Source organism: Macaca fascicularis, chromosome 6, assembly GCF_037993035.2.
Source record: "Macaca fascicularis isolate 582-1 chromosome 6, T2T-MFA8v1.1".
NCBI classification, from domain to species: domain Eukaryota; kingdom Metazoa; phylum Chordata; class Mammalia; order Primates; family Cercopithecidae; genus Macaca; species Macaca fascicularis.
This window is the reverse complement of record NC_088380.1, coordinates 408,601-529,913: the sequence shown is the minus strand read 5'-3', so window position 1 is coordinate 529,913 and position 121,313 is coordinate 408,601. Positions and strand designations below refer to the sequence as shown.

Below are 121,313 nucleotides of genomic sequence, written 5' to 3'. Positions count from 1 at the left end.
TCAGGACCTGTCTGGTCCAGCTGGAGGAGTCAAGTCCTGCTCCAGGAGCAGGTGCAGGGCCTGGCCTGGGTGTCGGGAGTGGGGTGAGGAGGATTAATGAAGAAAGGCAGTTGGGCAGAGGGTGCCACACTGGGGCACTCAGATGGCTCTGTTCAATGTTCCAGCAGGGACACTGGGACCAAGCCCATCCCTGCTGGGAGAGCCTCTCGAAGCTGGTTGGTGGCTGACAGGCAGGGAGTGGGGTGCTGGGGCCTCCTCTGGAGGTGGGGGTGCTGGGGCCCTGCTCTTGACAGCATCATGCCATAGCTCCGAGGTGGCTGCTCCCCATGGGCCAGGGCTGGTGGTGCCAGAGAACGGGATCTGGGCTGAGGGGCTCTGGGTTGACAGAGGTGGGTGGGTGGGGTGACTGACAGGCTTTGAGCTGGGGGCGTCAAGCATGGTGCCCCCACCCACGGGGCTGTGTGGGGCTGACGGAGAGTGGGCTCCAGGATGCAGAGATGACAGCTGATGGAGCCTTGCTCCGCTCCGAAGAGGGAGAGCAGCAGAGCGCCGGTGGACGAGAGCAACCCTGACGTTCCAGGGCCCTTGGCCACGTCCGCCACACAGGGGCGCCACTGGGCCTGCGTTTGTCTCCTTGGCCTGCGAGAGGATCATCGTTTCCTGACCTGCGGAATAAGTCATTAAAGCAGAAAGGACTTGAGTCAGAGCCCCTAAAACGGCCCCCGCTCCTTGCCAGGATGGTGGACGGGAAGCAGTGTCGTGTTCTGAAGGAGCCGCGCCAGCCCACACTGCTGTGGAAGACCCGAGGGAGGCAGAGACGGTGGCTCCAGATGGCGGCCCCCGTGGGGACCCTGCTGACTTCACCCACTGGCCCTGGAAAGCTGGGGAGGGCCTGGGCAGGTGAACCCTGAGGCTCCACCAGGGGCACCCCAGCCACAACTGCCATGGACGTTTGCTGGGTCGGATCGGCACTCTCATCTGCTTCATGGTTTCGCCTGATCCCCCCCCAGCCTGCCTTGTGTGGGAGGCCGTGGTTTCTGTGGTAGAGAAGTGCTCTCCATCAAAACCCAGCAGGCGTGCTCCTGGGCCCAGGGACGCTGGATGTGTGGCCCAGAACTGGAGTCACAAGATCGGGCAAAGACAAAGACCCGGCGAACGCCGAACGGCCATACAGGACGCGGCCCATCAGTGCAGTGGAAGCAAGTGCGAGACGTGCAACGGACGGGCGAGGGAGGCGTTGATCCCGCCCGTGCTGCTCCCCATCCCTGCTGGCCTTATCAGAATGGGCTGTTGGTAGGGAAGCCCCTGGGAGTCTGTGGAGCCGGATATGTTGGGAGCTTGTACCTCAGCACTGCCCACTGACACCAGTGGGCTCCTGTGTGCCCCACCCAATCCCAGGCCTCAGGACACCCAGCACCCTGGGCCCTTCTCCACTGCCACAGGCGGTCACCATGCCGCCCAGAGGCTGAGTCTTACAATAAAAATTCAGACATAAAGCAGTGGCAGCCACTCTGTGCTTTACAGTTAGAAGTCATTAAAAACGTTGGCCCAGCACCTTCCCCACCCCTTTGCAAGAGCTGGCCGCAACATCAAGCTCATGTCCCTGGACGAGGCTCCAGTAAGCACTGCCTGCAGTGTGCAGAGGGGACTTAGGTAGTTGCAGAGCAGGCAGAGACGAATGTGGGGAGGTGGAAGTCACCATATCTGTCCACTCAGCGGGGGACCGTCCATTCCTGACATGCCCCTGGGAGACAGGCTCCTGTACGGCACTCGTGCTGGGTACCCAACTCCTAGGCAAACCCCTACCCTGGGCAGAGAAGGATCTGGACACACCTGGGGCAGAAGCACAAAGGGGATGAAGACAAGCCTGGGTGGGGGTGACCTGGGGGCAGCTGGGGTGAAGACACGTGGGGTGGGGTGACACGGGGGCCATTGGGGTGGGGACACACCTGGGAAGGGGGTGACAGGGCAGTGGGGGTGGGGGCAGCAGGGGAGGGGACATACTCGGGATGACACCTGATGAGGGGGTGACACGGGGCCCCTGGGGTGGGGACACACCTGGGAAGGGGGTGACATGGGGGCCCTGGAGTGGAAACACATGGGGAGGGGGGTGACACCTGAGGAGGGGGTGACACGGGACCCTGGGGTGGGGACACACCCGTGGTGGGTGCTGTCATGGGGTATGACTTCTGAGCGGAGCCGTGGGCACACAGTGACTCAGATCCCTGGTTTTGGGTCTGAGGAGGACTTAACCACACCAAGCACTCACCTGTCTGAACTGCACTGAAATACACATTTTATTTGCGTTTAGTTATTCTAGTGCTCAGCCATTTCTTTGCACAAAGTCATTCTTGGTGGACACCAAGTCCAAATGTGTCTTAGGTGGTTGTCAGCTTCTCCAGGGGCTGGTCAAGTGCTAGGCCTTCAATTAAACACTTAGAATAGCTCCCGTCACTCTGAGCCTGGAGCCCTGTGGGACACAGTGAATGCTGGCGAGAAACAGTGGAGCAGTGGGGCGAAGGCCTCCCCGCAGCGCTGAACGCCCTGGTCCGGGCGGCGCTTCAGGGGACGCCTGTGCTCACCCACTCAGATGCCCCTCACGGTTCTGGGGGGCTACACAAAGTGAGAAGAAAAGTCGCTAACAGCAACCAAAAGCCCCGCATTCCCTGCAGGCCCACCGCATCCCATAAGCGGCAGGTGCAGAAAGCAGGATGTGACCAGCAGCAGGTGGGAGCCTCCTGCTGGAGGAAGCAGGGTCCGGTTTGCTGTTCATTTTTCACCTCTTTTTCTCGGTTGTTTTTCATGGGCTGCTTGTTTTGTGCAGTTTGTGTGATGCGTTCTCTCTTCCCCTCCCCCTCCCTGCTGTGGCGCCCAGTCACATCTGTCCCCCGAGGCTTCATCTTGCGCCCAGTGCCCGGATGTGCGGAGGCCAGGTCGGCCGCTCCTCACACCTCCCTGACTTCTCTGCCCTTTGCCATGTGGCATCTGCCCCCACTGACCCTCAGTCACTCTCGGTGGCTTCCCCTGCCTCCAGGACCTTGCTTTGCTGCCACTAAAGGGCACCGCATGGCGCCTCTCCTGGAAGGCCTCCTCTTCTACAGCGCTTAACAGGCACGCCTACAATTTTCACTAAGAACTGCTTTTGGTGGTGGTGGTGGTGGTGGTGGTGGTGGGGATGAATGCCGGGCCCAAGCCTCGGATCCAGGACCGAAGCCCAGGGCACCTGCAGGCTGAAATGCAAGACCTGTCGCTGGTGCGAGTGGAGGAACTACTCTATTTGTCTGAGTGCTCTGGAGAAGTTTTCTAGAGCGTTTTTGAAAGCTTGCAGCAAGAAAGCGCCAAGCTCATTGCTTGTTTCTTGAATGTCTGGGTCGAAACTTCCAAAGAGGGGCGTGGAGACCTGGATGTCCTCTCGGTCCGCCCGCAGCAGCACGGCACGCAGCTCCTCGGCAATCTCGTCGTATTTCTGCTGGTCGAACTTGGACATGGCCAGCTCGTCCTGGGGGTAGGCGGCACCCTCAGGGTAGCAGTCCTTGGGCACCGGAAACTCGATGCAGCGCAGCTCGGGGAGCTCACAGAGCGCGGCAAAGAGGCGCCGGAGGGCGCGGGCTGACAGCGGGTTCCCGAGGAACTTGAGCTGGCGCAGCCGGTGGCAGGGGCTCAGGCCCAGGATCAGCATGCCAACGTGGCTGTCTACGATGCCACACTCCTCCAGCGTCAGGATCCTCAGCGTCCGGGCAGCCTGGCCGAGCAGCCTGAAGAAGGTCGAGGGGAATAGGCTGACCAGGTTGTGTCCACTCAGGTCCAGCACCTCCAGGTGGGCAGCGTGGGCAGAGTCTGCCAAGAAGGCCATGTCTGCGTGGTTCAGGGCACAGTTGGCCAGGTCCAGCACTCGCAGCGGGGTCTGCAGGGGGCTGCAGAACACAGGGGAAAGAACGCAGGTGAGAGGAGGGTCCCATTCGCCTGAGCCCTCAGCTCAGGAGAATGGGAACAACCCGTTTGTCCATCACGGGGTCAACACACTGCCATGTCCAGCCACCACCTAATTTCATACAGTCTACGAGCTAGGAGTGGTTGTTATGTTTATATAATAGTTTGTGAAACGTGAAAGTTACATGAAATTCAAACTCGGTGTCCACAAATAACATTTTACCGGAGCACAACCACGTGCCTTCGCTTAGTGTGGGCCACGACTGCCGGCCGCCGCGTGGTGAAGTCGGCTGTGCCCAGAGGTCTGGCTTTTGTCCTCAGCACCTAAATGGTAAGTTTGTTTGGTCAACAACTGCTTTTGTGTTGTCTGAGAAAAGTGGTGCCTGTGGCCACGAGAACGTCCGCTCAGAAAGCAGACAGCGGGGGCGGTGAGGCCACAGAACGGCACCGCCCCACTCCGACAAGGATGAAGCCCGCACGGTTTCAGAGCTGGGAAGGGCCGTGGAGGCTTCCAGTCCGGCCTCTGACTCACCTGCTAACCCTAAAACCCCCCCTTGCCCCACATCCCATATTCTGACTTGGTTGGTAGGGCAGCCCAGCTCCAACACAGGCAGCTGGAGTGAGACCTGCTCTGGTCCTGAGCTCTTCAAGGGAGATCTCCAGAGCAGTACTGCACTGGCACACGGCCTCACTGTCCTCGCTGAGCAGGGGGACACCGCTGGGGTCCGCCCCATCCCCACCCTCTCCTTCGGAGACTGCCTCACCCTCCACCCACCTGCACCTGCGCCCACCTGAATGTCCTGCACCCTCCCCTCCCAGGCCTGGGACCCACTGCGGGGTGCCCCTGCCCCACCTGAGAAGCCACCACCAGGCACGCCCCCTGCCCGAGTTCCCACCATGGGGCACTCCCATCCCTCAGGACCCACCACAGGTCCCCTCTATCCCTTAGGACCCACCACGGGGCACCCCCATCCCTCAGGACCCACCGCAGGTCCCCCCCGCCCCTCAGGACCCACCGCAGGTCCCCCCCGCCCCTCAGGACCCACCGCAGGTCCCCCCCGCCCCTCAGGACCCACTGCAGGTCCCCCCCGCCCCTCAGGACCCACTGCAGGCCCCCCCCGTCCCTCAGGACCCACTGTAGGTCTTCCCCCATCCCTCAGGACCCACTGCAGGTCCCCCCCGTCCCTCAGGACCCACTGCAGGCCCCCTCTATCCCTCAGGACCCACTGCAGGGCCCCCTTTCCCTCAGGACCCACCACCAGGCATCCCCCACCAGGATCTACTGCCTGGTGCCGCTCCAGGACCCACAGCCAGCCACCCCCATCCCAGGACTCACCACCAGGTGCCCCCACTTCAGGACCCACCACCAGGCACCCCCACCACTGCCAGCCACTTCCCCCCAAAACCCACTGCCAAGCGCCCTGCCAGGACCCACTGCAGGTGCCCCCAGCCCCCAGAACCCACTGCCGGACACCCCCCAGTACCTGAGGACCCACCACTAGGTGCTTCCCCAGTACCTACCAGGTACCCCTTCCCCCTGGATCCACTGCCAGGTCCCACCCCCAGGACCCAAAACTGGGTACCCCCCAGGCCCACTGCTAGGTTGCCCCACCAGGACCCATCACCCAGTGACCCCCCAATACCCACCGCCAAGTGCCTGTCCTTCAGGACCCACCACCAGTCTCCCTCCCAGGACCCACTGCCAGGCACCCCTTTCCCTAGGACCCACCACTGGGCACCCTCCCTCCATGACCCACCACCAGACAACACCCCAGGATCAACTGCTGGGCACTCCCCCCCAAGGACCCACCACTGGGCACCCTCCCATGACCCACCACCAGGCAACCCCCCAGGACCCACCACTGGGCACTCCCCCTCCAGGACCCACTGCTGGGCACCCCCGTTGGACCCACTGCCGGGCATCCCCCTCACCACTGCCTGAGGCTGCCTTGGCCTGGCCCCTTCCTGGCTGCTGCCCTCTCTGCCCGCTTCACGCAGAACTGCTGAGAGGATCCTGCACGAGCCTCCTGTCCCACCATGGGGAGGTCCATGCAGCATGGAGCCCAGGCCTCCCTCGAGGGAGACTGGGAGGATCCCGCCTTTGGATGAGCTGGCACCCTTGGCCAACAGCAGCCCTGAGCCGCAGGCACCGAGGGGCTCAGATTTCTGAGCTGAAACCGTGTTTGAAGCCCCCAGGTGCTGGGGTGATTTGTTAATCCACAATAGACAACTCCCCACACCATGTAGGGACTTCCGTTTTGTCTATTTGGTAATTTGCATATTCTCTTTTTTTAACTGGCATTCTCTCCATATCCCTAAGTCACACATGGCACCCCGGTTCTTTCCTGGTGGCTCTTTCAGTGCCCTTGCCCCTTGGCGGGGCACTGTCCTGTTGCTCTGGCCACACCCGGAGTGAGAGGCTGGGGGCCACGCAGCCTCATGGCCTTGGAGGTGAGCAGTCCCTGGACTATCTCTGGTTGCCTCTGCAGCCACCAGCCGGCCCTCAGTCCTGTCCCTGAGACTCACCCAAGCAGCGTCGGGATCTTCCCGGTCAGCCTGGAGAAGGCCACGCTGAGCTCGGTGAGCTGCGTCATCTTGCTGAGCTCCCGGGCGATGGAGGCGAGGAGGCGGTCCTCACCGTCGGGAGTGGAGGCGCAGGCGGGGGGTGCATCAAAGGCCTTGGTGGGCAGGGTGAGGGAGGCCAGCCGGGGGAAGCCCACCTGGGCCAGCAGCTGGTGCACGTGGCCCGCATGCAGCCGCACATTGTGCACCACCTCCAGCTTGCGCAGGGCACCCGGGCCAGCCAGACGCAGCACGTGCAGGAGCTGGCTGGGGCTCAGGCTGTCCGCCCGGAACGAGGGGCAGTGCACCCGCAGAGGGGCCGGGCCCGCTGGCCTCAGAGCCTGCACCACCGCCTCGAAGTTGCCCTCAGTGACGAAGAGGTCGGCGAGGACCTCGACGGGGCGCCCGGCTGCGAGGGGCTCTGCCTGCAGCTCACAGCAGGTCCTGGCCAGCAGCCGGGTGCGGCCCCACTTGCCCAGCGCCCTCCCGCACGGGCACCGCTGCACCTGCACGTCTCGGATGCCCGTGAGATCGGCCACCCGCAGCCGCCGGCGGCTCCGGTCCTGCAGCACGTGGTCGGCCAGGCCGCGCACCAGCGCCTCCAGGCAGGCCCGGCAGGCTCGGTCGCGCAGGTCCTGGGGGTGGTCGGCACTGGGACCCAGCAGCGCTCCCAGCCGGAACTCCTCCAGGGGCCAGCGCCCCAGCACAGCGCGCGTCACCTCCGCCTGCTCCAGCAGGTAGCTGGCTTTGAACAGGAGCGGGTAGAGGTTGTGGGCCACACTGTCCAGGCTCTGCCGGGCCACCTGGGGGTGGGACACCAGGGCTTCTGCAGAAATGAAGCGCAGTGACCTCATTGTGCCCATGGCCCCAGACAGGACGGTGCTCGCTCCCCACGACTTTTCCCCAAGACGCGTGCCCTTCTCGTCTATCTTTAGCTGCAGCAGCTGTGAGCAGCCTGCCCTGGGGGCCCTGCCATGGGGCCTTGTGATCATCTGACTGCTATTTTGATCCTGGGACGCCTGTGTCTGCCCTGCCTCGGGGCACCCAACCGTTGGGAGTTGCTTGGCTCAGGCACCCAGCCGACACAAGGGCAGCCCGTGCCCATGGCAGGGCTGGGCAGAGAGGCCTGTGCTCCATGCTGCAGGAAGCCAGTCTTGGTAGGTGTTTGCGCTGGTGGCCGGTGAGGCCAGTGGGCAGGTCCTGTTTACCATCCAAGCGGGGCTGCTGCCCAGCCCTGGGCCCCCCACAGTCAACCGGGCAGAGAACAGGCCAGGCCCCTGAGCCTCCTCACTCGGTAAGGAGCTCCCTTTCCACAGTGGCCTCTGGGGCCGCTCCCACACTTGGCTTCGCATCTGGGGTGAGACAAGTGGCCAGGAATGGAGCTGCTGTTTCGCCCCTTCCCTGTGCCTTTCATTCTCCCCAAGGAACCGGTGGGGGTGACTCCCTACTTTCCATGGAGCGAGTGGCTGGGAGAGGTGGAGCCTCCCTGATGGGCTTAGATGAGCCCCCAGCTGTCTCTGAGCTGCAGTGTCCTGTCTGCAACCCTGCGACCTGCATGGCAGGGAATGCTGCAGGGAATGGGATGCACCTGTGAGTGCTGCCTGTTGGGGGGCAGTGCCTGATGGTTCACTCCCAGCACTGACTGTGTTGGATGGCTGTTGGGTGCCTACACTCACCTCTCCCTGTGACACTGCCACTTGGGGCAGGGTCAGCACACATCGCTGCACATCATCGCTGCACACATCATCGCCGCACACACCATCGCTGCACACCTCGCTGCACACCTCGCTGCCCACCTCGCTGCCCACCTCGCTGCACACCTCGCTGCACACCTCGCTGCACACCTCGCTGCACACCTCGCTGCCCACCTCGCTGCACACCTCGCTGCCCACCTCGCTGCCCACCTCGCTGCACACCTCGCTGCCCACCTCGCTGCACACCTCGCTGCCCACCTCGCTGCCCACCTCGCTGCCCACCTCGCTGCACACCTCGCTGCACACCTCGCTGCCCACCTCGCTGCACACCTCGCTGCACACCTCGCTGCACACCTCGCTGCCCACCTCGCTGCACACCTCGCTGCCCACCTCGCTGCACACCTCGCTGCCCACCTCGCTGCACACCTCGCTGCACACCTCGCTGCCCACCTCGCTGCCCACCTCGCTGCCCACCTCGCTGCCCACCTCGCTGCACACCTCGCTGCACACATCGCTGCACACCTCGCTGCACACCTCGCTGCACACCTCGCTGCACACCTCACTGTACACATCACTGCAGGGCACATGTCCGCGGGCTTTGGAGGGTCACGGCCATGAGAGACAGAGGCTGAGGAAGACTGACAGAAGTGAGTGGAGACAGAGACAAAGGGACAGAAACTGAGAGGGAGAGGGACAGAGAGGGAGATGGAGAGAAAAAGGGAAACAGAAAGAGACAGCCTGAGAGACAGAGAGGGAGAGACAAGAGTCTGAGAGAGAGAGACTGGTAGGCAGACAGACTGAGAGAGAGAGACAGAAAGGGGGGGACAGAAAGAGACAGAAATGGCAGTGGGAGGGGAAGGCTGCTGAGCAAGCCTGGAGGGTGCTGGTCATGGGTGCTCCACCAGCCTCCCTGTCTGACCCTCCCTGATTTGTTCACTGAGCCTGAGCAGGGCCTCTCCCTGGGAGGTGACCCATGCGGAAGACACTGTGCTCCGTGGTGGGGCCCAGGCACTGTCCGGCAGGCGGACGAGTGTGTGAAGAGGTGGGTAGGCCCCAACCCCACCCTTCGGGGTGGCCACCGTCAGCCGGCCAATGCGGGCCCTGGGGCTCCCCTCAGGAGGTGTGCAAGAGGTTTCCCCAGACACACGGCCCCTTTCCAAGACAAGTAGAAAAACATGTTCCATTGATTTTTCTAATTAAAATTGTTAACAATTCATTATTGATACAAAGTAAACAGTTTACAACAGCAGCAGGTAACACCATTTCCCAGACACCTTTTGGGTTCTGAAAAGTGGTTTCCAGAACCTTCCTTTACCTACCCGGGCTCTGTGTGGCCCAACACCCTGGTGTTGCTGCGGGGCCTCTGGGTCTTGGAGGGCGGAGGCCACGGCTGGGAAGGTTGGCCAAGGTCTGGGGCCCTGCAGCCTCCCTCTCTCTTACTGTTTTCCCTTCTGTCGGAGAGGGGTGGTCCTCTTGGGGTTCCCATTCCAGCAGCACAGGTTGAATCAGTCTCAGGCCCAGCTCTGGCGCCGCCGTCCCAACCTGGGGCCATGGCTCTGGGCTCCTTACAGGAAATGCCACGACTCAGACCTAACTCAAGTGCTGTCCTGCTAACTACACGGGACCTGCTAAAACCGAAATGAACCGAGATTCCAGTTCTGTGCAGAGATGGCCAGACCTGTGTGGGGGACACACCTGGACCATCGCGCCCACTGGCCTTCACCGGTCTGAAAGGTCATGGGTACGCTGGTCCTAGGATGGCTCACCCCGGCTCTGAGACACTCTGAGCCCAGCCATGGGTGGTGGACACGGAGCAGGGGGTCTGGTGTTCCCACCCTGGGTCACCCCATGACCTCTGGAGGACAGGAGAGTTCCAGGCTGCAGGAGCATGGGGGTCTACAGCTGGCAGGCAGTGCTGGGTCCCTGCTGGACCAGGGGTAGAGGAACCATCCAGGAGGGAAGCAGAGGCCAGGCCTAGGGGGCAGGGCCCATTACGGGTGACTGCAGGCCCTGGGCAGCAGTGCTGACCATCGGTGTGAACAGCCCCTGCCTGAGAGCTTCATTTCCAGGCCCGTGCACAAGTCTGGCTCTCGAGGACCGGGCTTTCCCTGGAGGACCCACCTCCATCCCAGCTGTCAAAAGAAAAACAGCTGTTACTCACGTCGCACAGGCCTCTCCGCAGGACCCTCTGCCCCTCAAAGCGGTGACAGCACAGACGTGGCCTGGAACCCAGCAAGGCCTCTGAGACCTCACACACACGGTGGGGCCCGGCAGCACCGAGAGCTTCACTGCACCTGCCTCCGCTCCAAAGCTCGGGCGGCTCCTCTGCGAGGCCACCTTGTGGTGCAGGGCGGAGCTGCAGCTTGAGGGGAGCTCCAGGTCCCAGCCGGACCGGGCGGGGCCTTGGGGTCCGCACCACCCAGCCGGTGTCAGGTGCCTTCCGTGGGCAACAGGGTTTGGACCCTAAAACGTGCCAGTTCTGTCTGCTGCTCTGATCTGGAACAAGAGCGTCAGTCTCGTAGCAGCTACACGTGTGACACAAAGGCTCTTGTGTCATTTCACAGGCGGTGTGGAAAACAGTCTATGTCACAGGCACACAGAACCCACATTCACCCATCGTTTTGTAATTAAATCTGGGACCTATGCCCCAGGTGGTCAGCTCAGGCTCAGCCAAGATGCCGATCCCCCAGGGATGGTGGGAGCAGCCTGGGCCCTGGCTGTTTTCTTCTCCTGGGTCTCAGGGTGGGTCACCATCTCCCTGCAGGGTCGGTCCTCTGTGAGCCCCGCCAGGACATCAGGCAGGTGTGAAAACTCTGACACAGCAAGCAGTCTGGGAGGCATGAGTAACAAAGCCCCCATGTGGGGGACCTTGGGAGAGGGGTGTCCCCAGGACGGAGCCTTGTCTGAACGGGAGGCCAGAGCTTTCTCCTTATGGGGGCTGCTGAAGGCCCAGGGCAGGCACACCAGCGCCGCCAGCCCCAGGACCTCTGGTTGGCAGCAGAATCCGTCCTCTGGCAGTGGCCCTGAGGGCTCCTGTTTCCTGTGGTCAGAGCACCTGGCAGGGGGCTCCTGAGAGCAGGGCGGAGGCAGGGGGTGCCCGGGATGCCTGGGTGCCGGGGGAGCCGCTCCTGACAGAGGAATGCTCGAGGGAACCCGGGGAGATGGGGTGGCCTCCTGTTGCCCTCTGACCTGCCAGGCGGGCCTCCTGGGAAGATGACCGCCCTGGGACCATGGGCCCCCTGCCACCGTGTGACCCTGCCAGCCCTCTGGGTGCACTTGGTTACCGGGGCGGCGGGGCTTGAGACCGTTGGGAGCTATAGGCGGGATGGGGAGTGAGGCTGCCCAGCAGACGTCTGATGGGGTGGGGCCAGGCAAGCATCGCTTCAGAAGCATCTGGAACAAGGCGGTGAGCTGGTCAGGCAGCCTGGCGGTGGTGGCAGGCCAGGCGATGTGAGGTCCCCTCGGCTACTTTAGGGTCAGCCAGGAAAGGTCTTTCCTTATGTAAGGAGCTTTTTGCCTGTTGGGAAAACCAGCCTGAGGCCGGAGGCTTGGGGGGTTGTTCTGACCACAGGGAAAAACTGTTGGCTGGAATGGTGTTGGCGCGAGGGGTCTGGGGACGCGGACTCTCCAGGGCGTGCCGTGCTCTAAGGCCTGCTCCCCCAGCTTCTCAGGGCTCCCTCAAAACCCAAACCTCCGCTGCTGCTGCCGCCCAGGAGGGGCCTGGGTGTCTCCCCAGAACCGGGGATGGACGCAGACCCAGCGGAACCCACAGCCCTCACGACACATGACAAGAAAGACCTTCTCTGGAAGGTGACAGGGACGCAGTCCTGTCTTATCAGCCTCTCCTGAGTTGCCTCCTGCTGTCCCCGAGGTGATGACCTCTGTACCTGCCCAGTTGTGTTTGGGGCAGATGCTGGCGCCCCTTCCTTGCCTCTGAATGTAAAAACACTCTTGCTGGGCACTGGGGAGCCCTGTAGAGCCACCCACGAATGGGGCCAATCCGAAGGCTGGTACCCTGGGGCCGTGGGAGGGTCCCGGGGAGGGCTAGAGCTCACTGTGGGAGTCCCAGCCTTGTCCACAGCAGAGTCCCAGGATGGCTCCTCCTAGGACTTGGTTTAGAAACCACCTCGCTGACCACCAGCCCTGAGCACTCAGGATAGTGGGACCCTACGCCCTTCTAGGGGGTTCCCAGTACTGAGGTGGGGGAGGAAATCACACACCTTCCCAGCTCCCAGAGTTGAGGCGTGGGCTGGGGGCGGGATCCCACACCCTCCCTGGGGGTCCCAGTGCTGAGGTGAGGGCGGGGGGCGGGGTCCCAGTGCTGAGGTGTGGGCTGGGGGCAGGGAGGATCCACACCCTCCCTGGGGGTCCCAGTAGTGAGGTGTGGGCTGGGGGCGGGGATCCTCATACCCTCCCTGGGGGTCCAGTGCTGAGGCGTGGGCTGGGGGTGGGGTCCCAGTGCTGAGGTGTGGGCTGGGGGTGGGGAGGATCCACACCTTCCCTGGGGGTCCTGGTGCTCAGGTGTGGGTGGGAGCCCTGGAGCTCACCGCCCAGGACTGCTCAGGCAGCTTGGAAGGAGGCAATGGCAGTCGAGGCGAGGGGGCCGCTGTGGGGCTGTGGCCATAAGCCCCTCCTGGGCAGGGCTGGGGAGGCATCAGGAAGCCACTCTGGGAGAAGCTGGGTCAGGCCAGGGCTCCAGGGCTGTCCCTCCATGTGCTCGGCGATGACTCCAGGCTGGTGTCACTGTGGATGGGGACGCACTGGGGCTGTCTCCCACGTCCCCTGTGGGGCCCTCAGCTCCCAGCACCTGCAGTGCTGAGTGGAAATGGCCTCATGTGGCCGGGCGAGTGACCCTGAGGGACACAGTGGCCACCTCTCCTTCTCAGCACCTGCTTCAGCTCATGGGCCCGGGACTCCAGAGAAATGAGAACGCGTGTTCTCCATCTAAATGAAACCTTTGTGTCTGTTGGTGAAGCCCATGAGGCCTGATTCAGACAGAAGCATCACGCTGCCTGGAAACAGGTGTTTCCTAACCCTGCCTTCTGGAAATCGGAGCCAAACCCCAGTGTGGACAGAAGGCCAGAGAGAGAGGTGCCCAGGTCCAGCTGGTGTGGACGTAACTCGGTGGGCCTCTTCTGGCAGCAGGAAGCCTCCGTTTCCCACCAGGGCTGGTTCCAGGATGGTTTGGCTGTGCACGTGAAACTCAAAAAACAGAAAATGAGGCCAAAGAGCCCCGTGGGTTAAATAAAAAGCAGGAGCAAGATGGCCTCCCAGGGCTGGTGCCTCCTTCCCCACAGGCACCTCAGCCCTGCAGGGTGGCCTTTGCATCTGCCCAGACCAAGCCGCAGGCTGCGGGGTCCCGGCCGTGGGGATGCATCCCACAGCCCGATGGGCCGTGAGGCTCCCGTGGGGCTCCCGTGGGGCTGCTGTGGCTCCATTCCCACATCCAGGCTCCGTGCTATCAGGAAGGAGAGAGACCCATCTTTTGACTGGAGGCTTGTGCCAGCCCAGATGGGAGGCACCAAGGTCCTGGGAGGCCCAAGGACGTGTTCAGGATGGTGCAGTCACTCCTGCTGGCCCTGCTGGACTGGGTGTATCCCCAGCCTTGCTCCCCAGTGGGTTGGCCACAGGCATAAACTGTGCCCCTGCTCCTGGGCCCTGCCCCCTGCACACCTGGGCCCCCAGCAGCCTCCTCGTCCACAGCCTCTGACCAGGCACAGATGCCTTCTGATTTGAGGCAACACTCTCAAAGTGGCTTTCACGGGGGCAATGGCATTTGGGTTCCTGAGGGACCTGTCCCTGGCAGTGCCAGAGTGAGGCTAGAGCCTGGGCAGCCTCTGGGGCTGTGTGATGGTGGCTGTCCACACTCAGGACGCAGAGGTAACCGACTTCTGTGGGCACAGCCCCTGCCTCTGCGGGGAAGTGCTGTGTGCATGATTGTACTTTAAAAAAGTACTGCTTTGTTGGGATTTAAGTGACATACGATCCACTGCACATCTTTAAATCATGCAGTTTGACAACTCTGGACACAGAGCAGACCTGTGAAGTGACTCATGCGGTCACCAATCCAGAGAGCAGGCCTATCTGTGACTCACATCCTACGCCCCCGTTTGCTGCGATGGCCGCTGCTGCTTTAGTCTCGCCACTTGTTTTCTGTCACCCCCAAGTCCATTCTTCCCTTTCCCTCTTTCTCTACATATTTTTGGACTGGACTTTTAAACCTTCCATTTTATCTCCTCTGTTAGTCTATTAAGCTGTAATTCTTTGTTAGTGGTTGTTTCAAGGGTTTGTAAGTACATCTTTAGCTTACCACGATCTACCTTCGAGTGATACCACCTCACTTCACATATCACATCCAACGTCTCCCAGCCTTCAGGCCACTGTGGTCACACAGTTCACCTATACGTATAGTACAAACTGCAGATACGTTAATATTTGTGTTTAAACAGTCAGTTAACTTTATTTTTAATAGAGGTGCAGTCTTGCCATGTTTCCCAGGATGATCCCCAATTCCTGGGCTCAAGTGATCCTCTGGCCTCAGTCTCCCAAAGTGCTGGGATTAGAGACATAAGCCACCGCACCCGGCCAAGCCACTCATCTTTTAACCCATTTCCCGTTCAGAAAAAAAACCCCAAAAAACTGCAGCTCACTGCCAGCGCTCATTTCTTGGGGCAAATGGGAGATGGGTTAAAGGGATTTAAATAACAAGAGGAAAATTTTGAATGGTGCACATGCTCTTCATTCTTCTTTTCCCTGAAGCACATCCTTTAACGTTTCTTGTAGTGCAGGTCTGCTGGTGACAAAATTATGTTAGCTTCTGTGTGTATGAAAATGTCTTTATGTCACCATTGTTTTGGAAAGATTTTGTCAGGTACGGAATGTGAATTTGGCAGTTTTATCCTTAGTACATTCCACTGTCTCTCACCCGTGCTGCTTCTGAGGAGTCAGCCATCCTCGTCAGCTTTGTGCCTCCCAACAGAACATGCCCTTGTCCTCTGACTGCTTTTAGTATTTTCTGTTTGTCACTGGTTTTATGCAATTGGATTATGATGTGTACTCACATCTCTTGTGTTTGGAGTTCACTGGGTCTATGGGACTCCAGATTTACACCAGTGGCCCCCAGGTTCTCAGGCCTTTGGCCTCTGACTGAGAATTACACCATTGCCTTCCCTGGCTCTGAGGCTTCAGGACTTGGACTGGGCTACACTAGCAGCTTCCTTGGGTCTCCAGCTTGTGGGTGGCCTATTGTGGGGCTCTTGACCTGCCAAAATTGTGTCAGCCAATGCCCCTAAGGCCCCTCTCATCTGTCAGTCTGTCTGTCTATCTATCTATCTATCATCATCTGTCTCCTACTGGTTCCGTCTCTCTGGAGGCCCGACTAATGCAAATAGCTTCTACTGATGCGTCTTCAAGGTGCCTCATGGTCTCTTCTGTGAAATCCAATCTGTCACCCCATCCAGGGTAGTTTTCACTGTCAGTATTGTAGTTGCTCATCCCTGTAAGGTCGGTCTGGGTCTTCTTAATCTCTTCCTCGTTATTTCTTAACTTTCTGGATGTCTGGGCTGCGGTTTCAACCACAGTTTGAGTTCTGTGACTCTAGCACCGATGCCGGCTCCGGGTGGTTGCCTTTGCCGGGCGACTCTCCTTGACGTGTTTGCGCTTGGCTGCTCCTCTGCGCGCCTGGCACTCGGAGGTCAGGCACTGAGAGTTTACCTTGCAGGGTGCGGACACTTTGGTAACCTATAGATCGTCTGGAGCTTTGTTCTGGGATGGAGTGAATTATCTGGGAACGGTCTGATCATTTCAGGTCTTGCTTTTATGATTTTGTAGGTGGGTGAGGAGCAGGGCTCAGTCTAGGGCTAATTATCCCCACTCCTGAGGCAAGATTTTCTGAGAACTCCACCTCATGCTCACAGATCGCGAGTTTTCCCAGTCTGGCTGGTGGGAGAGGGTCCTGTCCCCAGCCCACGAGTACCAGAAATGGATCTTTGGTCTTTTCAAAGGTCTCTCCCAGCCTTGGTAGCCTCCCTGTCGGAGTGTGAGAATGGCAGCACCACACCGGCTGCTGGAGGGGCTGACCTGGTGAGTCCTTCCCCATGCAGGCATCTCTCTCTGGCACTCCGACCTGCAAAGTCCTGCTGACTTGGTCTCTTCAACTCACGGAGGCTGCTGGGCTCTTCCTGGGCCCCTCCCTGCACGGAGGCCTGCGAACTCTCAAGGCGAGGGAGGTCTGAGGCCACCACCAGGCTCACCTCCCGTTTTCCTGTCTCTCAGGGATCATGGTCCTTTGCTGCCAAATGTCTTGTGTCTTGACATCTTTTGTTTCATGTTTAGTCCGTTTTTTGTCTTGTTTTAGGTCTGTTTCCTATGATGTTGTCTTGGGTGGAAGTGGAAGGTTTGTTTTTCAAATAAGACAACATTTTAAATTTGTTTGAAAATGTTAGGGAGTGTCTAAAATCCTGGGAAATACCTGGACACCTGCTGTGTTGCTCCCTCTGGATTGTTCCAGCCACACGATGGGCACCGCCCCTCCCACAGTCATCAGGCCTGGCATGCTGCTCCCTACGTATCGTTCTAGCTACGCGATGGGCACTGCCCCTCCCACAGTCGTCAGGCCTGGCATGCTGCTCCCTATGTATCGTTCTAGCTATGCAATGGGCACCGCCACCCCCACAGTGGTCAGGCCTGGCATGCTGCTCCCTATCAATCGTTCTAGCTACGCGATGGGCACCGCCCCTCCCACAGTGGTCAGGCCTGGCATGCTGCTCCCTACGTATCGTTCTAGCTATGCGATGGGCATCGCCACCCCCATGGTTGTCAGGCCTGGCGTGCGTGGCTTACAACACAGCAGGAGCGCCCTCACGCACTGCAGCCTGGGTGCCCATCTCCGGCTCGTCTTCCTCGATGCAGGCTCTGATGTCAGATGACCAGGGGCTGTGGGCTGGGCTGGAGGACACAAGCAGGCCCAGCGACCCCAGGATGGAGGAGGACCGGCTGCTGGAAGAGGAAGTGCTGCTGTCCGAGATGGTGGAGTGTGGTCGCTTGAAGGGGGTGGCCTGGTCAGAGGAGGACACCGCGGTGGGCCCTCTCATTTGTGACTCTGGAAAGGGACAGAAAGCAGGTCAGGCTGGCTTCCTCTCCAGAAGTGCAGCCCAGGTTCAGAAACGGGACCAGAGCCGTCCGAAAGGCCGACCAGGCTTTGTTCCTGCAGTCATGCCCGTCCAACCCACCGTGTCAGCCACAGGCCCAGTGCGCTCTGCAGGGCGAGTGAGGGTGGGGCTGAGGCCACCGTACCTGTGCCCTTGATGATGCTGTTGTGGGCCCGGTCACTTATCACTGTACATTTCGGGGCCTGGTTGCTGGGCCTGACGTCCATGAATGGCTGGTTGCCTATCCCCATGGATGCCATTTCTTGGATTCTGAGTTCTAAGACAGAAGAAAGTATGACAGTTTCCAAAGCAACTCGGGGGCTAACGCCACCCCAAAGATGCCCAGTACCCCTAATGCCCTCAGCCCAAACCAGGAGGGTGTACAGGGCCTACCCACCCTGCCTCCCATGAGGCATGGGGGTCCAGGATGCTGAGGCTTCCTGTTCCAGTTTTCAGCCTCATAGAGATCTCTCCCAGGGAGCCCAAGGCAGTAACCAAGAATAAGGAAGCCATGAGGCCTTGGAAACGGTGTGTCCAACCTGGGGGTGAGGAAGGGTCCCTGTCTGCTGGTAAGCGGGAGAGGGCCCCACAGCAGGTCCCAGTTAGAGCAGGGGTCAAAGGCCTGGGAGCTGTGTCCATGGGAAAGACAAAAGTGACAGGTTTCTAGGAGTTTGAATATTGAGAGGTGAGCTAAGCATAAGGTGAGAGTTTGGGAATGAATTTATTCTTGGTCAAATTAAGCAAAGAAAAAAGATGATACTAATTGTAAGTAAATACATGAGGATAGAAAACATAATTACATTTATGTAGTCCTAATGCATATGCTGAAGAATATTATAGTAAGAGTTATTTCCAGAGGTCTTGGGAGAACGGGAAGACGTGTAGTGTGTGTGCTGCAGGCACAGAGTTACTGATCACCTTCACCAACAGGTAACGTGCAAAGCTGGTTAATCAAGAGTGAGTGTCCCCTCTTGCAGGGAAGGGGCCGAGTGTGGCTGCCCGGGACGCAGGGCTTGGAGTTGGGCAGCGAACAGGACGTTGCTCTTCCCCGACTCCGAAGCGCTGTTTTAGGGTTAGAGCTGTGCACGTGGAGGCGGGACAGCTTCCTCCTCTGGCTGCAGTGGGACTGCCTGTATACCTTACATCCAAGCCTGCGGCCGGGAACAACCAGAAAAGCTGGACACATGTTTTGAAGGTGTTTTGGAGGTGACAAGGCAATCCAGCCTCAAAGGGCTAACATCCTGGGCAGATGCGGAGCTCACAGACCACTGGACACCTGACACCTTTCTAACCCCTCAGGGCACTGCTGGTGGCCGATGAGCTCGGAGCTTGGAGGCTGAGAGCTTCGGACAATGCACAGGGTAGGGAGATAAAACCTGGAATTTGAGGATTGCCAGGGAGGAAGGGCCTGGGAAACTCCCAGACATTCAGTGGGGACCTGGAAAGGGAGCATGGACTTTGCCAGGAGTGGGACAAACAAGCTGGATCAGCTGCCCAAAGGTCTGAGGCGGACTTCATGCAGCCCCTCCCCTGAGTGCGTTCAGATGACCCACCCCTGCTCTTCCCACAAAAATAAATCCTCTGGATTTATAAAGCCCACCAGCCTGGGCCTCAGATGACCCTTGCACATTTCCTACATCATATCTACTACTTAATAAAAAAATTATCAGGCACACCAGGAGAAAGGACAAAATGAGGAAAGGGCGAGGAAAACCCCAGATATTTAAACATCCGCGAGATAAAGGTTTGGATGTCTCAGGCCGTGGAGGTAACCAGGATTAATGTGGCAGGAAGTAGATCACAGGACAGACAGTCTCAAAAGGAAACGGAAATCCATCAAATAAAAGCAGGGAAGACGTAATCGAAACACAGAAATCACGCGAGAAACATAGCAACATGTAGAAAGGTCATACATGTAGTCGGAGTTCCAGGTGGAGCACAGAGAGCGGAGCAGAAGTGATCAAATGTTCCAGAACTAACCCCACGCTGGGACACAGGCAAGGACCGCCATCCTTGGCCATCAGAGCACAGCTGGCCTGGGGGCAACCAGACTGCTCTCATTCATGGCGGTGGCTGCCCAGGTCTCTCTGCCTGGGGGGTGTTCCCCCACTTCCTGTGGACGGGACAGAAGGGTCAGGTGGTTCACACCCCAGGAGGAGCCTCAATGATAAGGGACAGGAGCTGGCAGAGAAACACCTAGGCCCCTCAGCATGTGGGGGTCCCTCAGCATGTGGGACAGTGCCTGCGTGTGCCTGTCTTCCAGAGGGTGTGTGCAAGGACCTGCCCATCAGTCACCCTCCATGGCCTTCCCCTCGTCTCTCACTTCCCTGTTCTCACCAAACAGGTAGAAAACAAAGAGTAAGATACTCTAGATTTATGCCCGCATTGCATTAAATGTAAACACACTACTCCAATTTAAAGACAAGGACAGTCAAACTAGATAAAAAGATAAAAGTGAAATCAAACATATGCCTTTTACAAGAGACGTATCTCAAATATAAGAACACCGAAAGTTCCAAGTAAGAAGATGGACAAGTATGTGTTGTGTAAACACAACTTTGCAAAAGGAAACTGGAATAGCTACATTAACAGGAAGCACAGTCGGCCTTCTGTATCTGTGGGTTCCATATCCACAGATTCCACCAAGGATCAAAACTATTGGAACAAAAAGCAATTACAATAAAAGTTAAAAATACAAATAAAAAACCAATATAACAGCTATTTATAAGCATTTTCATTGTACTATGGATTATAAGTAATGTACAGATGATTTGCAGCATATAGGAGCATGTGTGTAGGTTATGTGCAACTACTGTGCCATTTTATATCAGCAACTTGACCAACTACAGATTTGGGTATCCGTGGGGGAGTCCTGGAACCCATCCCCATGGACACAGAGGGACAGCTGTAGATCTAAGGTGAAAGGCATTCCTAAAAATAAAGAGATGCATTTCATTATCATAAAAGAGGCTCTGTTTCTAGGAAGATATAGCAATTCTACATTACTATGCACCTAATAACTTAGCTTTGAAACATAGAAAGCAAAAATTGACAGAACAAAAAGAAAACTAGACAAATTCAAATCTACATCATCATGGGAGATTTTAACACACTTTTCCTAGTGATAGGCAGCCAAAAAGCCAATAAGGATATAACAAATCTGAACAACACAATTTTCAAAACGTGATCAGAACTCTGCAATAACAACTACAAAGCACACTTTCTCTTCACGTGGAAAATTTGCCACAATGCTGGGACATACAACTTTTCAAATAACCGAAGCTGTTACAGGTGGCTAGACAGGCATGAGCGGGGCAGGAGAGGGCTCCCCACCCACTGGGAATGTCGGGTGGTGGCCTGGCATATACCACACTGCCTCTCTAAAACGGGTACCTTGGCAGCCAGTGCCAGGGAGAGGGCATTTCCTGATGGTCCACACCTGCTGCACTCAAGTGTTAACTGAAGGCAGGTGCCAGGAGAACCAACTTTGTGCATTAAGAGACAAAATGGTAGAATGTCACCTTTTGGGGGCGCCCCACCAGACAAGGGAAGAAAGCCTCAGACGGGGATGCGTACAACTTCCTAAGCACACGGGGCGTCCTCACGTCCCCCCACCAGAAAAGGGAAGAAAGCCTCAGACGGGGATGCATACAACTTCCTAAGTAGACGGGGCGTCCTCACATCCCACAACGGAAAAGGGAAGAAAGCCTCAGACGGGGATCCTTACAACTACAACTTCCTAAGCACACGGGGCGTCCTCATGTCCCCCAACAGAAAAGGGAAGAAAGCCTCAGACAGGGATGCGTACAACTTCCTAAGTACATGGGGCGTCCTCACGTCCCCCCACAGAAAAGGGAAGAAAGCCTCAGACAGGGATGCATACAATTTCCTAAGTACACGGGGCATCCTCACGTCCCCCCACAGAAAAGGGAAGAAAGCCTCAGACGGGGATGCATACAACTTCCTAAGCACACGGGGCGTCCTCACGTCCCCCCACCAGAAAAGGGAAGAAAGCCTCAGACAGGGATGCGTACAACTTCCTAAGTACATGGGGCGTCCTCACGTCCCCCAACAGAAAAGGGAAGAAAGCCTCAGAGGGGGATGCGTACAACTTCCTAAGCACACGGGGCGTCCTCACGTCCCCCCACCAGAAAAGGGAAGAAAGCCTCAGAGGGGGATGTGTACAACTACAACTTCCTAAGTACACGGGGCGTCCTCACGTCCCCCCACAGAAAAGGGAAGAAAGCCTCAGACGGGGATGCGTACAACTTCCTAAGCACACGGGGCGTCCTCACGTCCCCCCACCAGAAAAGGGAAGAAAGCCTCAGAGGGGGATGTGTACAACTACAACTTCCTAAGCACATGGGGCGTCCTCACGTCCCCCCACAGAAAAGGGAAGAAAGCCTCAGAGGGGGATGCGTACAACTTCCTAAGCACATGGGGCGTCCTCACGTCCCCCCACAGAAAAGGGAAGAAAGCCTCAGAGGGGGATGCGTACAACTTCCTAAGCACACGGGGCGTCCTCACGTCCCCCCACCAGAAAAGGGAAGAAAGCCTCAGACGGGGATGCGTACAACTTCCTAAGTACATGGAGTATCAGAGTATCCTCACATCCCAAGGGAAAGGCCCACACTGCGCATGCAGGCAGCCCAGCCTAAGGGGAGAATCACGGGAAACGGGCCGGCCCGGGAAGTCCTAGGATAAGGATAAACGGGGCCCTCGATCTCAGCGCCCACTTGGGTCTCTTCCAAGTGTGCTTTTCTTCCTTTCCCGCTCTAAAGCCTTTTCAAATGAACTTCCATTCCTGCTCTGAAACTTACCTCAGTCTCTTTTTCTGCCTTATGTCCCTCAGTCAAATTCTTTCTTCTGAGGAGACAAGATTTGAGGTTGCGGCAGACCTGTACAGGTTCGCCACCGGTCACTTGGATACCTTCCACGGATAACAAACTCTAGTGTATATTATTTGACCAAAGCGGTCTTATACTCAAAACTGGTATCACAAAGTTAACTAGAAAATCTTGGAAATTAGGTAATGCATTTCTAAATAATCCATGATGAGTCCAAGAAGAAATTAAAGTGGAAGTTAGAAAATATACTGAACTGACTGTTAATAAACATATGACATATACAAACTTGTGGGATGCAGCTAAAGCTTAGAGGAAAGTCTGTAGTCTTAAATACCGCACAAAAACGAGAATAAAACAAAGGCTAAAATCATTGATCTAAGCATCCACCTCAAGAAATGAGGTAGAAAGGAAAAGCAAATGAAACACTGAAAAAGGTAGACACAAGAAATAACAAAGAGTAGGAATTAATTAAATAGAAAATAAGTGTGTAGATAATCCATTAAACCCAAATTCTGTTTTCTGGGAAGACTAATGTGGTAAATCCCTGGCAAAACTGGAGAAGTCAAGAGAGGGCTCAAGTGACCAACGAGGTGATGGGGAGGGGGTGCCAGGTCCTCCATACACCTGAGAAGCATTAGGTTCCACTTTCCAGGCAACCCAGCTGTACCTGCAGAGCCTGGACAGCTCTGTGGGCCACACCGCACATCCCCAGGCCAGGCAGAGTCCTGTGTGCATACCCTGTGCTCAGCTGCCCCCCGACCCTGTTGAGGAGGGCTGTGAAACTAAATAACTTGAACTCAATGCTGTGAGAACTGTAAGATATTCTGAACCCTGAGAGGAGCCCGGCAATGCCCTGAGTCGCGGAGCATCAGATGCAACTTTTGCTTTTTCTGGTAAGTGGTCAGGGATGACCGGGAGGCACCAGAGGTAAGAATCTCTCAGAACATGCCTCCTCCTCACAGAATGTAGCAACCTGGACTAATCGAGCTGCTGTCAAGTTGGCTGCAGCCGTTTCTGCCTCTGTAAGTGAAGCCTCAGCTTCCCCACTTGGGAGCACGGATCCCGTCCCTTTGGAGTCTGCATTCTGGGGTGGCCATTCCCATGCTTTGTGCTTGAATCAGCTTAGTTCTATTTTCTGAATCTGATTATTCAAGGCTGGCAGGGCCTATTTCCTGCAGGCTCCCGGTGCTTGGAACACAGGAGGGGTTGAAATGGACAGATCGACCCCAGGGAGGCTTTGTGCACCACAGTCAGGCAGACCCCAAACAGGAAGCAGGACCAGTGGGCTACAAAGGAAGGAAAAAGGCCAGGAAGGCTCTTCAGGATGGTGGCATCTTGGAGATGAGGCCTCTGACCAAGCAGCTGCTGCCCACGGGGTGTGGAGTAGCCAGGAGGCTGGGGCCGGAGGGGGAGCTGGCGGGGTGGCCATGGGGCCCCCTGTGCCCGACAGAGCTGGCTCCGAAGAGTTTCAGGGGCTGGTGGGGAGGTGGTGGCTGCACCTGGAGGGGGTCAAGGCTCAGGCGGGGTGTGGGCGTGCAGGATCCCTGGTTGTGTCTGTAGCTTGGGTGCCTCGGTTTCTTAGGTCTGAGAGGCCAGAGCTGCCAGGTAGGCTTGTAGGGTAGAGGTGGACAGCTGGGTTTACAGTGGCTTTGGCTACCTGTGAGGTGCTGGGGCAGGCCCTGGAGTTGGAGCTCAGTGTGGGAGAAGGTCTGGGGTGGGGGGTGGTCCCTGTGAAGGTGGTGTTCGCAGCCGCCAGGCTGGAGGAATAAGCACAGAGAGGCACACCCAGTGACGAAGTCGGGGGACGGGGGAGCAAACGAGGGTAGACATTGAGGGAGGAGGGAGGAGGCCTGGGGGAGGGGTCTCAGGGTGGGGGATGAGTTATCTGGGGAGGGCCCTCTCATGACCATGAGCTCAGCCTCCCAGGGCCATGGGGGCCAGACCAGCAGGGCAGGGGCAGGAAGTCAACCAGAGGGTTAAATCTGGAGCCAGAGCTGCGGGGGACCCTCTCTGGGGTGGCTGTAGTGTCTTGTTTACGTTCGCTTGTGGACATGAGAGACACGTGTGTGAGTGCCATCAGGTCCGATCCAAGAAGTTTCTTTTTTTTCTTTTTTTGAGACGGAGTCTCGCTCTGTTGCCCAGGCTGGAGTGCAGTGGCCACATCTCAGCTCACCGCAAGCTCCGCCTCCCGGGTTCACGCCATTCTCCTGCCTCAGCCTCCCGAGTAGCTGGGACTACAGGCGCCCGCCATCTCGCCCGGCTAGTTTTTTGTATTTTTTTTTTAGTAGAGACGGGGTTTCACTGGGTTAGCCAGGATGGTCTCGATCTCCTGACCTCGTGATCCGCCCGTCTCGGCCTCCCAAAGTGCTGGGATTACAGGCTTGAGCCACCGCGCCCGGCCCCAAGAAGTTTCTCGTAAAGTGCTGACCGAGGGCCTCCAGGTACCCCAGACAGGGTGGGCCTCTTGGGTGCCCATGAGGAAGAAAATGGACGGTCCAGCTACTGGAGGATCCTCAGAGTGATCAGACCCTTAGGGAGGCTGACTTTGGAGATCGAGTCACAGAGCTCAGCCCCTTAATTTCTGACCTTTTGTTAGAGATTTCCTTGCCTCCCTGTTCCTGGCTCAGACCAGACAGTCCTGAGACAGAAGACCCTTGACTATTCCATCCCTAATGTGGAATGCAAAATATACCCTCACCCCTACCAAAAAAGAAATGCTGCCTGTAGTCAATCGAATTGCTGTAACTGTGCCCCAGCCCTGTATAGAAAATGATGTGATCCTGTTACATTTCCCCAGACTGTGCCTATACAAATGGCCCTTAAACCTCCCCACTTTGGGGCAATGACCCCATCCCTTTGAAGTCTGTGTCCTCCCAGGTGGCCATCCCCAGACTTTGTGCTCAAGTGAACTCAATATTTAACCATATCGCCTGAATCTCAGCATTAAGGTCGATAGCCCAGCTCCCAACCCACGCCTCCACTCCCGCCCCACTCCTAGCCTTGGCCTCCCACCCCTGGACTCGTCTCCAGCCCCCACCCCAGTCACAGCCCCCAGCCCCTGGACTCAGTCCCCAACCCCAGCCCCAGCCCCAGTCCCAGCCCTGGCCCCTGGCCCCCTGGCCCCCGGCCCCTGGACTCAGCCCCTGGCTCTCACCCCAGCCCCTGACCCCTGCCCCTAGCTGTGCCCCTGAGCCGGGCAGGCCCTGTGGCCCCCATCTTCCCACCTCTGCTCTTCAGCGCCTGCCTCCACAGGATCCTCCCTATCACATCAGTCCACGCACGCTTGACCTCTGCCGAGCTTGCTTGGAGAATGTAGGTGTCCTGAGATTTCCGCCGCCTGCGAAACCAAATCTCAAACCTCGAGCCACTGTCCCCGACGTTCTCTGTCATCCCGATCTCGGCCGTCTGCAGTCAGCAAACACCCGTGGCAGCACCATCAGGAACACAGATCTCTGAACGACTGGCTACCCCAATTCCTCAGGGCTGGCGGTCACGTCACCCAGACACCAAATGACAAACGTGTGGGATGCCTCAGGGTGGGCAAAACCTCACTGCTCACTACTGTGTGAGGCTGCCTGTGAGCGTGCAAGGGAGAGTGCGTGTGCGGGACAGCTGCCCATGAGTGTGCAAGGCTATGCACGAGTGTGGGAGGCTGCTTGTGTGTGAGCCCATGCACCCTCATGGCCTCTGTCAAGAAGGGAGGGACCTGGCCTCCCTCAGCACAGCCGAGTCACAAGCGGGAACCTGCCCACCATGGCGCATCAGCAACGCCCTCTCTGTGCACCTCCCAGAGCCAGGGGAAGGCCCGTCCCTGTGCCCGTGTTCACCCTCTCTGTGCACCTCCCAGAGCCAGGGGAAGGCCCGTCCCGTGTTCAACTCTGTACAGAATCCACAATGCAGTTTCTGACTGAGGAGACACTTGTTTCTCAGCCCTTGGACTGGACATGAGACTGGAGAAGACACACGTCTCCTTGCCGATTTCGGGGCTAACGTTTTCAAGAATTTACCCAAGAACCACAGAAATCAAAACATCGCAGTTCGGCTCCTCCCAGCTTCACTCCCTCCCAGTTCCTCTGCTCGCCTCAGGTGAGACAGGGTCCGAGACCCCCTGGGAGGGCCTGGCTCAGCCTGCGCCCGATCGGACCAGGCGGGTGCTACCTTGAAAGACTGCTTGTACAGGTAGACGTCGTGGCCGCCCTCCACCTTCTGGGTCTTGCTGAACAGGATGAGGTCTTCAAAGAGGAACACGTGCCTCAGATACTTCTTCCTCCCGCAGCAAATGATAAACTCATCTTGGCATTTCAGCTGCCCCTGTTCCTTCAAATTCACCTGCAGAGGAACAGCCAAGGGGCTGGCCTTGGCTCATTCACACGGGCCCACGGCCGCTCACGCACACACTGCTGCCTGCGACCGGCCGTGTGGGTCTCGCCAGACCCTGCCGTGGGGGTTGTGCAGCTCAGTGTAGTGAAGGCTGCCCCGGCTGCCCCCAACCCCAGATGCCCCAAAGGCCATGGGTGAGCTGGGAAATGGCTGGTGCGTGGGGGCGCCGGCTCCACTCCGGCAGGCTGCCGTGTCCCCGGGCCTGGGATGGGCAACACCCCAGTGGCAGAGCAGGGCATGGAGGGTGGGGCCTCACATCGGCTGGAGAAGGCAGGCCCATCTCGGGCCCCAACACCCATGGAATCGGGGCTTGACCCTAGTGCCTTCCCACAGAGGGCTGGGGTGCAGCGCCCACATCCACCTGTTTTCAATGCAGCCCAGGTAAGCAGACTCCCAGTCACTCAGAGCCTGCTTTGCATGTCCTGTGCAACTGCAGCCAGCATCTGCCAGCCATTGTCAAACCCCGGGGCTCCACGGGCCTCAGGCCTTGCTGCTCCCTGACATTGCCCAGACAGGTAAGACCCTCCTCCCAGTGGCCTCCACTGCAGCCTCCAGAAGGCTTTGAAGGGCTTCTCCGGGGCAAATCTGCCAGCACATCACCAAGAAAATGATGCTGCTGGGCCAAGACTTTCTCACCAGCGGCCTCCAATTCCCCCAGCTAGCCTGAGCTGCCAGCGCCTGGGGCACTTACGTCACAGCCGCGGATGGCGTCCATGGCCAGCAGGTCATTGCCGTGGCGCAGCTGGAAGCAGACCACGACCTCGGCGGCTCGGAGCTCACCCAGCTCCTGCCCCTGGGCCGGGCCGCGACCGGCCTCCTTGAGCAGGTCCTGGAGCAGCAGCGCGTACTTGGCCACGCGCTGCACGGGCCGCAGCAGGTAGGAGGCCAGGTCCATCTTGTCACCCAGCTCCCGCTGCTTGTCCTGCAAGGGCCAGGGGGAGAGGGTCAGCTCCAGCCTGGCTGAGGGCCGGGCAGCTGCGGGGGGTGGGCCGAGGGGATGACCTTGAAGAAGGCGTTGCCGTGGCTGCTGAGCAGGGCGTCCGACTGTGGCTTGTTCTTGCTGTAGACCACGTACATCCCAAACTGCTCTTCCTGGAAAGCAGAGGCAACTGCTTGGCTGTGGGGGTGACAGGCCCGGAGACGGCTCTTACAGCCCGGGTCAGACTTGGGAGTGACAGGCCCGGAGACGGCTCTTACAGCCCGGGTCAGACTTGGGGGTGACAGGCCCAGAGGCGGCAGGCTCCTACAGCCCGGGTCAGACTTGGGGGTGACAGGCCTGGAGACGGCAGGCTCTTACAGCCCGGGTCAGACTTGGGGGTGACAGGCCCGGAGACGGCAGGCTCTTACAGCCCGGGTCAGACTTGGGGGTGACAGGCCCGGAGGCGGCAGGCCCCTACAGCCCGGGTCAGACTTGGGGGTGACAGGCCTGGAGACAGCTCCTACAGCCCAGGTCAGACTTGGGAGTGACAGGCCCGGAGACGGCAGGTTCCTACAGCCCGGGTCAGACTTGGGGGTGACAGGCCCGGAGGCGGCAGGCTCCTACAGCCCGGGTCAGACTTGGGGGTGACAGGCCCGGAGGCGGCAGGCTCCTACAGCCCGGGTCAGACTTGGGAGTGACAGGCCCGGAGACGGCTCCTACAGCCCGGGTCAGACTTGGTCCCGTCCCAAGACCCTCCAGGTGCGGTTCGTACCATGACCAGGTGACAGGGAGACTCAGCCCTTCATTACAGACTATCGCAGTGTCCCCAGCAAGGGGGCCCCAGAGGGGACCAGTTTACCAGCTGCAACCTCAATGCTGAGAATTCTGTAATTTGTCTTTAAAACACAGACTCCAGGGGGTTGAGGGGGGAAGAGGATACAGCTGGCAGTGGGCCTGGGAGGGCGTGGGGGGCAGTGGAACGATTTGGTCAATGGCCAAGAGCTAAAGCTGTCAAGACATTTAAAATTGCCACAATTATGGTCAGTATGAATCTGTACTTTATGTCTAAAAGCACCTTTTAAGAAAATGCTGAGGCCGGGCATGGCGGCTCACGCCTGTAATCCTAGCACTTTGGGAGGCCGAGGCGGGCAGATCACAAGGTCTGGAGTTCAAGACCAGCCTGGCCAGCATGGTGAAACCCCCATCTCTACTAAAAATACAAAAATTAGCCAGGCCCGGTGGCGCGCACCTGTAGTCCCCGTTACTAAAGAGGCTGAGGCAGGAGAATCACCTGAACGCGGGAGGCGGAGGCTGCCGTGAGCTGTGATTGTGCCACAGCAACTCCAGCCTGCGCGACAGAGCGAGACTCCATATCAAAGGGGAAAAAAAAAGAAAGAACACTGAAAAGATGGAACACGAGCTTCTTTTGTCCACGGCTGTTTTCGTTGTGGTAATTTGTGCTCAATGGTCTGGGACACACGTCCCATCTGCCCACAGCTCTCAGCACTGGTTGAAAGCCTGTCGGTTTCCTTCCAGAGTAAATTGAAAACTTTATTAAAGACTCTCATACAGAGAGATTCCACGTTCATCACTGAGAAGCGACTTACGAGGGGAGACCACCGAGTCTGTCCATTCAACGTGCTTCCAGTTGAAAGCCTCGCAGGGGATTTTCAGAACGGGACAGGCTGGTCCCTCTGGCAGGTAACGGGGCACCCAGGGGCAGGGGGCCTGCGAAGGGGTGAGGCCTGGCCCCTCCCCAGAAGGTGATTCTGGGAACTGCTTCCGGCCTATCAGCCAGAAGTGGTAAAGGAGCAGGCTGCTGGCGGAACAGGTATGATGGTGTCCGCGGAGCCCCCGCCTCCAGGGGCAGCAGGGAGGCAGTTGGTCACACCACCTGCAAAGCACCGGGCACTGGAGACCCACAGGTTATCCATGCGGGGCGTCTGTTTGTCGGCTGGTCTAATCATCCCGTCAGGACCAGCTCCCAGGCCTGGGCTGAAGCTACTCCAACTGCCTGACACGTGGGCACTGTAGACCCCGCCTCCCCGACACCGGCTTCGCCCACCACGTCACCCGTCGTCCACGCCACGGCCTGCACTCACGTGTCTCAGGAAACTGCGGCCCACGGCCAAGGGGCAGTGCCGGCAGCGCTCCAGCTCCCGGAGGAAGTGCTGCTGGTGGAAGTCGTGGAGCTTCTCCAAGTTGCCGAAAATAACGTGGTGCTTCCCCCGAAGGCCCTGGGGCAGGTCCATTCTCTCCATTTCCGGAAAATAGTTGTCGATGACGTATCCTAAGCACCGGACGTACTCCCTCTCCGTGGCGATCATCTCGGCCATGATGTGCCTCAGTCGGCTGCTGGAAGACACAGAGATCCCGGGGGCACATGGCCCCCCACGGACACGTTATTAAAAGCAATTCATGCCTGAGACAGAAACACATGGAGACCCAGAGGCACGAGCACGGTCACACGTGGACCGGAGGCACATGGGCACATGTGGGATTCACAATAAAGAAACTTCTGGCCGGACGTGGTGGCTCACGCCTGTAATTCCAGCACTTTGGGAGACTGAGGTGGGTGGATCCCGAGGTCAAGAGATAGAGACAGCCTGGCCAACATGGTGAAACATCATCTCTACTAAAAATACAAAAATTAGCTGGGGGAGGTGGCACGCACCTGTAGTCCCAGCTACTTGGGAAGCTGAGGCAGGAGAATCACTTGAACCCGGGAGGTGGAGGTTGCAGTGAGGCGAGACTGAGCCACTGCACTCCAGCCTGGCAACAGAGCGAGACTCTGTCTCAAAAAAAAAAAAAAGAAACTTCCAGCCGACCGCACGTCCTCAGCAGGGAGTGACTCACCTGCACCCGGCTCATTCTCTCCCTGTTAACTGGAGCCGCTCCCCTGATACACAGTAACTTGAAAAGATAAGGACAATATTTCAAAAAGAAGCTTGTCACGTGAAACATTTCTATATGTTTCAGAGGAAAGATCCCCTTGGAAACCAAGACAGAGATTCCCAGGCTCCCTAACGGAAACTCTGAACGTAACGTTTCTCGTTCCAGCCGGTTTGATTCTAGCGGTAACACGACTCAAACACTTCCAGCAGCAGCGCTTCTGCAAGGAAGGCTGTGGTGGAAATTTCGTGAGAAAACAGCTTTCGGATCCACGCCCACTGCTGACCGACCAGGAGATTTTCCTGAGTCGGCTTCCACGGCAGTCACTCCTGACCCAAGGGGCTCAGCACCTTACACAGCAGCTTCAGGGGGACTCGGGGGCTGCAGCGGCCGGAGAGCAAGGCTGGGGGCGCAGGACGGCCCAGAGGTGGACAACAGCAGGCTAGGCCCCAGGGACGGCCGTCCATGGAACCCCCTGCCCCACCCTCGGCTGGGGTCTCCCTGCCTTGAACGAGGGTCCTGCGGAGGGGCCGCCGAGCAGGCTTTGTAGGGGCTCCCGTGAGGGGCGGGCCTCCGATGCACTGCTGAGTCTTCAAAGAACCCGTCCTGACAACACACGTCTGCGGGAGACGTGGGCTTCTCTGCGGCTGCCCGGAGTCTCACCACCTCTGTATCCTCAGGGCTGGGCAGGACCCGGAGGACCCACTCGTGTTGCCCCGAGAGAGTGGAGAGGTGGGCTGGCCGGTGTGGTCAGCTTGGCCGGGGGGGTCCTCGCATGCAAAACTGCGGTGGTGCGATCACAGAGGCCCAAACTGGGCTTCCCAAATCAGGTGCTATTCTTTTGTGTATTTTTCTTTTTTTTACCACTAAAAACATGCTAAGCATCCAAAAACACTTTTACATTCACCGTAAACAAATGCAGGGCGCTTAGGCTGGTGGCTCGGTTTCATGAGCTGTCTGGAGCGTGGCCGCCTGGTCGCTCTCGGCAACTGAGCCTGGAGGGCAGGGCCCACACTCCGGCAGCGTGAATGTCAAAGCCTGGCCTGGGCTGTGGGACTCCCCGGGAGAAGGTTCTCTGGGTTCTGCTGGGGTGGGGTCTGGCATGTCCCACAGCTCTGCAGGTCTGACCACCCATCAACTGCACTTGCAAAGGGCCACTGGTGACCCGGGGGCCCTTCCCTAATAAATAGTGAGGTACACGGCTTTTCTGCTCTACTCGATAGCATCTTACCCCCAACCTTCTTAAATAACTCGATCCTAATGATACCAATGGGAGTTGGAAGATTATTTTTCTACCATTATTTGTATTGACTTGTTTTTTAAGTTGGAAAAAGTTAAAAGCAGCTAATGATGGGAAGCACAGCTGTGGGCAGACGTGCTGCTGAACGCACATTCCATTCACAGCAGAGCTGCAGAACTTGTCCCCTTCACTCCTGCATCACAGATCTGACAGATTCTCACTGTTTCTGAGAACACAGCACCTCCCGGCTGGTCAGGAACTGGCCCTCACAGCACGGGCGGGAAGGCCGAGGCCCGATGTCGTGACCCACACAAAAGCCTCCTCAGTAAATATTCAGGAACAAAATCAGAACGAGGATGGTCTTGATTTGGTCTTGACCAAATGGACAATGTACTCACTAGGCAGCAACAGCGGGAAATCACACAGGGGTGGGCGGGGGTCCCCCTCCTGTGTTCTGCTGCCTCCCAAACCTGAAACATGGGCTCAGTGGAGACAGAAGCGTCAGGGCAGCCACCTGCTGAGACTCAGGGACAGCGCTCCGCGTTCCTCTTACCGATTCGGAAGGGCCAGCCTGTACTCAGGCCCAGCCGGCAGATATCCCTGGATCACTCACACCGATGGTAAAAACCAGAACTTCATGTTCTACCTGGAGCTTTACCTTAACAAGGTAAAGACTGAGGTTTGGCACCTAAAGGTGTGTTTCAGAAGAGTGTTCTGTGGCCTTCTCCGTTCAGATTAAACCTGCGATCAGGGCATGAGGAGGAAACCCCTTCTATGGAGCTTAAGGCAGAGGCCCCCAACCCCCGGGACCACCGACTGGTGCCCGTCTGCGGCCTGTCGGAACCAGGCCGCCCAGCAGCAGGTGAGCGGCAGGCAGCGAGTTACCAGCTGAACTCCGCCTCCTGTCGGCTCAGCGGCCGCCGTGGGGTCTCGGAGGAGCACGGACTCCGCCCCCTGTCGGCTCAGCGGCCGCCGTGGGGTCTCGGAGGAGCACGGACTCCGCCCCCTGTCGGCTCAGCGGCCGCCGTGGGGGTCTCGGAGGGGCACGGACTCCGCCCCCTGTCGGCTCAGCGGCCGCCGTGGGGGTCTCGGAGGGGCACGGACTCCGTCCCCTGTCGGCTCAGCGGCCGCCGTGGGGGTCTCGGAGGGGCACGGACTCCGCCCCCTGTCGGCTCAGCGGCCGCCGTGGGGGTCTCGGAGGGGCACGGACTCCGCCCCCTGTCGGCTCAGCGGCCGCCGTGGGGGTCTCGGAGGGGCACGGACTCCGCCCCCTGTCGGCTCAGCGGCCGCCGTGGGGGTCTCGGAGGGGCACGGACTCCGCCCCCTGTCGGCTCAGCGGCCGCCGTGGGGGTCTCGGAGGGGCACGGACGCTGCTGCACGCGGGAGGCGTCTAGGTTTCGTGCTCCTTATGAGAATGTAAAGCCTGATGGGCTGAAGTGGAGCAGTTTCATCCCAAAACCATCCCCCCAACCCCTGCGGTCTGTGGAAAAATCGTCTTCCATGAAACCTGTCCCTGGTGCCAAAAAGGTTGGAGATTGTTGACCCAAGACGCAGAAGCCAACCAAATGACAAAGCATCTCCACCTCCGGTCCTCACGGCCACACCACGTGGGCGGAAGATGGAGGTTCAGACGGCCTCCGGCCTAGGCAGGGGCCGAGCGCGCCCACCCTTACCTGTGAGTGGACGCGTCCTTTGCAGGCTCGACAAGTGACAAGGGGCCTCTTCAGTGAGGCCATGGATGCGCGGGTGCGCCTCGTGCCCTAACACTTAGAGACTTTCTAAAACGTATTTTTAAGGTAACTCTTCTTGGTATCGGGGGTTGATTTGCTGCCTGTAATTTTCTGTAAGTGGGCTGAAAATAACTAGAGTTGGTCACACGGTTACTTAACCATCAGAGTGAGTGTGTGCGGGTTAACACACACCATCCAGGCAGTTTTCAGTGGTCCCTTCTGAACATGGGGGCAGGTAACTCATATCTAGTTTAAAATTGGGTTTCTTCTTGGACCGGGCAGGTGGACCCAGAGGGATGTCTGTGGATTTACTTTCTACTTTGCAGAACAGAGTTTAATGCCAAAATGGCTTTGGGTTTCTAGATACCCAAGGGCTGCTAGGACGAGAGGAGGGGGATGTCCACCTTACCTGCCCACCTGCCGCTTCCCGTCCTCCTCAGCAGGGTGGAGCCCCGAGGGAGAGGACAGACTCCGGCTCCAAGTGACCGGGGGGCTCCTGGCCTGCGGCTGCAGCAGGAGCTTCTTCTCTGTGACCACAGTGCTGGTTACCTCCAGGCCCTTGCTGAAGACACTGGTATGGCCTGGCTGGCAGGAGTCCCTGGGGCCACTGTCGGGCTGAGGTATCTCGAAACTTTGCATTTTCTTTACCATTTTCTTCTGGGGATGTTTCCTGGGGCGGCTGGCCGGGGTCTGGGTGGGCTCAGAGGAGCAGGCAGAGCTGTCCTCCGGGTGGGCCGTGGTGGCCGCTGTCCCTGAAAGGCCCCCGAGGGGGGACACTGGGTCCCACAGAGCACACAGCCCTGGGCCCAGGGGCTCCCCGTCCTGTCCACACAGAAGTGCTCGTCCAGGGAGGCCAGGTTCCCAGGCACCATCCTCAGTGTCCGTGCTGGGAACTGAGGGTGGCTTATGGGGCCTCCTCATGGCCTCCTGAGCACACTCATGCTTTGGGGGGCTCTGGGCAAGGGGTGGTAAGCTGGGGCCTGGGGCGGCCTCAGAAAGGGCGTCTTCCAGCTGGAGCCGGGTCTGAGGGCACTGCAGCCCCAGGTCTTGCTGCGATGCCCACGGTCTCCCCAGGGTTTGAGGCTTCAGCGCTGCCACACCTGCCCCGGGGAAGGCCTCTGCAGCCACCGAGGCAGCCTCCTGGTGACAGCTCCTCAAACACTCAGCCACGGGTGAGGAGGGATAAGCCTCCGGGTCCGGGGGCCCCATCCAGCTGCTCGCCTGTGGGACAAGGACGGCTCTGCTCAGTGCAGGGGAGGAGGGGCCGCCCCAGAGCCAGCTCAGGCACTGCTGTTCCCAGGTCAGCCTAGTCAGGGACAGGGGACCAGACGGCCGAGGGAGAGGCAGCCCCGCCAGCCAGTGGGGCTGTGGCCGGGTTCAACCGAAGGGCAGGTGGGCTGTATCTGACCCCACGGGGTCTGTTCTCCAAGCCAGAGGGCACCATGGGGGATGTCCTAGGACCACGTGAAGACACCGTGTAGGTGCCACATCCTGTGAGCTGAGAGAGGCATGACGCGGCAGACGGCTCTACCCTGCTCTGGTCACCCCATGACCCCCTCAAATGCTGTCTTGACAGGTGAGCTCCTAATGGCGTGCGGTCCCGGGCGCGGGGGAGCTTGCAGGCCTGCAATCTGCTGCAGCCCTTGTTTGGGGTTTTGGGCAGTCAGTGGAATTTTGTAACTGAGCCACTAAACACACAGAGAAATGTGTGTGTGAATTTGGCTGGTCTGTTTGGTACAATATCGAATGCTTCACAGGTCAACTCAGAGCCTTCTCCAGAGAGCTGTGGGTGCAGTGGCCAGGGGCTCCATCGCAGGCGCCCGGCCTCTGTCCCAGAGCCTGGCCCACCCTCTCCAACTTGTGTGGGGAGGCGTAAATGCCCACAGCCTAAGGAGCCGGGATCCCTGGGACGCACACCCACTGGGTCTCTTACCATCTCGCACAACTCGGATGGGCGGGTCCACCTGGCCAGCTCTCCCTCCCTGTACTCAGCCTGGCTGACCACGGCGCTCAGGCCCCTTCTGAAATCCTGGACCATTTCCTCTGTATGATGCGGGTTCTCCTTCACCAGCTGCAGTCCTTTCTGGCAGGATTGCTGCACCCAAGGAACACATTATCAGTACAAGCCTGGCGCTTCCACGTTCGTGTCTCCAGGCGGGGGCTGGGTCTGCGTGTAGCCACCAACACCAAGGCTGGGACGGCCCACAGTGCTGCCTGCCGCTGCCTCCCGTTCTCAAGAGCAGGCACCAAAGGACCGAGGAATTTCTCTAGTTCTTTTCCAAACCGTGATTTGATCTACACAGGGGAAGAACATTTATATTTAAACACATGAAGGAGTCACACTCTAGGATTTAGCAGGACCCAGGGAGGGATGTGTCTTCGTCCTGTCCTGAGTACACGCTGCACAGGGCTGACGGCCTGGCTGCGTAACCCCCGTGAATGGACACGACTGATGAGAGGTGGTCACAGTCCTCTGAGGCTCAAGCTCCAGGCTATTTTCATTGTTTGGAAATGGACATTAAAATCATTGAACAATAGACCCAGGACTTTCCACTTTGAAACTGGTTAATATGGTAAACATATTCCAGAAATATTCTTCAGGCAAGTGGCTGCTTAGCCCCTTGAGGCTGCCTGGGAAAGACAGGGGAGCCCTTGGCTGAGCCCTGCTGGGCAGAGCGCCTGTGGCTACGCACCCTGGTGACAAGACCAAGGTTCTTATTTTGGAGGCGTTTACCGCTGGACTCAGTGGAAATGTCAGAGGTAAGCCCTTCATGTTGTCATTAAACAGCAACACCAGGGGAGACTGGGGGTCAGATGCCCAGAGATGAGAGGCCTGTTGTGGAGAAGAGAACAGCTGGCTGGATCCATAACCATCAGAAAGGTACCCAATGACCCCAGACATGCAGCAGAGAAGAGACAGACCAGTGCGTACGCTGTCTTTAAACAGAGCCAGAGTCAAGAAGAGAATCACAGCACCTTGATTCTTAGGAGCATGGGCGGAGCCTTGGAGCTGCCAGGTGAGGGGCAGGTGCGGCATCGGCAGAGCCGAGTGGGGGTGGCGCAGAGCCAGAGCCCAGCCTCCAACCTTGCAGGAAAATCGGCTGTCACGGGTTTCAAGATTTAGATACAAAAATTCAAGTCGTAAAGGTTCTATGATGAAATATACTAATAATTCTATAACCTTAGAGTAGAAAGGGTTGTTTAAAAGATAAGCAAAGCTAGAGGACAAATGAAAAACTGGGAAAACAAGTGGAACGTGAAGGATCCGTATAACACAGACAGAAGTGAGGATCAACCCTAGAAAAACTGTCTAAAGCATGAACAAGTGATTCACTACAGAAATAAAAATAATAAATGTGTGAAGAGAATGTCCAGCTGTAGCATAGAAAATCTGAGGGCACACTGCTGAGGGGCTCCATTTCCCCGCGGGGTGGCCGGCAGGAGGCAGGTGCGGCTGGAGTGCCACGGCCCATGCATGGAAACCTCCAAAGACGAATGGCCTGACCCAGCCATCCGAGCCTAGGAATGTATCCAGTCAACACCCACGGGCTGTGAAGGAAGCAGAGACACAGAGATGTTCAACACGGGGACGCTTCTAACGGCAGAGAGGGAGGAGCCCAGGACCATCAGTGCGAACACGGCTCGGGGACCCAGCTTGCAGCGCACGCCCACGCACAAGGTGCCGAGGCCGCCACATGCATCATCCCGTGTGTGAAAATCTATTTGTTTCTAATTTTCCCACAGTGTGCACGCACTTCTTAGGTTAAACATATAGAGACAGACGTGCACCTGTACATAGCTTGACCCCTATCCGGTCACGTGTAGAGTCTCTGTGAAGACGGCAGAGCGAGATATGTGTCCTCTTGAGACACCACCAAAGCCCTGCCAGCATCTTCCAAGGTGTGTGACCCTCAGCGCAGTGGGCAGAGAGCAGCCAGGGCACAAACCTGGAGCCAGGAAGGAGGCGGGACTGGCAGGGCCTGAGGAGAGCAGAGGTGAAGTCCCAAGACTCCACGGGACGGCGTGAGGGAGTGTGGGAGGGAAGGAGCCGGGGCGCCTGCTCCACAGGGCCCGGGGTCTGTTCCCGGGTTGGGGTGATCCAGGCAGTGCAGCAGGTGAACACTGAGCTGTGGCCAGGCACCCGCTTCAGGCCGGGATTAGAGGAAAAGAATCAGATCACCAGGGAGAAAATGCTACAGACGCGTGGGCCACAGGCCTCCTAACCAGGGGGGCCAGGAAAGCCTCTGGTACCAGAACACACCGCAGAAGCCACAGGCCGTGCACTCGTCACGATTAGCACAGAGAGGGGATCGTTCAGAAAACAAACAAGCCCGTGGAGTTAAAAAGCAAGAGCAGAAACAAAAAATAATAGAGTTAGAGGGTAAAGCCGAGAACGTCTGCCTTACAAGGACAGCACACAGCTGGCGGTGGGGAGAACTGAGGCGACAGGACAGAAAACTCCAGGACCAGATTGAAGTGTGGAGCCGTGGGAAATGCAAGCGCCACAAAGGACGAAGGACGTGTCACAGAATTCCCAGAAGAGAGGAGCGCGGTGCAGACGCAAAGAGCACACCTGCCCTCAGCACACCTGCCCTCAGCGCACCTGCCCTCAGCGCACCTGCCCTCAGCGCACCTGTTCTCAGCGCACCTGCCCTCAGCGCACCTGCCCTCAGCGCACCTGTTCTCATCGCACCTGCCCTCAGCGCACCTGCCCTCAGCGCACCTGCCCTCAGCGCACCTGCCCTCAGCGCACCTGTCCTCAGCGCACCTGCCCTCAGCGCACCTGCCCTCAGCGCACCTGCCCTCAGCGCACCTGTTCTCAGCGCACCTGTTCTCAGCGCACCTGTCCTCAGCGCACCTGCTCTCAGCGCACCTGTCCTCAGCGCACCTGTTCTCAGCGCACCTGCCCTCAGCGCACCTGGGCGACCCTCAGATTCCAGAGCCCCGAGGACGACAGGAAAGTCTGCAGCTTCCAGCGAGAAGCAGGGCGCAGGCGGAAGGCCGGGAGTGGGACGGAGGCTAAGCTCGGGTGCAGGGCCTTCCAGCTGGCGAAGGGAAACTGAAGTGACTGCTGGCCGTGAAGGTGGAGTAGAGACACTTTTAGGTACCACGGCCTCAAAAATGCTCATCCCAAGATCCCGTTCTCTGGGAAGTCCTGGAAGTTATTCTGCATAAAACACCAAAGTAAATGAAAAAAGAGGAAGACGTGGGTACAGGAAATAGGAGACCCCACAGGACGGGGCAGAGTGGGGAGGGAGATGGAGGAGACCCCAGGACAGGCAGAGGGAGGAGGGGAGATGGGGGAGACCCCCCAGGAAGGAGTAGAATGAGGAGGGGAAGACGAAGGAGACCCTCAGGACAGAGCAGAGGGAGGAGGGGAGATGGAGGAGACCCCCCAGGACAGGCAGAGGGAGGAGGGGGAGATGGGGGAGAACCCCCAGGACGAGCAGAGGGAGAAGCGGAAGATGAAGGAAACCCTCAGGACAGGCAGAGGGAGGAGGGGGAGATGGAGGGAGACCCCCCAGGACAGGCAAGGGAGGAGGGGGAGATGGAGGGAGACCCCCCAGGACAGGCAGAGGGAGGAGGGGGAGATGGGGGAGAACCCCAGTATGGCCAGAGGGAGGAGGGGGAGATGGAGGAGACCCCCCAGGACAGGCAGAGGGAGGAGGGGGAGATGGAGGGAGACCCCCCAGGACAGGCAAGGGAGGAGGGGGAGATGGAGGGAGACCCCCCAGGACAGGCAGAGGGAGGAGGGGGAGATGGGGGAGAACCCCAGTATGGCCAGAGGGAGGAGGGGGAGATGGAGGGAGACCCCCCAGGACAGGCAGAGGGAGGAGGGGAGATGGAGGGAGACCCCCCAGGACAGGCAGAGGGAGGAGGTGGAGATGGAGGGAGACCCCCCAGGACAGGCAAGGGAGGAGGGGGAGATGGAGGGAGACCCCCCAGGACAGGCAGAGGGAGGAGGGGGAGATGGGGGAGAACCCCAGTATGGCCAGAGGGAGGAGGGGGAGATGGAGGAGACCCCCCAGGACAGGCAGAGGGAGGAGGGGGAGATGGAGGGAGACCCCCCAGGACAGGCAAGGGAGGAGGGGGAGATGGAGGGAGACCCCCCAGGACAGGCAGAGGGAGGAGGGGGAGATGGGGGAGAACCCCAGTATGGCCAGAGGGAGGAGGGGGAGATGGAGGGAGACCCCCCAGGACAGTCAGAGGGAGGGGGGGAGATGGAGGGAGACCCCCCAGGACAGGCAGAGGGAGGAGGGGGAGATGGGGGAGAACCCCCAGGACAGGCAGAGGGAGGAGGGGGAGATGGAGGGAGACCCCCCAGGACAGGCAAGGGAGGAGGGGGAGATGGAGGGAGACCCCCCAGGACAGGCAGAGGGAGGAGGGGGAGATGGGGGAGAACCCCCAGGACAGGCAGAGGGAGGAGGGGGAGATGGAGGGAGACCCCCCAGGACAGGCAAGGGAGGAGGGGGAGATGGAGGGAGACCCCCCAGGACAGGCAGAGGGAGGAGGGGGAGATGGAGGAGACCTCCCAGGACAGGCAGAGGGAGGAGGGGGAGATGGAGGGAGACCCCCCAGGACAGGCAGAGGGAGGAGGGGGAGATGGAGGGAGACCCCCAGGACAGGCAGAGGGAGGAGGGGGAGATGGAGGGAGACCCCCAGGACAGGCAGAGGGAGGAGGGGGAGATGGAGGGAGACCCCCCAGGACAGGCAGAGGGAGGAGGGGGAGATGGAGGGAGACCCCCCAGGACAGGCAGAGGGAGGGGGGGGAGATGGAGGGAGACCCCCCAGGACAGGCAGAGGGAGGAGGGGGAGATGGAGGGAGACCCCCCAGGACAGGCAGAGGGAGGGGGGGAGATGGAGGGAGACCCCCAGGACAGGCAGAGGGAGGAGGGGGAGATGGAGGGAGACCCCCCAGGACAGGCAGAGGGAGGAGGGGGAGATGGAGGGAGACCCCCCAGGACAGGCAGAGGGAGGGGGGGGAGATGGAGGGAGACCCCCCAGGACAGGCAGAGGGAGGAGGGGGAGATGGAGGGAGACCCCCCAGGACAGGCAGAGGGAGGGGGGGAGATGGAGGGAGACCCCCAGGACAGGCAGAGGGAGGAGGGGGAGATGGAGGGAGACCCCCCAGGACAGGCAGAGGGAGGAGGGGGAGATGGAGGGAGACCCCCTAGGACAGGCAGAGGGAGGAGGGGGAGATGGAGGGAGACCCCCAGGACAGAGGGAGGAGGGGGAGATGGAGGGAGACCCCCAGGACAGAGGGAGGGGGGGAGATGGAGGGAGACCCCCCAGGACAGGCAGAGGGAGGAGGGGGAGATGGAGGGAGACCCCCTAGGACAGGCAGAGGGAGGAGGGGGAGATGGAGGGAGACCCCCAGGACAGAGGGAGGGGGGGAGATGGAGGGAGACCCCCAGGACAGGACAGAGGGAGGAGGGGGAGATGGAGGGAGACCCCCAGGACAGAGGGAGGGGGGGAGATGGAGGGAGACCCCCAGGACAGAGGGAGGAGGGGGAGATGGAGGGAGACCCCCAGGACAGAGGGAGGAGGGGGAGATGGAGGGAGACCCCCAGGACAGAGGGCACAGAGACAGCCCGGACTGGCTGGTGGCTGCAGCTCTGCCTGACTCCACTTGCCTGGTGTGGGGTTCCTGCTCCCACCCCAGGGCTTGGACCAGCTGGGCCCTGGCCAACGCCTGGGAGCTGGGGTCAGTAGTGGGGAGGCCGGGAGCGAGCACGCCGCCTCACGTCCCTGCCGCACGTCCTTGTCTGGAGGCTCCCGTGAGGGCGAGCGCATGGATCTGAAGGCCAGGGGAGCTTGTCAGCAGACGGGAGGGCTGGGGATGCCTCCAGCCCCGCTGCACGCCTCTCCATGCTACCGGCTTTCACCCGCACATTCATTGCAGTAACAGTTGTTGATAAAATAATAAGGATTTATATAAAAATGTGCAAGTTTTGAAGAGTTTATACGCAACAAAACAGAGAAATGTTTTATCTGAGCGTGCGCCCCTTAAACTGTCAGGCCCAGAAGAGCACCAGAGTGAGGCAGCAGCGCTGTCCGTGCCCCCGAGCTAAGCAATCATTTTGCTGGCACCCCCCGAGTTAAGTAATCATTTTGCTGGCAGCCCCGAGCTAAGCAATCATTTCAGAGCCGCTGCTATATGGACCGCAGATTCTGCAGTGTGTCCACCAAGGGCCATCAGTAACCCCAGCCACGCTGCACACTGGACACCACAACTCACACCCTGTCATCCAGCAGCGCGTGGTCAACCCACCAATGCCATTTCTGTGACCCAGAGAATCATGAAAAGCCACCTCTGTCATCACCCCTCCTGACTCGTCCTCTTTTCTTTAAACCTCGAGCCTCTCCGTGGCCTCCAGAGCCACTTCCTGAGGTCACCTGGAGGTTGTTTCCCGGCTGCCGTCCTCAGCCTCAGCCCAGACCCTCTCTACCTGTGCAGTTTCACCTCGGCTCCTCGGCCACCGTGTGCACACGCACGTGGAGAAAGCATCCGGAAGATGATACACCCAGCCATTCGCACCGGTCACATCAGAAGACACAGTGTGAAATTATTTTTCTCCTTGGCCTCCTCTGGATTAAACAAATTTTTTTCTCCACTGATCCAGTATCTCTCAGGTAAAAAATAAAATTTATTTCTTTTTACACAAGCAGCAAGGCATGCCCTATCCTGACGTAATTTCGTTCCAGATGGAAATCAGGTCAAGGCCCTAAAGACGCAGCGTGAAGGTGGGAGGGTCGCCTTGGCCAGCCTGGCCTGGAGGGGACGCTGACCAGGCCGCCTTCTTCCTGCAGCTCTGACCTGGTCATTCCCGTCCTGGAGCGATGCCAGCTCCCGGAGGCGCTCCAGCTGCCGGAGACGACCGTTCGAGGCAAGGACCAGCCTGTGCACCTCCTCATCCACTCGGTCGTACAGGCTGGTGGCAGCCTCCAGGGTGTCCCTGAGGAAGAGGAGGCAGTCCTCAGGCTCCCAGGCGGCCCCTGGAGGAATCTGCTCTTGGGGACAACCCCAGGTAAAAACCCTGCTCTTTCCGTTCCCTCATGTCAGAAGGCAACGGGAGCCCCAGGAGGAGGCCCACAGCCCAGGCGGGACACAGACGTGCTGCACACGTTCTGCCAACATCCTGGCCGGCCTGGGATGCAGGCGTCTAGAGAGGACCCATAGCCTAGGCTGGACTGGCTGCGTGCAGCTGAGATACACGGGGACTGCTGGAGGTGGGCACAGCTACCCAGGCAGCACGGGTCAAGAACGAGCTCATTCTGGCGCACTCTGGCCACCTCCCACCGAGCGTCCCCAGAAGCCGGCTCCTTGATCTTTGGAGCCTGTAAATGTAGAAAAGCTCGGACCCAGGCAAAGCGTGGCTGTCAGAACGGAGGTCTGGACCCAGCACAGACAGGGCTCTCCTTGGAGCAGAGCGCTATGCCTCCTGGCTGCAGACTCCCCTGAGCAGCCGCCTTGATGGGCCAGGGGCCAGCATGGCCCCCGTGAGCGCTCACCGGCCATCTTCTGTGCCGAGTTCTTCTCTCCTCAGCCGTGCCAGGACGGTGCCCCCCTCCAGCCTGAGGGACACAAGCAGTGGGTTTTCCAGAACAAGCTTCATCATTGTCTCGTGCTGGTCAATTAACTCGGTGACTTCCTGCATGGGGTGGGGCGGAATACGCCTTTAACCCCCTCCTCCAAGGGGCAGGTCCTCCCAAGTGCAACAGTGGCAGGAATGTGGAGCGTGACCCACGTTCCTGTTTCCGTAAATCAAGCTGGTGGCACGACCGTGCCCACTCCTGAAGCTGATGGTCCAGACTGTCCCAGGGAGGGTGAGCCCCAGGGTAAGACCCCTGGGAGGGAGAAGAAGGGGGCTCAAAGCTCAATTGTAGGAGGTGAACCTGCCATTTAGACCAGGGACAGACATGCAGGCCTCACCCACAGACCCTGGGACCCTCGGCCTGGCGGCTGGGCTGTCAAGAGCCCTGTGGTCAGCCCGCCTCTGTCTTGTTGGAGTGACTCATTCCTGGCAGCCGCTGCTGCTCACGCCGCTGCACATCGTCAAGTGCAGTGACATGGTTTTCCTTCTGGGTACGGTGGAACGTTTTGGTGACAAAGGGGAGGAAATGGCTTTTTGTGAATTGAGAGGGAATTTAAGAGTTCAAGCCTAAACAGGATAATGAAAAAGGATTTGAAAATCTCTGCTACAGATGACGGTGAACCAAATATTTATTTTCATGTTTGGCTAAACCTTTCTGCCCCCACCTACCTGTCACACGAAGTGAACTTACCTGCCAGTGTGGGGACTTACCTGGGCTGTACTTGGGGTTCTGTGGGTGTTCAGGGAGCAGAATGAATTCTGTAGAAAAGTGATGGCTTCTTCGCAGTTTCCAGCGAAGTGTTCCAGCCTCTGGCGTGAGTTGAGAGGGAGGAGATTATAAGGACCCGATCTGTCAGATGCTAAAGTAAGCAGCTGTGAGTTCCAGTTCCTGCATTTAAACCCATCTCGGGTTGGGAAGCTTCCATGTGTGAAGGTCCCTGAGATCTACAGACACTTCTGGGGCAGCAGTGCCCTTCCCACCCAGGCTTGGCATCTCAGATGCACCACGGTGTGGTTGTGGAGACACCAAGACCTGAATGGTGACTGTAATAAGCATGAGATCAGGGATGGTGATGTCTTTTCAAATTTGAGTAAAAACGTCCACATGAGAGAAAGTACCCAGAGACCGTGGCATGTGCAGCAGCTGCGGGCTGAACCCACCTGACGGAAGCAGATCCAGTCACCATGGCTGTAGGGAAAGGAGCCGTCGAGGTCTGTGGTCAGCTGGCAGCTGTCGACAAATTTGTGCAGGGCCTTCAGGGAGCTCACGACCTCACACTGCCAAGAAGAGGCACTCGTTGGTCATGGCTCCAGATGCATCTCTTGGGGGAAAACCCTGTAAATGGCTCATTCCTGGGTTCGGAGGACGGAGAGGCTGGCTCAGGGAGTATCGCCCCTGCTTTGCTGGAGGCACTGATAACAGCACCTGTCTGGGTGCAGTAATGAAAGTGAGAAGACGGGAAAGCAGGGAGCAAAGAGAAATGAAGGAAAGGCCCTGGTGAAGAAAAACCAAAAAAAAAAAAAAAAAAAAAAAAAAAAAGGGGGGGAGAAAGAAGAAGGAAAAGGGAATGAATGAGTCAAGGCTGTTCTCCTGGTGCGGCAGAGGTGGGCCTTCTCAGATAAAACCCACAAACTCTGGACAAAATATAAGGACAGTTTCCTGAAAGCCCCAGCAGCCGAGACAAGTCAGGCTTATTGTGGGGGCAACTAACGCTTGCAGGGGGGGCCAGCAGGGGCGAGTTCCCGCTGTGCTCCGTCCTCAGGGCCGCTGCCAGCAGGAAGTGGCTGAGCTCCAACAGAAAACAGGCATCCTTTTGACAGCAGGTGGCTTTGTAAACAAAACAAAAAAAAAAAAAAAAAAGAAAGAAAAAGAAAAAGAAAGGAAAGGAAAGGGGCTGGGCATGGTGGCTCACGCCTGTAATCCCAGCACTTTGCGGGGCTGAGGCGGGTGGATAACAAGGTCAGGAGATCGAGAATATCCTGGCCAACATGGTGAAACCCCATCTCTACTAAAAATGCAAAAATTAGCTGGGCATGGTGGCATGCACCTGTGGTCCCAGCTACTCGGGAGGCTGAGGCAGGAGAATCGCTTGAACCCAGGAGGTGGAGGTTGCGGTGAGCCAAGATCATGCCACTGCACTCCAGCCTGGCAACACAGAACAAGACTCTGTCTCAAAAAAAAAAAAAAACTCCCATTTCTACAAAACAAACTACAAACATTAGCAGAGCGTGCTAGCGCACACCTGTAGACCCAGCTACTCAGGAGGCTGAGGTGCAAGGATCACCTGAGCCTGGGGAGGTCAAGGCTGCAAGTAGCCGTGATCACACCACTGCAATTCAGTCTCAGCAATGGAGCTCGATTTTATTTAAAAACATAAATAAAATATAAAAACAATAAGAAAATGGGCATCTTTCTAGCCTGAAGAAAGAAGAGACAGAGGATGGGGTGGCCACACCCCTGGAAAGTGAAAGTAGATTCCCAGAAGGGGGCAGCTGTGGAAGAAGCCCCGTCGTGTGTGTGTAAACTCTGCCCAAGTTTCTGGCTGACCCTGAACTGTGCATGCATGGGGAGGACTCAGAGAATTAAACTGAACGCACTGTGGGTGACAGAGGTTCTGGTTTGAGTCTAACCATGTTACGTGCACATCAGAGTAACACTGTGAGTCTATTACAGAATCCAGTCTCCCCAACAGAATATTTACAATGTCTGGAATTACGTGACACATCAAGAATCAGAAACATAGGATCTATTCTCCAGGGAAAGACAATCAGCAGAGGCCAACCCAGAGATGACCCAGATGCTGGATTATTAGACAAGGATTTCAAAGCAGCCATTAAAACCATGCTCAATGAGGTAAAGGAAAAATGCCTGCAATTTATGAAAGGAGAGGAAAAGTCAGGAAAGATGTAGAAAATATATTTTAAAATCCACTGGAAATCTTACAGCTGAAAAATACAATATTTGAACTAAAACATTCACTGGGAGAATGTATTAGTCTGTTTTCACACTGCTATAAAGATACTACCTGACACTGGGTAATTTATAAAGGAAAGAGGTTTAATTGACTCACAATTCGGCATGGCTGAGGAGGCCTTAGGAAACTTACAATCATGGCAGAAGGCAAAGGAGAAGCAAGACACGTCTTCCATGGCACAGGTGAGAGAGACAGAGTAAGGAAGGGCCACACTTTAAAACCATCAGCTCTCATGAGAAATCCTCACTATCAGAACAGCATCTGCCCCCACGATCCAGTCACCTCCCAGCAGGTCCCTCCCTCCACACGTGGGTATTAAAATTTGATAGGAGATTTGGGTGAGGACACAGAGCCAAGCCACATTAGTGAGCTTAACAGCTGAAAAGATGACAGAGTAAGGAACCAGTGACCCTAAGGACAGGATCAATAGAACAACCTGATCTGAAGACTAGAGAGGAAAAAAGTTTAAAAAAGACAGATTCTTAGAGATCTGTGGGACAATATTAGTATATGCAATGGAAGTACTAGAAAGAGAGAAGAGAGAGAATAAAGCAGGAAAAAAAATTTTAAGAACTAGGCCAGGTACTGTGGCTCATGCCTACAATCCCAGAGCTTTGGGAGGCCAAGGTGGGAGGCCAGCCTGGGCAACATAGCAAGACCCTGTCTCTTTAAAAAAAAAAAAGTAGCTTGGTGTGGGGGTGCACACCTTCAGTCCCAGTTACTCAGGAGGCTGAGGTGGGAGAATCACTTGAGCCCAGGAGTTGGAGATTACAGTAAGCTCTGATTGCACAACCACACTCCAGCCTGGGTGACAGAGCTAGATGCTGTCTCACGAAAGGAAAAAATAAAAGAAAGAAAGAATGGCTAAAAAGGTCCTAAATGTGGTGATAGACATGAATTCACAAATTTAAGAGTTCGAGCCAAAACAGGATAATGAAGAAAACCAAGCCCGCTCGCATTGCAGTCAATTTGCTGAAAAGAAAGGAAGTACCTTGGAAACAGCCAAAGGAAAATTAACACACTTCATAGAGATGAACAGTGATCTGAATTATGATGAACTTTTCTTCTAAAATTACGAAGGCCAGAGGGCAACAGAGCAGCATCTTTAAAGTGCTGAGGGGAAAAGCAAAACTCCTCTCAAACCAGAATTCTAGATGTAACAAAAATATCTTTTCAGAATGAGGCCAAATGAAGATGTTTTCCGATAAAAGAGAACGATACAAAGAAAGAGAAGGAAAGAAAATACATGAGGTGGAGAAGAAAGGTCACATTTTTAAGTTTTTCATGGCATACTCTGCAGGGCTCCTGCGAGAACTTACGGGGTAGGAAGGAGGTTTCCAGGCTCCCACGTGGATGCAATTAGAACTTATCTAAATTCTTTCATGTGTTTAATCTCATCTAGGTGCCTTAATGTTTAATTTTATCTATCACTCCGGATCCCACAGTCTAAACCATTACCTGAATTATTGCATCCTTGTCAGGCCTAAATGCAGATTCTTTATCTATCAACAGCAAGATACTATGAATTATAGGAGATGTGTTGTTCTGAAATAAATAAGAAATAAATATTACTGATTAGCTTTCTAATTTTTAACTTCATTAATAGAATTGCCCAATTTTGATTGGTACTAATTCTGTCATAGTTTCCCAGCGTACCTACAGTGCATAAAACATAGTTGACTTTGCCCTGAAATGTAAATTATTTGCTCTTATGAATTTTAATGTAATCAGGTTTATCGAGGTATAATTTACATACAATAAAATTCACCCTTTTCAGTGAATAGTTCTGTAAGTTTTGACGAAAGCATAGTCATGTAATCATCACCACCATCAAGACAAAGAACTATTAAGCAACCCCAAAATTCTCTTGTGCCTCTTTGTAGTCAAGCCCTCCCCTATGCCCAGCCCCTGGCAACCGCTGATCTGCTTTCATCTCCACCGACTTGCCTCTTCTAGACATAAACAGACTAAGGCAGGAGTGGCCTCTCTCACTTAGTGCTGTGCGTTAGGAACTCGTCCCTGTTGTGGAGACTAAGGGTGTGTTCCTCTGTTTTGCTGAGCAGTATTCCACGGTATGCCTCACCACAATCTGTTCATCCATTCACCGGCTGAAGGATAACTGGGTTGTTTCCAGTTTTTCGCAATCATGGGTAAAGTCACTATAAATATTGTGTGAACACAAGTTTTCATTTATCTTGGATAAATATCTAGGAGTGGGATTTCTGGCTCATGTGATAAGTACGTGTTTTCCAGAGTGGCTGTACAATTTTGCATTTCCATCAGCAGTACCAAGCATTTGTTATTGTTAAGCTTTGTTGCTGTTTTTGTGTGTTTCATTTTGGTTTTCAGTTGCATTTCCCCAGTGATTAATGATGTTCGGCAAATTTTCATGTGCTTCTTTGCCATCTGTGTATCATCTTCAGTGAAGAGCACTCAAATCCTTTCCCATATTTTATTGGGTTGTTTTCTTATTACTGAGTTTTGAGATTGTATATATTCTATAGACAAGTCCTTTATCGGTTGTGTGTATATTTTCAATTGTTTCATTGTGGTGAAACACTATTATCATCATTTTTCAGTGTACAGTTCAGTAGTCTTAGATACATTCATAATGTCGTGCAACCACCACCACCGTTCGTCTCCATAACTCTTTTCATCTTGTAAAACCAAAACCCTGCACCCGTTAAAGAAAAACTGTTCATTACCCTCTGCCCCTGGCACCAGGCGACCACCATTTTACTTTCTGTCTCTGGGATCTGGGCTACTCTGAGTACTCTTAGAAGTGGAATGTTTGTCTTTTTGTGATTGGCTTATTTCACTCAGCATGTCCTCAAGATTCATACATGCTGCAGCATATGTCAGAATTTCCTTCCTTTTTAAGGTTGGATAATATTCCATTGTAAGGATAGGCCACATTTTGCTTATCTATTCATCTGTTTATGGGTACTAAGGTTGCTTCTGTGTTTTAGATGTTATGAATAATGCTGCTATGAACATAGTTGTATAAATACCTCTTTGAAACTCTGCTTTCAATTTCTTGGGTATATACCCAGACACAGTATTGCTGGATCATATGGTAATCCTATGTTTACCTTTTTGAGGATTGCCAAACTATTTTCCACAATGAGTCACTATTTACTGTTCCCACCAACAGTGCACAAGGGTTCCAATTTCTCCGTATCTTTGCCAACACTTTTTGTTTTTTTACAATAGCCAACCTAACGCATGGGGAAGTGGTATTTAATTGAGGTTTTGATCTGAATTTCTCTAATCATTAATGACATTGAGCACCTTTTCATGTGCTCATTAGCCATGTATATATCTTCTCTGGAGAAATGTCTATTCAAGCCTTTTGTTCATTTTTGAATTGGGCAGTTTGGTTTTCATTGTTGTTGAATTTTAGGAGTTCTCTATATATTCCAGATATTAACCTCCTACCAGATACATAATTTGCCAAAATTTCCCCCCATTCTGTGGGTTGCCTTTTTACTCTGTCGATAGTGTCTTCTTATTTACTTGTTTTGAGATGGGGTCTCTCTCTGTCATCCATACTGGAGTGCAGTGGCATGCTCATGGCTCACTGCAGCCTTGATCTCCTTGGCTCAAGTGATCCTCCCACCTCAGCCCCTTAAGTAGCTGGGACTACAAACATGCACCACCATGCTCAGCTAATTTTCTTTTTCGTAGTGACAGAGTCTCACTATATTGCCCAGGCTGGTCCTGAACTCCTGGGCTCAAGTGATCCTCCTGCCTCAGCCTCCCAAAGTGCTGGGATTACAGGAATGAGCCACCATACCTGGCTGGTAGTGCTGATACACAACATTTTTTAATTTTTGAAAAGTCTGATTTGTCTTTTTTTTCTTTTGTTGCTGGTTCCTCTGATGTTATATCTAATATATCACTGCCAAATCCAATGTTAGAAAGTTTCTGCCCTATGTTGTCTTCTAAACATTTTTTAGTTTTAGGCCTTACAATTAGGTCTTTGATCCATTTGAGTTAATTTTTTATATGGTGTTTAGGTAAGGGTCCAACTTCATTCTTTTGCATGTGGATATCTAGTTTTTTAAGCACCATTTGTTAAAAAAGACTGTCTTTTCTCCATTGAATGGTCTTGGTACCCTTTTCAAAAATCATTTATGTATATGATTGTTAGTTTCATGGCTTTCTATTCTATTCAATTGTTCTATATGTCTGTTTTTAATGCCAGTGCCATACTTTTTTGATTACTGTTGCTTTGTAATAAGTTCTGAAATCAAGAACTGTGAGTCCTCCAGCTTTGTTTTTATTTTTTATAATTGTTTTGGCTAGATGGAGTCCTTTGAGATTCCCTATGAATTTCAGGATAGGTTTTTCTATTTTGGCAAAAAACGTCAGTGGAATTTTGATAGGGATTGCACTGTATCTATACATCACTTTGTGTAGTATTGATATTTCAATACAATATTAAGTCTTCCAATCCTTGAACATGAGATATCTTTCTATTTACATCTTCTTTAATTTCTTTCAGCTGTCTTGTAGTTTTCAGTGAAAAAGTCTTTCACTTCTTTGGTTAATTCCTAAGTACTTTCTTCTTTTTGATGCTATTGTAAATGAACTGTTTCCTTAATTTCCTTTTCAGATTGCTCACTGTTAAGTGTATAGAAGTGTGACTGATTTTTGTGTGTTGACTTTGTATCCTGCTACTTTGCTGAATTAACTTATTTTATTTCTTTCTTTTTTGTGGAACTGTTAGGATTTTCTGCATACAAGATCACATCATCTGGGAATAGAGATAATTTTACTTCTTCCTTTCCAGTTTGGATGCCTCTTCCCCCCGACCCCTTTTTCTTGTCCAATTGCTCTAGCTAGAACTTCCAGTAATATGTTGAATAGAAGTGGGCATTATTGCCTTGTTCCTGAGTTTAGATGAGAAGATTTCAGTTTTTTGCCATTGAGTATGATATTTCCTGTAGATTTTTCATATGACCTTTATTATGTTGAGGTAATTTCCTTCTATTTCTAGTTTATTGAGTGCTTTCATCATTAAAGATGTTGAATTTTGTCAAGTGCTTTTTTTGGCATCAATTGAGATGATCATGTGTTTTTCCCCCTTCATTCTGTTTGTGTGGTATATTACACTGATCAGTTTTCATGTGTTGAACCATCCTTGCATTCCAGGAACAAATTGTACTCGGTCAGGGTGTATAATCCTTTCAACCTGCTACTGAATTTGATTTGCTATTATTTTGTTGATGATTTTTGCATCAACTTTCATAAGGGATATTGCTCTGCAGTGTTCTTTACTTTTAGTGTCTTTGGTTGGCTTTAGTATCACGGTCATGCTGGCATCATAGAATGAGTTAGGACGTATTTCCTACGTGAATTTCTTTTGAAAAAGTCAATAAGGAACTTACATGCTTGTAAAATATTTTATGGAAACTGAGTTTTGGCACTTCACACTATGTCTACCTTGTGTTAGAGAAGTTAACTGAGCTTTAGAGCAATGCATTGTGAACCCTTTTTGGTGAACGCTAGTAATAAACATATATATTCTTTTTTCCACCCTGATGTCACTACCTTAGGTTTGCTAAGCAGGTATGGGCTCTTCCAGATTCCTCTTGTGCCCAGGTTACCTCTGGGTCAGCTTTGTTTCCTCCCCTAGAATCTGTTCCTTGACTGCCATTTCTTTGTCTAGGTGAAGCACAGACCACTGCCCAGGTGCCCAACCAGGGACAGCTCATGCTCATGCTGTGGTGCAGGGCCTCATGTTCCTTTCTTGGAGGCCTTGAGAATCTCTCAGAACCTCTCTGATCAATGCCTCCCCTGGCCCTGGGCCTCCCTGAGGCTTTCCTGACACTGTCTGTGCACTGGGGACTCCTGTCTAGCCTAGCTGATGCAACCCAACTCGTGGCACTTCCTGTCTGGACCTCAGCCTGTGCTCTCTCCTCCCAGTGACCCCTTCCTGACCTCGGGGAGTCACCTCGGCCCCTTGCTCAGCCCAAGGTCCCTGTCACTTGCTCCCAGGCCAGCGATTTCTGCTGGCCCAGCCACCCTGCCAGGCAGTTCTGGAGGATGCCACCACGGGGCCCAACCTGAGTGGATCCCACTCTGTAAGGGGGGTCATGACTGAGCCTGTCTCCTCCAAGTATCAGGTAGGACACTGAGATTTTCTAAGAAGAGCCATGTACTGCGAAAGTAAGAAGAAATGACAGGCAGGACTGACAGTAAGGAGGGAGACAAGAGGCAGGTTCACTCTAAGGCGAGGGGAGGCAGGCTCCATGCAAGAGGGGAAGTGTGGGGGAGAGAAGTGGTGGCAGCAGGGTGGAGAGAGAAGAGGGGAGACTGTGGCGGGGGGTAGGAAGGAGGACTGCAGGGTTAGAGAAGAGGAGGGAGGACTGCAGGGTTGGGGGAGAGGATGGGGGGCCGCAGGGTCAGGGGACACAAGGGAGGACTGTGGGGGAGGAGAAGAGGGGGGAGATGAGGGAGGACTCAAGAGTTAGGGAAGAGGAAGGAGGACTGCAGGGTGGGGGGAGAGGAGGGAGGACTATGGGGGAGGAGAGGAAGGAGGACTGCAGGGGAAAGAGGAGGGAGGACTTTAGGTTAGGGAAGAGGAGGGAGGTCCACAGTGGGGACAGGAGGGAGGACTGTGTAGGGGGGAGGAGAGAGGATCACAGGGGTGAATAGAAGGGAGGGCTGCAGGGTTAGGGAAGAGGAGGGAGGACCATGGTGGGGAGAGGAGGGAGGGTTACAGTGTGTGAGAGAGGAGGAACCACCATGGGGGTAGAGAGAAGGGGGATCATGGAGGGGGAGAGGATGGAGGACCACGGAGGGGAGGACGGAGGGTCACAGGGTGTGGGAGAGGAGGGAGGGCTGCAGGGTGGGAGAAGAGGAGGAACGACTGTGGGGGTGGAGAGGAGGGAGGACTGTGGAGAGGGAAAGACAGGAGTACCATGGGAAGGAAGACGAGGGAGGGCTGCAGAATGGGGGAGAGGAGGGAGGACTGCCAGTGGGGAGAAGAGGGAGGCCCATGGAGGGGGAGAGGAAGGAGGACTCCACAGTGGAGTGAGTTCTGCCAGCACTGTCCCTGACTGACATCTTTCCTGGCACAACCTGCCACCTGGTGTCCCTAAACTTGAGTTTCCTCAGTGAGTATAGGAGCCTCTGCCTCCATCTTCAGCAGGGACAGCAACAGCGTAATGGGTTTAGCTTCGTGGAGTGCAGGTGGGGCATGGGAGAGGGCACCCCGGGTTCTGTCCCTGTCCCCTCCCTGTCCCTGTCCCCTCCCTGTCCCTTTCCCTGGACACCCCGACCCTGGTCTCTCCCCGTCTCTGGGCTCCCATCTGTCCCTGCTCAGGCAGTGACATCTTCCCATCCGCAGTGCTTCCCATCTCCTCTGGATGTTGCTTATGGTTCAATGCAGGGCCCCTAGGCCATGCACGGTGGCTCATGCCTGCGATCCCAGCACTCTAGGCAGCTAAGGTGGGTGGATCACTTGAGTCCAGGAATTCAAGACCAGCCTGGGCAACATGGCAAAACCCCATCTCTAGTAAACATAAAAAATTAGCTGGGCATGGTGGCACATGCCTGTGGTCCTAGCTACTCTGGAGGCTGAGGCAGGAGCATGGCTTGAGCCTGGGAGTTTGAGGCTACAGGGTCCTGTAGCAATAGCACTGACCCTGTCTGGGGCTGCCAGGTTCGTCCCCACCCTGGTTCATCCTTGCAGTGAGCCATGGCTGCCCCTTCCTCCTCTGTCCTTTGTCTGAAGGACAATGCCATGCCCTGCATCCTGGAGGGGCATAGCAGGGGCAGCCATACTGGGCAGGGATGGGGCTGTGCTGTCCTCCTGGGACAGGTGCCCCCCACCTGGGCCTGGCTGGCTTTGCTTTTTAGGTTTGCAGTTGCCCCCAGCATGGAGCTTCCCCAAGTCCCCAGTGGATGGGCCAAGCCCACCTTCCCCAGTGTTGTCTGTGTTCTGGCCCCGGAGAGCAAGAGCTGGATCCATTGGGAAGACCCCAAGAAGGAGGGGCTCTGCACAGGGGCCTGTCTTGAATCTTCACACTAAGCCTATGGACTGGCTACTCAGAACCACGATGTGGGCGGCCCCAGTGGCACACGGCCCCGAGATGCTCTGCACACCCAAGGGACGTGACAACCCTGCCATACCTGCAATCCCGCAAGGGCCTGGGAGATGGCAGGGGCGGCTGGACTCCTGCGTGCGTCCACCAGGACGACCAGACCCAGGTCCCGGACCTCCTTCCTGGGGACGGAGAGACAGCTGGTCTTAACCACCGAAGGTGAAATCTCTTACAAAAACGAGTTTCTCCACCTCCGAGACTAGTCGTTACTGGTTTCCTTTCAGCTCTAGAAGTTAGGGGTTCTCTATACACATCAGCCTTCCACTTCCTGAAGGTGCAGGCCCATCGGCTGGAGGCACCACCGTCGTTCCTCTTGCTAACCCGCCAGTGACGTCAGACAGTCTCGGCCGTGGGGCTGCGGCTACTTTCCCCTAAACGCCCACCCATGCTCCTGGATGGACGAAATGGGCCCTGCTCCATCAAGGGGGCAAAGGCTTCAGGGCCTTCTTGCCTTCGTGTATTTGTCTGGGCTTTAACGTAAGCACAGAAGGTGATTCTGATGATTCTGACGGGATGTGGACGGCCTGTTCCCAAGACGGAAGCTTGAGATCAGTCATGAGGGTCTTTACTCTCCAGAGCCAAGCTAAGACTGTTAGAACATCTTTTAAAACTAAAAATACCATCACGTGGTTTTGAAAACTCCAATTTAAAAGTTTTGTGTCTGTGATTGTGACTGGAAACTTCACTTCAAAATTTAATAGGAGAAAAGAGTAGATTGGGTGAGCTGATATATTCATTTTACAAAATTTTAGGGTTCGGCTGGTCTGAAGGGAGTGAGTTATCTCATTTGATTGCTCACGCAGTTACAGATCAAACACCTTGTTCTACTCTTCCCCCCTTCTCACTACTACACTTGACTAGTCTTAAAAAATACATAGCCTGGGCCGGGCGCGGTGACTCACGCCTGTAATCCCAGCACTTTGGGAGGCCGAGGTGGGTGGATCACCAGGTCAGATCGAGACCATCCTGGCTAACACAGTGAAACCCCGCATCTACTAAAAATACAAAAAATTAGCCAGACGTGGTGACGGGCGCCTGTAGTCCCAGCTACTCAGGAGGGTGAGGCAGAAGAATGGCATGAACCCGGGAGGTGGAGCTTGCGGTGAGCTGAGATTGCGCCACTGCACCCAGCCTGGGCAACAGAGCAAGACTCCGTCTCAAAAAAAAAAAAACAAAAAACAAAAAACAACTATATATATAGCCTGGCGCTATGGCTACCTGGGAGGCTGAGGCGGGAGCAGGATTGCTTTAGCCCAGGAGGTTGAGGCTACAGTGAGCTGTGATTGCATCACTGTGCTCTAGCCTGGGCGACAGCAAGACCCTGTCTAAAAAAAAATAAAAATAAAAATAAATTTTGTGTGTGTGTGTGTGTGTGTGTTCTCCGAGAAACTTCTTCAGCTCTAATTCCAGGATTAATTCCCATTCTAATTAAGCTGTGTGTCTGGACGCTGATCTTACAGCACTCATGTAGCCAAGGACACAACAGAACCCTGACTCAAAGCCGGCAGAAGCTGCATGTCACACGGATGACTGAGTCCTGGTCAAAAGAGTGAGTGTGCCCTCCCCGCCCCATAGCCAGGTGTGTTTAATTTTGGGTGTCACTGGGAAGGATGTTTACAGAAGACAAGAAATGGTGTGTAAAAATCAAGGCTGGAAGCACACGGGTGCTGACTGTTTTGAAAGATGAGGTTAGGAGAGGCAGAGTCTGGTCATGGAAGCTGGCACCTCCCTGTGCCCCCCACTTTGCCACACACATGCAGCTGGGGTCCCACGGGTCTGCAGGGTGGGGCCTGGCCCCCCGTCCTACCTGGGGATGCTATGGAAGTACAGCAACAGTTCGGTCAGCTCGGCGCAGGACAAGTGTTCCCTGGTCCAGAGCGGGCTCCTGGTGCGGACCTGCACCACCGCTCTGCCCTGACGGTCTCGGGTCCCTGTGGAGACAGAGACAGGGCAGCTGCCAAGGGTTTCACTCCTACGAGGTGATGAGCTGGGTCTGTGCTGTTGGCTTAGATGTGAGATCGGCCCTGACAGGAGAGCCTGGTGTGTGCTCACCTGGGCAAGCGGCAGCCCATGCTCACCTGGGAGGGTGATGACCCCGGACTGCAGCAGCTCCTGGTTGACGTCCAGCACCCGCTTGGGCACCTGGCTGGGGAAGTCCCCTGTGCCCAGCGGCCACCCTTCTTGCTCAGGGCGTGGCTGCTGGGCAGGCGCATCGGAAAGCCCGCTGGGGTTGTGGCAATGGAAGCTGCCGCCGTCTGTGCTGACGTAGGCTGAGGACGCAAGAACGTCTGGACAAAGGAAAGAGGCTGTGTCAAAGATGAAGGTTTCCTGCGCGTTGAAGGCAGCTGCTCTGCTCAGCTTGCTACGCACCACGGGACAGAAACACGCATGAAAATAGGCGGTTCCATGAGAACTTGTCCCAGTTCACGTGGGAAGTGAAAGCATGTTCCACTGCACAGGGCACGCGGCGTCATCACAGAGATGGATTCTCCAGCTCGCAGACAGCTCCTTACCTGCACACCCCTCAGGAAGAACGGGTCATCTCATCCCTGCTCACCTGCTCACAGTGCAGCGTGTGTGACTGCATGTGGTGTGTGATTGCGTGTGCGTGCGTGGTATGTGTAACTCTGGCACATGTGATTGTGTGAGGCATGTGACTGGTGTGTTACTGTGTGTGGTATGTGGAACTCTGGTGTGTGACTGTGTGTCAATCTGGAGAGTGTGATCATGCGAGGCATGTGACTGTGTGTGGTGTGTATGTGCGTGTATCATGTGAGGCATGTGACTGCGTGTGATGTGACTGCATGTGTGATATGGGTAACTGGAGCGTGTGATCGTGTGAGGCATGTGACTGCATGTGGTGTGTGATTGCGTGTGCATGTGTGTGGTATGTGGAGCTCGAGCATGTGATAGTGTGAGGCATGTGACTGTGTGTGGTGTGTGATTGCGTGTGCATGTGTGTGGTATGTGGAGCTCGAGCGTGTGATAGTGTGAGGCATGTGACTGTGTGGTGTGTATGACTGTGTGCATGTATCGTGAGGCATGTGACTGTGGTGTGACTGTGTGCGTGCATCGTGTGAGGCATGTGACTGCATGTGGTGTGTGACTGCGTGTGCATGTGTGTGGTATGTGGAACTCGAGCGTGTGATCGTGTGAGGCATGTGACTATGTGTGGTGTGTGATTGCATGTGCATGTGTGTGGTATGTGGAACTCGAGCGTGTGATCGTGTGAGGCATGTGACTGTGTGTGGTGTGTGACTGCGTGTGCATGTGTGTGGTATGTGGAACTCGAGCGTGTGATCGTGTGAGGCATGTGACTGTGTGTGGTTGTTACGGTGTGTGTGTGACTGCGAGGGGTGCTGCACGATTGTGTGTCTTCTCTGCCCAGTACAAATGGAAGAAAATCAATACAAAGGAGAGGTGAGGGGCTGGAAACCACGGGGAGGGGCTGGGACTTCTCACTTCAGCTGAAGTGCAGTGAGGTCACAGAAAACTTCCAGGAAGCGCTGCCCCAAGCGAGTGCTTCTGTTACAAAAAAGCTCTTTCTGCAGTGGGTCCCGTGTGTGCGGCACTCTGGGAACGTCAGAAGTTCCAGGCACAGCAGCCTGACTTCGAAGGCGAAAGGCCCTCGTGAGGTGGCTGGAACGGGCCGGGCCACACTTCTGTCTCCAACGGCCGTGGTGCCTCCGATCCCCTGGTTAGGCCAGGCGGGTAGAGGGTGGGCGTCCAGGCGGCTGTCTCCAGGCACCGCAGCGGGCGGCCCACGGAGAGGAGGGCTCAGCCCGTCCATTTCGCGAGGTTGGGTGGCCCCGCTCGCTGGAGCCCACATCAGTATGTTCACGTTTTCCTTGTTTCCAACATCACTGGTTGTGTTACTCACAGGCTATTTCTTTACTCAAAAACAAAAACAAAAACAAAACAAAAACAAAAACCAAAAGAAAAACAAAAGAAAATATTTGAAATATTTGATTTTAAGAAATATGTTGTCATTCTTTTCTTACTTGATGCCCTGCAAACAGTCTTTAAATCGTCCTATTTTCTCTCCTACCCCTTGGAAACTGTGAATGTGGCCTCCAGTTGGAAACTGATTCTGGGGATCTGGATGTGAGGTGGTCCTGGGTTTAGAGGGGCCCCAAATCCAGCGATGGATGCCCAAGAGCAAGGAGAGGGAGATTCGAGTCAGAGGCAAAGGGGAGGACGGTCAGAGTGCTGCAGCAATAGCCCAGGACACCTGGAGTCCCGGAAGCCGGAAGAGGAGAGACGGGTACCCCTGGACCTCAGAGCGGGGACACTCTGCCCACAGCTTGATGTTGGACTTCTGGTCTCCAGAACGTGAGCCCAACACGAATGTGGAGACTGGCTTCTTGTGGATCAAGTGACCAAACAAAACTGTGACAGGGTGGGAGGGGGACAGTGCAGGGGGAGGCTGTGGGGGTGTGTAGGGGAGGAGTGGGGGTGTGCGGGGGAGGTTGTGGGGTGTGGGGGAGGGGCGGGGTGTGGGGGAGGTTGAGGGGGTGTGCAGGGGAGGGGCGGAGTGTGCAGAGGAGGGGTGGAGTGTGCAGGGGAGGTTGGGGGTGTGCGGGGGAGGTTGTGGGGTATGTGGGGGAGGGGCGGGGTGTGGGGGAGGTTTTGGGGGTGTGCAGGGGAGGGTGGGGTGTGCAGAGGAGGGGTGGAGTGTGCAGGGGAGGTTGTGGGGTGTGTGGGGGAGGTTGTGGGGTGTGCAGGGGAGGTTGTGGGGTGTGCAGGGGAGGTTGTGGGGGTGTGCAGGGGAGGGTGGGGTGTGCAGAGGAGGGGTGGAGTGTGCAGGGGAGGTTGTGGGGTGTGCGGGGGAGGTTGTGGGGTGTGCAGGGGAGGGTGGGGTGTGCAGAGGAGGGGTGGAGTGTGCAGGGGAGGTTGTGGGGTGTGTGGGGGAGGTTGTGGGGTGTGCGGGGGAGGTTGTGGGGTGTGCGGGGGAGGTTGTGGGGTGTGCGGGGGAGGTTGTGGGGTGTGCAGGGGAGGGAGTACGGAGCATTTACCTTCCTCTTTGATGCAGCCGGGACCCTCTACTGGGACACAGTTTGGGGTCCCCACAGCTGGTCCTCCTAGGTGGCCCCCAGGCCTGGCGCCGGCTGAGTGGTGGGAGGTGTGGCAGGCTGCAGCCTGGGCCCCTCCGGAGCTTCTGGGTGCCCTTTCCCGGGACCGAGACCTCCTGGGAAGGGTCCGCCCCGTGGCTCCTGGACCTGCCCGGCTGGGCGTGTGCCTCTCCTTCTCTAGACTCGGGGTCTGCTGGGGGTCTCCCCAGGGACCAGAGGTTTCCTCCTGAGTCCCACTGGCTGCTGTCCCAGTCCCCGGGTCCCTGCTGGCTCCAGCCAGGGAGCTGCAGGCCGGGCCCCCGAGGGCCTCCTCAGAGCTGCCCAGGGGCATGGGGTTCCGCAGGGCCTCCATGTACGACTCCCTGAACCAGCGTCTAGGTGGCACACAACTGGAGTCCCCTGGCGGCCGCCTCCTGCTGCTCGGGATGTCCAGGTCTGTGTGGAAGGTGAGGGTCTTGGGGCCCTCCTCCTGGTCCAGCTTCTGCTCCGATCCCCCGCAGTTCTCAGGGGGCATCCGTGGGCCCTGCTCTGAGGGGCTGACCTTTTCGAAGTCCCTGTCTGAGCTTCCAGACAGGGTCTGGGGCCTTCCCAGCTCGGCTCTTTCTGGGTAAGGAAGGTGCCTGAGCTGGTCGCTGCCCACACGCCCTCGGCGGCAGGGTGGGGTCAGGGTGTCGGGGGAAGGGGTGCTTCCCTGGAAATGGGGGCCTGCCATGGCTTGGGTGGGGGCTGGGGCCTCTGAGGGGCTGCTGGGCAGCTGCTCGGGACCTGTGCAGCTGGAGCAGCTCTGCAGGATGGCTCCAGGGCTGGGGACAAAGACAGGGTTAGTGATGTCGCTCCAGGGGGCTCGGTGAACAGCCAAGCCTGAGGTCAGCAAGCAGGTGCGCAGGGGAACGTGGCTCCGTTCCTGGTTCACCCACTCCAGGAATGCCCCCGTGAAGACACAGCCGTACATGGCCTCAGGGATGGTGACTTCCTCTATGCCCCTTCCCAGCCGGGACAGGCATTTCAAGACCAGTCTAGCTGACTGCTTCCCCGCCGATGTGACCTGCAGGTAGAAGTCCCCGGGCTGGAGCCGGACTCCGTGCAGGGACGCCAGCTGCACCACCACCTTCTCATGGGCACACAGCGGCCAACCTGGGTGCAGGAAGACCAGACCCCTGTACCTGGCCTGAGACAAGAGAGAAAGGAGGTTAGTGGTGGGCACGGCCACGGCCTGGGCTCCTCCGTGCCCTGGGTCTCCACCTCTCAGGGGAAGGTCAGTGACTGAGCTCCCACAGGGAAGGCGTCTCACGGGGACTGGGATGCACTGTCCCTTGGAACATAAAACAGGTCATTAGGACTAGAAAAATCATGGGCTTCTCTTTGGTTCAGGGGTCAGTTATAAAAGCAATCGTATAGTTCTACCTGGAGGCTGGGGGTAGGTGGGCAGGACAGGGGAGAGGAGGCTGCTCGAGGGTCACAGCCAGAGCCCACCAGGCGCTCTGAAGGGTGAGTTGTCCCTCAGAGTGGTTCCAGCCTGGGCAAGGGGCCGGGCGTCCACACTTGCCCCTGCCAGCCCTGGTCAGGACCACCCTAAGGGGGGGCTCCCTCCTCTGCACTTCCGGTGTTCCCTGCGGCTCCCGGCCGCTGCGGGCGCTACCTCGGCCTCCTCAGCGAGGAGCGCGGGTGCCAGGATGCTGGTGAATTTCACTTCAGAATTTTCTCCGTTCCCTTTAAATAGCTGAGATCCCACTCCATTTACAACTGTGTACTTTAGCTATTTTCACCCGGCGTGATTTCACGAGCATTTCCTGTGCTGTTAGAAACTGCAGACAGATCACGTAACTGCTGGGTATTTATTTTCCCCAAATTTTGCTCTGACAAACTAAAATACAGTAAACATCTTGGGGCCTAGAGCCCCGCCTGGGTTTCAGTTGCTTCTAGAGAATCTTATACCAAGTTCATGTTCAGCCTACCCACCAATCACGTGTTGCACTGGTAACAAACAGGCCTGAGATGTGCGTGTGTTTTCTCACTCGCAGCTCAGCTTTACTATGCTGGCCTCAGGGACTCCACGGAAGTCACAATCCCAGCTTTCCAGAATGGCAATAAAAATGCACTAAACACTTGAAAGTGCATTTGCCACTGAAAGGGACCCATATTCAGATGGTGAAAGGTTATTCTCAAAAGCCTTTTTCTAATCATTTTCATCTTGCTGGGCTTGAATTCTTGGAATGTAAAATCGAGTATGAGCATCCTAGGTGGCTGAGGGAAGTGAAAACAAGTTCCTCAACTTTTATCAGAATTTAAGCTCAAACTTTACTCAAGGGGAGGATATACCGAACAGGGGCATAAAACGGAGCCATCATTGATACGGCAAATCTGACTTAAAGAATGTAAAGTTACACCCTCATTTCAGAAAATAACCTGAATAGATGAAAGTAACGTAATGCAGAAAACTAGAAAATATTCATCTACTTCAGAGGGAAGAAATTAGCTGGGGGGGGGGGGTGGTATGGGGGGTGAGTCCCAGGGTCTTCTGTGAGCCACTGGCAAATCCAAGTGGTCATTTAATCGTCTGATGTCAGGGCGGGCCCTGGAGCTGCTGCACTCCAGACCCACGGTCCATGCAGACATCGGCCCACCCAGTTTTCAGAAACGTCTGCGCGTGTTCCTCACCTTGGTGAGCAAGCCATTCAAGAAGCAGCTCCCTGACACCCTCCCAGGTGCTGCGAGGCAGCCTGTCTGAGGAGCTGTGTCCTGGGCTGGACACCTGGTGGGGCCACCTCCGGCCTCTCCACAGGTTTCACCCCAGAAGAGACAGGTACCTGCTGGTCCATGAGGACCTCCCTGAGTCTGACCCCAGAGCCCGTCCCCGATCCTACTGCCTGGCACAGCTGTACTGGTGCCCAGGGCATGTTCCCGTGAAGAGGTGATCTGAAGTAAAATGCACGACTGTTGAAAAAATCATTGTGACTTGTCCTTGTAATTGCACTACCAGATTTTTTTCAGTGTTAGAAAACAGAAGTGGGAGGGTGTTGGAGCCTTGCATGTCTTTTGCCCTCCCATAGGGGTCTACAAGTCTCTACATATCAAATATTTGATGAGACAAACCCTATTTCCAAACCCTATTTCCAACATGCATAGCGTTTCTTCGCTGTGGAAGGGAACTGGTCTGGGTTAAGGCAGTGGCACAGCCCAGAGCAGGAGGGAAGTCAGACTGTGGGGAGGAGGGGGTGTGTGTGCACGTGTGAGTGTTAAAACAGATATAATGTGAAGTTCACCAGCATAACCATGATTACGAGGTACAATTCAGTGGCATTAAGTACATTCACACAGTTATGTAACTATCACCACCATCCATCTCCAGAACTTTCCACCTTCCCAAACTGAAACAGTGAACCCATCAAACACCAGCTCACCATTCCCCTGCCCCTGAGCCCCCAGTACCCACCATTCCACTTCCTGTCTTGATGAATTTGGCTAACTACTTCCACAAGTGGAATCGTCCAACATTTGTCCTTCCAGTACTGGCTCCTATCCGTTGGCACAGTATCCTCAAGGTCCATTCATGCCGCAGGTAGCACGTATTGGAACTGCACTCCTTCTGAGGGTTGCATAATATTCCACTGTGTATACATACTACATTTTGTTATCCATTCACCCATCCACAGCGTTGCACAATATTCCATTATGTGTACACACTACATTTTGTTATCCATTCACCCATCCACAGCGTTGCATAATATTCCACTGTGTATACACACTACATTTTGTTATCCATTCACCCATCCACAGCGTTGCATAATATTCCATTATGTGTACACACTACACTTTGTTATCCATTCACCCATCCACAGCGTTGCACAATATTCCATTATGTGTACACACTACATTTTGTTCGTCCATCCACGAACACTGGGGTTGTTTCCACCTTTTGTCTATTGTGAATAATGCTGCTGTCAACACAGGTGGACAAATACCTGTTTAAATCCCTGATGTCCATTCTTTTGGGTAGGTGCCTGGAAGTGGAACTGCTGGATCACAGGGTGATTCTGTGTTCACTCTTTTGAAGAACTGTTTCCACAGCAGCTGCACCATTTCACGTCATCACCAACCATGCACAAGGACCCCAATTTCTCCACACTGTTGCAAGCACTTGTTTCCCAGTGGTGTTTTTCCTTTAACAGTAGCTATCACAATGGATGGGAAGTGGTGTCTAACTGAAGCTTTGATTTGTGTTTCCCTCCTGATTAATCATGTTGAGCATCTCTTCATGGGCTTATTGGCCACTTGTATATTTTTGATTTGCATTATTTTTGTTGTTGAGCTTTTGGAGTTCTTCATTCATTCTGGATATTAATCCCTTATCAGATACACAATGTGCAAATATTTCCCCCATTCTGAGGGCTGCTTTTACCTGTGTCAATAAGGCCCTTTTTATGCAATGGTACCCTTTTTAAAAATTCGATGAAGCCTAATTTATTTTTCACTTTTGATGGTTGTGCCTTTGGTGTCATATCTGAAAAATCTTTGCCAAATCAGATGTCACAAAGCTTTTCCTCTATGTTTTACTCTAAGAGATATAGTTCTCACATTTAGGTCTTTGATCCATTTTGAGTGAGTTTTTGTAAACGGGGTTTAGGTAAGGGCCCTACTTCATTCTTTTGCAGGTGGATATCCAGTTTTCCAAGCACCACTGATTGAAAAGACTGTCTTCCCCAGTGAATAGTCTTGGCACCCCTGTAGAACATCACTTAGGCATATACGTGAGGGTTTATTACTGGGCTCTCTATTCCATTCCACTGGTCTATGTGTCTGTTTTTATGCCAGTGTCACACTGCTTTGATTACTGTAGTTTTGTACTAAGTTTTAAAATCAGGAAGCGTGAGTCCTCCAACTTTTCTTTTTTTCAAGATTGTTTTGGCTATCTGGGGGTCTCCTGAGATTCCACATGAGTTTTAAGATGGGCTTTTCTATTTCTGCAAAAAACACCATTGGGACTTTAATAGGATTGCACTGAATCTGTAGATCACTTTGGATAGTACTGACATTTTACTCTATATATATATATATATATATATATATATATATTTTTTTTTTTTTTTTTTTGAGACGGAGTCTCGCTTTGTCACCCAGGCTGGAGTGCAGTGGCGCGATCTCAGCTCACTGCAAGCTCCGCCTCCCGGGTTTACACCATTCTCCTGCCTCAGCCTCCCCAGTAGCTGGGACTACAGGCGACTGCCACCACGCCCAACTAATTTTTTTGTATTTTCAGTAGAGATGGGGTTTCACTGTGTTAGCCAGGATGGTCTTGATCTCCTGACCTGGTGATCCACCCACCTCGGCCTCCCAAAATGCTGGGATTACAGGCGTGAGCCACTGCACCCAGTCTATTTTACAATATTAAGTCTTCCAATTCATGAACATGGGATGTGTTTAAAATTATTTACATCTTCTTTAATTTCTTTCAGCAATGTTTTGTATTTTCAGTGAACAAGTCTTTTACTTTTTAGTTAAATTTATTCCTAGGTATTTCATTCTTTTTAATACTATTATAAATGAATTTTTTTTTTTTGAGGTGGAGCCTTGATCTGTTGCCCAGGCTGGAGTACAGTGGCGCGATCTCAGCTCACTGCAAGCTCTGCCTCCCGGGTTCACACCATTCTCCTGCCTCAGCCTCCCTAGTAGCTGGGACTACAGGCGCCCGTCACCATGCCCGGCTAATTTTTTGTATTTTTAGTAGAGATGGGGTTTCACCATGTTAGCCAGGATGGTCTCAATCTCCTGACCTGGTTATCCACCTGCCTCAGCCTCCCAAAGTGCTGGGATTACAGGCTTGAGCCACCGTGTCCAGCCTGAAATTGTTTTCTTAATCTTTGAATTGCTCATTGTAAGTGTATAGAAACACAACTGATTTTTGTGTGTTGATTTTGTATCCTCAAACTTTGATGAATTACTATTTCTAACAGGTTTTTCTTTTCTATTTCTTTTTTCTTTTTTTCTGAGACAGAGTCTCACTCTGTTCCCCAGGCTGCAGTGCAGTGGCACGGTCTCAGCTCACTGCAACCTCCGCCTCCCAAGTTCAAGTGATTCTCGTCCCTTAGCCATCCGAGGAGCTGGGACTACAGGCACACGCCACCGTACCCAGCTAATTTTTGTATTTTTAGTAGAGAGGAGGTTTCACCATGTTGGCTAGGATGGTCTTGAACTCCTGACCTCAAGTGATCCACCTGCCTCAGCCTCCCAAAGTGCTGGGATCACAGGCATGACCCACCGTGCCTGGCCTTCATTTTTTTTTTAATTTCAATAAGTGTTCCGGAGAACAGGTGGTGTTTGGTTACATGAATAAGTTCTTTAGTGGTGATTTCTGAGATTTTGGTGCACCTATCACAGTGGAGAGTGTACCCAATGTGCAGTCTTTTATCCCTCACCCACCTCCCACCCTTTCCCACGACTCCCCAAAGTCCATTGTATTATTCTTATGCCTTTGCATTCTCATAGCTTAGCTGCCACTTACGAGTGAGAACATACAATGTCTGGTTTTCCAGTCTTGGTTATTTCACTTAGAATAATGGTCTCCACTTCCATCCAGGTTGCTGCAAATGCCATTATTTTGTTCCTTTTTATGGCTGAGTAGTATTCCATCATATATAAATATATATATATTCTATCATATATATTCTATTATATATTCTATCATATATATATATTCCATCTCATATATAGTCCATCATATATATATATCTATATCTATACATATAGGTATATATCTCTCACATTTTATCCACTCATTGATTGGTGGGCATTTGAGCTGGTTTCATATTTTTGCAGTTGCAAATTGTGCTGCTATAAACATGTGTGTGCAAGTTTTTTTTTGTATAACAACTTCTTTTCCTCTGGGTAGATACCCAAAAGTGGGATTTGCTGGATTAAATGGTAGATCTACTTTTAGTTCTTTAAGGAATCTCCACACTGTTTTCCATAGTGGTTTTATTAGTTTACATTCCCAACAACTGTAAAACTGTTCCCTCTTTACCACATCCATGCCAATATCTATTATTTTTTGATTATGGCCATTCTTGCATGAGTAAGGTGGTATCACATTGTGGTTTTGATTTGCATTTCCCTGATAATAAGTGATGTTGAACATTTTTCATATATTTGTTGGTCATCTGTATATCTTCTTTTGAGAACTGTCTGTTCATATCCTTAGCCCACTTTTTGATGGGATTGTTTATTTTTTTTTCTTGCTGATTTGTTTGCATTTCTTGTAGAGTCTGGATATTAGTCAGACAAGAGAAAAAAATAAAGGGCATCCAAATCAGTACAGAGGAAGTCAAACTGTTGTTTTTGGTTGATGATATGGTCATATACCTAGAAAACTCTAAAGATTCATCCAAAAAGCTCCGTGAACTGGCAAATGAATTCAGCAAAGTTTCAGGAAACAAAATTAATGTATGCAAATCAGTAGCTCTACTATACACTAACAATGACAAAGCTGAGAATCAAATTAAGAACTCAACCCCTTTTATAATAGCTGCAAAAAATTAAAATACTAGGAATATACCTAACCAAGGAGGTGAAAGACCTCTACAAGGAAAACTACAAAACACCGCTGAAAGAAATCATGGATGACACAAACAAATGGAAACACATCCCATGTTCACGAATGGGTAGAATCAACACTGTGAAATGACCAAACTGCCAAAAGCAATTTACAAATTCAATGCAATTACCATCAAAATACCACCATCATTACTGACAGAATGAGAAAAAACAATCCTAAATTCATATGGAACCAAAAAAGACCCCACACAGCCAAAGCAAGACTAAGCAAAAAGAACAAATCTGGAGGCATCACGTCGCCCAACTTCAAACCATACTATGAGGCCAGAGTCACCAAAACAGCGTGGGACTGGTATAAAAATAGGTGTACAGACCAATGGAACAGAATAGAGAACCCAGAAATAAACCTAAATACAGCCAACTGATCTTCCTCAAAGCAAACAAAAACAGAAAGTGGGGAAAGGACACCCTATTCAACAGATGGTGCTGGGATAATTGGCAGCCACATGTAGAAGAGAGAAACTGGATCCTCATCTCTCAACTTATACAAAAATCAATTGAAGATGGATGAAAGACTTAAATCTAAGACCAGAAACCATAAACATTCTAAAAGATAATATCAGAAAAAACCCTTCTAGACATTGGCTTAGGTAAAAACTTCATGACCAAGAACCCAAAAGCAAATGCAACAAAAACAAAGATAAATAGATGGGACTTTATTAAAGTACAAAACTTCTGCACAACAAAAGAAATAATCAGCAAACAGATGACCCACAGAGTGGGAGAAAATCTTTGCAATCTATATATCCAACAAAGAACTAATAGCTAAAGTTTTTATAAAATCTTTAGGGTTTTCCACATATAAGATCATGTCATCTACAAACAGATAATTTTACTTCTTAATTTCCAGTTTGGATGCCTTTTACTTTTTTTTTTTTCCCTTGCCTAGCTACTCTGGGAAGAACCTCAAATACCATGTTGAATAGAAGTGGTGAAAGTGCGTATCCTTGTTCCTGATATCAGTGGAAAAGCGTTCAGTCTCCCACCACTGAGGACAATATTCATTGTGGGTTTTATACATATGGATTTTATTATGTTGAGACGGTTTCCTTTTATTCCTAGAGTATTTTGTTTTTATCATGAAAGGGTGTTGAATTTTGTCGAATGCTTTTTCTGTATCAATTGAGATGATCAGAAGAAGCTTCTTCCATTTATACAGCCACCAGAAACATGAAAAAATGCTCATCATCACTGGTCATCACAGAAATGCAAATCAAAACCACATTGAGATACCATCTCATGCCAGTTAGAATGGCGAACATTAAAAAGTCAGGAAACGACAGATGCTGGAGAGGCTGTGGAGAAATAGGAACATTTTTACACTGTTGGTGGGAGTGTAAAGTAGTTCAACCATTGTGGAAGACAGTATGGCGATTCCTCAAGGATCTAGAACCAGAAATACCATTTGATCCAGCGATCCCATTACTGGGTATATACCCAAAGGATCATAAATCATTCTACTGTGAAGATACATGCACACATATGTTTATTGCGGCACTATTCACAATAGCAAAGACTTGGAACCAACCCAAATGTCCATCAGTGATAGACTGGATTAAGAAAATGTGGCACATATACACCATGGAATACTATGCAGTCATAAAAAAGCGTAAGTTCATGTCCTTTGCAGGGATATGGATGAAGCTGGAAACCATTATTTTCAGCAAACTATCACAAGGACAGAAAACCAAAAACCGCATGTTCTCACTCATAGGCGGGAACTGAACAATGAGAACACTTGGACACAGGGTGGGGAACATCACACACCAGGGCCTGTCGGGGCTGGGGGGCTGGGGAGGGGATAGAATTAGGAGAAATACCTAATGCAAATGACGAGTTGATGGGTGCAGCACACCAACATGGCACATGTATACCCTATGTAACAAACCTGCACGTTGTGCACATGTACCCTAGAACTTAAAAGTATTTAAAAAAGAAAAAAAAAAGCAGCAGCTTCTTCAGGGGGAACCTGCAGAGGGGTGGGGCATCAGCCGTGATTTCATAATAATGTACGTAACATGAACAACTGAACTATGACAAGAGTATTCCAAGTGGAATGTACATCACGGCTTTGGAAAGGAAACAGAGAGAGAGAGAACACTATTCTTCTTTGCCTCAATACAATTCAGAATTCTGTGATTCTCCTCGGCCAAACCAGCCATGGTTTAGATTGTACATCTTTTGGCTACCCTGGAATTGCTGCCACATTAGACCAGATACGATGAATCTAGTGGTCATGTTCTGAATAGCTCCAGTCCTGAGAAAACTACAGATCACACAGGGTCAACCTCTCTCTCATTTTGATGCCTTCTCTAAGTGGTGCACTCTATGTTGTTTCGACACAGCGTCAACGAGAGTGTCAGAACTAGATTTTCTTATTTAAAAGGAGGCCCCTGGACTTCACTGTTCACGTGCTGCAGCTCAGCTGCTAAAAACAAGCAAAGGGTCCTTCTTTACAACGAGCTTTCACAAAGCTGTCCAGGAGCCTGAAATTCCTGAGACAATGAACAGGCTTCGATCACAACAAAGGCATATCACACCAGGAATGTGAGTATTCCTAAAAGTTCAGGTTCATTCTGGGCAATGGGACAGGTGACCTCCCAGGGCATGAGGAGGCACTAAGGGATAAGCTTCCCTCTACTGTGGTATGAAACAAATTTACACTTCTTTTTTGGCTTAATATTATTTCATTACCATTTCCTTATGTATTTTTTAGATGTTAAATCGTAACACCTCTTCTGTAAATTATCTCTTCAAGTCTGCCAAGTTTTCTATTGGCTCTCAGTGTTTCGCTTATGCTTATAAGCCCTCGGCAAAGACAACATAAAGAATAGCTTTCATTTGGTTTGTTTTTTCTTCTGATGTTTTTGAATCGTAAATTCTCTAGATGTTTCTGCCATCAACCAATTTCCTTCTCTTTGTGGTGTCACTCTCTGCTTGAGCCAAGTAAGTCTGTCTTTTTCTGATGAGAAAGCATGTTCCTTTCTCTCTCTCTCTGTCTCTCTCTCTGTCTCTCTCTCTCACTCACTCTCTCTCCATGTTCACTCTGACATCTGGATTTAATGTGCTCTTGGGTGGGAAAACCTACACAGACATTTTCCTGAGTGACTTATGAGCATGTGTGACTCTTGATCACATTCCGGGTGAAGCCTGTCCTCTTGCCCACTGATTTTACTGCCTGCTTGGCAACGTTCTAAGTTGTGCATCCTTTGAAGCCTCCAGCTGTGAGTGGTCAGGACTGGCAATTAGTTCATTAAGGCAGGCAATGAGTGGAAAAGAATGGTCGTACATACCCTAAGTAGTTTATTTGAGCCTTAAATACATAATGCACATTCGCCCACCACTATCTTGATGGGGGCTAGGGAAGGCTTACTTCCTCTTTGGGAGCTCTCCCTCAGTCCTAGGGAATACTTCATAGCTCTCACTGACCTTTGTTGATGAAGACAGCGAAGCTCTATGAAGTATTTAAAGAGGCTTACTCTGAGCAAAGTGTAAGTGACCACCGCCTGGGGTACACCCTCAAGAGACCCTGAGAACGTGTGCCTGAGTTGGTCTAGTTACAGCTTGGTTTTATACATTTTAGGGAGATTGAAGTTACAGGCAAAGACATACATCAGTACATGTAAGGTACATATTGGATCCACCCAGGAAGGCAGGACATCTCAAAGGGGGAGCGCGGGGGCGGTGGACTCAGAATTTTTCTGATTAGCAGCTGGCTGGAAGAGGTAAGCTCTGCCCAAAGAACTGAAGTCAGCAGAAGGAAACGCTCGAGTTAAGACAAAAGGGGGATAAAGCCAAGGCTCTTGTTCTGTCGACAAAGCTTCTAAGCAGCAGGCTCCAGTGAGAATGACGGCAAACGTCTCCTTTTGTACCTTAAAAGGTGTCAGACTCTTGGTTAAACCCCTCTCCTGGGTGAGGAGAAGACCTAGAAAGGGAAGGAGACTCTCTACAGAATGCAAATATCCCCCACAAGGGACAGTTTTGCAAGGCCACTTCAGAATATGGCAAATAAATCTATTTTGGAGTAAAATAATTTCATTTCCTCAGGGCCTGTTGTCATGTGACGCCGCAGGTTCAGAGTTGGTATCTTATTGCTGCAGAATCTGTTTTGTGAGTCTTTTGATGTCTATTTTAATACTAATGCTGGTCAGTTGTACCTAAACTCCAAAGGGAGGGGGGATGTGTCAGGCCTCTGAGCCCAAGCCAAGCCATCGCATCCCCTGTGACTTGCACGTATACTCCCAGATGGCCTGAAGTAACTGAAGAATCACAAAAGAAGTGAAAATGCCCTGTCTCGCCTTAACCGATGACATTCCACCACAAACGAAGTGAAAACGGCCGGTCCTTGCCTTAAGTGATGACATTACCTAGTGCAAGTCCTTTTCTGGGCTCATCCGGGCTCAAAACGCTCCCCCACTGAGCACCTTGTAACCCCCACTCCTGCCCGCCAGAGAACAACCCCCCTTTGACTGTAATTTTCCTTTACCTACCCAAATCCTATAAAACGGCCCCACCCTTATCTCCCTTCGCTGACTCTTTTCGGACTCAGCCTGCCTGCACCCAGGTGATTAAAAAGCTTCATTGCTCACGCCAAACCTGTTTGCTGGTCTCTCCACACGGACGCGCATGACAGAATGACAAGGCCTGTCTGAACCCCTTCCTTCATGGCCTGAACTCGTTCTTCCAGTTTCTTTGGGATCCCCTTGGCCAAGGGAGTGGGGGGTCTGTTCAGTTGGTTTGGGGACTTAGAATTTCATTTCTGGTTTACACCCTTTATGGTTCATCCTGTTACTAGATAACAGCTCTCCGCATGAAGCTCTCCTGATTAAATTTCTGTGTGGTGTTTGTCTCCTGATAGGACCCTAACGAGAACAGGAGGCCCCAAGCATTATCTGCTGAATTGAAGAGCTCTACCATCTTTCTTGAGTTAACCACACCTATACTGTTTTGTCTTACAGTATCTTGAAAATGCAGCAAGAATTTAAAAACTTTAAGGAAGAAATATGAATGTAGAACCTGTCTAGATTTTTTTTTTTCCCAAAATATCCCAGTTGCGAAGAGGATTCTGGGAAGACGGTGGAGGAGGAGACACCTGAAGTCTGTCTCCCCATCTGGACAACACCTGCACTGGCAGAATCTGTCTGCCGTCACTGTTCTGGAACTCTGGCGTCTACTAAAAGTGGTTGATGGTGATCCTTTCCAGCTCTTGGACCTGCAGGCAGCCCCACCTCTAGCCCCACAGGCAGCTGTACATTTGTTCCTGGAGCAGCCTGCAAGAACCAAAGTGTCCACAAAACCCCAAGAAACAAAAAAGACAAACCCCTGTCATCCAAATACAGTGGATCAGTGCTGAGGACTAAGCTCTGATTTTTTTTTTTTTTTTTTAAATCTTGCCTAAATGCCTGTCTGAGGGGTCTGGGAAGCTCCTGCCCTACAAACTATAAATTCTCATCATGGGCCTTTTATCTAAGCCTACAGATCACGACTTACTTTCCATCTGACTCTGGCATAACATCATGTGACAAAGAAAGAAGTCAAAATATTTTACCGCAAAACACGTTTCTTTGCCATATTTTGAAATGGGCCTGCAACGCTGTCCTTTGTGGAGGAAAAATTGTATCTGTGAAGACTCTCTATTAACATAGCTAGACCCTTTTCTTCCAGGCCTCCCAATCCTGAAGAGATTAACTAAAATCTAGTACTTTTTAGAGGTCTGAATGGAAACATTTGTCGTCTATTGTCCCTAAGGGCAGCCACTATAAGATTCAAAAGAACCTTTGTCTCCACAATCTTTTATCTTTAGCTGAACAGCTCCGTTCTGTTGATCCCAGGTCTTTAGAAGAACTCAACCCATTGTCAGCCAGAAAAAGTTTAAATTCACCAAACCCCTTAGTTGTCCTGGCTTTCTGGACCAAACCAATGTATTTCTTAAATGTATTTGATTGATGTCTCAATACCCCTAAAATGTATAAAACCAAGCTGCACCAGCCGCCTTGGGCCCATGTTCTCAGGACCTCCTGAGGGCTGTATCAGGGGCCATGGTCTCTCGTGTTTGGCTCAGAATAAATCTCTTCAAACATTTTACAGAGTTTGACTCTTTTCCTTAACAGTGCTCTGATCACCGTGGCTGGTGACCACAGAGGTGCAGACAAACAGGTGCAAGACCAGCATGGTTGTACCTTTCCCACCGCTCGGCCGCCACCCACCACTGCCACCCAGTGTGGCTGCACCTTTCCCACCGCTCGGCCGCCACCCACCACTGCCACTGAAGTGACTTCCGGGGGTTAAAGAGGTGGTGCCCTTTTGCCCCTCGTTTCATTTTTTTCTCTTTTCCCCTTTTGTGAGCCAGACATTAAAGACTAGGACATTTAAAAAAAATGCATATACAAGGAAAATTAGAAAATGACCAAGTATGCTCAAAGAAAGGACCAGGCTCAGAAGGAACTGAAATGACCTTAAGGTTACACCTTGGGCTGGGCCTTGGCACAGATGCAGCCTATAATAATAATAATATTAATACCCAACAATAAGCAGAAACAATGATCTAGGAATTAAGAAGAAATTAGGCAGATAGTGAGGGAAAGAAAGTCTAGTTAATGTTTCCTTTCAATGAAAAGCATCTCCCAAATCATTTTCTTTTCTAACAAATAGCAGCCTTTAAAATCGAGCTGCAGACATAGACAAGTGAGCTGGAAGCTCACACAGGTGAATGTTGGCAGTTGTGCCAATAGGAAAAGGCTACCTGGGACCAGACATGTTCAAAATGGCAGCTCCATCTTCCCTTCTTTTGCCAGCCACGTGTACAGTAAGGAGCAGGCAAGATTGCGCTGGCCAAGCGGAAAGGCCATTTGCATAATAAGATTAGGGTGGGGTGGGCAGCCTCCCCAGCCCACACACTATGTAAATGTCACACCTGGTCCAACCAATCGGTGGGCCCCATGTAAATGGGACACCACCTCCTCAAGCCTGCCTGTAAAATCTGGGGCTCTCTGCAGCGGGCCAGATTTCCCTTCTGGGCACTCCTCTCTGTCTTGACAGTAAGAGCTGTTCTCCTTTCTCTTTCTTTTTTCCATTAAACCTCCACTCCTAGACTCACTCCTCACGTGTGTCCATGTCGTTAATCCTGCTGTGAGATGACGAACCCCGGGTATTTTCCATTAAACCTCCACTCCTAGACTCACTCCTCACGTGTGTCCGTGTCGTTAATCCTGCTGTGAGATGACGAACCCCGGGTATTTTCCATTAAACCTCCACTCCTAGACTCACTCCTCACGTGTGTCCGTGTCGTTAATCCTGCTGTGAGATGACGAACCCCGGGTATTTTCCATTAAACCTCCACTCCTAGACTCACTCCTCACGTGTGTCCGTGTCGTTAATCCTGCTGTGAGATGACGAACCCCGGGTATTTTCCATTAAACCTCCACTCCTAGACTCACTCCTCACGTGTGTCCGTGTCGTTAATCCTGCTGTGAGATGACGAACCCCGGGTATTTTCCATTAAACCTCCACTCCTAGACTCACTCCTCACGTGTGTCCGTGTCGTTAATCCTGCTGTGAGATGACGAACCCCGGGTATTCACCCAGACAGCAATGTTGCTTCAACAACATAAAAAGCAAACCCCAAGGGAGGAGGAAAATCTGACAAGCAAAGTGGTCGCATAGTTAGGTTCAAACGTTCAATTTTCAACAAAACGTCACGAGGCCTTCAAAGAAACAGGAAAGTATGTTCCATTCAATGGAAAAAATAATCAGAACCTGTCCCTGGAAAAGCCCTGATAGCAGACCTAACAGGAAAAGACTTTAAAAGAACAGTCTTAAAGATGCTCAAAGAACTAAAGATGTGAAGAAAATAAGTGATGTATGAAAATATCAACAAAGATAATAAAAATCCTAAAAAGAATCCAAACAAATTCTGGAGCTGAAAAGTATAATAACTGAAATGAAAAATTCACTAAAGGGATTCAAAGGCAGATTTGAGCAGGCAGAAAAAAGAAAAGTGAACAAAGCCTGAAAGACCTGCGCGACACCATCAAGCAGCCAGCACACGTAAAGTGGGAGTTCCAGAAGGAGAGTAAAATGGCATAGAACATTTGAAGAAATAATGTGTGAAAACTTCCCAAATTTGAGGAAAGACATGAATACAAACATGCAAGAAGCCTGATAAGCTCCAAGTAAAGGAATTCAAAGAGACCCACAGCAAAACACATTATAATCCAGCTTTTGAAGGACAAAGACAGAATCCTGAAAGCAGCAAGAGAGAAGTGACTCATCCCATACAAGAATCCTTAATAAGATTGTTGGCATATTTTGCATCAGAATCTTTCAGTCCAGAAGGCAGTGGGTCAAAACGTTCAAAATGATAAAAGAAAAAAATCCTGTTGACAAGGACTCTTATATCTAGCAAAACTATGCTTCAAAAGTTAGGGTGAAATTAAGACATTCCCAGATAAACAAAAGCTGGGGAGTTTGTTACCACTAGACCCACCCTACAGGATACAAGGGAGTCCAGCAGGGTGAACTCAAAGAATACTAGACAGTAACTTGAAGGACTATGAAGAAATAAAGATCTCAATACAGGTAATTATATGCAAATTATGAAAGCTAGTATTACTGTAACAATGGCTTATAACTGCCATTTTGTTTTCTACATGACTTAAGACACTAATATATTTATAAGAATTATTGCTTTATGCTTAATACTTTATACTACTAGTGGCCGGGCGCGGTGGCTCAAGCCTGTAATCCCAGCACTTTGGGAGGCCGAGGCGGGCGGATCACGAGGTCAGGAGATCGAGACCATCCTGGCTAACACGGTGAAACCCCGTCTCTACTAAAAATACAAAAAGAAACTAGCCGGGCGAGGTGGCGGGCGCCTGTAGTCCCAGCTACTCCGGAGGCTGAGGCAGGAGAATGGCGTGAACCCGGGAGGCGGAGCTTGCAGTGAGCTGAGATCGCGCCACTGCACTCCAGTCTGGGCGACAGAGCGAGACTCCGTCTCAAAAAAAAAAAAAAAAAAAAAAAAAAAAAAAAAAATACTTTATACTACTAGTAATAACTAGTAATACTTTATACTAATAATGTATAAAGATGTAATTTTCTGACATCAGCAACCAAAAGGGGTGACACAGAGCTGTAAAGGAACAGAATTATTTTATGTTATTAATGTCAAGCTAGTATAAATTCAAATTAGTGTTACAACTTTAGGATAATAAATGTAATCCCCATGGTAATCAAAAGGAAAATAGCTATAGAATGTACACAAAAGGAAACGAGGAAAGAATTTAAGCCTTTTACTACAAAAAATCAGCTAAACACTGAAGAAGACAGTAATGCAGGAAATGGACAAAAAAGCTATACAGCACATAGAAAACAAATGGCCAAATGACAGGAGCCCCTGTTTATCAGAAACTACTTTAAATATAAATGTGTTATCTAATCAAGAGACAGAGACTGGTAAAACTGAATTTTTTTTTTTTTTTTAAGTCTCTGTCACCCAGGCTGGAGTAGAGTGGCATGATCTCAGCTCGCTGCAACCTCTGCCTCCTGGGTTCAAGTGATTCTCATGCCTCAGCCTCCCGAGTAGCTGGGATTACAGTCGCATATCACCATATTCAGCTAAATTTTTGTATTTTTAGTAGAGACGGGGTTTCACCATGTTGGCCAGGCTGGACTCAAACTCCTGACCTCAGGTGATCCACTCACCTTGGCCTCCCAAAGTGCTGAGATTACAGGTGTGAGCCACCACATCCAGTCTGCAAAATGGATTTTTGAAAAAATCCCACATGATCCAACTATACGGTGTCCACAAAAGACTCACTTGAGATTCAAAGACATTAAACAGATCCAAACTAAAAAGATGGAAAAATATATCCATGCAAATAGTAACCAAGAGACGGGAGGAATGACTACACTAATATCACATAAAATAGACATTAAATCATAAAATGTTACAAGATACCATGAAGAACCTTATATATTAATAAAAGGTTAAATACAGCAAGAAGATATAACAATTATAGACATTTACACACCTAATGACAGATCATCAAAATGTATGCAGCAAAAATTAACAGAATTGAAGAGAGATACAGGCAGCGCTACAATAATTGTTGGAGACTTCAGTACCTCACTGTTTCACTGTCAATGGACAGAAGAACCAGACAGAAGAGAGATTTTTAAAAATGGAGGACTTTACCAACACCATAAACCAACTCAATCTAACAGACATGCAGAACATCTACCCAGCAGCGTCATTATTCTGCCTTCATGTTTGAAAGGTATTTTTGCTGGACATACACATGCTTCTCAAGTGCACATGAGAGACAACTTCCAGGGTAGAACATATATTAGGCCACAAATTCAGTCTTGATAAACTTAAAAAGACAGACACCATACAAATTATCTTCACCAATCATAAAGAGATGAAGTTAGAAGTCAATACTAGAAATAAGACTGAAAAATTCACAAAATTGTGGAAATTAATCAACAATGGATCAAAAAAGAAATCACAAAAAAAAAAGAAAAGATGTTTAGAATGAAATGAAAACAAAAACATATATCACAATTTATGGGAGGCAGCACAAGCAGTGTTGAGGGAAATTTATAGCTATAAATGCTTATATTTTTAAAAAGTAAAGATCTCAAATCAACAACCTAACTTCACAGCTTAAAGAACTAGAAAAAGAAGAAAAAAACTAGGCCGGGTGCGGTGGCTCAAGCCTGTAATCCCAGCACTTTGGGAGGCCGAGACGGGCGGATCACGAGGTCAGGAGATCGAGACCATCCTGGCTAACACAGTGAAACCCTGTCTCTACTAAAAATACAAAAAAAACTTAGCCGGGCGAGGTGGCAGGCGCCTGTAGTCCCAGCTACTCGGGAGGCTGAGGCAGGAGAATGGCGTAAACCCGGGAGGCGGAGCTTGCAGTGAGCTGAGATCCGGCCACTGCACTCCAGCCTGGGCGACAGAGCCAGACTCCGTCTCAAAAAAAAAAAAAAAAAAAAAAACTAAACCCAAAGCTAGCAGATGAAAGGGAACAATATGGAACAGAGATAAGTGAAACAGAGAATAGAAAAACGAGATACAAAATGGATGAAACCAACAATTGGTTCTCTGGAAAGATAAAAAAAAGTTGACAAACCTTTAGCTAGGTGGACTAAAAAAAGATTTATGTTACTAAAATCAGATTAGAGAGGGGATATTACTTACTATTGATTCTACAGAAATAAAAAGGATTATGAAAGATTATTAACTGTACATTAATAAATTGGATAATCTAGATTAATTGCTAGAGACACAAAGCCTACCAAGACTAAATCAGGAAGAAATTTAAAATGTGCATATACCTACGCCTGCTAAGTAGATTGAATCAGTAATTTAAAAATCTCTTAAAGCCTGGAACTGATGGCTTCATTGGTGAATTTTACCAAACATTTAAAGAACAGCACCACTCCTTTTCTAATTTTTCCAAAAAATTAAAGAGGAGGGAAACTCATTCGAAGAAGCATTACCAAGATGTCAGACAAAAGAAAAATATAGGCCAATATCCCTTATGGATACAATATCCCTTATGGATATTGTAATGTTTTCTACCCATGGATTATTCACAAATACATAATTTCCAAGTATTTTGTGAGTTTCTAGTTATCTCTTTTATGTTATTAAGCTTTGGTTTAATAACACTGTGGTCAGAAAAAAAAACTCTATGAGCTCTGTCCTTAGAAAATTATTGATACTTTGAAAAAAATTATCTACAGTATGTAGTTTATTTTGTGTGAGCTTGAAAAGAATGCATATTCTGCATTTGTTGTGTACATTGTTCTATAAATGTCAAATACGTCAAGTTTATTACTAATGTTCAGATTTTTTATATTCTTAGATTTTTTTCCAATTGTTCTACCAATTGCTGAGAGGAGAGTATAAAAAATCTACATTACTGCTGGCAATTATTTGGCTTTATGTATTTTGAAGCTCTATTATTAGGCACTCTGTTGATAAATTGAGCCTTTCACTGCTACAAATTGTCCCTATTTGTCTCTGGTAGTATGGTCTTGAAATCTTACTTATCTGATATTAATACTACCACATACTTTCTTATGCTTAGTGGCATTTTTCACATTCTTTTAGATTCCATCTTTGTGTGTCTTTATATTTAAAAGGCATTTTGGCTGGGCGCGGTGGCTCATGTCTGTAATCCCAGCACTTTGGGAGGCTGAGGCGGGCAGATCATCTGAGGTCAGGAGTTCGAGATCAGCCTGGCCAACATGGTGAAACCCCATCTCTACTAAAAATACAAAAAAATTAGCTGGGCGTGGTGGCACGCACCTGTAATCCCAGCTACTCGGGAGGCTGAGGCAGGAGAATCGCTTGAACCCAGGAGGTGGAGGTTGCAGTGAGCTGAGATTGCACCACCGCACTCCAGCCCAGGCGACAGTGCAAGACTCCATCTAAAAATAAATAAATAATAAAAAATAAAGGGCATTTTATACAACAAACGTTTAGTTGCTCTTGCCTTTTTTTGAGTCTGTCCATTCCTGCCTTTTACATGGAGTGTGTTTGGTTTACATTTAAAATAATTATTGATATGGTTGAATCAAATCTATCATCTTGTTATATAATTTCTATTTGTCTAATCTATTCTTTGTTCTTCCTTTCATCCTCTCTTTCTATTTTTTGGGTTTCTTTTTATCTCTTGAATATTGAGTTGTATCTCTGTGTTATTTTTTTTTTTTTTTTTTTTTGAGATGGAGTCTCGCTCTGTCACCCAGGCTGGAGTGCAGTGGCCGGATCTCAGCTCACTGCAAGCTCCGCCTCCCGGGTTTACACCATTCTCCTGCCTCAGCCTCCCAAGTAGCTGGGACTACAGGCGCCCGCCACCTCGCCCGGCTAAGTTTTTGTATTTTTAGTAGAGACGGGGTTTCACTGTGTTAGCCAGGATGGTCTCGATCTCCTGACCTCGTGATCCGCCCGTCTCGGCCTCCCAAAGTGCTGGGATTACAGGCTTGAGCCACCGCGCCCGGCCATCTCTGTGTTATTTTTGCTCTCAAGATTACAATGTGCATCTTTAACTCACTACAGCCTCACTTCAATTAATATTTTAAAATTCAAAACAATGTAATAACCTTTCAGTGGCCTAATTTCATTTACTTCCCGCAACACTTTGTGCTTTTGTTGTCATATATTTTACTTCTACATTGATTAAAAACCCCATGATACACTGATTTAAGTAGTTAATAATCTTTTAAAGACATTCATATTTACTCACGTATTTAGCCTTTCTTGTACCCTTCACCTATCTAGTGTCATTTCCCTTCAACCTAAAGACCACCCTTTAGCATTTCTTGTATTGCACCTCTGCTGGTCTATTCCTTTGTTAACCCAAAAGTGTCATTACTTTGCCTTCATGTTTGAAAGATATTTTTGCTGGATGTAGAAATTTATTTTTGCTGGATATAGAATTTTTTCTTTCAACATTTAAAAGACATATATAAAAGACAACATAAAAAGACATTTTCCATTGTCTTCGGAAGCCCAGTGCTTCCGAGGAAGTCATCCGTCATTCTCACTGTTCCCTGCGGCGTGCAGTTTGCCTCTTTCCTCTGTCCGCTGATGACGAGCTTCCTGGATCCAGGTGTTTCTGGTTTTAAACAAATTTGAAAAAAATTCCAACAATACTTCTTCATTTGTCCTGCCCTCTTCTCACTTTCCTCCCCTTCTATAAATGTAATTATACACATTTTGACTGCTTGATAATCACACTAGTGACTAAGGTTTTGCTCATTTCTTCCTCATTCTCCTTTCTCTCTGTGCTTCCATTTGAATGACTTTCTTTGACAGGTCTTCAAATTCATGTATCCTTTCTTTGTTGTGCCCAATCTGCATTAATCCCATTCATTAAGCATTTTAATTACAGATCTTGTATTTTTTAGTTTGGAGATTTCCATTTTCTTCTTCTTCTTTTTTTTTTTTTTTTGAGATGGAGTCTCACCGTCACCCAGGCTGGAGTGTAGTGGCGTAATCTTGGCTCACTGCAAGCTCCGCATCCCGGGTCCATACCATTCTCCGGCCTCAGCCTCCCGAGTAGCTGGGACTACAGATGCCCACCACCACAACGGGCTAATTTTTTTGTATATTTAGTTGAGATGGGGTTTCACCGTGTTAGTTACGATGGTCTCAATTTCCTGACCTTGTGATCTGCCCGCCTCAGCCTCCCAAAGTGCTGGGATTACAGGCACGAGCCACCACGCCCAGCCCATTTTCTTGTTTCAAAATACTTTCCAAATCTGAAACTCTCCACCTCTTCATCTACTTCATCTGCCATATTTACTTATAGTTATTTAATATATTTATTATAATTTTTTTTTTTTTTTTTGAGACGGAGTCTCGTCTGTCGCCCAGGCTGGAGTGCAGTGGTGCAATCTCCGCTCACTGCAAGCTCTGCCTCCTAGGTTCACGCCATTCTCCTGCCTCAGCCTCCCGAGTAGCTGGGACTAAAGGCCCCTGCCACCACGCCCGGCTAGTTTTTTGTATTTTTAGTAGAGACGAAGTTTCATCGTGTCAGCCAGGATGGTCTCGATCTCCTGACCTCATAATCCACCCGCCTCGGCCTCCCAAAGTGCTGGGATTACAGGCGTGAGCCACGGCGCCCGGCCAGTTTATTATAATTTTTAAGAAGTCTCGGTCTGATAATTCCAACCCCTGGGTGGTCTGTTTCTATCGAGAATTTTGCTGTTGTTTATGGATTGATAAAATCTGGCACCTCTGCAAATCACACAATTCTTAAATTTTATCTCAGAGATTTTGTCTAATGCAGGCATGTTTCTTTTCAAGAGGAAATGCTCTTTCTTCTGTTAGGCAGTTAGGTGAGGGGCTTATCAGTGTAATGCATTCGGAAACAGAGCCAAACTGGGGCGGGGTTGTGGCTTTAATTCCTCTATGAAAGCCCTGGAATTAAAGCTACAGGAGTGCAACGAGATCTCTCTCCACTTTTCAGCCCAGCCTCAGACGTCACTGGCCACCAGGACCTTCTTATCAGATTTTATTTGGGTGGAGTTTGGTTTTAAGGTTGATTAATTTCAGCCTATCTCTGGTTTCAAATCCTCTGATGGTGAGTCCATCTCTCTCTCCAGGGGGAGCCTGGAATAAGAACTGAGACATGTTGAAACCATGGGATTGAAATTTTAAGACTGTTAGACGACGAGATTTTGAGACCAGGAGACTGTACGAGTTGGAGATTACAACTCTTTGGTACTGTATGACTATATTTATTTTTTGAGGCAGGGTCTTGCTATGTTGCCCAGGCCCAGTGCAGTGGTACAATCAGAGCTCATTGCAGCCTTGATCTCCCAGGCTCAAGTAATCCTCTTACCTGGGCCTCCCACGTAGCTGGGACCACAGGCATGCACTACCCACCATGACTGGTTAAGTTTAAAAAAAATTCTGGCAGAGATGTGCTCTCACTATCTTGCCCAGGATGCTACTGAACTCCTGGGCTCAAGCAACCCTCCCCCTCAGCCTTGCGAAGTGCTGGGATTACAGGCATGATAATGCCAGTGCACCTGGCCCATGTGACTATAAGACTCTGAGATTTCTTTTTGCTTTCTAGTCCCCCCCCTTCAATTTCCACTTCCTCAGCAAAATTCCCTCTAAGAGAATTACTTGGCAGAGAAGATTATCCTGCATTCAAGGCTCCTCCAGATGCTAATCTGTCAGCTCAGAGGTTTCCTAAATCTTGCTGATTTCTCCTTGTCTCAGCAAAGAAGGTCATTCTCTGGTAGGCTTGCTCCCCTCTCCACCCTCCTCCAGCCTCAGTGACTGGCCACAGGCACAAAAGTGGCTTCTGTTATTTACTCGTTTAGGAAGGCACTGTCTCTCTACAGTGTGGTCCTTTCAGGTGCTTTCCACATCCATGCCTCATGGGTGGCTCTGAAGGAAGATGCAATGGTGTGGGCTTCTCTAGGTTTCTCATTGTTTGGTGGTAAAGGTCTTCATGCTCCTCCACATTGTAACCGGACGCATCTGTTCTTTGGCTCTAAATATTCCGACAATTTCCTTGGGGGTTCTGTCATCCTTTATTTAGCAGTACATTAACCCATTTGTGCCGGAGGTTGCAAATTTGTGTGTGTGTGTGAAAAATCAGACCTTGGCAATGACCTTCAGCAGTAGGATATAAATAACTCCCACAAGCTTAGTGTTCCAATAATGGAACATTAGCCATAAATGGGTTAAAACACTTTCCAAATGTAAGGGTTTCTTGTTTTTGTTGATTTCTAGTTTTATTGCACTGTGGCCTTTAGATACAAATTATTTGGTATTTGTTGACACTTTATGGACAATGGTCGATCCTGGTAAGCTACATGTACACTTAAGAAGAAGGTAGGCTGGGCATGGTGGTGCACACCTGTAATCCCAGTGCTTTGGGAGGCTGAGGCAGGAGGATCGCTTGAGCCCAGGAGTTCGAGACCAGCCTGGGAAACATAGTGAAACCCAGTCTCTACAAAATATTTTTAAAATAAAAGAATTAGCCAGGTGTGGTGGTGCACACCTGTAGTCCCAGCTAGTCCAGAAGCTGAGGCGGGCGGATCGCTTGAGTCCAGGAGGTCAAGGCTGCAGTGAGCCATGATTGTACCACTGGACTCAAGCCTGGGTGATAGACTGAGACCCTGACTCAAAAAACAAACAAAAAAAAAAAAAACGGAGGAGGAGGAGAAGAAGAAGAATGTGGGCTCTCCAATATTCTCTAATCATGTATCCTTGGGATAAATGTTTTTAAATGGGCAAGAATTTTATCAGATTTTGGTTAACTTTGGAAAGTGTTCCATGTGTACTTGGGAAGGATATGGATCCTAAAGCTGTGGGGCTCAGCACTCTACGTATGCCCCTTAGTGGAAGAGAGTTAGTGTGTTTAACATATATTCCAAGTAGTGCGTGGTCTGCTTGCCCCGTCTGCTTTGGAGAGAGGTGAAATCTCCTACGGTAATTCTGGATTTCTCCTTGCAATTCTGTCCATTTATATTTCACACATTTTCAGACTATGTTGTTCGGGGCTCACAGCTGAGGTCTTCCTGGCTTTTTGTCACTAGTATTATTATTGAAAGATCTTCTTTAGACCCAGCGATGCACTTTGCCTTTTATGATATTCGTTTGTTATGAACATTGCTACCCCAGTAATCCTCTGAATTTTGCTGCTCTATTATTTCTTGGACCTGTGTCAGAGACATTGTGCTTTTCACTGTTCATGGCTTTATTCTGTTTACTCCCTCCCCCTTTTCCGATTTCTATTTGATTGATTTCATTTTTTTATTCTAATTCCCAGATCACTTCTGTCTCTCTTTTATGGAAACATCCTATTTCTATATTTTTCTGATTACTTTTCCCTAAACTATTTTTTTTTCTTTTTGAGATAGAGTCTCACTCTGTTGCCCAGGCTGGAGTGCAGTGGCACAATCTCGGCTCTCTGCAACCTCTGTCTGTTGGGTTCAAGCGATTCTCCTGCCTCAGCCTCCTGAGCAGCTGGGACTGCAGGCGCCCACCACCATGCCCAGCTAACTTTTGTGTTTTTAGTAGAGATGGGGTTTCGCCATGTTGGCCAGGCTGGTCTTGAACTCCTGACCTCAGATGATCCACCTGCCTTGGCCTCCCAAAGTGCTGGGATTACAGGCATGAGCCGCCATGCCCAGCCCTTTTCTCTAAACTTCTCCAGACACATTTTTGTCCCAAACTGTGATGAAACAAAGTGGCAAATAACTTGATAAGTGATTAAGCATGTCATTTATTGACTGAGGGTTGGGAGACAGGCAACAGTAATCACTGAAGTCTTAGCTTCATATGACCATTTATCTCAATATTAATATTATTAATAATGATTTCCCAACCACATATTTTGACAATAGTGGATAAATGAATAAAAACAGAATTGAATTTATATTAACTAAAATATGTTTGTATTCATATATTCACAGTAGTCAAGGTAAATGCATTTTTCTCCTGTTATAGAAATGAACAAACTTAATTTTTATCATTCCAAAGCAAAAAGTAATATAAATGTCAAGCAGACTGTCTCTAAGTTTTGTGTTGTGCTTATTAAATACTAATACATACGCATCCATATTAAAGTACCATAATTTACATGACTTTTCCAGAAGACAAGCGATTCAGTAGGTGGGGAGAAGGATGGTTTTGATTAAAATGAGAGCAAAAAGCAACTTCCCGGAAAGCAGGTGAAACAGGCATGCCTTTGAAAGCAGCCAGGCATTTTCAGACCCAAGGAAAGCAGCGAGGCTCCCTGTGCTGTCATCCAGCCTCCCGGCAGGCACCTCTGTTTCTTCCCCACATCAGTCGACATCCTTGAAATGTGCAAAAGATACGTCCTCACAAAGGAAAACGTCTTCTGAACAGACCACCTCACACAAGGAAGCAAATCTAGGTTGTGCCTGGCCCCTCTCCTAGCCCTGTCATTCTAACCAAAAGACATTCAAGGAGTCTAATAAACCAAGTGGCCCAGTGGTAGCTTCAAAACAATGCCCTAATTCACTTTCGGTGGAGTGCTAAGTGGTGCTGGTTAACAAAGGCCGTGCTTTTTAGAACCTAGTCAGGCGCCTTCCAGCAGCTCGCTGCAACACCCACAGCCTGGCGATCACTACAGTTTTATCCTGGCCTCGAGGATAAATATCTTTATTTATTCTTGTATGCTGATGCTTATGGACCATTCTGAACATCCTGGGCCCCTAAGAATCGTGCTCAGTCTACTCAGCCTTGCTCTATGGACAGAACAAGAAAGCCTGGATGACAGCACGTCTGTTCACAGCACGTCTGTTCACAGCATGGTTTACTCGATACTTTAAGCCCACTGTTGAGACCCACTACTCAGAAAAAAAGATTCCTTTCAAAATATTACTGCTCACCAACAATACCTGTGGTCACCCAAGAGCTCTGACGAAGTGTACAAGCAGATAAATGTTGTTTCCATGTGTGGTAACACAACGTCCATTCTGCCGCCTAAGGCTCAAGAGTAATTTTGACTTTCAAGTCTTATTATTTAAGAAATACATTTTGTAAGACTATAGCTGCCATAGAGAGTGATTCCGCTGATGGATCTGGGCAGAGCACACTGTACACCTCTGGAAAGGATTCACCATTCTGGATGCTACTATGAACATTTAAGATTCATGAGAGGAGGCCAAAATATCAACATGAAGGGGAGTTTAGAAGAGGTTGATTCCAACCCTCATGGATGACATTGAGGGGTTCAAGCCTCCCATAGAGGAAGCAACTGCAGATGTGGGGAAAACAGAAAGAGAACTCGGATTAGAAGTGGAGCCTGAAGATGCAACTGAACTGCTGCAATCTCAGGATAAAACTTGAACGCATGAGGAATTGCTTCTTATGAATGAGCAAAGAACATGGTTGATTAAGATGGAATCTGTTCGGAGGCCCGGGCGGGTGGATCACCTGAGGTCAGGAGTTTAACACCAGCTTGGCTAACATAGCGAAACTCGTCTCTACTAAAAACACAAAAATTAGCTGGGCGTGGTGGCGGGCGCCTGTAATCCCAGCTGCTCAGGAGGCTGAGGCAGGAGAATCGCTTGAACCCGGGAGGTGGAGGTTGCAGTGAGCTGAGACTGCACCACTGTACTCCAGCCTGGGTGACAGAGCAAGACTCCATCTCAAAAAAAAAAAGATGACACTGTGAACACCGCTGAAGTGACAACAAAGAATTTAGAGTATTCCATAAACTTAGTTGATAAACAGAAGGGTGTGAGAGGATCGACTCCAATTCTGAAAGAAGTTCTATGGTGGGTAAAATGCTGTCAAACAGTATTTCCTGCTGGAGCAATTGTTCGTAAAAGGAAGAGTCAACGTGGAAAACTTCACTGTGGTCTCATTTTAAGAAGCTGCCACGGCCGTGATCGGCCAGCAGCCATCAACATTGGCATTTTTTAATCACTATTTTAAAATTAAGTTATGTATGCTGTTTTTAGACCTAATGCTATTGCACACTTAGACTATAGTGTAAACATAACTTGTATACACGCTGGGAAACCAAAACCTTTGTGTGTCTGGCGTTAGCATGGTATCTCCTTACTTTGCTGGTCTGGAACTGAGACCACAATCCCTTCCAGGTGGGCCCGCACAGTGACTTAGCTCTGAAGTGCTCACTACTATCCCTTCCGGGTGGGCCTGCACAGTGACTGCCGCAGTAACTTAGCTCTGAGGTGTTCACTACTATCCCTTCCAGGTGGGCCCGCACAGTGACTTAGCTCTGAAATGCTCACTACTATCCCTTCCGGGTGGGCCTGCACAGTGACTGCCGCAGTAACTTAGCTCTGAGGTGCCGGCTCTGGAGAATGACTTGTTTCCTTCCTTCAAAGAGTGCAGTGCAAGTTTATTGGGGGTGGGGGACAAAGATGACTCCACACTCCTGGAAAGCCTGAGAAACCCTTGTTTCTGGGACATGCAGCCTTGTTTCTGGGACATGTAGCCTTGTTTGACCCTTCATTTGGGATAACGGTGGGAGGAGCCAGAAGCCAGAGGAAAGGACTGAGCCAGTGCCCTGATGGGCCCAATCCCAGGGGAAGAGCAGGTTCCTCCAGGTTGCCCGCCGTCTCAGAGCTACAGGGGAGGTACTCACACAGGCTTCCTGCTGCAGGTGCTGCAGGGCCCTCTTGGCTGGGAGGAGGAAGCTGGTGAGGCAGTGCAGCCCGTCCCCACCGTGGCACCTCTCGGCCACGCTGAACAGCTGCCAGAGCACCGTGGCTGCCGTGGCTTCAAAAGGTGGGTACAAGGCAGAGAGCGTCCTCTGGATATAGGCATCAAGAGATTCCAGATCCTGAAACGAAAGAGAGAATTCACAAACTTTAGGGACAGAACTCAAGACAGGTGCACACGACGGTCCAAGGCTGGCATTGAAGGATCCACACTGAAGTCCCATGCCCTGTGTCTGGCATGATGTGAGTTAACTGAGAAAGACAAAAGGTGCAAGCGAATCCATGGTGCAGGGCGAGCTCCTGGTGGTTGTCCCTGTGCTGTCCCACGGCAGAGAGGCAGGCGTATTAGGCAGACCCATGGCCCTGTCCTGGGGCGGGGGCTCTATATACCACCTCTGTAAATATGGGCTGCCATTCCTATCACACTGAGGCACAACCAAGCCTGGATTTGGGGTAAGTTTCATCCCCTGCACCTGAACAGCATAGGGTCTCTGGGGTGGGCCTGTGAGTCCTGCGGGAGCTGCTCCTCCCGGCTCTCCTGGGTTTGTACAGGGAGGAGGGGACAACCACCCATGGGGAGGACAGAGCTGGCCCACGCGCCACTTTGTTCTCAGAAAACAAGCTCATCCACAGCAAATACATTTTAATTGTGTTGATGACTTTGTTGTCATTTAAACAGTACTGATGGCGAAACTCTCAGGGTGCCTTCCTCAAGGTTGCTGAATTGTGCCCATTTGGCACCCTAAAAACAGTATCATTGGCCACTGATTTCCTCTTGGCATTTTCGTGCAACATGCTTTTATGAAGAGACAACGATTCTTGTTTAAAAATTTGTAGTGCTGTTTTTGGAGGTAACAGTCCCTGAGGAAATGCCACAAGGCTCACGTGTGTGGAAAAGATCTGCCAGGCAGTGAAAGCCAAAGAAGTTAAAAATTGTGAAATCAGTTTTTAATGGCACAACAGTTACATCAGAGATGCCGCTGAATAGCTAATCACACAGATAATGTCCTAAGGAAACTGAAAATAAAACAGGGACTCCTCTGGCCTGCAGTGGGAGAAGGGTCTGTCTTGTCGGCCGGGCCTGCGACTGGAGGTGCCTGCAGCAAGCTCAGCTTCTGGAAACTGCGTGGGTCGGGGAAGGTCAGGGCTGGGGTCCTGAGTCCTGCATCCCACCAGCAGAGGCCCCTGCCGGCCCCGTCACCCCCCGGGTCAGCTCCCTTCCCCGTGCGCACTGGCTCGTTCCCACCGACCCGACAGGGCCACTTACTTGTTGACAGGAATGATCTAAATACAGTCTGAGTTTGTGCAGAAATGCTGATGTGATCTAATTTCCAAAAACGCAGATCACACCTGAGCCACACAGCAAACACACAGTCCATGAGAATGAGTGGGCCTGTCTCAGGCCGGGGACAGAATCACCCACCGGGCACCGGGACGGCTGTGCTTCGGGATGTGGGGCAAATGCTCAACTGACACATGAGAGATGGGCAGGAAGGAAGAGGAACATGATCTAGGACAGGCGTCTTGAATGGCCTGTTCCGCAGGAGCTGAAATGCCAGCCCTGGGCCGTCCCGGGAGAGGCGTCCTCCTACTTCTCTGATCCCCAAATCCAGGCCCATTCCTCCCCCACCCTCAAGTCCAGATGTGGTCAGCAGCCCAGAGTTCCGTCCAGGGCCACCGTCTGAACTGCCTAACGTGAGGAAGGAGACGGCCGGTGCACTTCGCTGCCAAGCCCTGGCCCTGCCTCTGCCTGATTCCACGATGACTGGGGCAGGCCCCATGCTCCATTCAGCAGGTCCCACCTGCACCCCCTCCTCAGAACGGCTCCCACTGGGGCCACTCAGGGCCTGGGCCAGAGCTGCCCCAGGGAAGCTGCCTGCAGACCGAGAGTCGGGTAGCTTGAGGCACTGAGTAAGCCAAGTGAGCCACGAACCAGGTCTATTCATAGCAGCCTTCAACTGCTCATGAGTCCTGTGTCCCTCGAGGGCAGGGTGTGCACCGTCTCCTGGCCTGGTGTGTGCAGCACCCTGATTCTGGGGACCGCCTTTGGGAGTGCCGCCAGCAGATGGCTGCTTGTGATGAGGGAGCTGCAGTGTGTGTGCAGGACTCTGAAGGAGTGTGAGCCTGGCCAGGCGCGGTGTGTGTGGACAGAGGAACTCCTGCCAGCTGTGTCCAGGCCTCGGGGCCAGGAGAGGGAGCAGACAGGGCAGGGGACCTGCAAGCACACGCCCACTAGCTCAGCTCAGCCCAATTTCTTGTGTTTGTAGAACTCAGGATTCTTGTTTCTGCCAAATGTACAAACGTGTGCTGACTTCAAACCCGAGGGCCTTCCAGTTTACAAGATCATGAGCCTCACTGAGGCACAGACGGTGCGGATGTGTGCACGTGTGTTGCAGATTGTGCGGATGTTTGCGTGTGTGTTGCAGAGCGGCCGGTGTGTGCATGTGTGTTGCAGGTGCAGTTCCAGTGCCCGCCAGTCCCTTGGCACTTTGCTGAGCTTTGCCCTGAATTCTATGTAATCACTTGGCCAATGGGGCGGTGGTGGTGGAGCAGGAATGGAAGAGGGTGTCTGAAAACCCATCTTAAAGCTTCACTCTTCAATAAAGGATTTATTTTTCCAATGAAGTTTAAAATTTTATTGAAACGAGGGTGATATTTTAAAGTCAAGATGCTTGTTTCTCACCCTCTCTGCATTCCCTGGCTCGCAGCTCCATGCCCAAAGCGGACACAGCCCGGCCCAGCCCCAGCTTCTGTGTCACCTGTGGTTTAGCATGTGCCTCTGGCACCAACACACAGTGATGCTCATGATGCTGCAGCCCAGGGTGTGGTACCTGGAGGGGCATGGCAGGTACTTCTAATTCACTGCTGTGGCCTTTGCCTCTGGCCGGATATATATATATATATATATATATATATTTTTTTTTTTTTTTTTTTTTGGAGACAAAGTCTCGCTCTGTCGCCCGGGCTGGAGTGCAGTGGTGTGATCTCGGTTCACTGCATGCAACCTCCGCCTCCCGGGTTCAAGTGATTCTCCTGCCTCAGCCTTTCGAGTAGCTGGGACTACAGGTGTGTACCTCCACTAACCGTGCCCAGCTGATTTTGGTATTTTTGGTAGAGATGGGGTTTCACCATGTTGGCCAGGCTGGTCTCAAACTCCTGACCTCCTGATCTGCCTGCAAAAAGCAGGACATCCATGAGCAGCAGACATCCATGGCTCCTTCAAGCAGGGCCCCAGGGACAGTGGGGGCATCCACACTGCCCCTGCTCTGCTCCAGTTCCCATCAATGGCCACTTTCTCAGCACAGCAGGGTGGTGAGTGAGAAGGCCAGGTGTGAAACACACACCCCCCAGGAGGCTCGCTCTGGGCTGCTACCTGGTCACAGCAGCTCAGGCCCATCAGGACCCAGTGATGGCTCCTGGCATCCGGCCCAGGTACCCGTGCCCATCTCTGGTTTCCTGTCTGTGCAGACTCAGAAATCATCATTGAATCAAAACCTGTCTAGGAAGCCTCGTCTCAAACAGGCTTGGTGTGCAGGTCGGTCTGTCTACACCCAGCCATCTGCACCTGGTCTGTATACACCATCTCCGCTGGGGATGCTGAAGATGCTTCTAAGACTAAAGGTTCCGTTGGCCCAAAGTTGGTACAAGAGGGTGCTAGGAAGGATACGAAGGATGGCAAGGGGGAAGGAACGGAGCACGCCTTGCCTCCCTGGGTTTCTGTTCTACATTCTTTGAAGAGTTCAGCAATCACCAAAAGCTACGTCATCCCCGGTTCCTAACGTACTGACTTTATCACCTGAGTAGATTTATGAAGATTCCCAGGTCCTGGTGAAAAGCTTCACCCAGCAAATGTCTTACTCCGCTGAAATGGTTTTCCGATTCCCATATCCAACCCAATCCACGCGGGAAGCCCACTGGAGACGCAGGCCCTGGCGGCAGGGGATGGCCGAGTGCTCCAGCGTCTGGGGTCAAGCTGGGAGCCTCTGTTTCGAGGCCTCTTCTCCTAATTCCCTGAGCCCATGTGGTTACGGTAATGGAAAGGTGCTGCTCCACTCCACCACACTCCAATTCCTGTCTCCCCGAACCCCAGGTATACACACCTGGCACACCCGAACCCAGGCTGATGCCCCAGCCCCACCCGGATCACTGGATTGGGAGCTACTGTGCCAGGTGGTGATGCAAGCTGCCCTCTGCTGAGCCCCACCGAGGTCCATCCAGAGCTCCTGGCCAAACCAGGGCAAGTGCGGGGCAAGCCTTGGCTCAGTTCCCCTCCTCACTGACACACGCCCACCAAGCCCCTGCCCAGGGCAACCCTGCCCTCCAGGGACTCACAGTCCAGGGTGAGGCCAGACCCAGGGCAGGGATGGGCAGGTGGGATCCCAAGGTGAGTCCTCAGCAGCGCCCAGCGTCCAGGCCAGTTTCCCAGAAGAACGGGCATCTGAGCAGGGCCCAAGGGTGAGAAGGTCTCGCTGTGTGAGGAGATGGGGAAGGGAGCACCCAAGACTCTCCCAGGTGAACCTTCAGGCTTGGCAGCCCCTCCTTCCTCCTGGGAAGGCCAGGGCTGTCCAGGCTCGCTGGAGGCCTCAGGGGCAATGTTGTGGAACTTACAATGGCAGGACAGGGTGGAGCCAGGGCCTGGGTGCCCAGGATGGGGCCCAGAGCACAGGACAGCAGTGGACCCCAGAGGGGCCAAGCATGGGGTCTCTGGGGCCAGGGTCCCTGACAGCAAACATCAAGTAGGCCCTGTCCAGTGAGCCCCAGGGACTGTGCCTGATGGGTACGTGCGCTGCCTCGGCAGGACTGGCACCCTCCTCCAGCGGGCAGAGATGGGCAGGACCTGGAGCTAACCCTAAAGCCCCAGAGAGGTGGGTCTGCATCGGCACGTCCCAGCGGGCGGCCCTTGAAGCCGCACATTCCAGCCTCTTCCCACGTCTGCACTGAGCAAACCGTGGCAGGAAGAGAATCGGGTAAGAACTGCATCCTGCACGAGTCTCCACACATGGGTAACATCCAGTACCTCCACACCTGCGCGTGCGCACACACGTACACACGAGAACTGTGCCCTGCACCTCGTCTCTCACCACACACATGTGCACACACACACACACAAGCTGCAGGCGGCACCTCGGTCTCCCTGTGGGCACACACGTGCACACACACAGAAGCTGCACACAGGACCTCGGTCTCCCCGTGGGCACACACATGCGCGCGCACACACACACAGAAGCTGCAGGCGGCACCTCAGTCTCCCTGTGGGCACACACGTGCACACATGAGAACTGCGCCCTGCACCTCGTCTCTCACCACACACATGTGCACGCACACACACAAGCTGCAGGTGGCACCTCGGTCTCCCTGTGGGCACACACATGAGCGCGCGCACACACACACACACACACACACACACACACAAGCTGCAGGCGGCACCTCGGTCTCCCTGTGGGCACACACACGAGCGCGCGTGCACACACACACACACACACACACACACACACAAGCTGCAGGCGGCACCTCGGTCTCCCTGTGGGCACACACGTGCACACAGAACTCAGAAACTGCACCTACACTCCTCCCACCCCTGCCTGTGCAGCCACCCTGGGCTCCGGCTCTTGCTTCCACATCTACATCTGCTCTCAGCCCTCACCCTGCGGCAGGAGAAACCATTTGTGAATTCAGCGGCACGTGGAGTTTGCAGAGCAGGGTCCTGAGAAAAACCTCTACCTTAAATTTGTTTCAGGTTTTGAAATGTGAGCACTGTGGACAATTACAAAGTGGAGTTCCACATGTTCATTAAATCGGCTGCCAAGTACCGTCGGCAGATTTTTCTGCCAAACTAAGAACAAAATACCTTGAAATAAATAAATAAATAAATATGCAAGTATTTGAAGATAACTCTGTATTTAGGCCTAAGGTAATTTCTATCATGAAATCAAACAGCAAAATTTTAATCCGAGGACTGGAACCTTATCCTGCAAAACAAAGGGCTGGATGGGGGAGCTGTCAGGCCCTCAGAGACGGACCCCAACCTGCCCAGATGCCCTTCCCGGGGCAGCAGCTCTCGTGCTTTCCCAAGGAACTGAAAACAACTAGGAGGAGAACCACAATACACCACGCCCAGTTCTTTCACACTCAAAACAAGGGTCCTCGGGATTTTTACGGTGCTGAAGGCCCTCAACAAGAAGTGTGAGAGACTGATGTTAACCACAATCAGTCCTGAGCTGGATTATTTATGCGAAAACATGACTTTAGCTGGAAGTAAGGATTTGCTCATTCCAAACCATGACTAGGCAGAAAAGATCACACCAATCTAAAGAAAATTTACTACAGTCTTAATTATACCAAATCTAACTTTTCTACCATTGTGTCCAATCAGGGAACTTGCTGGCTTCCATCAAGACCTGGTCCCACGACAGTGCAGGAGAGAGAGGCAGGGGTGCACGCTCGGGCCACGGCCCCAGCTTCTGCAGCTGCCGTATGTTACAGTTCTGCAGGACAGCAGGTGACAACAACCATTCCTTCCTGCTTACATTGTCTTGAAGACGATTAGGCAGAAAAAAAATGTCCTCAAAATGTGTCGGCTTAATTACACGTACAGCTTCTCAGATCTCAAAGGGAAAAACGCATTCTTGTTCCTCCAAGGGTCTGCTGGCTTTGCTGCTAGCAGCACTGCTGAATGAAACCAGAACAAACCAACTTCCAACGAAAAGCGAATTCCCCTTTGTCTGAGGCCAGCTGCTTTGCCAGGTCTGTCGGGATCCTGTCTTTAAACAGCACATCTGGCCTCCCCAAACCATTGCCGTGCTTGTTTCCAAAAGAGAAATAACTAATTCTGGATGATACCATTGACAGGATGACTGAAACTAATTTTTCTAAATTGTAGATCTGACAGCAGATTCCACCTAAGTCATCAACATGGTTTCTTTCGAACACCTTCAGATTCCATTTAGCAATATAAATAGGAGTAGACACAAAGGTGGTAAGTGGAGGTATGCCATGCATTTGCATGACTGGATTTGAAATTTCACCTAACATGCTTCCAAAGCAGCCTCTGGGCAGGGCCCCCAGTCACAGCTGGGAATCCACAGCCGCGACGGGAATTAGCCTTATGGAGAAGTCTTCAGGACAGGAGCACGAGAACCCGGGACAGCCCTCACCCACTGCGCAGTGTTCCTCCACCTTCAGGACAGGAGCACGAGAACCCGGGACAGCCCTCACCCACTGCGCAGTGTTCCTCCACCTTCAGGACACGAGAACCCGGGACAGCCCTCACCCACTGCGCAGTGTTCCTCCACCTTCAGGACACGACACGAGAACCCGGGACAGCCCTCACCCACTGCGCAGTGTTCCTCCACCTTCAGGACAGGAGCACGAGAACCCAGGACAGCCCTCACCCGCTGCGCAGTGTTCCTCCACCTTCAGGACACGAGAACCCAGGATGACCCTCACCCACTGCGCAGTGTTCCTCCACCTTCAGGACACGACACGAGAACCCGGGACAGCCCTCACCCACTGCGCAGTGTTCCTCCACCTTCAGGACACGAGAACCCGGGACAGCCCTCACCCACTGCGCAGTGCTCCTCCACCTTCAGGACACGACACGAGAACCCGGGACAGCCCTCACCCACTGCGCAGTGCTCCTCCACCTTCAGGACACGACACGAGAACCCGGGACAGCCCTCACCCACTGCGCAGTGTTCCTCCACCTTCAGGACACGAGAACCCGGGACAGCCGTCACCCACTGCACAGTGTTCCTCCACCTTCAGGACAGGAGAACCCGGGACAGCCCTCACCCACTGCGCAGTGTTCCTCCACCTTCAGGACACGACACGAGAACCCGGGACAGCCCTCACCCACTGCGCAGTGTTCCTCCACCTTCAGGACAGGAGCACGAGAACCCGGGACAGCCCTCACCCACTGCGCAGTGTTCCTCCACCTTCAGGACACGAGAACCCGGACAGCCCTCACCCACTGCGCAGTGTTCCTCCACCTTCAGGACAGGAGCACGAGAACCTGGGACAGCCCTCACCCACTGCGCAGTGTTCCTCCACCTTCAGGACAGGACACGAGAACCCGGGACAGCCCTCACCCACTGCGCAGTGTTCCTCCACCTTCAGGACACGACACGAGAACCCGGGACAGCCCTCACCCACTGCGCAGTGTTCCTCCACCTTCAGGACACGAGAACCCGGGACAGCCGTCACCCACTGCACAGTGTTCCTCCACCTTCAGGACAGGAGAACCCGGGACAGCCCTCACCCACTGCGCAGTGTTCCTCCACCTTCAGGACACGAGAACCCGGACAGCCCTCACCCACTGCGCAGTGTTCCTCCACCTTCAGGACAGGAGAACCCAGGATGACCCTCACCCACTGCGCAGTGTTCCTCCACCTTCAGGACACGACACGAGAACCCGGGACAGCCCTCACCCACTGCGCAGTGTTCCTCCACCTTCAGGACACGAGAACCCGGGACAGCCCTCACCCACTGCGCAGTGCTCCTCCACCTTCAGGACACGACACGAGAACCCGGGACAGCCCTCACCCACTGCGCAGTGTTCCTCCACCTTCAGGACACGAGAACCCGGGACAGCCCTCACCCACTGCGCAGTGCTCCTCCACCTTCAGGACACGAGAACCCGGGACAGCCGTCACCCACTGCGCAGTGTTCCTCCACCTTCAGGACACGACACGAGAACCCGGGACAGCCCTCACCCACTGCGCAGTGTTCCTCCACCTTCAGGACACGAGAACCCGGGACAGCCGTCACCCACTGCACAGTGTTCCTCCACCTTCAGGACAGGAGAACCCGGGACAGCCCTCACCCACTGCGCAGTGTTCCTCCACCTTCAGGACAGGAGCACGAGAACCCAGGACAGCCCTCACCCACTGCGCAGTGTTCCTCCACCTTCAGGACAGGAGAACCCGGACAGCCCTCACCCACTGCGCAGTGTTCCTCCACCTTCAGGACAGGAGCACGAGAACCTGGGACAGCCCTCACCCACTGCGCAGCGTTCCTCCACCTTCAGGACAGGACACGAGAACCCGGGACAGCCCTCACCCACTGCGCAGTGTTCCTCCACCTTCAGGACAGGACACGAGAACCCGGGACAGCCCTCACCCACTGCGCAGTGTTCCTCCACCTTCAGGACACGACACGAGAACCCGGGACAGCCCTCACCCACTGCGCAGTGTTCCTCCACCTTCAGGACAGGAGCACGAGAACCCAGGACAGCCCTCACCTACTGCGCAGTGTTCCTCCACCTTCAGGACACGAGAACCCAGGACGACCCTCACCCACTGCGCAGTGTTCCTCCACCTTCAGGACACGAGAACCCGGGACAGCCATCACCCACTGCACAGTGTTCCTCCACCTTCAGGACAGGAGAACCCGGGACAGCCCTCACCCACTGCGCAGTGTTCCTCCACCTTCAGGACAGGAGCACGAGAACCCGGGACAGCCCTCACCCACTGCGCAGTGTTCCTCCACCTTCAGGACAGGAGCACGAGAACCCGGGACAGCCCTCACCCACTGCGCAGTGTTCCTCCACCTTCAGGACAGGAGCACGAGAACCCGGGACAGCCCTCACCCACTGCGCAGTGTTCCTCCACCTTCAGGACACGACACGAGAACCCGGGACAGCCCTCACCCACTGCGCAGTGTTCCTCCACCTTCAGGACACGAGAACCCGGGACAGCCCTCACCCACTGCGCAGTGTTCCTCCACCTTCAGGACACGAGAACCCGGGACAGCCCTCACCCACTGCGCAGTGTTCCTCCACCTTCAGGACACGAGAACCCGGGACAGCCCTCACCCACTGCGCAGTGTTCCTCCACCTTCAGGACACGAGAACCCGGGACAGCCCTCACCCACTGCGCAGTGTTCCTCCACCTTCAGGACACGAGAACCCGGAACAGCCCTCACCCACTGCGCAGTGTTCCTCCACCTTCAGGACAGGAGAACCCAGGACAGCCCTCACCCGCTGTGCGGTGTTCCTCCACCTTCAGGACAGGAGAACCCAGGACAGCCCTCACCCGCTGCGCGGTGTTCCTCCACCGTGGAGGGAGCTGGCATCTTGTTCTGATTTGATTTTGTCTTACAGCAGGAAGGCTGTAATTTATAGTGTTAGTGAAAAACCACAGATATGATTTAAACTATGCATGATTCTTGTACTTTTCCTAAAGCATCTTTCACCTTTTAATCTGAGTCGAGCGGCACTGGTGGTTGAAATGCAGCTGGAAGGACGTCAAACAACTTACCAGAGTCTCTGCCTGAGGCTGGGCAGGGCTGCCATGGGGCCTTGCTCACCAGAAAAATGGATTATTCTCATAATTACTGTGTATACTGTACAGTGATTAATAGAGCCTTCTTCCTCTTTTCAAAATTGTGTAAAAAAATCAGGTTTATTATCTATTGAGATGAAGAAAATTATTTTAAAACCACTTTAAATCAGGTTACTGGTTGTCAACGTAATCAATATTGGAACATTTACACCCCTTTATAATGATTTTCTTCCTTGAAGGATCCCTATTTTAGAAATGTTTATTACGTGCTGGATACGGTGGATACTGCATGTTGACAGAGGGATTTTGTCGTCTTCTTTTAAGAGTGTTGAGTTTTTTCCGGCAATTAAATTACTGGCACATGCACATCTGTGAGTGAATCAGTGCTGGGACTGGGCTGAGGGCGTCCAGGAATCAGTGCCGGGACTGGGCTGAGGGTGTCCAGGAATCAGTGCTGGGACTGGGCTGAGGTTGTTTAGCAATCAGTGCTGGGACTGGGCTGAGGTTGTTTAGGAATCAGTGCTGGGACTGGGCTGAGGTTGTCCGGGAATCAGTGCTGGGACTGGGCTGAGGTTGTTTAGGAATCAGTGCCGGGACTGGGCTGAGGGTGTCCAGGAATCACCGACTGGACTGGGGTGAGGGTGTCCAGGAATCAGTGCTGGGACTGGGCTGAGGTTGTTTAGGAATCAGTGCTGGGACTGGGCTGAGGTTGTTTAGGAATCAGTGCTGGGACTGGGCTGAGGGTGTCCGGGAATCAGTGCTGGGACTGGGCTGAGGGTGTCCGGGAATCAGTGCCGGGACTGGGCTGAGGGTGTCCGGGAATCAGTGCTGGGACTGGGCTGAGGTTGTTTAGGAATCAGTGCTGGGACTGGGCTGAGGGTGTCCGGGAATCAGTGCTGGGACTGGGCTGAGGGTGTCCGGGAATCAGTGCCGGGACTGGGCTGAGGGTGTCCGGGAATCAGTGCTGGGACTGGGCTGAGGTTGTTTAGGAATCAGTGCTGGGACTGGGCTGAGGGTGTCCGGGAATCAGTGCCGGGACTGGGCTGAGGGTGTCCGGGAATCAGTGCCGGGACTGGGCTGAGGTTGTCTGGGAATCAGTGCCGGGACTGGGCTGAGGGTGTCCGGGAATCAGTGCTGGGACTGGGCTGAGGGTGTCCGGGAATCAGTGCTGGGACTGGGCTGAGGCTGTTTAGGAACTGGTGTTGGGACTAGGCTGTGGTTCAGTGAAATAAGCCAGGCACAGAAACAAACTTCACAAGTTCTCACTCATGTGGGAGCTAAAAATATGGATCTCATGGAGGTAGAGAGTAGACCAGTGGTTACCAGAAGCTGGGAAAGGAAAGGGGAACATGAAAGAAGTTAGTTAAGAGGTACAAAAATACAGTCAGATAGAAGGAATAAGTTCTAGTAGTCTATAACACAGTAAGCAAATTATAGTTAATAATTTGTTGTATAGATTACTGTATATAGCTAGAAGAGAATCACTGTGTTCCCAACACAAAAGAAAAATGTTTGAGGTGACGAATATCCCAACCACCCTGATTTGATCATAGCACTTTGTATACATGTATCAAAATATCACATGCACCCAAAAATATGTACAACTGTTACATATCAATTTTTAAGAAGGAACAGAAAAGGATCTGGCGGGAATTCTGCAAAGGAAATGGCCGTATATCCAGAGTTGAGGGTGGGACAATGTACACAGTTATGTACACAAGCAAGTTTCAGGGATATAAAGACAAACGCAGGGAAAACTGGGGAAACCACTGCGTGCGGTGTGTTCTCTGATCACTGCTGGGCTGAACCCCCTCTTCTCCCAGAGTGGGGGTTGCTAGACTCTCTCCTCAATTGCTTATTGTTTGAATCCAAGCAGAAAAAGAAAAAAAGTCCTGAGAAAAGTGTCAGCCCATGAACGAAGATGGGAAAGGAAAAATTAGAACAAAGCACTTGGGAAAACCCACTCACACGGCATTGAACTTCACAGGACGCGCCCGGTGGGAGCGACAGGACCTGGGCGGGAACATCTGACTTCACACACGGCAGGTGGTGTCGGTCCAACCCCAGGCACTGGCTGTAAGTTCACAAGGTTGAAGACAGACAATGCTGCAGCTATCCCAGGGCAAGGCTCCTGTTCTAGGCCAGGGAAGGATCGGGCCCAGGGAGAGAACAGAGTGGTAACTCTGCAATGGAGAGGTGCAAATTTCCTGATGCTTCACCTGGAGCCTCAGCCAGATGTGCTAGCAAGAAGACTCTACCAGATCTGCTCACCATAACCACCCGCTCCAAGACCTGAGGGTTACAAACAGCCAGCATCAGCCTCAGCAGAAAAAAGTCATGTGTCACACAGGTGTCAGCCCAGGCAGGGCCCCAAATCCGTGAGCACCCTAGGAGTCCCAAGGGGGCCCAAGCCATTGGTGGAGTATTAGTGCTAGTGTTAGTGTCGGTGCTGTCTGTATTAGTCTGTTCTCACACTGCTATAAAGAGATACTCGAGACTAGGTAATTTATAAAGAAAAGATGTTTAATTGGCTCAGCATTCTGCAGGCCATACAGGAGGCAAGGCAGCCTCTGCCTCTGGGGAGGCCTCAGGGAGCTCTGACTCATGGAGGAAGGCAAAGGGGAGCCCGTGTCTTACAGGCGGGAGCAGGGGCAAGAGAGACGGGGCAGGTGCCACACGTTTAATCCATTTGCCCCGAGAATACTCACCTGCAGCACTGGCAGTTGCAGTGTCTACCCTGAGATAACTTTGCCACCAAAATATCTTGCTTTTATTATTATTTTTACATTGCTCTAGTAGGTCAGCTTTGGAAACAAAAGATATCATTATGTTTATAGCATTCTGGTTTTAGTAGTGGTATTTCCATTTACAAAATATAGTCAAATCCTAAAAAAATGTAGCTTAATTATACTCATAACAGTAACAAAATGACAGAAACTGATGTGAGTTCTAGTATATGTCAGGGACTACTTGAGGGTTTTATATGGATTAACTTCACAACAGTCTTTCCCCTACAGACTTTTTTCCAGTTGGCTACATTTTGAAGTCTTACGCATTCGTTTTACTAACTTTTGCAGACTTTCTAGTAATTTTATATTTTGGCCTTTGGCACAAACTTGTTTCTCAAAGAGGTCATTTCTTATTTTAAAATTTACGTTCTTAAGATGTATTTTCATACAACATAATGAGATTTAAGAGCGGAGTCAAAAAGTTAGTTCTAAATCTTCCACGAAACACTAGTAAACCAAATCTAACAGCATGTTAAAAAGATTATTCACCGTGACCAAGTGGTAATTATTCCTGGAATGCAAGCGTTCTTCAACATAAGAAAACCAATCAATGTAATACACCACATTAACAGAACAAAGAAAAAAGCTCACACGATCATCTCAAGTGACACAGAACAGGCATTCTGACAAACTCCAACACACTTTCAAGATAACAGACCCAGAAAACCAAGAACAGAAAGAAACTTCCTCAATATGGTAAAAGGTATTTATGAAAAACCCACAGCTAATATCACACGCAAATGGTGAAAGACTAAAAGTTTTCCCCAAGATCAAGAACAAAATAGGGATGCCTGCTTTCTACACCTGTATTCAACATTGTCCTGAAAGTTCTAGTCAGAGTAATCAAACAAGAAAAAGAAACAGAAGGCATCCAAATTGGAAAGGAAGAAGTAAAACCATTTCTGTGTTCAGATGACATAATCCTTGATATAAAACATCCATAAAAAGCTAGATGGCTAATAAATAAATTCTGCCAAGTTGCAGGGTACAAGAACAACACACAAAAATTAGTTATGCTTCTATACACCAGCAATGAATACTTTGAAAAGGAAATTAAGAAAACGATTCCATTCACAATAGCATCTAAAAGAATTAAATACCTAGGAATAAATTTAAATATAAAGGTAAAAGACTTGCTTGCTGAAAACTACAAAACATTGCTGAAGAAATTAAAGAAAACACAAGTAAATGGAAGATATCATGTGTTCATGAATTGGGAGGCTTGACATGTAAGATGTCCAGACTACCTAAAGTGATCTACAAATTAGGTACAATCCCCATCAAAACTGCAATGGTCTTTTTTGCAGAAATGAAAAAGATGATCCTCAAATTCGTATAGAATTGCAAGGGCCTCAAAATTGCAATATATATGTACACACACACATATACACACACACATACACACACACATATACATATATATACATATATATACACATATACACATATTTTTTAAGACAGACTCTCGCACTGTCACCTGGGCTAGAGTGCAGTGGCGCGATCTTGGCTCACTGCAACCTCCGCCTCCCAGATTCAAGCAATTCTCCTGCCTCAGCCTCCAAGGTAGCTGGGATTACAGGTGCACAGCACCACACCCAGCTGATTTTTTGTATTTTTAGTAGAGACACGGTTTCACTATGTTGGCCAGGCTGGTCTCAAACTCCTGACCTCATGATCCACCCACCTCAGCCTTCCAAAGTGCTGGGATTACAAGCGTGAGACACCATACCCGGTCCCCCCAAAAATTTTTTTTGAAAAAAAAAAAGGAAGAACCAAGTTGGAATACTCAGACTACTTGATTTCAAAACTTATTATAAAGCTACAGCATTCGGCTGGTGGGGTGGCTCATGCCTGTAATCCCAGCATTTTGGGAGGCCAAGGTGGGTGGATCACGAGGTCAGGAGATCGAGACCATCCTGGTTAACACGGTGAAACCCCGTCTCTACTAAAAAATACAAAAAACTAGCCGGGTGAGGTGGCGGGCGCCTGAGGCTGAGGCAGGAGAATGGCGTAAACCCGGGGGGCGGAGCTTGTAGTGAGCTGAGATCCGGCCACTGCGCTCCAGCCCGGGCGACAGAGCAAGACTCAGTCTCAAAAAAAAAAAAAAAAGTCACTGAAAGCATGAGCAACAAAAGAAAATATAGACAAACTGAATAATAGAAAATGGGTCAAAAGATATATAGATACACTGAGATAATGGTTCAGATCTACCAGGATGGCTATAACGATAACGTAAAAAATATAAAAGAACAAGTGTTGGTGAGGATGTGGGGAAACTGCACCTGTGCAGTTGCTGGTGGGAATGGAAATGGTGCAGCTGCTGTGGGCACAGTCTGGTGGTTTGTCAAAAAGTTACACAGAACTATGATCGAATCTTGAAATTCCGCTCTCAGGTATATATGCAAGAGAAATGCAAATATATATACACACACACAACTTATAAACACATGTTCATAGCAGCACTATCCACAGAAGCCAAAAGAAAACGTCCAAACGTCCATCAACAGATGAATGGACAAGCTGTGGTCTATCCATTCAGCGGAGAGTCATACAGCCATGAAAAGATGTGAAATACTGATACATGCTGCAACAGATGAGGTTCACAAACATCATGCTAAGTGAAAGAAATCAGACACAAAAGCCTACATATTGTGCAATTCCGCTGATATGAAATGTCTGGAATAGATAAATCCATAGAGACAGAAGGCAGATGAGTTGCCTGGGGCTGCGGAGGACGGAATGTGGACAGACGGCTTGATAGGTAAGGGGTTTTTACTTTGGAATGATGAAAATGATCTGGGGCTAGAATGACAGGTAAGGGGTTTTTACTTTGGAATGAGGAAAATGATCTGGAGCTAGAATGACAGGTAAGGGGTTTTTACTTTGGAATGATGAAATTGATCTGGAGCTAGAATGACAGGTAAAGGGTTTTGACTTTGGAATGAGGAAAATGATCTGGATTCAGAAGGAGGTGGTGGTTGCCTAACATTGTGAATGTACTGACCTCCACTGAACTGTTTACTTCAAAATGGTTGATTTTACGTTATGTAAATTTCACTTTGCTAAATTCTTTTCAAGAAGTTAGTCCTAGTACCTTGTGGAAATTGTGCTAATTTTTTTTTCTCATTTGTTGGAACCGTTGCTCTCCCTGCATTTATTACTCCCACCCTAGCTGTAATCTTTCCCAAACAACCCCCTTCCCTATGCTTTTCTTCTCACATGCTGTCTTTTGGGGAGAGGGTATCTTTGTCTTGGAGGCTTTAGTGGTCACTGTGACTCTCTGGGTTGCTGCCATGGAATGCTCCAGCCTCCAGACACACGAATACCCATTCCTGTGTCCAATGTGGTCCTACAGGCTCCAAGGTGGTCTTCTTTTATCTTTCTCAACAATCCATAAAGAAAACTCAGGAACCCTGGAACTCAGTGGGGTTCATCGCCTAATAATTTGGGCACTTCTACAAAATACTTCTTTAAAATATTACGTGATTGTTTTGCTAAAATACTACATATTATAGTTGTAATTCCTATTTATTGGTGATATCTTTGACTATAAACAACATGAAAATAATTTCATTGAATATTTTTCCCTAAGACCTTTGACAAAAAATTGGAACTCATTCTTTTTTTCCTTATTTCTAGAAAAATCTCCCTCTCTCTCATGTCAGAATCATAGAATGATAGCTAACATTTATTGAGCAGTTCCTGTGCTCCACACACTGCTCTAAGCACACTGCAAAGCTATTACCACTCAACACTAAAGGTGATTAAGGTGAGGACCAGGGCCTTCCCCTCCTTTTCACTGGGGAAACCAAAAGTTGACCTGGGCCAGTGTGTGCACAGCCTGAATCCCAAAGCACTATAACACCACCACCCACACCAAACGTCCTATGTCTCATTCTATTATACCAAGAGTTAGGGACCACGAGCTTTCAGAAACTCATTCCAATCCCCGATGTCCCACTGAATGCACGGAAATATGCCACTGCCTAAAGGCAAGTGAGAACTTCAGCAAAAGTTTCCACCAAACTGTACCTCCTTTACTAGACCCCGAGGGAGTGAGGGCATCACCACCAGCAGACACTGAAGAGGTGGGTGGTCTCCTCCAATGGCCACTAGAGAGGTAGGTCATCCCCCTCCAGTCAACACCAAAGGGGTGGGTGGTCCTCTCCACTAGACACTGGAAAAGTGGGTCTTTCCCTCCACCAGACACCAAAGGGGAGGGTCATTTCTATTTTTGACCATCTCAGGAATGATGTTCAGGTGGGAAGCCTGCAAGGAGAGTCCCACAGGGCAGGCTCCGCCCATCTACATAGCAACCAAAGGTAAATTTGTCTTAGAATAAGGCTGAGAAGGGAGGGAATCCGGGCTTTACCAGAGAGGATGGACAGATTGCTGAGCACCACAGAAGCTGGGGAATGAAGCAACCGGCAATGCTCCCTGGGCACACGGGGTCTGGCACGAGACAGGGAACAGTGACGTCGGCTCCGACCATCGTACGCAGACCCTCCTCAGGGCCAGAGAGGCTTTGGGCTGACGATGCAGGCAGGGTGCCCGGAAAGCCCTCTCAAGGTGAGGCGTACCAGAGTTGAGGGGCACAGGGTGGATGTGGGCAGGCTTAGCTTCTCCAGGGGAGGCGTATTCTTGTTACCTGGCTGACTGCAGCGACTCCAGTGCAGAACCCACATCCACGCTGTGTCAGCCTCAGAAACCTAAGCAGTTTTAACATGTCAAAGAAATTCACCACAAAGTATCTCTTTCGCACAGTGTGATTTTCTGTCAGGGAAAATTTTGTAAGATCAATCTAAAATAATTCAAAAGCTTTGTCTTTGAGAATCTGGGCCCAGGTGTGAACTGCGGCCCAGAAAAGTGTCCCAGATATCACGACACAGGCAGCTTTCAATTCAGGAACACTGTGTTAAAGGACGGTAAAGTAAGTGAAGAGTGCAACTGTTTCCTTGTAAACAGCTTGTGTACATCTCTTTTCAAGTTTGACTCTAGGGTACTCGGAGAGGTAGGTGGGGCACAGATGATTCCTGCAAACAATGAACAGACTGAAGCTCAGAGAGGCTGAGCTACTGGCCCAAAGGACAACAGCTCATGGAGGGTGGATATGCTGGTTTCCAAGATCCCAAGCCTGTTCTTTGGACACAAGGTTGGGGTCTGAAGCCTGTTACCCACTTCACATACACCTACCCCCAGGGCCCCCCATATGGTAAAGGGAGACGGTGGGTGCTTTCTGCTCACCAGAGTCCAGACTCCCAGGCCCAGGACCAACACTTTCAGGACAGAACCTGCCACCTCTCAACCCCCTCCACCTGCCACCCACTCATCCCAGCCTACTCCTCTTCACTCTCCCCCTGCCCAGAAGCATGTTGGGTTCTCAGGTCAGACAAAGTCTGAGGCTCCGTCTTCAACAGCATGCTGGAAGAAGGGAGCCCCTCACCACACACGTGGCACCTGTGGTCTTGGCTGGACCCAACAGCACTGGCCTGTCCATAGGGAGCAGCGGCTGTGCCAGGTGTGGGGGCACCCAGGTGGGGAACAGAACTGCTGCCCCAGGGCACAGAAGCACTGATGCTGTGTCAGCCAGGAGAGGCACCAACATTTCAGGCACCTTGAGGGGGGAAGGAGAACCAGGGCCTTGAGTTTGGCTCAAACCTAGCTTTGCTGCTTCTCGGCAGGGAGACGCCAGGCAGGTGTTGAAGCCTCAGTTTCCACCGTCTACAGAATGAGTAGCCCCACCTTGGAGGTCTGGGGTGAGGGTTAGGAGGCTCTAGATGGCCTGACTTTTGTTCAAACGCAAAGAGAGAACAAACTCATTCTGTTTGTAAGGAGGGAGGCAGAGGTGTCTGAGCTGGACTCAAATGATTTCTCACAAAAATCTCTGAGATCTGGGGATCTGGGGCCTCCTGTGTTTGGCTGGATGATACAACCTCTGAACACAGGTCTCAGAGAGCCTTGGGGCAAATTACTTCCTCAGCTCAGCATTTTTTGGATACTTTACAAGTAATGAATTTCTGTGAGACCACCGGCCGGCCTGAGAGCTAGTCAGTGCCACAGAGCCCACAAAGGCGATTTCAGACTAGACCCACCCACCAGAAAGGCCAGCAGCGCCCCTCTACCAGGCTAAAAGATGAGGGGCCTCTGGCTAACACAGGGGACCTGACGCCCTGGCCTCCTGGCTGGCTGCGAGGTCAGAACCTGTGTGCTCCCAGCCCAGGCCACACCTGCATTTGCACACCAGATGCCACACAGTGAAATAAAAACCTGGTGTCTCCTCAGAAACAGAAGTCTGAACTCACTTCTCGGTGGGGGTCACCAAGCACTGCTGCCCAGTTGGTTGTGATCCCATAGGGAATGGAAATGCTGAATATCTCACTGAATCTCGGAAACGTCGGCCTCCTAAAAAAGATCTCTGAAGTTCCCCCTGACCCACAGAGCCTGGAATTTTGTGAATTCGAGGCAGGCTCAGGGAAATTGAAAGCTAAAACTCACCTTTGTCCACATTACATGAAGATTTACAGTAAATCTCTTCGGAAGGCTGAGAAACCTACCTTCCCAGGAATCCTGATTCAGGACCCACCCGCTGCCTAAGGCTCAGGCAAAAGTATCCATTATGCCCCGTTTCAATGACATTTAACTTAATTTTTTAATTATAGGTTTTAATTCTTAATTAGACATCTAGACATACCAACTAAACTTTTTAGGCAAAAGTGCTGTTGAGTAACAGAAGTAGAGTGTAATTACCACACCTCAACCACTCTTTAGTTTCACACGGAACAGGGAAAGGCAAACCCAACGTACTTTTTGCAACTCACACGAAAACCTGAAAACAGCTTTATCACTCTTTCCCCAAACCTGAAATAATTGTCTTGTTTCACTAGGAAACGTTTCTTACTTAAATCAACTGGCATTCCAACACAAAAGTCAATCTTGGTATTTTTAAGTAAAAATTCTCTTTGTTCCGGCCACCACAGGTCACTGCTCTGTCCCACCGGTCTGAACTGAAGAGTAACTTCGCAACTCTCAGTTTTGGCGACGAGATTTCACAGACTCCCCTCCCCCGGCTCCCCTTCGGGCACCCAGAGGGCGAATCTGTCCTGAAAGCCTCTTTCTCCTCCGAGTATTCCTGAGGCTACGAGGAAAAGGGCACCTGAAGCAGTTCCCTCCCGCTCCTGCAGCAGCCGCAGGACCCCCAGGCTGGACGTTCGCGCCCCCACGCCGGGCCCCCACCCGCCCTCACCCCCATCCCCGCCCGCCCCGCCAGCGCCCCCTCTCAGCCCGGGGCCCCCTCTCACCCCGGCGCCCCCTCTCACCCCGGGGCCCCCTCTCACCCCGGGGCCCCCTCTCACCCCGGCCCCCCCTCTCACCCCGGGGCCCCCTCTCACCCCGGGGCCCCCTCTCACCCCGGACCCCCTCTCACCCCGGGGCCCCCTCTCACCCCGGGGCCCCCTCTCACCCCGGCCCCCCCTCTCACCCCGGGGCCCCCTCTCACCCCGGCCCCCCCTCTCACCCCGGGGCCCCCTCTCACCCCGGCCCCCCCTCTCACCCCGGGGCCCCCTCTCACCCCGGCCCCCCCTCTCACCCCGGGGCCCCCTCTCACCCCGGCCCCCCCTCTCACCCCGGGGCCCCCTCTCACCCCGGGGCCCCCTCTCACCCCGGACCCCCTCTCACCCCGGGGCCCCCTCTCACCCCGGCCCCCCCTCTCACCCCGGGGCCCCCTCTCACCCCGGGGCCCCCTCTCACCCCGGGGCCCCCTCTCACCCCGGGGCCCCCTCTCACCCCGGCGCCCCCTCTTACCCCGGGGCCCCCTCATACCCCGGGGCCCCCTCTTACCCCGGCGCCCGGGCCGCCCCCGCCGTCGGCTGCGCTGAGACCCATCCCGGCCCCGAGTCCCCCGAACTGACTCCGCCGAGGCCGCCGCGCGCTGGGCCGGCGCCGCCTTCGCCGCGCGCGTTCCCGGGACCCCGCCCGATCCGGGGCAGAAAGAGGCGGGGCCGGGGTCTCCCCGAGGAGGCTCCGAGGGTCCGGCCTGGGCGGGGCGTCTCCTGGGACCCGGCTGTGCGGCTCCCGCCTGGCCCCGGACGCGCCCACCTGGGCAGCTCCTCCCCGAGCGCGGGCGGCCGCGGCTTCTGCTTTTGTTCTCTCGGAGCCCGGAGCTCGGGACCTGCCATTTTGTGGCTGCCGCCCGCGCCCCCGGACGGGCCCCTGGTTTCCATAACGTGGACGCACAAATCCGAATGTTCCAGGGCAGAGGATCTGACCCCTGAGTTCTGCCAGTGTACGCGGACGGGACCCGATTTCCCCTGGTCTAGGCCGAAAGGCGCCGGATTTCTGCAGGTGTGGACGGCCCAGACCCTCCCCTCCGTCCAGGGGCCGCCCCGCGCCTGGCCTGGAGCATGGAGGGCTTTAGCTGGGGCCCCGAATTCCGCCACCCCCCCACTCAGGGCGCCTCGGGTGTCTGGCGCTCTGGAACGTGCTTTCCCCAAAGGTGCAATTTTGATGCCTTGATCTACAAAGAACCTCCCAAAACAAAGTCCCTCTCCCGTCCGTTAGTCCAGGGAGGCGGCTGTAGGGTTCTTGCTCTGGGCACCGGCTTCCTGCTGGGAACTCAGCTAGGGAGGGTCTCATCGAGTCCACCCGTCCAGGAGGGCCTCACAGGGACCTCACCTCCATCTAGAAACCTCCCTCAACTTCTTGTCTCTCACCCCTACCCTGGCACCATCCCAAAAACTGCAGCACAGATGTGCTCATTTACAGATAATGCTCCGTTTCGTCACAGGTTAAAGAGTGGATGAAGGTCAGGGACGCAGCGGGGAGCCTCCCTCCTATGCAGTAGGCAGCCTCCCTGGGATCCCTGTCAAGCCTCCCTTGAGTCTCTGTCTACTCCTCCCTGGGATCCCTGTCTGCGCCCTCCTTGCTTCTCCATCTACACCTGTGTTCTCACTGTTCCCTGCCCTGACCACCTGCTCTGCTTCCTAGAACCTCCAGCCCCATCCCTGAGCCTGAGCTGACCTGCTCCTGCCCTCTGTGCTGGGCATCTGGGTGTCCCTCTGTGCCCACCCCTACCTGACGGCCCCGACACCCCTGCCTCATCCTCCTCTCGTCCCCGTGACAGTACTGCCCAGGGTGCTGTGCAGGATGGGAACCACCTTTCTAAACCTGTGTGGCCCCACAGCTCCTGCCAGAGCAGGACCCAAGAATGCTGGCATGCCTCCGGAATAAACGGTTTCATCCCTGTTCAGCACCTCCAGGACGGTCAGCAGCGACCCAGGCGCCTGGTCAGGGCGCAGCCCGGAATCTCACTCTTTCTGGAGTCGGAGGAGCTCACCCCTGCCACGCCTCCACTATGCAGAAAGAAAGTAGGACCGTGTGGGGCTTTCTCAGCCCAGGAGTCCTTTGTGATCTTCTCCGGCCCCAGTTTCTACGGATCTGGTTCTTTCTTTGCCATGGGTCCATGGTATTACGGATGATTTTCCAAAACATGGACTACTAACATAGCTTGGTTTATTTAAAAAGTACTTACTCATCAACTACTACTGGTCAGTCACAGCACAGCCCCCATCTTTGGGGAGCTGACATTCCAGTGGAGGGAAATAAGCCAATGGACAGAAAACACAAATCCAGTCAAGGAAGGCCTTTCTGATGGGGCAGGCAGAGCAGACACTGAGAGGAAGCTACCTGGGACTTCTAGGCAAAGGAGCCACCTGTGCAAAGGCCCTGTGGGGTTGGGTGGGGGGGACAGATCTGGTGAGCTCACAATCACAGCAAATGTGGGGACACTGAGAGGGGATGGGGTTGGAAAGGAGGCGACCTGTTCTGACTTACATTTCAGAGAGCTCAGCAGGCCCAGGCAGGAGATTAGGAAGTGGATGCCTGACCTTGGTGAAAGTGATGAGGTTGGGTTACGGGGGAATGACAGAGGTCGTGGGAAATGGTCAAAGCAGGACCTGTAAAGGCAGAGGGGGCAGGACTGCTGAAAAACTGGCTGTGGAGAGAAAGAACCCAAACAGCATAGAGGCAGACACTGAATTAGTGACCCTGCCACCACCCCCAGTATGCCCTCCAGTGTGCAGAAGTTGGAGGCTGCAATGCCACACTCCAGGATCCCTTGCACCTGGTGTGCAGATGTGCGCATTTTTGCCAGGAGATGCACTACGTGAGATGGGGAAGGAACCCAGGAATCGGGCTGGACACAGCAGATGGGTGTTGAGGTGTTTGGTTCTTCTGGGTCCTGTCCCTGGCATTGTTGGTGCTGAGCAGCAGAGGACAGCGAGTGGGGGTTTCCCTAACAGTCCTACAGCGTGGCTGGGCGTTTCTCCAGGGTTGTGGTTGTTTCTCGCTGTTCTGGTTTCCTGACTCTCCCATGGATGCTATGATCTACCCAACGGCTTCACACATATCCTTCACTGCTTAAATTAGCTACAGCGGATTCTGCTGTCTGCAGTCAAGAGTCAGCAGCAACACAGCAATTCAAGGATTTGGGGCCTGACCAGCAGGTGGAAGGTGTTGCCATTGACTGAGATGGGAGAGACTGGAGAAGCATGTCCAGGAGGAAATGCCATATGAAGACTGAGCTGCCTATTGAACGTACTGAGTGGACTCCCTGCTGTATGAGTTTGGTTCTTGGAGTAGCGGTTGGGTTGGAGATGTGGTTCTAGAACCATCTACCATGCAGGTGTGTCCAGACAGGTGGAACTACGTGTGCAGACAGAGGGCAGGAGGAACTAGGACTGGGCCAGGGAATGTGTCCATGCTTAGAAGTCACAGGAGTGATAGATCTCCTTCTCAAACTCTTTTTAAAAACTGGAATGGAGGGAACGCTTCCTAGCATATGGTAGGAGGCCAGCACTTCTCGGAGACCAAAGCCAGATGAAGACGTCGCGAGAAAGAAAACTACACACCAATATCCCTTATGACTACATGTGCAAAAAACCTCAAAAAGATGTTAGGAAATAGTATGTTAAAATGACTATTCACCACGACCGAGTGGGATTTATCCCAGGAACATGGGAGTGGTTCAATATAAGAAAATCAGTCAATGTCGTGCACTGCAGTAGCAGGACGAAGGGAGAAAACCCACACGATCATCTCAATTGATGCAGAAAAGGCTTCTGAAAATTCAATACCCTTTCGTAAAAAAGCTCTTGGAAAACAAGGATGGGAGAAAATTCCTCAAGTGATACAAAGCATTTATGAAAAACCCACAGCTAACATCATACTCAATGGCAAAAGACTGAACATTTTCCCCAAGATCAGGAAGAAGACAAGGGTGCCCACTGCTGCCATGTCCACTCAACACTCTGCCGCAAGTTCCAGCGACAGCAACAGGGACAACCAACAAAAAATAAATAAATGAAAGACTTTCAGGTTGGAAAGGATGACGTAAAACTCTCTCTATTCACAGGTAACATGTTCGTATATAGAGAAAATTCCAAAGAATACACAAAAAGCTACTAGAGCTAATACAAAAATTCAACAAAGTTACAGGGTACAAGATTAACATGTGAAAATCGGTATTTGTGTTCCTATGCAACAGCAATTAATACGAAAAGGAAATTAAGAAAGCAATTCCATTTACAATAGCATCCAAAAGAATTAAATACCTAGAAATAAGTCTAACCAAGGAAGTGAAAGATTCATATGCTAAAAGCTACAAAATATTGAGGAAGAAATTAAAGAAACAAATATATGGAAAGCCAATGTCATGTTCATAGATAGAAAGACAACATTGCTAGGACGTAAATACTAACCAAAATGATCTACAAATTCAATGCAATCTCTTTCAAAATTGCAATGGCTTTTGTTGCAGAAATGAAAAGGCAGGTCCCCAAATTCACGTGGAATTACAAGAGGCCCCAAATAGCAAAATTGATCTTGGAAAAAGAATAACAAAATTAGGAGACTCATACATACTTCCTGAATTTTAAATTTACCCCAAAGCTACAGTAATTAAAACAGTACAGTACGAGCATCAGGACAGACTTACAGACCAACAGAATAGGAAAGACAGCCTGGAAATAAACACTTAACATAGACAGTCAAATGATTTTTGGCAAGGGTGCCAAGAACATTCACTGTGTAAGGGACAGTCTTTTCAACAAATGGCACTGGGAAAACTGGATATCCACATGCAGAAGAATGAAGTTAAAGCTTACCTTACACCTGTAAAAAATTAACTCAAAATGAATCAAAGACCTAAATTTAAGAGCTAAAACTATAAAACTTTCCAAGAAAACACTGCAGTAAATCTTCGTGGCTGGATTTGCATTGAGGCACACTCTCAAGAAAGCAAAAAGACAGTCTGCCAAGTGGAGAGAATATCTGCAAATCGCGTACCTGATAGGGGCCTAATTTCCAGAATACACGAAGAACTAAAACTCCACAACAAAACAACCCAATTTAAAAATGGGCAAGTAAGTTGAATAGACATTTCTGCAAAGAAGATAGACAAATAAGCACATGAAATGATGCTCAACATTAGTTATTACAGAACTACAAATCAAAACCATAATGATACTACTTCATGCCTACTAGAATGGCTCTAATAATATACTTTTTTAATGGAAAGTGAGTGTTGGCCTGGATGTGGAGAAGTTGGTACCCACAGGTTGGTGGGAATGTAAGATGGTGCAGCCACTGCAGAAAAGTCTGGTGGTGCCTCAAAGAGTTAAACATAGATGTACCATAGGACCCAGCAATTCCACTCCTAGTTGCAGACTCGAAAGAACTGCAAGTAGGGACTTGAACAGATAACTGTACACCAATGTTCATGGCATTAATCACTACTGCCAAAAGACAGAAACAAATCAAGTGTCCATCAACAGAAGAATGGATGAACCATATGTGGTCTCTACACACAATGGGATATTATTTGGTCATAAAAGGGACTGAAATGCTGAGATCTGTGACAGCATGAATTGAATAGACCTTGAAAACCTTATGCAGACATGAAAGGACAAATACTGTATGATCCCACTTCCATAAAGGAACTAGAACAGGCAGATTCATAGGGAGAGAACATAGACATTATCACAGCCTGGGGAAGAGAGCAATGGGGAGTTCTCACCCGGGTACAGAGTTGATGTCTGGGATAGGGAAAGTGTTGGGTATAGATAGTGGTGATAGTTACACAACATTGTGAATGTATTTAAATGCCACTAAATGGTACACTCAACAAATGGTTAGAATTGTAATTATTGCATATACTCTACCACAATACAAAATACTAGCAGTACTGTAACCACCCAATCATGAATTATAACTGATTATAAAACATAATGCGCTATTATGACAGATTTCTAGATAAAAACTTTGGTTGCAAAATCCAAAATATGGATGAACCAACAAGGCTATTGCAAAGGAACAGCCAGTGAGGTAGGAAGAAAGGTACTTGAACAGATATCTGTACACCAACGTTCATGGCATTAATCACTACTGCCGAAAGACAGAAACAAATCGAGTGTCCATCAACTGAAGAATGGATGAACCATATGTGGTCTCTACACACAATGATGTCCCAGGTCCAAGGAAGAAAGTGTTTTAAAAGGGGGAGAATGACAAATCTTGGCCAAATGCTATTGGTCTATCAAGACGGGAACGGAGAACTGGCAACAGATAGATCACTGGTGACCTCAGAGCAGCATCCACAGAGTGGTGGGGACAGCTGCTCAATGTGAAGGGGACAGAGCCAATCAGAAAGGGGAGGGGAAACAGGGGGAGGGGAGGAGGAGCGGGGAGAGAGGGGAGAGGGAGGGGGAGAGAGTGCGGGGGAGAAAGGGAAGGGATCCTGGGAGGGGGTGAGGGGGGAAGGGGAGGAGAGTGGGGAGAGGGAGCGGGAGAGAGTGCGGGGGAGAGAGGGAAGGGACCCTGGGAGGGGGTGAGGGGGGAAGGGGAGGAGAGTGGGGAGAGGGAGCAGGAGAGAGTGCGGGGGAGAGAGGGAAGGGACCCTGGGAGGGGGTGGGGGGGAAGGGGAGGAGAGTGGGGAGAGGGAGCGGGAGAGAGTGCGGGGGAGAGAGGGAAGGGATCCTGGGAGGGGGTGAGGGGGGAAGGGGAGGAGAGTGGGGAGAGGGAGCGGGAGAGAGTGCGGGGGAGAGAGGGAAGGGATCCTGGGAGGGGGTGAGGGGGAAGGGGAGGAGAGTGGGGGAGGGAGGGGGAGAGTGCGGGGGAGAGAGGGAAGGGACCCTGGGAGGGGGTTGGGGGGACGGGAGGAGAGAGGGGAGAGGGAGTGGGAGAGAATGCGGGGGAGAGAGGGAAGGGATCCTGGGAGGGGGTGAGGGGGAAGGGGAGGAGAGTGGGGAGAGGGAGGGGGAGAGTGCGGGGGAGAGAGGGAAGGGATCATGGGAGGGGTGAGGGGGGAAGGGGAGGAGAGTGGGGAGAGGCAGACAGAGAAAGACAGGAGACCGACTTTCTACAAAGGGAGTAAACGGTGCAGCATCTGGAGAAGGAGGTGGGGTATCAGACGCCCCCTTCCTGACCTATCAGAGTGGAAAGTCTGTTTGTCCTATACTGAGGAATTGTTATACTTTTCTTGAATATGGGTGGAGTAGATACTTTAAAAATTGTAATTTCATGAAAAAGCAAAAACATCTTTCTGAGTTTGCATAAACATTCTGGCAGACTAGCTCTTGCAGCACTGGTCCATCCAGGACGCTGTGGCCACCCACAGGATGTGGGAGCTCAGAGACCCCCACGCTCCCGTGGAGTCAGCGCAGCCTTGGAAATGGCTGTGTGTTGAGCCCTCACATTGTACATATGGCACCTGCCCCGGCCTGGCCCTCAGTGACAGACGGCAGCACCCTCACGGACACTGCAGGTGTCCTCGCCAGCGTCAGCCGTGGAAGAAACAGGAGTGTTTCAGGGCCAGCCTATTTTTCTCTGGGGACAAACAGAACCAGGGCCCCGGGGTGTGGACTCTGTGGTGTCGCGAATGTTACTGCATCCATAACCCACGGATGGTGGCTGGAGCAGCAGGCGTGTGTGAGTGTGAGAGACGGGGCCAGGCCCCAATGCTTCTCCTCCAGCCACAGGCCTCTCCACATGCCACTCAGACACAGAACTTCACCCACGGTTCCCTCTGCCCTGCACACACTCCCTGACCTCTGCCTAGCCCGACCCCTCCCTCCTGAATGTGTCTGTCCACCGGCCTCTCATCGAGGCTTCCCTGTCCACCGGCGTCTCTTCCAGGCTTCCCTGTCCACCGGCCTCTCATCCAGGCTTCCCTGTCCACTGGCCTCTCTTCCAGGCTTCCCTGTCCACCGGCCTCTCATCGAGGCTTCCCTGTCCACCGGCGTCTCTTCCAGGCTTCCCTGTCCACCGGCCTCTCATCGAGGCTTCCCTGTCCACCGGCGTCTCATCCAGGCTTCCCTGTCCACCGGCCTCTCATCCAGGCTTCCCTGTCCACCGGCCTCTCTTCCAGGCTTCCCTGTCCACCGGCCTCTCTTCCAGGCTTCCCTGTCCACCGGCGTCTCTTCCAGGCTTCCCTGCCCACCGGCCTCTCATCGAGGCTTCCCTGTCCACCGGCCTCTCTTCCAGGCTTCCCTGTCCACCGGCCTCTCTTCCAGGCTTCCCTGTCCACCGGCGTCTCTTCCAGGCTTCCCTGCCCACCGGCCTCTCATCGAGGCTTCCCTGTCCACCGGCCTCTCATCCAGGCTTCCCTGTCCACCGGCCTCTCATCCAGGCTTCCCTGTCCACCGGCCTCTCATCCAGGCTTCCCTGTCCACCGGCCTCTCTTCCAGGCTTCCCTGTCCACCGGCGTCTCTTCCAGGCTTCCCTGCTCACCGGCCTCTCATCGAGGCTTCCCTGTCCACCGGCGTCTCATCCAGGCTTCCCTGTCCACCGGCCTCTCATCCAGGCTTCCCTGTCCACCGGCCTCTCATCCAGGCTTCCCTGTCCACCGGCCTCTCTTCCAGGCTTCCCTGTCCACCGGCGTCTCTTCCAGGCTTCCCTGCTCACCGGCCTCTCATCGAGGCTTCCCTGTCCACCGGCGTCTCTTCCAGGCTTCCCTGTCCACCGGCCTCTCATCGAGGCTTCCCTGTCCACTGCCTCTCATCCAGGCTTCCCTGTCCACCGGCCTCTCATCCAGGCTTCCCTGCCCACCGGCCTCTCATCGAGGCTTCCCTGTCCACCGGCGTCTCTTCCAGGCTTCCCTGTCCACCGGCCTCTCATCCAGGCTTCCCTGCCCACCGGCGTCTCTTCCAGGCTTCCCTGTCCACCGGCCTCTCATCGAGGCTTCCCTGTCCACCGGCCTCTCATCCAGGCTTCCCTGTCCACCGGCCTCTCATCGAGGCTTCCCTGTCCACCGGCCTCTCATCCAGGCTTCCCTGTCCACCGGCCTCTCATCCAGGCTTCCCTGTCCACCGGCCTCTCATCCAGGCTTCCCTGTCCACCGGCCTCTCATCCAGGCTTCCCTGTCCACCGGCGTCTCTTCCAGGCTTCCCTGTCCACCGGCGTCTCTTCCAGGCTTCCCTGTCCACCGGCCTCTCATCCAGGCTTCCCTGTCCACCGGCCTCTCATCCAGGCTTCCCTGTCCACCGGCGTCTCTTCCAGGCTTCCCTGTCCACCGGCCTCTCATCCAGGCTTCCCTGTCCACCGGCCTCTCATCCAGGCTTCCCTGTCCACCGGCGTCTCTTCCAGGCTTCCCTGTCCACCGGCGTCTCTTCCAGGCTTCCCTGTCCACCGGCCTCTCATCCAGGCTTCCCTGTCCACCGGCGTCTCTTCCAGGCTTCCCTGTCCACCGGAGTCTCTTCCAGGCTTCCCTGCCCACCGGCCTCTCATCGAGGCTTCCCTGTCCACCGGCGTCTCTTCCAGGCTTCCCTGTCCACCGGCCTCTCATCCAGGCTTCCCTGTCCACTGCCTCTCATCCAGGCTTCCCTGTCCACCGGCCTCTCATCCAGGCTTCCCTGTCCACCGGCCTCTCATCGAGGCTTCCCTGTCCACCGGCCTCTCATCGAGGCTTCCCTGTAACACACCCTGTGAATCACTTATGCTGATATCCAGTTATAGTTTCATGTTTAGCATCTCTCTCTCCCACTGGAATATTAGCCTCTAGAATGGTGCCCAGCACACAACAGACACCCATAAAGATTCGTTGAATGAACGAATATATGATCTTAAAAAGTCTCCTGGTTCCAGAAATACTCATGAATTCATGCGGTATTAGTTGCACATGGCTGCTGAGAAACACTGCGCATTACTAAATAATTTGTATAACCCTTAAGAATGACACTTAGTATTCAGCAAATCCCCTCCAGCAACACCAGAGAGGGGAACTCACACGTAACGGACAAGGACCCCATGTAAACATGGGCGAGGGCCGGATCATTGCCTGCTTGTGTGAGGCAGCTCAAAGCCTCACTAAAGTCAGACAGGAAAAGAGCCGCATCTGCCGAAGTTCTGCTTCCACGCTTAACGTGTTTTTCCTCAAACCACTGGCATTTCAAATTTAAACAAACGTGAAAACTGCAAGAGCAGTAAAATAAAAAAAAAATGAAACATGTTAAAATAAAAGTTTCTAAGGTGAATTTGCCACCTCTTCTGAGGTACATGTAGGAACAAAGCCCTTGATCACTAGCCCCATACTCATGGAGCACATGAATTGAAGTTTTTTCTCAGGTAAAAATAGTTAAAACCAGACAGTGCCAGCAAAAATCTACCTATTCTTACCCTGCAGACCCATCGCCCCTCCAGGGAGCTCAGTGGGAGACTGCGGCACAGTCTGCTCATATTCCTTCATTATGCACGGGGTTGCAGCCCAGCACAAAGCAAGACACAGACCCGCACAGGGAGGCAAACATTCCACCCTGCCCTGGAATGTGAGTTATTTCGGGGCAGCCTCTGTGTCTCCACACATCAAGCCGGCCGGTGACAGACAGGGAGGGTCAGACACTGCAGTGCATTCCGCCTGGCAGTTGCTGTGGGGTTTGGGCTCCAACACTGCCGGAAGACTCAAAAACCACTTCCACACACATTTCCTCGCCGTCCTTAAGTCCAGGCCACCAGCCCTGCCTTCAGTGGAGTGCAAGGGAAAGACACACTGGATGGACCTGGACGAAGGGCCACACTCCCGTTCTGCAGGTCAAGGAACTGGGAGACCAGCCCCACCCTGGGCACTGGCTATTCCCTCGGGTGCCATCCAGCTCTGGCTCCCTGCAGAACTCAGCCAGAGCCATCCCCCGGAAGCCTGCCCTGGGCTCTCTGTGACCAGGCACCTGCTGCACCAGGCTGTGGGTGGGTAGCACTTGTCACGGTGTAAGTTTCATGTGAATACTGTGGTTGTCTGGGTAGCATCCGGCTTCTCCACTAGGGCTCAAGCTCCAGAGGGCAGGCTGCTGCTGGGTCCACAGTGCTGACCGTGCAGTCAGTGGAGATGCAAACAGAGCCGCTTCACAGTGAGCCGTGACCAGCACACAGTGTGCAGCTGTGCTCAGCGGGGAAGCCCGTTGACCCATCTTCCGAGAGAGTGAGCCATGGTCCAAGGGACCTGCTGGGGGTTAACAAGGTAAAAGGGGGCCCTGGTGGGGAAAGCCACAGTGCCATGTCCCAGGTGGACAGCCAGCTGTGGTCAGCAGTGGCCTGAGAAGCCCAGAATGAGGGGTAGGGGTTGCCCTATGTGCTACCCCGGCGTGGCCGCGGATGCAGGCCTGGGCACTCGCCACATTTGTTCTTGCGCCTGCGCAGCTGGGCATGACCAGCTTTCTCCAGGAAGATGGGCTTGGCCAAGAGCAGAAACGGGGGATGGGAAGGCACCTGAGGAGTGGGACACAAGAAAGGGAGGCTGGAGGTGGGAGGTGCTAAGTCCTGAAGGAAAACGGGTGGATGTGTAGGTCTCCCGGGGGGAAAGCGTGCCAACACCGAGGGCCTGTGGGGTCTTCAGCAGTCACCAAGACCCAGTGCCCCTCCTCCCTGGGCACACATGTCAGTGGGACCATGTGACAGGGAAAGATTGGACATGATGTAAAACGAGGTCCCTGGAGAATACTGGGAACCTGCAGCTGCCTTCACACAGTGACCGAAACTTGACTGCAGCACACCTGAGACGGGAGTCGAACACACAGGACACAGGGGCCCTCCTTGGGACCCGTGAGCTGAGAACCCGGGACAGGAACACAAAGGAAAGCGTCCTGTATGTTCTTCCACAAGAACAAAATTGTTGTTAGTGGATTTGGGATGTTTCTGCCGAGGTTCCCTGTTGGGCAAAGGTGGCGGGAGGTGAAAAATGGAGGAGGAAGCAAAATGAGGCAAACGATGGGGAGGAAAGATGGATGAGGAACAGGGACAAGGGACTGGATGAAGAAAGGCAGAAACGTATTGTAATTGCCTTGCACGTTGACCCGGCAGCTGTCACCATAGAAAGGAGATCAATGGAGAATGAGGTGATCCACAGGACCCAGGAATGCCATCCCACAACACAGCTATGGTGTAATTTTCTTGTATGAACAAATGTGAATTATTTATCAAGTTGAAAAAAAACCCTCTAGGAATAGATGGATGCAGGATGTGAGGAAGGTCCACTGAGTCCAGCGAATGTCCCCTCACACCCACTGCAGGATGAGGTAAAAGCCCAGGGCTCCCCATATCCTATTAGAGAACGGGGTGAAAGCCCAGTGCCCTCATATCCTACTACAGGACAGGGTGGCCCAGTGTTCGCTACTACAGGATGGGGGCGGGGAGCCCAGTGTTCACTTTTTTCTGCTACATGTCCAAGCTGTGGTGGGTCATGGGTGTTAGGGCCAGGATGGCACCCCCAGGTCACATCCTGTAGGGCTCTTCCTGGGCCGCCCGCGCGGATGCCTTCTGCTTTGTATAAGGATCGGTAAACCTGTCCTGTGTACACAAAGCGTCCAAGTCACCACTGGAATCAACCTAGCTCCAAGGACACAATCTGGACTGACTGGCCAGGGCAGCCCGTTCCCCCAAGAGTGTGGGCCTAGACAGAGAATTCAAAGCACCTCACTGAAAGTTTCTATGAGCCTCATCTTAAAAAGATAAACAGAGGCAAACATAAACCGATCAACTTGAAAAATATATTTTATGTAACCCAACATAAAGAAAATACTGTCGTAGCAATACCTGATCGATATAAAAATTATTGAGTTATTTTGCACCCTTTCACACTGATCTGAGAGTGTCGTCTGTCCGTTATGCTCCTGGTGCCTCTCACCATAGAGCGGCCACACTGCTCAACAGACTCATCCTGGATGCTGCAGGCTGACAGCTCGTCCCCTGCCCTTGGCCCAGAAGGCAGGAGCCACAGAGGGGCCTCGGGCCAGGTCCCTCTGGCCTTTCCGCTCTGTGGTCTGCTGGGGTGGTGGGGACCCCACCCTGAACCCCGACCTGGGGACAAGCCCAGTCCCAACCACCCTCCCTTCCCAGCCAGGTCCTGTCCCCTCTGCTGCCAGTCCCCTGGATCCCATGCAGGTACTGACAAGCCAGGCTCACCGGCAAACGCACACTGTGAACCTGTCAGAGAAACACACTCCCGTCCCCCACTCTGAACCAAAGCACAGTTTAACAGCCACTCAGGGCAGAGTGAGCATGTCTACCCTAGGGAATTTTATTTGCAAGATGATCTAATTAGTTTCATGAAAACCACTATTGTTTGGTAATTGCATCCCATGCTACCTAGGACAACCCTCTTTCCTCTGCCATTGCTTCCTTCCAAAATGGCCCCCTCCAACTTCTTGAAGGTTTCTATTCTGGAAATATAAAAAGACACACAGGAACCCCCGTTCCTCGAGATTACTGAGCACAAACGAAGTGGCAGGGTGCCCTGCGCCATGGCCCTTGTGGGAAGGACACGGGGGGCTCCTGCGGGCCGGGCTCTCCAATCTGG

The 121,313-nt window shown here is 52.4% G+C and overlaps 2 protein-coding genes across 14 annotated transcripts; both read right to left on the bottom strand.

The window, feature by feature from the left end:
- Positions 1 to 2,274: 2,274 nt before the first annotated feature.
- LRRC14B (leucine rich repeat containing 14B) lies at positions 2,275 to 8,248 on the bottom strand. 4 transcript variants are annotated; one of them, XR_012413539.1, is made up of 3 exons: positions 6,457 to 7,419; positions 4,154 to 4,254; positions 2,275 to 3,914 (listed from the first exon to the last, which is right to left on the bottom strand). XR_012413539.1 is itself a non-coding variant. In XM_045393444.3 (3 exons), exons 1-3 carry the CDS (start codon positions 8,209 to 8,211, stop codon positions 3,269 to 3,271), a joined length of 1,551 nt encoding a protein of 516 aa, XP_045249379.2. In that variant the 5' UTR covers positions 8,212 to 8,248; the 3' UTR covers positions 2,275 to 3,268. The 4 variants fall into 4 exon arrangements, 2 of the variants coding, with proteins under 2 accessions (XP_045249379.2, XP_005556615.2); XR_012413538.1 differs by having other exon boundaries at positions 4,172 to 4,254; XM_045393444.3 differs by lacking the exon at positions 4,154 to 4,254 and adding an exon at positions 8,169 to 8,248 and having other exon boundaries at positions 6,457 to 7,318.
- Positions 8,249 to 14,620: 6,372 nt separating this feature from the next.
- On the bottom strand, positions 14,621 to 108,429 carry PLEKHG4B (pleckstrin homology and RhoGEF domain containing G4B). Of its 10 annotated transcripts, XM_065546028.1 has the most exons (21): positions 108,317 to 108,429; positions 87,336 to 87,533; positions 59,044 to 60,268; positions 56,107 to 56,316; positions 55,836 to 55,959; positions 54,057 to 54,150; positions 47,373 to 47,459; positions 44,101 to 44,217; positions 43,651 to 43,749; positions 42,857 to 42,996; positions 42,162 to 42,300; positions 35,277 to 35,438; positions 34,444 to 34,564; positions 33,753 to 34,095; positions 29,584 to 29,836; positions 27,565 to 27,654; positions 27,254 to 27,484; positions 26,341 to 26,511; positions 25,407 to 25,587; positions 17,481 to 17,612; positions 14,621 to 17,286 (listed from the first exon to the last, which is right to left on the bottom strand). In XM_065546028.1, exons 1-21 carry the CDS (start codon positions 108,359 to 108,361, stop codon positions 17,024 to 17,026), a joined length of 4,425 nt encoding a protein of 1,474 aa, XP_065402100.1. In that variant the 5' UTR covers positions 108,362 to 108,429; the 3' UTR covers positions 14,621 to 17,023. The 10 variants fall into 10 exon arrangements, 9 of the variants coding, with proteins under 9 accessions (XP_065402100.1, XP_045249378.2, XP_065402098.1 ...); XR_012413537.1 differs by having other exon boundaries at positions 27,565 to 27,679; positions 33,753 to 34,564; XM_045393443.2 differs by having other exon boundaries at positions 33,753 to 34,564.
- Between the last annotated feature and the right edge of the window lie 12,884 nt (positions 108,430 to 121,313).

Excerpts from the sequence above, each read along its gene's own strand:
- LRRC14B (XM_045393444.3), bottom strand. The coding sequence starts at position 8,211 with ATGTGTGCTGACCCTGCCCCAAGTGGCAGTGTCACAGGGAGAG. Across the intron at positions 7,319-8,168 it reads TGGCAGTGTCACAGGGAGAG|AAGCCCTGGTGTCCCACCCC; the intron begins GTGAGTGTAGGC and ends TCATTTCTGCAG. Across the intron at positions 3,915-6,456 it reads AAGATCCCGACGCTGCTTGG|CCCCCTGCAGACCCCGCTGC; the intron begins GTGAGTCTCAGG and ends TGTGTTCTGCAG.
- PLEKHG4B (XM_045393443.2), bottom strand. The coding sequence starts at position 108,361 with ATGGGTCTCAGCGCAGCCGACGGCGGGGGCGGCCCGGGCGCCGGG. Across the intron at positions 27,655-29,583 it reads GCCGCAGTTTCCTGAGACAC|GAAGAGCAGTTTGGGATGTA; the intron begins GTGAGTGCAGGC and ends TCTGCTTTCCAG. Across the intron at positions 26,512-27,253 it reads ACGCCATCCGCGGCTGTGAC|GTGAATTTGAAGGAACAGGG; the intron begins GTAAGTGCCCCA and ends GTTCCTCTGCAG.